Source organism: Cygnus atratus, chromosome 9 (genome assembly GCF_013377495.2).
Source record: "Cygnus atratus isolate AKBS03 ecotype Queensland, Australia chromosome 9, CAtr_DNAZoo_HiC_assembly, whole genome shotgun sequence".
In the NCBI taxonomy this organism is placed as follows: domain Eukaryota; kingdom Metazoa; phylum Chordata; class Aves; order Anseriformes; family Anatidae; genus Cygnus; species Cygnus atratus.
Genome location: NC_066370.1, coordinates 18,316,530 through 18,460,708, shown reverse-complemented (window position 1 = coordinate 18,460,708; position 144,179 = coordinate 18,316,530). Strand labels below are relative to the sequence as shown.

The 144,179-nt window shown below is 42.0% G+C and overlaps 1 protein-coding gene and 2 long non-coding RNA genes across 3 annotated transcripts; 2 read left to right on the top strand and 1 right to left on the bottom strand.

The window, feature by feature from the left end:
• The first annotated feature begins 37,192 nt into the window (after positions 1–37,192).
• On the top strand, positions 37,193–112,779 carry LOC118253180 (uncharacterized). The gene is made up of 3 exons (XR_004780351.2): positions 37,193–37,292; positions 78,680–78,956; positions 112,059–112,779. It is a non-coding gene; the product is annotated as an uncharacterized LOC118253180 (long non-coding RNA).
• On the top strand, positions 89,113–90,060 carry SOX2 (SRY-box transcription factor 2). The gene has a single exon (XM_035557301.1). The coding sequence runs from the start codon at positions 89,113–89,115 to the stop codon at positions 90,058–90,060; it is 948 nt and encodes a 315-aa protein (XP_035413194.1).
• LOC118253179 (uncharacterized) lies at positions 105,109–109,763 on the bottom strand. The gene is made up of 3 exons (XR_004780350.2): positions 109,673–109,763; positions 106,683–106,881; positions 105,109–105,236 (listed from the first exon to the last, which is right to left on the bottom strand). It is a non-coding gene; the product is annotated as an uncharacterized LOC118253179 (long non-coding RNA).
• Positions 112,780–144,179: the final 31,400 nt, after the last annotated feature.

The following is a 144,179-nucleotide window of genomic DNA, read 5'->3' as shown; positions in this document are numbered from 1 at the left end:
ACCTCACAGGAGGGTGCTTGATGCCTTGTGAGATCAGACACTGATAATTGAAACAGGCAAGACAGTGGTACAAGAAAATTGTTTTCTTTCCAATTTTACTCTGATGAAGTCAGAGAGGTTTTCTACAGCATGTTCGCAGGTGCCTCAGGGCTGGATCCTACAAGATAACTGAATATTTTCAGTTTGTGTTTGTTTCATTAGGAACTGAGGGCCCTCAAACTGTTACTGGATTGGACCCTTTTATTGTACTTCATTATTTTTTAACATGAGCAAAACTGATAATTCAGTCTAAATCTACTGAAGTTCCTTGCAGAGAACACAGATGATGGGATCTGAACAGAAATGACACTACAGACTATGTGGTGTAAGGTATTACTTTTCATAAATAAAATTTTACATGCATTTAAAAGAAGCAGAATTCAAGCAAATTATAGCCCCAGTTTTTTTGTTTGTTTTGTGTTTGGGTTTTTTTTTCAGATTTATTTAAAACAGATGGATAGTAAATGCTTTGAAATAATAATCTGCTGGTTAAAATGAAAAGGTTGGTGTAAGAGTAAAATCATATAATTTTAGATATGATCTTTCTAATACAAATAGAATTACTATAAATAGACTGTGGTTATATTGTTGAGTAATGTGTTCAGTTATGCTAGACTAATAACTCTTCAGCTATGTATTAATCTACATTGTTTTAGTGTCAATAAATGTTCTAATCGGCTCAGGTATAGCTTCTGGACTTAACATAATAGCTGGCAATGAAAAGTACATTTTAACTTACCAGTTTTCATTTAACGTTTGCATTTTTATCCTCTATATAAGACACATCAGTGCCTCTAATAAGTTTTTTTTTTTTCCCTGTAATATATTAACTTTGGTAAATCTGCATGGTGGAAGTATCTGATTTTTCAGTGTCAAATGTTTTTACGTAGCCTTTGATGTCTGAACTTCTCAGTTAACAACTGAGAACTTGGAGATAATGAATAAAGTTTCATGTTTTCAGTCTTCTCCCTTATTGTCTTTTCTCTCTAACCAAGACTCAGCAGGTGAGACTGCATATTTTACTTCACTCCATCAGTACAGGTCTCTCTACCCCAAGAATTAACATTCTCCTTCCAGCTGTGTCCTGCTTTCAAAAGAGATGTGAAGCCATTCTGGAACTTAAGATGTGAGTGATTCCAAGAAGAAGAAACCAGAAACTGCCTCTGCTGTGATCATTACAAATCACTCATGAATTAATGCTCTGAGATACTTAACCCCTATATGACTTCAGCTGTTGTTCAAGCATTAATTCTACTAGTGTACTGATTACTTTATTCACAGTTTGCAGAGAGCATATTGAAGCCCTAAGTTTAACTGATTTAGTGAAGGCTGTATATTAGACAATGCCGGAGTTCACATTACATCCTAGGAGTTCCTGATTCTTACAGTTAGACTCTTACAGTACTGGAAAAAAAAGGACTGCCAACTGAACAGTCCTCTGGGAGAATGAGTTGATTATAATTCAATATTGACCATTTTGAGTAAATACTGAATGGAATAGGGATATGACAAGATCTTTTTTCCCTGTTGGCACCATAGATGTTAATAAAGATGTTGGCACTGGTACCAATTTCTCTACTGGCACCAGGTGTGGCAAATCTTGAAAAGGCAGTCCCAGCTTTAAAGCATATTGCGATGCTTGTTGCAGAAGAGCCAGGACTGCCAGCTTCCTTATGTAAACTGGAGAGCTTGGGAGACTTCTGGGGACTTTTTTTTTTTTTCTGAAAATGTGGTAAAGTGAATTGGAAGATTCCATACAAGAAGGAATAAAAAATGAAAGTAAGATTCTTCTGGATGAGAAAATTGTAAGTTTGAAAGGAGTGAATGATGGCTATCGTATTACACGTGAACTTGGAAAATCATTTAGGTATTGATTTATCTGATTTCAGCCAATGAAAACAAATCAGCTTTTCCAGCAATAGGTAGTGTCCTTCTTCCTTTCTCTCTTTCCAAACTCCAAAGCATTACCATCAATATTGTGGCATAGAGCCAATGGAGGAACATTAGTTAAAGTTCTTCTCAGTGAGCAAGCAAAACAGGTTGATGAAGCAGTCCTTGTCTTTCAAGAATCCCATCTTCCAGAGCTGACTTAGCATTAAGATATTCCCATATAACTCAGAGGCCATATTACCTGCTCTTGTGATCCTAAGTTTTGTGATTATCTGTGAACTCCATGTCACTTTTGAAGTGAAAATGTGATCTGGTCCGCAGCTGATAATGCCTGTCAGGTTTTTAGTGCTATCATATACTGAGGTTGCTTCCATGTTCTCTATGAAAGAAGACCCACTCATTCTTTCAGAAATGGTTCCCATGCTCTTCTCCTTCCCTATTTAACAAACAAGCTGTACATTCCTGCAGGAAAAAAAATAAAAATAAACAAAAAAACTCCCAAATGTTATCTGTATAATCGTAACAGTGGCTTAAAGACAAAGAACAAGAATTTCTAAACTCCAAGGAGTCTATTGAAAACTTTTTTTATGTGCAGGATTTTCAGATATTGTGGTGATTAGAGATGATAAAAATATTTACAGGTAGATAGGTAGTTTGTTTTTTTGTTTGTTTTTTTTTTTTAAGAAAAAAAAAAAGGAAGTAAAAAAAGAACCCTCTCATATTAAAAACAAAACCAAAAAAGATCTCTATGCAGTCACTGTATTTTCTTCAGTGTTTATTTTATCTTTCCCAATATTCTTCTGTCTATGCACGATACAATTTTATTTACAGTATAAAATATTTTGTCTTGATTTTACTTTCTGAAAGAGGTCTATCGTATTTTAGGTGCTGAAAAGTAATAATAGTACTAGTGCTATAAAATTTGTAAGCGCAACTGTGATGCGTAGCTGCTGTTTGTGTATCTGAAGGGAACCAGCTCTGTGGTGGTTTACCTAGGCAATGCAACACCTCATCTTTGAAATGCTGTCTATGGCTACACATAGTTTTTTTGTGAACTCTAAAATGAACCTTCCCAAAATAGTAACGAAACTATTATCATAAAGCTCAAACAGGCAGGGATGCCATTGGAACTATTCTTAAGGTATTAGTAATTGTAAAAACCCCTTGCCAATGTTTAGATGAACTGCTTAGTTACTTCCAGTCAACAGAGAATCACATCATCATAAACATCTACCTTTTTTTGGGTCTTCATAACTTTTCAAAAGACAAACTGAACCATTCTAAGCACTGAATGGTAATGTCATTATTCACTGTGCAATGCTTCTTCCTGTACTTGGTGTTCCTATGATTTTATATTTAGTACTATGCCAAGGTTTTTTTTTTACCGTTGAAATTATTTTTGAGTTATTCCCATCCTTGGCTTTGAGTCCAAGGAGAATCCAGCTGATAGTAGTTGTGTTTCCTGTCTGTTTGACTTGGAGTTATTGTGGAGACTACTGAAACATGAGTTTGTTCTGCTGCAATATGTAATAGAGTTCAAAGTATTTTGCTACTGATGAGATTGAGTTGGTACTTTGGAACTAGGTGCTATTGCCTGGAAATACCTTTTTTTCAGCATTAACCTGTGTAACAGTAACTTTCTTTCTGAATATTTTCTTCCATGGTGTAGTCATTGAGAAGCAGAGAACATGATCTGCTTGGCCTTTTAGCAAAATATGTTTCTTCCAATATGAAGGAGGTTGTTTATAATTTATTTTCTTTAACCACTTGGAATAGGATCCTATGCAAATTTCTTACAATGTTGATCTGGCAAAAGTGGTTAGCTTCTGCATTGTATAAGTATATGGAAAAGTCACTGAATGTAGGTATATGGATCAGTAGGCTCTAAAACCTCCAGCACCCATGAACTGGAGTTCATTTGTGTTCCCTGTGGATCAGAAGTAAAGATCTAAAGTCCGCCTGCCAGCAAACAAATGTGCTTCCTATTTTGCGCTGACATACTGTTTCTCTGATAATAGGTCTCTTAACAGCATGCATTTGTAAATCAAAACTACAGTAAATATATCAACAGTACAATACTTTCCATGTCTAAATAAACAGGGTTTTTCACTTTCACTTTTATCTTCAGGATGTCAAGCAAGAGATTAGAAGGTAATTTTCAAACTGAAGGGGGGAGGGGAACCGTGATGTTATTCTGTAGAAGTTATTTGATTGCTCTTCATAGTCTTTTCATTACAATTGGCATTTAGAAACTCAACCACACATGCGGCTCCACACCTTTCTACATGATCCTGTTTCTTCCTGTTCTCCTTATCTGTAACTGTGATGATGCACAGCTTTCTCCTATTTCTTTCTTGTGGGTTTGTGCAGTTTCTTGATGTTTGTGACAGGCCACGATAGGGGAAGCTTTTATCACTGTGGGGTTTGGAGGCCTCAGTAAATTGAAAATTGCAAATGAAATCCACTGGGCTTGAATTCATCAGCTATTATGTCAGATGACCTTTGGCAGCTGCTGATAAAAATGAGAGAATGTTAGCTCTGATCCAATTTTCAGCACTAACCATTCCTTTTCAAATCCATTCACAGTCAGGCAGCAGACACATGGGAAGTGAAAATGATAGGGTTTCAAGAGAGCTGCATTGTGTTGCAGATTAAGATTTTCTCCCCCTATTTCTAGAGGTCGGCCCCCAGGCCCCTGTCTGGTATCTACCTATTGTCCAATCAGTTTCAATATCTGCTTCAGAGGACATGTTAGCCATCCTTACAGATAAGTGCTTACAGGAGAAAATGTTGGACTTAATAGTTTTGCTTAGGAGGCATCAAGGGTCACAGTGTACCAATATTGACTGGCACATGTTAGTTTAATCTGACATTCTTAGGAATGTGACACTAGATTTTTTGGAGTTGTTGATCTCTGAGATTTTTGTTCCCAGGTCTAGGTTTTATAAATTTTATTTTCCTGTCATTTTTTATATTCATGAGCTGCTGAGATTTGTAAGAAAAACTCTGCCATAGCTGGGCCCAGGTGGCCCTTACCTTATAACCCTGTCTTAAGATTGCATAAATTACAATACCAGAGAGTTGCATGTTAGTATGATGATTTTTCTAGTAAGAGAAAACTAGTAACTATTCTGCCTGTGCTTTGAAACTATGCACAGTGGGAAATTAAACAGCCAATTAGGCTTTCCAAACAAAATTAATGTAATATATTTTTAACTGAAATAGATGTGAGTTTTGCCTTCAGAGATCATCGGGTGAGTGCATCCCCTTCCTCTGTTATTGGCTTCCTGAAGAATGACTGCACGCAGCACTTCCAGAAGTTGCTGATGTGCTCAAAGGGCTGATCCCTACTCAGAAATGACCTGTTAAACCAATGTGAACTTAATGGACATGCCCAGTATTCCATCCACCTTTTTCTATGTAATTTAATAAGGAAAAGGATGAAACTCTGGCCTATATCAACTTGGAAAAATAATGTATGTCATTACAATTTCAAAGTTTTAGAATAGTACCTGATACTGCTTAGTTCTTCAATTTTTATAGAGGCATAGCTCCCATTGAATTCTGTTTTTAGAAGGGAATAATGATATGTAGATTGGACTTGTTTGGACAAGAATTCAAAAATCAGATTCTTTGACTGATCACACTGTCATTCTTCAAAACATCACTATTAGGAATATCTTTTCCATTGAAGGCCTAATACTCTTACCAAAATGTTTCAAAGTACAATGCCATCTCCAAACTACATTAGTTTTATATTTAACGTTTTAATTGATTTCTTTAGCTAGAAAGTGAATAAATATATAGTGGCTTGACAATGCATAAACAGATTATCCTTAATTTACATGTCAGGGAAAAAATATTCTTAAGAAACTTGATATTAGTATTGTTAAAATCTAAGTGATAATTTCTGAAATAACTCAGATTGTGCTAATTTTTCTAAAGTTATTGAATAATAGAAAGATATACTTGCTTCTGTGTAACTGGTAGTGGTCTGAACATCGAAGAACAAACCCACTGTTTAAAGATTAATCTGGAATATGCACATGCATTGGTTTTATATTCTTAAAATTAAGTCTATAGTGTTAATATAGCTATATTTTATTTATATAGATAGCATCAAATGTAATTTCAGTCACTGATGACTCTAGCACCATTTAATCATGGGCAAAATTTATAGTTAACTCAGAAAGTAATCACCTATTTTGCATTAGTATGTTGTCATCCTAAATTATCATCTTAAGGATACGAAAATCACATAATCACTATTATCCTTAGATCTGTTCATATCTGAATCTTAGGAACTCTGCAGATCCTAACTTTTTGCTCTATGCTTATTTAAAATTATGTTGTCATGGCAAGTTCTCTATAGAATTAGATTTTTTAAAAATGAAATTCCTGTGGAAGCAGCCATTTCTCAAGCCAGCAAACAAAACTGACTGGCAACTTGCTGTGAAGGCAAAAGTGAGGACCAGTCTGGTGGGTGGGCTGGAGAGTGCTTTAACTTCATTGGTGTTTGGGGCTTTCCGTATGAGCTCTTCAACTGTCTCTCTTCATACTGGCCCAGGCGACTGACTGGAAGTCCTAGAGTGTAAGGAACTGCTGCTGCTCATTCGTATATTTGCTTTTAAGCATTATTATAAACTATCTGTGACCACCTTATTTTATGGGAGAAAAATTGAATTTGTTTGGGTACAGAAAAATACTTAACGTAGGTCAGATTTGGCTGACTTTGTGTGTGTCCATCAGCGGAACCTTGTTACACTTCAGTTTTGTTCTTAATTAAGTTAACGAATATTGTAATGCAATTGCCTGGATTTACAGTAAGAAAAAACAACTTTAAGTCATTCTCATCAAGCATACATTAGCAAAACTTAATTTAAACATAACTATTTAACTTTTAATAGGGGTTTTTGAATCTTAACTTTTGGATCTATAATTTCTATTAAACATTTAAGGATAGCTTAAAGTATTTAATATTTTACAAACTTATCTGATATTTTTATACATGGATTTGAATTCCTGTATTTTATTATTTAGACGAGAATACTATTTGCTACCAAAGTTTTACAACTTTTATTCTGTTAGCCAAATTATGCTTAAACAGTATTAAAGGAAATTTCCTTCTAAAACTATTTAAAAAAAAAAACAACTATCTTTTAAAACTATTTCAGTAGTATGTTTAAAAGGTAGCGTTAATGATTATGACACCCTTGGAAGAGTTTCTATGAAAGGAAAAGCAGTTCACAGCAAGCATCTGGTGAAACACAATCCAAAACGTGGCTGTAATCTGTCATGTTTTTGCAATACCAAGGGTACACAGAGGTTTTGAAGTGCCCAAACTGACAGTGCAAATGGATTTCTCATTGAATGTGCGATGATCTGTGGGCAAAGCATGGTGGATTAGGGAGAAATACTTCCACATTAACATCCCCCAGCCCAGCAAAGACTGAGGGCTGGCCTGGGGACTGTCTTCTCTCGGTTGTGTTCCAGTTTCTCTGACTTCTCTAAGTCTCCTTGTGCACCTGTACAACCACTGGACCCAATTTGGCTCTTAATATTTGTGAAGCTTTGTGAGCCTTAATGCTAAAAAGTAAAACTATCAAAGCATGTTTTGGGATTTGTTTAACTTCCTGTGTTTTAAGTATATGAGTGATTTTTAAATATTTAGTAATTAGCTAAGTCTAATTATAATCTAAGCAACAGTAGTTTGAGTAGTTTGCTGACTTCTTCAGTATCTTTCTTAAAGTATGATTGAAAATAAAGTTAAAACCTGATTCTGAATAAGTTTTAGGAAATTTTTTTTAATTCTGCCATAATGTCTTTGTTGTTGTTGTTGTTATGCAATGTTTTGAGGGATCCCTGGTCAAAATGAAGACCAAGTTCCACAGTACTACATACTCAAGAAATGCTCTGTGAGAGAGCAGTATATTTGTCCTGATCAACTTACAGTTCAGTTGAGCAGAAAAACAAAGAATGGTGATGGGGGAGAGGAGAAACAGGCATGTTAAATGTGTAAGAACAAATACAGGCTTTTCTTTAGCTCTCTGTGTATACAAATGTCATCCTAAGAAAGTGCTGTGGTCAGGAGAGTCTGTGAAATGCATATTTTAAAATACAAAAAGCCTGTATTGACTGATCCAACTTATGGATCTTTTTAAGGGATCCATTTGATTTGCAATTTGGTTGTCTTGTGTTTGTGTGTCATCTCCTAAACATAAACACTACCTGTATGTCAGATAAGTACTATTTTATTTTGTTTTTGCCGGCTTCCATTGATTCATGTATTGCTATTGATAAAAATAGTTTCCTAAAAAAAAATGAGAGTATAATCAATATTTGTAACAGCTAAGATTGTTTTTCAAAGTGTTAGTCACTTTCCCAGATGACTTTTTCCTGTGGTGTCCAGCATGACTCACTTCTGGAAAACTCATTGTATAAACAGTGCTTTTCTCATTCTCGTATTGCAAAAATAAAGAAGGTTGTGTGAAGAATTATAAAGAATAAATAAAATATCACTTAGGGGGAATTATCATATGGAGGTTGATGTTTGTCTTCTCAGGCTGTTAACTGCTTAGAAGAAGGACTTTGGATGTGTGGATGAAAATCCAGAATAACTTCACTGATGTCAGTGTCATTATTCCTGTGCAAGTTGGTGTAACCGAGATTAGATTTTGGTCATTCACTGTCTCCTGTATTTTTCACAGTGCCAGATATGCAGTTGTCATTTTAGTGATCACACATACATTCACCAGGAATTTCACTGGTGCCATGTCATGTAAGTAGTCTGTCTGCTGTATTATTTCTTGCTATAGCGTGTTTAACTGCTGACTACATCGATGAGCATTTCATATGTTTGTTCATGTCTTTTTTTTTTTTCGAATGATGCATCAATGATGACACTTATACTGAAGCTTGTAGTGCAATTAATGTTGCTGCTGTTAAAAAAAATGTATTTGCATCTCTTTAATGAAGACATCTGTGGGGAATTGTTGATCCTTCTATTTAGAAATCTTTCTTTGAATGTTCAACTTTGAAGGGTTATAAACAATATTCCTATATGTGCAGATAGAAAATAAAAAAAACACTAAAACATGCCAAAATCTTATGTCGTCTTGGGAGCGCCCAGTCATTCAAAACTAGTTTATATATTTTACTTGGTCTCTCTGCTTAAATTAGTTAGGAGTCTTTCATAAGTTTAAATTAAGCATTAATATCCACAAAATTGTCCTTTGTAATGGAAAAATCCAAAAGAGAAAAAAAATGCAGTTAGTTTCCTAAATATTTATTCCTTTGTAGAAAGAATGTTACTCTTATGATGAAAAATAGTAGATTATTTAAGAACACTAAGCCCGAAAGTTCTACAGAGGAAAGTAGACAGCGATCTGACAAATATTCATGCAGTAGTTTGGCAAAGTTTCTCCCCTGGTGGTATTCCCTTGAGGACCTTTCCATAGGGGCAGTGTGTATTCCTGAAGTGTTTACTTTCTGTAGTTTTGGGGTGTATCTGTCCATTCAGGGTTCCCATGATGCAGAAGGTATTAACTTCTTCATGTATATGTGCCTGAAAAATGGCTATTGACAAGGAAGTGGACCGGCGTGGTACCACCATCCCAAGATTTCACCTATCAGTAAGGTCCTGATAATGGGCCAGCATGTACCAAAGCTGCTGTTTTGTCTTCCTAATTCCTCCCTGCACAGTTGTGCAACACAGGCATACGTAACATAGTGCAGCTCTACATGATTTTGTAAACTAAAAGACACAGATTTCAGCAAGCTGTCTTGCTGAAATGATCAAAATTGTTGGATGATCTATAATTATAATTTTCTGTCTTCATCAGGTGAATTACAATTTTTTTCTTATAGAGGATGCAGATGCTTTGTAAATGTCTTCTGAAAATGAATCATACAAGACTTCTAAGATATTAACTTGATTTCTTTGTATGTATTTGATGCTGATATAAGGATAAATTTACATGATTAACAGTGTAGGAAGAAACACAAGAAGTCAATATGTCCCAGAATAAAGTTCAGCAATCAGTAGCTTCTTATTTATTTATTTATTTATTTATTTCCAAAGAGGACAAGACAATGATCTAAATACTGGTTAAAAAATAAATAGAAAATTTAGAAACTTATTTATAAGTTTCTAAATACTGTAGACTTGGTTCAAGAGCATCTGCAATTGACTATATTTTTTGTTGTTTTTTTTCTTTGTTCCTCTTGTGTTATTTACAAGATTAAAAAGGATTTGATTTTGAACTCAGTATTTTTGCTTCATGTACACGTTCATTTACACCTGAAATTTGATAATGTATGTTCTTCAGATTAGTGAATAATCTACAATTCTCTCATGAAATTTGCTACTTTAAAAATTTTGGCAAACTGAACAAAGGAATATCTGTCTTGAAGCCTACCTATGATTGATTCATAGGCTGAACAGCATGAATTAAAGTGATGTTGAATTGTAATTCCAAATTCATTTTAGTTAAATTGAGTGAGGTATTTCATCAATGGCTGCTTTCCTGGTAAAATTTGCTTGTTTGTTTTATTGTACACTACTTTAAAGAACAGATGAACATTACTTGCTAGATCCTATTTGCAACATATTGTTTAAGTGAAGAGTAATAACAAGGTTTGTAATTTACAGAGGAATGAGTAATTCCTCATCTCTTGGTCTCAGGCCTGATTAATTTGCTCTACTATTGTCTTTTGATAGTTTCTTTTTTTTTTTTTTTTCATTCTTCAAATTACAAATTGTTCCAAAGCTCAGTAAATTAAAGTCAATTGATCCCTTTACTTGGTTTCTATACTCAACCTCCATTTCAAAGCAGGTTTCTGCATTCATAACTGGGAATGGTTTTCAATTTCATAAAACTACATGAAAACATAGTATTCAAGGTATATGAAATCATATTTAAAGTTGTTAGCAAATTCAGCATAGATTTTGAGAATTTTTTCAGCTCTCCCTTTGGTTCAATATAGTGAAGACAACGCAATTTCCAGATAGCTAGAAATTGTTTGTAGGAAAATGTTTATTTTAAGATATTTTTACTGCCAGATTTTTGCACTCATTAGAAGTGTTTGAGTTGTTATTATTTATCAGTAGAGAGCTCTACAAGGTCTCATTCTGCTCCAGTCAACTGTTGTAAAAATGCATGGTGAGCCTGGCAGCTGGGAGCGTCAATGTCACACAGTGTCTCTCTATCAATGGCATCTGGATGCGAGATTGGCCTCCTTCCTAGGCTTTTGGCTAGCTGCACTGCTGCCTATCAGATGTATCTGTAGTAAACGTAACAAATTTACATACATTTTGCATAGAGCTTTCAAGCTATTACTCGTATGTTTTAGGTTGAAGACTGCTACACTGAAGATTAATCAGAAAAAAAAAAAGGTATTATACCTATTAAACTTTTCACAAAATATATTGTACATTCATTATAAAATTACTCAGGACATTTATATTTTCTCATATAGAAATGAATGAAAATGTGGAGTGGGATGACAAATTAATAGCAATTTTTAGAGAGAATGTTTTCAAAAAGTTTCTGTCTTTTAAAGACTGAAGTTTATGTCCACCTTCTTTCCATTATTAAAGGGTAAATATTAGAGTTACCTAAACTGTTATTCATGTGGTGGGGCTTATGGATTTAGTATTAATATTGTGTTCTCTTTAAATTTTTCCACTGTCTTCACTTCATCTGTAAAAGAATGACTGGAAAGTTCATGGAAAATTGTTTAATATTGACAGGTTTTCAGGTTTTTCCATCCATACACAAAGCCCTTTCCCGCAGTTCTGTATATCTAAAGAAGTGTCTTTGAAACAGTTAATGCTTAAAAGCATATTTCTAATTGATTAGTGCTAATAAATACAATCTTTCTTTACTGCTTGTTAGAAAACATTGAAATGGAAAAAATATTCAGTTGTTTCATATATGTATGGCTGCGAGTCTGGTTGGAGAAGCAACAGGTCAATTCCACATGTTCAGGATTTTCCATTAAAGGTTCAAATGACTGGAATTTCTTGCGCTGTAGGAGAGGATTTATATTGTCATTTCTTTCAGGTAACTGATACAAGCAGGAACTTCTTTGCCTTTTTTTTGCCTTTTTGCCTGTGTCTTCTGATGTGATATAGGTAAATCTGTATATTTGATTACATTTGTATCCAGAAGTTGTTCTGAGGAAAATATCTTTATTTTTCTAATGGACCAATCTTAATGGATAACATATCTGACATTCTTGGAGATAAAGTTTTAGCAGAAAATACTGAAACCCCTTCAGCAGAGTCACAGTTTTCCAGCTTTCAGTTTCCCTTTAAAATTTTGGTTCTAATTGGCAGGCTGGGAAAAGCTGTCATGTGGACAAGGTGATGTATCTGACCAGTCATTTGATTCTTTCACATGCATTTGTGAAAGTCTGAAGTCATGACTTCAGATTGGTTTCATCTTTATTTAGCCCACTAAAGAACTCATTAGAAGAAAATGGTGGCATTACTTCATGTTTAGGGTTTGAGAATGCCATTGGGTTGGTGAGAAAATCTGCATTTACTGGCTTCCAGTTAGCTGGCACATTTTTCTTACTGTTATGTGTGTTCATGTCTTTTTACTTGCTCTATGTAAGCTTTCTAATATATGGCTTTTTATGTAAGAATATATATTTTACCTAATCAGCATATCTGTAACCAGGGATGAGGATGAAATATGTATTTTATGCTAGCCAAAGAGGATCCGATATAGCTCTAGTGTATGTGGGAATTGCTTAGATCCTACTGTGCTGAGCATACAGCAGTGCTATAAATGGATACCTTTCATGCCCTGTTGTGATATATTACAGGAATTTTGTAAGTCTAACTTAATGAGATCTAAATTGTCCTTCAGAAGAAATCTATGCATCTTCTGTGATGGAACCAAGAAAATACTGATTTCCTGTGGCATTCAGGTCTAGGTCATAACCACTGACATAAGAAATAAAACTGAGTTGACTCTTAGAACGACAGGCCTTTAAAACATATCTCTGTGTATGCATATTTATAAAATGCTTATGTTTTTATGTTTGTAGGCTTATATATGTATATATTTAAGCTTCTTGAAATAATATTTGGGAATGTTGCTATGAGCTGGACATAGAATAAACTATTTGTGACTATTCTAAATTTGTCTGCAGTTTTGAACTCTGCTAGGTCATCTTGTCAAAACACAACTTTGAGCTCTGAAATAAATGAACAGAAGAGAAACAAACATACTGTATTAAAACACACTTCTAGTGTTGTCTTTGAATTACCAAAAAAAGTGCCTACACTAGAAATATCAATAACTGTAACGTGTGAGATTTGTTAAAACACGCAAACTCACTCTCCACTGACTGTCACTAATATTTATTCGTCCAGTGACTGTTAATCACACCAAGTTTACAGTCCCGTATAGCACCTGTCACAGGTGTTGATCATTAATCAGCTATTACAGCAGTTTGTTCTGCTGCTGACAACTTGCAATTTTCTACTGATTCAGCTAGTTTGTCAGGTGGGAATTATGGCATAGCACATGTGACAAAACACATCACACATTTCTCTCTCTCTCTCTCTCTCCCCCTCTCCCTCTCTCTCTCCTCTCCCTCCCCCCCCCCTTTTTTTTTTTTTTATCATTTTCAGGCTTCTCTCTCTTCCTCTCTCCCCCCTTTTTAGACAAACAATATCTGGGAACTCAGAAGTAATAAGGCGGAATGTATAATTAATTACCCAGCTTGCTCTAATTAGGGATGAATAAGTTGTGTCCCTCTCATCATCACAAATGTGGTGATGGGTAATACCAGTTTATGCTGTATTAACTGCAAATATGCAATCCTTCTGAGAGCACTTTTGTTGATGAATTTGATGAATGTGACAATAATTAGCAGAGACAGATGAGAGCTAAATTACTACTGACAATGTAATGCTATCCCGCTCGAGGGTCTGAGAACGTGGCAGGCTAACATGGCAGGGACCGGGGCCTCGTTTCTAATTAATAGTCATCTTTTCTTTTTTTTTTTTTTTTTTTTTTTTGCCAGTGGGGAAAAAAAAAGGAGGAACGGTAATTGTTTTCGTCAAAGGCTGCAGGGAGTTATCAGGGTAATAAAGTTAATTAGCAGAACAAACATCCTTTCACTGCCTTACCAGATTGAGGAAAAGAGGGTAATTCAAACTGTGGAAAGATATGACTAGATGAGATGATAAGGAGAAAAATTTTACACAGGAGGCTAACAGAGAAGAATCATTTTTTTTCTTCATTTCTTTTGGCTTAGTCCGTGGAAAGGAATTATACATTCTCTTATTTCAGCTCATAAAGTTGCTTATGTATAAAACTTTATTGTTATAATTTCTGCAGTGGATGGGAAATGAAGTTAAGGAAGATCATATTACATTGTTTAATTTTTTCAGGCCTTCCAAATAGCAATTGTTTTGTTACATTATGTGCAATTTCCTTTTTATTAAAGTGACTTTTCCTAACATCCACAGCACCATATTGATCTCATAATGTTCTTCAAAAAGAAACCTGTTTTTACTTTATCTCCAGGTCTTCAGTGGACTCATTGAGTGTGGCCATTGTACTAGGTTCTGAAGTAGCTAGCTCAGAGTTTGAATTAGTTGATGGATTTCTTTGAACAGAATTTCTTTTACTATCCTATAGTGTAAGTATGAAAAGAAAGTCCTTGTTCCTGCCAATGTTAATGCATGTGACTAGCTTTATGCATGAGTAGTCCTATTACACTTGCCTCCATTCACTTGTACACACAGACAGGGCCAAGGTCCAAAAGGAGGACTCTTTCAAAAGTAGTAACATTAAGGTTTTTAGGTTAGTTTGGATGACAGTTCTTATTCTCACATATTTTCAGTGATCTTCTGGTTTCTCTTGCAAGTTTCTGGCCTACTTCCATGGTACAGCTAGCATCAAATTGTCTTATGTAAGCATGTACTAGTAGTACATATGGGCTTCCAGAAGGTTTTATAAACCCAAAGCGATCTATTCCAGCAAATATGTGTTCACACAATAAAGTATTGGAAAAATTACTGCAGACTAACAAATCAGGTTGCGTTGGCTGCTCTGAGATGTCTGACCATGTTATGTGCTCTTACTGTCCATGGTAAATATGAGTGTGCTCAAGGTAGTCTATGTCTAGGCAGAGATAACTAATCTACCTTGCATTTGCTGTAAAATGAAAACAAAAATATAAGTAAAGGCTAACTAATAAATTGGTGTAAGTTTACAGCCCAGGTTAACCAATGATATCACCTGCTTATGTCTGTACCTTCAGCTACAGCTATTGCATTGTCAACTTAACACCATTTTGAAATAACTTCTGAGAGATGTGTAGTCTGCTCCTGGCACATGTGCTGGGCTGCAGTGTGAGAAGTTCGCGTAAAGATTCTGTAGGTCACAGTAATCTGCAGCGCTCTTTCTTCTAAATCGTAGACTGCAAAACATTGAAACAGGATCCCAGTTTGTGGGGTGTTCCTGGTCTGATGTATCCGTACATGTAATAGACACAGTGTATAAAATTCAGTGAAAGAGTTCTAGAGTTCTGCTGCTAACTAGCCTCTTCCTTCAACACAAGCAGAGTGATCCAAAGATTAGGGCTAGGAAAAGTCTTGGTGAAATTTAGTTGTGACAGCTTTCCTGTGTGACTACACCCAAATTCCTTAGGGTGACCTTCTGAACCCCATGCAAGACACTGCTGAACTTCCTTTTAATGTCAGTAAAGCTGGACTTTCAGCCTGGATATCAATCGCCTTTAGTACATTATAATGTCCCCTGACTTTACCATCTAGTGCATGTAAATACATGAAGATTGTGAGGCTCAGTTGTGGAAACATGTCACATAACTACTAATGGTAGACAAGGAGATTATCCTAAGAAAGTTTCTCATGAACATTTCTCATAACTGAAGACTATTTTTGCGCTAATTTCTCTCTTCTATGCTGCTTTCTGTCTCTTAGCACATTCTGAGCCAACCCTTTCTCAATCATTTCAGTGACTTTTTTTTGCACTTCTTCCTTACTGTGCTCATCTCTATCCTATTTTATTTAACTTCCCTCTTCTTTCTTTTTTTCTTGAAACTATCAGATGACAACTTGTACTGTATCAACAGTGCTGGCAAATGCAATTATTGTCATTAGAACAGCAAATCAGTTTCATTTGTAATCACATTGGTGACACATTTCTATATTTGTTAACAGAACTTTTAAAGGAGAGATAAAATATAGAACAGAGATTAGATAATGTTTTTGTCATGGTTCGTTGAGCATGCATTGGCTACTGCAAAGGGCTGCGTATTTTAATAGGTGCGGAACTGGAATACTGGGATTCTGACAGAACAGGTGAGGCAGGTTAGTGTGGAGCAGGTCAGGATCAGATGCTTTTCCACAGCCTTGCTCTTCATTTTTCTGCAACCTGTGCAGGCAAAACTCCATATCAGCAGGTAAAAACAATAAATAAACTATGAGCAAAGTATAATCGAACTATTAAGAAAGAAAGGTGCAGTATCTCTTGTAATAACTCTTCACTGTAGACATAATATATTAATAAAAAGGGCTATAGAGTTGTGTATTCGTGTGTTGCTTTCTGTCTTCAAACTCTAAATGATCAGTAGAGAAAAATACAGAACTCTAATGGCTGTGGTATTTTACAATCACATTGTTTAAGGATAACTTTAATATTTTCTAACTAATTTAAAATGTCCTCTTTGGAAAAGAATTTCATAGAGCCAGAGATCTCTGTTCCTGCAGGATCTATACTAAAGGCATCATTGTGTGGAGTACAAAAATGCTGTATTGAGGAATGTGTTAAAGATAACTGGAAAAGGTAGCTCCAAAGGGAAACTCCACAAGGTCCTCTGTCTCTCAGCTTCCTAATCCAGAACTTGTTTTTTTCTCTCCTTCTGTTTAATCAAAGCACATAGAAATCTGTTACTATTTTTTTTCTTTTCTTCTTGACCAGGCCATTCACTTTTAGTTTCTTGCTCAGTGGAGCTTCCTGGAGTCATTTGACCTTAAGTCTTCCTGTCTGTGCAAAACCCACTTTTAAGATCATCCGGTAGTTCTGTCCATCTTTGAATCCCTTCACTCCATACCCCTCCACCAATCTAACATCTTCTGCATGTGTGCTGAGTCCCCTGTGACTGAGCCCTTTTTACCTGCTGTTGCCTAGTGGCATCCAATTGCTTTCCTGGTCTATTCTCTTTGCCTGTTTTTCAGCTTCTCCTCTCCCACTCCTATACATGAAACATTTTTTTTCCTGATCTTGTGTCAAAAATCCTGTCCTCCTCTGCACTCCTGTTCCTCATGAAGATCCCTTCTTCCTTTGAAGATTGGAGAAAACAGAAGAAATACAGTTTTAATATGACCTCATTATGAATCGTAGTCAGCCACCATCACAACAACCCTTTGTGCGTATCGTCTCTTTCTTTTTAATGTGTCCATGTTTTTCTGCTATAGTGGCCTGGGAAAAGGGGCTGTATGCTTCTCTTTTTGAAAAGTGCCCAGAGAGCGCCACTGTGTGTGCTAGCAGGTCAGCAATAACTGAGGGAATATTTTAGTTCAGTCAGGCTACTCTTTTCTTGTAGATTTTTTCATTTAGCAGCATGAAACTGCCCTGTTATTTCATTCTTCTTGTTCCTCTCTGACTGCCAACCTTGACACTAACTCTGATTTTCTATCTTAAAAGTGGTAGGACCACCTGTCCTAAAAGTAGGTATAGACCACCTGTCAATATCAGCTTGATATTATGGGGTTCATTGGTTAAGATTTGTAACCCTTGTGTCTGTACCTTCTTCACCTGACTCATGAGTGGAGTACCTCATCATGCTTACTGATCCTAGGAGTGATTTCAAGCCATGGATGAACTAGTTTATGCTCTTAAAATCAGGTGTATGTTTAAAATGCGAGGAAGTTGGAATACTTGGCAGAAGCAAGGCAGTCCCTATAAATGTAAAAACCTGTCATTTCTCAAAAAAAAAAAAAAAAGTGGATAAAGAGACTTCAGAAACTGGTTGAACATACTTTAATTATGAATCTTAGCTTTATTAGTACTTCTGCAAGTATACTTACCACTGCTGAAATCCTGTTCTGTTGATTTTTGACTGTTTAATCCAGCCAACATTTGTTCACAGTATATGGAAGTTTGCTTTTAGTCTTAATGCAGATGAGTGTAAGCATACAGCTAAACAAAAAAGGGTTAAAATTAAAAAGACTTTTGATGATAAAATTATTTAAATGTTCTTTTGTGCAACTGAGGTTCTGTAATGCCGTCTAATGAAGTTACAGCACTGCCTAAAACCATTAAAAACTGCATGCAAACAAATATTTGTACACAAGGTGGTGATGTTAGCAACCAGCTTCTTTTTATTAACAATCCACAATAAATAACAACATATTTTCTCTCTAACATTTCTTCAGCTAACTTTGGGCTGTCGTATAAGGACAGACCTAAAATATCATCAAGAAGACTGTGAAATGGTCTTCTGAGGTATCAATGAAAAATAACTGTGGAGCTTAAAAAGTTTTCATATCTTTCAAGGCTTCTCATTTTCTTATGGTATAATTACAACATGAGAATCACAGGAAACTTCAAATTCAATTATGGTAAAAGTAACGTGTATCAGAAAAGGTAGGTAACACAACCTTTTATTAAAAGATATCTTTCATATTTTAAATATTTCCCTTTCTATAACTAACTGGTTTAAAAATAGCAGCAGTTGAGACTGGATGGGAAGAAAGAAAGGTCTTTCTTTTTAAACTGACATAGAACGAGGATAGAGCTAAAACCAAGGAAAGGGGTAATAAATAATGACAACAGATGTTTGTAAACCTTTTGCTCCCATGTTCACTGCTTCCATGTGTTTTCTTGTCTTGATGTGCTGTCAGCCTCCTCTCACCTGGGACTGGTGATATCTTATCAAAGCCTAAGCAGTTCCTCTTCACAACAGGCAGATAATAGTGCCTTTCAATTTATCATACGAGAAGTCTAAAAGAACCATGGGAACGATTGGTCAGGTGACAGTTTGATGGACAGCTTGACAGCCCTTAGAGCATCACGGGAAATGGTTGTCACCTGATTTTTCAGAGCAACTGGGGAGATAACCTTCATCATGACAGGAAAAACAAAAATCTGAATATTTGTGTAGGGTTTGCTAACAGCCATAATGCTCACTTCAGTGATAATGGGGATGAATTTAGATTACTTGAAATGGAGTTATCTGAGCTGGGATCTGTTTAGCCTGTAAATGTTTTTGACATCTTTAGCTGCTTTTCAATACTTTTACTGAATGTGTAATTCTGCAAAGAGAGGTAATGCGAGGAGTTTAGAGAAGTTATTTGTTGTCAAGCTATCCACACAGGCAACATACATATTGTTTGCTGAATGAACTCAGGAATAAAAAAGAAATTTTTTTTTTTTTGGTTGCTATACACATTATTTTTCTGACCACCAAAAAAATTAGTCCTTAGTCACTGTGAAATTAATCTCTCTTCCTGGCACTATTTTAGTGTAAACCAGACAGATGTTTGCATCTGAAATGACCCTCACAATGGCCACTGCTGTGGGCTCCGGCTGAGATTAGCAAACAGGTCAAATATTGACCTGACAAAAGAGAATATCCTACTCTTAGGTCAAGACTGAGGCCTTTGAATAGAAAGTGTGTAAATGCTGACATTGCTGCCACGTTGTTTTTACTGCTATGGTAAAAGCAAGATGCAGTTTTCTAGGTAGTGTAGTTCTTGTACTTCTCATAAATAATGAGAATTAAAAAATCTTGAAAAATAAGGTCATAACCATAGGTTTTGAAGCAGAAACTGGATGGCAGAAATGGTTAACAATTAGTTGTTATCTCCAAAACCTGGATTTATATTGCATCTCTGATACATGAGATTGATGTAGAGGTCATTGTCCTCCAAAAGGAATAGAGGACATGGGTGGTTGGACTCCACATAGAAAAAGCCTATGAAGTGACTCAGCTGATCAGTATACCCAGGAGGAGATGCTCTGGCAACCATTCCTATACTTATTTTAAAGCTGCCAGGTTAGTTTGAGCAAGTTACTGAAGTTTCTCACTTTTTTTTTTCTTAATACTATCTTACTGCATGTTACAGACCGTTTCTGTCAAATTCTTTCCCCATCAATCTAACCAAGATGGTTACATTCCTTCACTCTTCTCTTTGTATTACCGATGACCACACCAACTTCAACCACGTTGCAGTCTTCCAGTTACCTTCTGTCAATAACTCTTTGGTTTTGAGGTCCTGAACAGCTGAGCTCTTCTTTCAGCTCTTTTCTCATTTGTTTTTCTGTTCCCTCATCTTCATTTCCTCTGTTGTAAGAAAAGTGGCCAATACAACTCCTCCTAACTGCAGAACTTAGTTTTATGCAACTTTCAGCTAGTATTTTGCCAGCTTTCCGTTTTAGAGTCCCTCTCTTAAAACATGCTTGAACACTTTCTCTAGTGAAGTTTATAAACCGTATATTTCTTCCATAAGAAGGCTTAATAGCAATACGCTCTTTTCGCTGCTGAGGGAGAAACCATATAGATATATATTTATGATCACTAACTAACAAAATTAAGTAAACATAAATTAAGTTAATAAGACTTTTTTCTCAGTGTAAAATACATTATCTCCTTCTTGTCTATCCAGAGGGTAAATGTTAATCTAATGTCAAAAGTTTTAGCAAGTTATAGACACTGTTGGAATTCTGCCATTAGGAATTTCAAAAGTTAATTCAGAGCATATTTAGTATTTATAATGCTATGTAGATCTATTCTTAGCTAAATTATAAATAAAAATGGTGTTGTCCAGATAATTTAATGTATTTCTTACTATGATTTTAACTAGGATATTTCAGTAAAATTGATATATTCCAAAATTTGAAGCGAGTTTACTATTGGGATTGTGTTAAAAATAGCTTAGGATGTGCAAGCATGCATAATATGCCTACACATGCATCATACTCTACACTGACTGAATATTCATACAGCAAGGTACAAGATAATTGCATGCTGGTTGTTCCCGTGGATGTCCACAGTACTCTATGATACACTGGCTTTGGGCAGGCTATGGCAGATGGTGTGTTTGGATGTGGGTTTTTCCAGATGATGGTAGAGAAATCTCTCTTTAGGCTTTCACAGCTTGCCGTGTAAATACCATTGTTCCGGTCAGCTCTGATTTATATCCAAGCCTATGGTAAGATAGAAAAGGGCCCTTACCCTTCTGTCACAAACTCTGCTTTGTTGAAGTTTCTTTTGTCAAATAGCTCATACTCTGACTCATCTTTTTTCAATACAGTGTTTAGTTTCAGAACTCAGTACTGTTTTACTCAAAATATACTTTGATTGCAAAGTTAGAATTTCCTGGGTAAAAATTGCAGACTTACTATTTACTTTAGATTGAGTATATTAAATAGATTTTATATCATTTTTTTGCTTATTAGTACTGAAAGAATCATCTTAGTTGCTTTTTCTAAGTCGCTGCTTTTTTTTTTTTGAATAATAACGAAATCTCCTACTGTATATGAATTTAACAAAATATCTCTGAGTGTACCTACTGCTTCTACAGAATGCAAGTTGCAACTGAAGGTTTTTCCCCTCTGCATTTTTGCAAACAAACAATGTGGTTGTCAGAGAACCTAATCAGTATTTGAGCTGACAAACAACCAAACAAAAAAGGTATTTAGCAGGGCCTCTGATTTCCCTAATGACAGAATATACCCATCAAGGAAACTCAGTAGCAGCTGCTCTATTGTGTTTAGGATTTGAAGATGTCTTCGTCTTGAAAAAGTTTGGAGGGTTTTCTTTACTTTTACCACAGAACATGTAAAGAAGTATTTTGATTTCTTTTTGGTGTAGGAAGAGAGAAATCAACTGATTAGCCAACTTAATACTACTTTTTGTAACTGTACGTACCAAGTTCTTGAGTTTCAAAACCATGTCTTGTTTGGTAATTGTGATCAGATAATTGTAGATAAGAAATAGGACTTGCTTACTGAGCTCTAATATAATGTCTATCTGGAAAAACTCCATTGTGCACCTTGTAGGAAAGGCATTGTGCACCTTTTAGGAGAACCCTCATCCTGTTGTGAGTGATAGTTTATTTTCTGTACTTTTAACTCGCATCCACTTTGGATATTAATTATCTCAGCTGCTTTTATAGCTTAAGTCCCTAACATCAATTGCTATGATGTGGCTTCCAGATAGTTCTAATGAAACAAATATTATTTGCATGATTGGGTGAGCACTGAAGATCTGTTTTTCCCTTGAGGTGGAAAATTGATCTTGTGTTAAACAAGACAGATATTGATAAGATATTGAGCTCAGCTGAAATCAATGTCTGCTCGTAACTGATTACAGAATTATTTGAGTGGCAGCTAAAGGAACACAGTAATAAAAATGTGAAGACTTGAATCGTATGGGTGAGGACAAAGAGTAAAGGGAAGAGGATGAATTATAAAATCAGAGTGAATGACTTGAATAAGAGAGGGAATGCAGGATGAGCCAAAAGTAGTCAATAAATCTGAGTCAAGGAAAACAAAAAGTGGCTGAGAAGAATGAAACAGCAGATTAGAATGGCTTAAATTAAGAACAGCTATGTTGGAAGTAATGAGAGTAAAAGTTCCCAGGCAGAAAAGCGTGCTCATTTGTCATATCCTTCATCCTGTAGTTTTACAGTGTTCTGGTTATATTGACTTCATGTCCATTATTATTATGGAGACAGGGACAGAGACTGAAGTTTGATTTACATTCTGTAGAAAATGAGCATTGAGAATGTTGTATGGAACATTAGTGAAATCTTATGTTTTTGAGAAAACACACTGCAAATGTACTTACTCTACCTGGAGTTCCCTGAAGAGTCATGACTTTGTGGCTAGTTTATTGCTTTGATTTAACACGAACAGGAGAAAGTGAGATGCAAATATCTGAAATTATGATTCCTTAGTAATGATGAAGAGTGAGTCTTCAGTTTCCAGTCTTCAATAAACTGGAGACAGTGGAGACTTTTTTTCCTGAATGCTTTTGTATAGGATCTTGACATAATCCATCTCATCACAAAAAGCAAGCTGTGTCTGAAGAAATACCGTGTCCTTTGTTTTGCACAAAAACATATTTGCTTGATTGAGTTTCAACTCTGTATTCTTCATTCTTGAACAGATCTCACCCACCACTGGAGATGTTTTGAAAAGGGGCGCATAGTGACATAGAAAAAGGATAGATCTCTGTGTCATCTACATATTTTTTGATATTAAATTTAAGCCTCTCTCAGGTGGTAGCAGTAACCCATATCCAAAAGAATTCTGAGGTCTTGGAGTATGATGTCTGCATGTGTGCATGTCTGTATTGTGAACTTGCTCTGGAACCAGAGGTTTAATCCTTAGTTATAAGCCAGGATATCTGCAGTTTTGGTCACGCTCAGGAGTATCTGGAGTGTTTCACCAGATGAGACATTCGGCCACTTAGTCATAAGTGGTCATGATTCCTTACAATTCTTTTACCAGTCAAGAAGAGTATAAGTAGGATTTACCCATCCTGGATGTGTATTATTTGGAATATTTGGCAGTTTGTGTGTGTACTGAGCTTTAGAAAGAAGAATAGAAGCAGCATTTCTTTGCTGGCGTAAGATGATGCATCCTTACAAGATGAGCTTTGTGAGTGCACATATCTACCTGTTTTGAAGTACTTTGCTGCTGCTTTTCAGCATTTGGTGTGTTGCTGGTGACCTGTAGGCACTTAGCTCTACGATGAAGCATTGTCTACCACAGATGGCTCAAAGGACGTGAATTCATAGTTTCAGTAGGGGTTATGCTATGAAACAATGATGCATCAGTATGTCAAAGCAGATGACTTCCTCAATGTTTCAGTCTGTTTACTATTGTTGCTGTTGATGTTCATGCTTCTCTCTCTTCATCCGGCAAACGTTAAAAGAAAGTCATGTATGTGTGCATACATTTATTACATATACAAATGCCCCCTCCCTCCAGATACATATATAAAAATTCTTCAGGATTTATTATAGGAGACCTCAAGACTGGATCGAGTTCATAGGTCTGCTTGAGTGATACGAAATTCATGGAGTGGTCTTAAAGAGGCGATCATTTCCCTAAAACAGTGGCTACATTGTTGAGTCTTGTTTGTTTACATATAATCAGAAAGTTAGGGTCAGAGTTTAAATGAATTTACAGGCTGACCCATATTTGCTTTTGTAAATCTGAGGAAAATGATTAAAATAAGGCGTTTGGGGAATTTTGCCATTTTTGCCTTATCAGCATCCCCATCAGTAAGAAAGTGTCAGTGAGTTTATTTACAAACTCATTATTGTGTCCTGAAGTGGACACAAAATCTATATTAACTTATTGCTGAAATGATTAATTCAAATTAATTTATCTTAATTGAGACACCTTTTTGGATTTGATATTTGAAGAGAGGATTAATGCACAACCATCTGTTATCTTATCTTGCCCTGGTTAACAATAGGCCCAGCAGTTTGGGGAAATGAAATGAGCAGGCACGGGGGTCACTGTCATTATCTGGATCATTTCATGTGATGCAAATGAAGTTAGGTACATCACTGCCGCTAATACGGCGTATAGTTTATTTAGTGAAGGCTCTCACATTGACCAGTTTCAGTTCAAAAGGCTCATTGTTGTCTCTAAGGGTGTTTATTAGGTATTAGCCACACGCAAGGAGTAAACAGTAGGTGTGGTATCTGTTTTCTCTTGTCTTCTTGATTCCTTAGACAGTTCTTGCAAATTTGGGCTTTTGTAGGGAAACAGGCACATTCTATGGGAGATGTTCTGAAGGGAAGAAAGGTTACCCAGTTAGCCATACATTATTATGAGCTGCAATTGCACAACTTCTTGGCAGCTATAAATGGGATTGATATGCAGAAAAGGTGATTTAATTCTTGAAGTGGGAGTGTTAGAAGCACAGCAATGTAAAGATGACGATAATGTTATGTTAAACATATTGAATTCAGGAAGTGACAGCTACTATGCAAATTTTTACTGTGAATCTACAAATACTGACCCAGTTACATTTGTGCTTTTTTTTTTTTTGATTTGTTTGGTCTCTAATACTTCGTATCAGTTTGTTTTTTTACTTATTATACCTGTCTTTCACCATTCAAGTGTTGAAAAGAAACCCCCAGAACCAGTGCAAAGCACTGTCAGAGCATGATAAATATCCTTTAGGAGAAATGAAATTTGGGATGTGTTACCTCTCTGGCACAAGTAGAAACTTTCAAAAAATGTTGCTTTTTAATTTTGCTTACGAGGAGAAGCTTTTACTATAAGGCTAAATGCCTTTTCAGAGATAAATTAAAACTTCAGGGCCTTGCAAAGTAGAAGTCTTCTCTACTTAACCAAGATGGGAGCTGAAAAATGAAGTGACTTAATCAGTGCCCTGTAGCGAGTCTTTGGCAGTACCTGGATTCACTTGCAGCATCCTGCTTTCCACACTCATCTGCTTAATATATTCCATCTCATACTGACTGTAGCTGTAGCAGTTCCACTGGCATTATCCCTGGCTTGCACCTGTTTTCCAAGGATCAGTTCTAGTTGTGGATGTTTCATGAAGATGTTCACATTTTATTAGCTTTCACTGCAAATGGCCCATGCAAATATTTTAATATTCTCTCCTTGACTAAACAGTTTAAGCCTACACCAAATTTATTAATATTATTATTATTTTGCTAATGCACTATATTCCATATTTGATAGTAAGCAGTTTCACATCTGTGGCTGAATGATAGAAGCTAAAGCTGATATGGATTTTCTATTTTCCATCACTCCATATCATTTGTGAACTCTTTAGTTCTGTAAAAGATCTGCTTTAAATAAATAAATGTATCCTGACTAATCCTCTTTGAATAAGTGGAAAGCATTTAATCCCATGATTCTGTAAATCCAGGGTAGCTGTCAAATTGTGTGTTCATTTTTCTGTATTATCTAAATCGGTTTGTATCAGATCTTTCATTGACAACAACAGTTTGTTATTTGGATTAAACACCTCTCATGCTCTATAACCTTTCATTTAAGAGTCATTTGCATCCCTTTTTTTGGCTGCTACTTCAATCATCTGTATTTTAACAGTTCTTTAGGAATATTTGCTGCTAAATATTCACACTGCTTTTTTTTTTTCAAATTGCTAACGCTTCTTCAAGATCTGGAATTCAAACTATTTTTGTTTGTGTCACCAAGAGGCTGAATTCATTTATCAGTTTTCAATTTAAGAAAATAAAAATAGATGATTCATGAACTTCATTTCAAAATTTTTAAAAGTGGTTCATTAATTGAACAGCAGCTGGGGGGAAAAACTAATCAGCTCATTTCAACTGGAATAGCTCATTATCATTTTGTCTGATGAAATCTTTGGAGTCTGGTTTTGTGGGAAATGGGTCCTTCATACAGTTGCCCCTCAACTGCCTGGAGAAAAGGTCAATTGCGCCCCATACAGTAATTAAAACTCATATTAGGAGATGTATTTCCATTTTTACATTGGTAGGGATAGAAGCCCTCTTATCGCCTTTTGACATGAAGAAGATGTTTGGGTTTTTTCCGTTCTTCAGAATATTTTTTAGTGGCTCAGACTGAGAGATTGACTTTTAAAAACAGTCAATTTGAGATGTCCTAGTAGGTGAAGCACTTATTTCTGCTGTTAAATCTCTTCATCTTGTCTGCAGAGATGTAGAGAATTTTATTATCTCAATTTTAGCTGGCAGTATCCAGAGTTGGGCAAGACAGTAGTTTAAGAATCAAGGAGATTATGGAGATAGTACATATAATGCAAACTCATAGGTTACTTCTTGAACTTTGCAGTCTTGATATCATTGGTGTAGTGCAAATATTGTTTTTAAAATGTTTCCTGAGAAATAATATAGACTCATAAGTAAAAGCAGAAAATGGAGAGTAAAGAATTCTGGATTCTTTCCTCTAATGATGTTTGAACTACGACAAACCTCTTTTGCCTCATTGTGTGCCTGTTAAAATTAAACTTTCCTATAGCCAGTTTTATGTTAAGGTGATATTAGTTATTTCTTCAAAAGTGCTTTGGAATCATTACGTGAGATGCGTAAGAGATGTGTATAACCATAGTAGTCATAATTTAAGTATTGGATTTGTAATGATTTTGTCGATGATCAGTGTTGCAGTAGAGTAACTAAACTACATAACTTTTAAAAGGCAAACTTCTCCAGTTCTTCAATGTTAAAATATACAAGCACGGTTGTTTTTTTATTTCTTTTGGCATATGATTATAGGGTAATTATAAAAGAAATCAAAGTCCTTTTCTTCATTATCTTGGAGACTAAATATGTTTAGAACTTAAAATAAACGCTGTTAATTGATTGTACAGGTTTTCAAGTCTGTCATGTATCTATAAAGTCTTTCTCTTTCAAAATGTGCACACCAGCATAACATGGTTCAGGTCATGAATAACTAGTAAAAATTTTTGAAACCCCAACACACTACTTAGCTGAGTAGTCATTTGTATGAATTACATTTCCCGTACATCTGTTGTGAAGTGATTGATGAAAAATCTTCTAGAAAATTTGCAATTTTAAATTGCAAGTACTGAAAGTATCGCAAAATAAATGTTTTGTTTGAGCTTCTACTCTGGTGCAAGCTTTTAAAATGAGAAGCAAGACTGACTATATAAATAAATTCTAATTAAGATTGCTTAACTCTACTTAAGCTATGAAAATATATATTTTTTGAAACTTTTTTTCACAACAAATAAATTTCTTCAAAAAGAAGATCTGTATTTAGATTAAAAGCATTTTTGTAAGTGGTTAATTTTCTCTATGGAGAATTAAAATAAAAGGATTTTACTTCTAATCTTATTTTTACATGGTGGTGGGAAATATTTGCTTTAATCCTCATATTGTGCCTATGTTGTTTGTAAAAGCTTGTGTTAGTACACACTGAAAAACTTGAAAAAGTTCTTTCTGGTTCTCAAAATTATAATTTCAGTTAATAACACCACCACTTTTTAACAACAACAACTTTCCATATTATTTGCCTTTTAAATTCTGAACCAATAGAGTGCATTGGATTATATTTTCTAGTTTCTCTCTGCCACCATGAGGGCAAAAATTTACTTTTCCAGGAGTTTCGTATGTAAAAGCTGAAAACTTGGCGGTATTTGGAGTGCTTCTTAAATATGTGCTAAAACTCTGAGATGCCTCAGTAGCACAATTAAATCAAAATCTGTGCTGAAGGTTATTGGCCTGGTTTCCCTCTGGCTTCTCAGTACTTGAGAGGAAAATCAAGCTCTTCACTTCTCTCTTGGAAGCACCAAATGGGAAGAATGAGACTGTTTGTCCTGTGTAAATAATAAACATTAACTCAGACCCCAGACTAAACAGTACATACTATTTACATTTAGGATACCATCTTGTGTGTAGTAAATATGGGATGAAGAATAATCATGGAGGACAGAGTTTGGAAACTATTTAAGTCTGTCCCTTTATGTACACATGCGATATGTTAACCTGATATAATGTGGGTTTAGCCTCTTCTGTTTATCCAGGATTTTATCACTGGATTTTCAGATGTTTTTGTAGTAAATGATCTGCTATGATTTTGTAAATGTGTAATCTTACCCTACAAACAAACAACCTTGAGCTTTATGTATTCACTATAGGAATAAAATTGTTATTTAACTGTGGGAAGATGAACTAGAATTCAGGGATATCGCACAATAAATCATTAAATTTGTAGTATGTGGTTCTCAAAATAAATTGTTAGTTACCCTATGAATTTAAGTAATTCGTTGCCGTTGATATACAGTTTCATTGTTGCACTGCTTTGCAGTGAAGTACCTTTTCCACCTTCTTCTAAAAACTCTGTAATTTGATTCTGCCCTTATATCAGCAGCCCCAGAGGATTGTCTGCTTTTCTTTAATTGTGCTCTTCGAAAGACGGCTTTGTGCTTTGAGCTCTTTCTAATAATTATATTTTATACCAATGTTGTTGATATGAAAAACAAGCTTGAAAATAATAGGATATAAGTAAACAAAGTTTTTCAGTGACTTTCGTGACATAATATGTCAGGGAGTTTAATGTGAACTTAGTTCTCCCCTTGTAATTACCTTAATCATGGAAAATTCATGGCTGGGAGGGCCATATTAGAATCACACTCTAATGCAAGTTTTATGGGCATGATGAAAAAATAGAAAAAAAGATTATATTTCAAACCCTTCAAGAAAGAATCATATCCTATGCCAGTATTTGTGCAAATAAGAGTAATTTTTAGTGATCTCTGTTTTGGTTTTTGTTTGTTTGTTTGTTTGTTTTCATGTGGGAATAACCTAGATATATTTGTTGTTTGTTTGTTTTCAGATTTAGTGAAAATTGGAAGTTTTATTCAAACAATATGTTTTTCACTATGCATTCCATTACTAAAATATACATATTTTTTCCAGAATTTCAGAACATACTTAGTACAGGAATTGTATATTTTATACTATTGTCTTAGAAGCCCAGAGTGAGAAATTGGCAATGGTCACATGAAAAAATAAAGTGGTTCAAGAAGTTCTGTTTATTTACTCAATATGTGTGAATCGGGTAACATGGATGTATTTTTTTTAATGCATACCAAATTTTCAGAGTAAGGTATCTGTAATGTCTGTTTCTAAACAGTGCAACCTCTTCTACTTCAAATGCCATCATGAAACTGTTTTGTCCATGGACATCTCTATTCCCAATAACAGTGGTGTTTGCTCAAATGCTACTGAGGTGACAGACACCTGAAGAAAAGCAACTGATAAAGTGATGTGAGAAATATGCCCCAAATTTGTGTTCTTGCAGAATTTCAGAGCACTGTAGAAACAGAATACGTGAATTCTTAAATTTCTAAAATACTATAGTTTTGCTTTCACATTGGTGTGTTTTTCAGTATTGCATTTACCAGGAGCATTAGAGAAATTGGCGCTGCTGATCTTTGCAGTTTCAACTTCATGTCATCAGGTCCCCTTAGCAAGGGACTGGCATAGGGGTCTGTCCCTAAGCACCTCTCTGCAGTGACCTGGCTTCAGTGGTCCCTGCAGTATCGCTGTCATCACACTTAAGCGTGTGAAATGCCCACAGTACGGAGTGTAAATGACGGTGACAGATGTGTAGTAGTGACTAGGGCTGTGAGGTGTGATGGCTTGTTTAGGTGATCCACTGGATATAATTACCTGAAAGGAAGTGGAAGTTTTGTCCTAGAAAAGATGTTCAGAATAAGCCCCTGGGCTTAATTATGACCACAGTTTTTATTCATTTGTTTGCTTTGCTGGGGATCCATGTGAATGAGAACTTCTTCCCATCTAAGCCAATAGCTTTGTGCAGTCACTGGTTGCTGCCCAGCAGCGGGGACCTCCCTGAGGAACTGTCTGGCTTGCCCAAGGCAACAATGCAATATAGATGATTTCAGGGCAGTGAAAGACTGAACACACAGCTGCTGTGCACTCCAGGTCTATGCAGTTAACTGTGAAAGGTGAAGATGCTTACTCGCCCATACACTGCCCATATTTAAGTGTTCCTTTCATTTTTACCCATAGACTTTGGTAGCCAAATCCATACCATAAATCCATCGGGTAGGGAAATGCATATTTTTGAACTGAATTGACACCGCTGGGAAAATGTTCTATTTTTGATAGACAGGCAATGTACGCTCTGTAAATCAGCTCCCAGTACCTTCACTAAGCACTCGATTGACTTAATGTCTCTCACCCTTGTCATCTCGCTTTCCCACATTAAAGCAGAAACCATGCTTCATTTTATTAAGATTTTTTAGATCAAAGCCTTAGAATTTGTACAAATGAAATTTTGCTAAAGCAGAGAAGGAATGGAAACTTCTCTATTTTAAATAAAAATTCAGTAGGCATAATTAAGATGACAAGTGACTGCTCTACGTTTCTTCAAGAATCTGAAAGTGAAACAGATTGTAAGTAAAAGAAAAAAATATATATTATTAATTTTATTCATTTTGGGGAAAAATAGAAGAACAGAAAGAAATCTTTTTAAAAAAAGATTTTTAAAAAATCAAATTTAACCAGGTTACAATATTCATGAAAAATTGATATTTTATGCAGAAAAAGTCCTGTGGTTAGGTTTAGTTGGGAATTAAATTTTGCTAAACACTTATGTCTTCTCCTGGGAATATACTACATTTGTTGTGTTATTTTAAGTGACTTTAAAAGTATCTAGGCTTCTCTATTAAAATAAAATTCATAATTAATTACCTAAATAAATATATTTTGTTCTAAATTCTGTGAATTACATGTTGATAGTCCCCTTTAATGAATTAGAGACCTTTGAGAACGGAGCTTGTCATTAAGACACATCATCAGCTGATGCATTTTAATAATACATAGTGTTGGAAGAGAGAGGACGTGTAAGCTACTGAAGCTTACAAAACCAGTTCCCTAAAGCTTTCATGTTTTATTTGAGCATGTGTTTTGGAAGTGGTGGTGTTGACACTGGTGGCACTAATCTCTTTATCTTGTTTCAGTTAAAAGGATATTTGAATATTATTTTTGACAAACTTTTATCTAGCCTCAAAGGAGTTCCCTTGTAGCAGCTACAGAGAAATTGCCATAATAAACACATCGCATGATACTTACATCATACATTATAGCCACTGTTGATGTACTCCAAGAATGCAAAATACACCCATAGAAATCAAATGAGCTTGTGTTCAGTGCCAACATTTTTTTTTCTTTGCACACCAAGCTGTGTGAATTCCTTCAGCTACGTAAAGGAAGCTGCATTAGATTATTCAGTAATTCAGTTAGAAATACAATACATTTAGGAGACAACCAGTTATGGCAGTTTTATGAAAGACTTTCTGTGAAAGCACGTCCCCTTTTCTTTACATCAGTTTTACTATGTCAAATCTCTGGATTGGCATTCTATCAAGCCTTATTTTATATACCTTAAGTGGTATATAAAGTTCCTCAACTTTTGGTACATCAGAGAAGTCCCATTCCTCATTAGAAAGTGGATTCTGAGACAAGAATGCATGCCGCCTTGTTCTTGACTTATTGATTTAATCTTGATATTAACCTGTATAAAATATACAGGTTGCTCCTCAAAACAAAGCATCAGTAGTCAGGTGTCATTATTTGCTGCTCAGTGCTTGGTACCCCATGGTCTCCTTTAGAAAGGGTACATTGTCAAATTCAGCACTCTCCTTTTGTGTTTTCTGATGTTGTCAGAGAGGGCATTCAACAATGAAGTATTTAGGGCTTCTGGTCCAGAAGACTGTTGTTCTTCCTAGGGGCTTATTGGTAGATTCAGAACTGATGTTCAGTATGAATTTTGTATGAACGACAATTCTAAATATTTTTGTCCCCTCCTCAAACCCATGTCTTAAAAATCAATGCCTATTATACACTGAACTAACATCCTCTCACTGTCTAAGTAAGTCCTTGAGTTCACCATCTGTTGAGGAAAAACTATCATAGTGTTTGTATTAAGCTATGTGACCTGGTAGGGACTGTCATGTGTAATAGCAGTGGCACTTACCTTTCTGAAAGTAAGCAAACCAATGTTCTGTTCTATTTTCAAACAAGCTACAGCAGTCTGAAGACATCCCCTCTCTTCTGTATTGACAGTTGTCACTGCTAAGTCCTTGCTACACATGCTGTCCTTGTTCGTTCTTTCAAACACAGCACACAGAAGGAGCAGACTAAACACACTTGGTAGCTGGTTTGAGAGAAATGGCAACATGGGAAAGAGAGTTTAAGGGTATATTTTGAAGTAGTACAGTATGATTAAAAATTTAGTTCATACTAAAATCATAGAGCTCTAACTACTGACTGAAATCTATCAGCTTTCTTACACTGAAAATCTTTCCATTAATCTATATTATATCAGTTGAGCTGATGCCTGTAAAAATTCAAAAATCATATTGATGAGTGTTGGTGTTTAGATTGATAGAAACTTTTATAATATTGTTTATACATATATATATATATAAAAAATCCTTAGCATTTTCAGAGAGTAATGCCTGGACTTCTCAGAGCTTCCTTTTTTTTGGGACCCTTAATGGAAAGTTCTGTTTATGTTCAGTTATCTTTTTGACATAAAATAGTTTGCTTGGATACTTCTACTTGGAGCACTCGTTGTGTAAGTTACCTATCTACTTCATAAAGATGTAGTTAACATTTTTGCTATTCTTGCAGCACTTCTCTTCACAAGCAGTCTTGAATATGACCAAGGCCTTAATTTATCTAAACTAAACCCAACCTATAGTTTAGCGTAATAAGGTATTCATTGTTTTTTGTATCTGTTTTTTGAGATTTGACAACCAAACATTATGTATTTAGTTTGTATATGTGCATTAGGTGTTTTATAGGAAATGTATATGTTTTATATCAATTACAAAGCCAAATGAAGCATCCCAAAATAAAGCAGAGGCGACAGGTGGTTTTCTGGCTCCTATTCAAAACTCCTGTTATGTTGTGAAGTACGTATTATGAATGCTTGGTAACAAAAAGGCAGGCATCCTATATTATACAAATACTTAAAAGCCTACACCCAGAGACAAGGTAAAGAAACTAGAGGTGATTTTGTATATGTAGTCCTTCCTGTCTCCTTCACCTCTCCTGGGAAGGAGCTATGACATAACAGGATTTGAAGGTTACTCTTCAAATTTCCTCTCACCTTCAAGTGAGTAACCCATGTCATGCATCAGAAAGCTGACATCTTGACATCTAGTGATGTATTTCAAGATGGATTGAAATAAGTCTTTTTGTTAGAGAGAAGTGGAAATCAGACTTGTACAAGTTAGAATTTAATTCTATTGTATTTTTTATTGTTTACATTTTCAAACCAATGTTCAGGTTAAGATAAAGCTGAACTTAAATATTCAGTTGAGTAACAGCACATTACAGCTTTGAAAGCCTCTAGCTGAAAGTTTTCTTTTGTGAAGATCGGCTCTATCTTTCATTTCTTGGATAATTAAACTGATTTCTTGCTGGGAAGAATGTTATATTTTTTCAAAACTATTGAAAATTAATCTCATGTCTTAAAGTACTCAATAAATATTACAAGTAAATATTTGGGGGGTTCATCCTATAAATGATTAACAGAGCCTTTTTTCAGTCTCTGAAAAGATAACTAGTCTAGGAAATATTGCTGTGAGAAATATTCAAAAATAAATGCATATGTGGGCAAAGAAGCATCCTAGAAAAAAATATGAACCTGACAAAGTCTGTTTTAAGATGGTTATAGCTGATTTTAGTTAAAATTTTTGCCAACACAAATTTGTACTACAGTTGTGGTTAATTGTTTAAAGTGCAATTTTAAATCAGTTAGAGATGACCCTCAATATATTTTCCTTGTTATTCTGTTTTCTCTTTTCAAATCATATTTATATACATTATTTGCAGCCATTCTCCTTTTGTCTAGTTAGCACAGCAGTACACTAACTCCTCAATTTACTGATTTAAGACCAGCTATTTCTCACTAGATATTGGTACACAGGCATAGAATTTTTTGAGAAAAAAACATCAATGAAACAGATGAACAAGATGAGTTTACGTTAATAATTTCCTTACCAGTACTCTCATCATTGTCCTAAAACAAGTGAGAGGCACTACCTTCTGTATTTTCTTGTACTCTTCTTTCCCCTTCATAATAAAGTGTTCTTTGCTCCCAGAAGTCTTTTCGATAACAGGTAATTCTTTTAGGTCAGCTTTTGTCTTTTGTTGAAGGATAAGTTTTTCAGACTCTTCTGATTCCTTTCTGTCCATCTCTTTGGAATAGTACAACAGTGTAGAGAGACCTAGAAGTGCAGCTGAGTAAAAGGGTTAAAAAAAAAAAAAAAAGAAGACAAGCATTTGTTTACTATATGACCTTCTGTTCAGGTTTGGCATGACCAATGTTTGATACTGAGGAAAGCGTCCTCCATGAGCCACCTCTTTAAGAAGGATCTGACCAAGCTAGTAGTATATAAATTACATTAAAACTTCATCCCTGACTAAATTAGTGAGGAGGACTTGAAGACTAGATGGTCCTGGTGTTTGGTTATAACCAAAACACAGGGAAGCTTGTATTTCAAAGCTAGAGGTACTGGTGTCCTGAAGTGCCAAAAGCTCATAGTGATTATCAACATACAGAAAGTACTACAAGTTTTAAAAGACAGAAATTGAACTGGAGAGGATCTGCTAGTCCTTGTATCTTGTACTGGAAAATAAGCAGGCTTTTGTGGCATTACAAAAACTTTGAACCACACAAATATAACAAAGTTGAATTTCTTTTTTACTATTTATTTAAATAATAAGAAATAATGAGTCTATTTTTGTTTTCATTTCAAAGTGCTTTCCAAGAAGGAACAAAAAACAATAAATCATTCTCTGTCTTTCTCAGCAGTGTATTTAATGCTCTAAAAACTGCACTTAATTGTACAGCAATCAGAAGTTTTCAATATCTTTCTATGCAGGAGCTAAAAATTCTGTTAGAAGTAAGAGGGTTTTGCTTTTTCATAGAGTGGCCTCTCTTTTCCATCTCAACATCACTAAAACCAGCCATGGAATGGAGCCAAATTCTTATTAATGCACTTCAACTATTGCAAAAATACAAGGACAAATTTATTTTATTTTGTAGTGACAAATGCTTTTCCCTCCTAATTTTGTGGGAGTGTTTTTTCCCCTAGAAGGAATAAATTGCACATTCTGGAAATAAGTTAGTCATTCTAAAGTTCAGAATTCATGAAGCTGTTCCAGCAGAGAATGGTTACAGAATTGCAACAAAATCTCAAGGTCACTGGGAATATTCTTTGGGGTATTCTTATGTGGCTTATCTGTGCTCACATGCCTAATTTTTTTTTCAGTGCAAAGAATAGCCACTTGCAGAGAATGGAAGCCTTAGCCCGGCCCTGTGCCATCCCTTATTCAAGTTCTTTTATACTCCTCTTTTTAAAGAAGCTGTCAAGTTCTTTTCTGAAGCTGACAGGAAAGGCCAAATCTGCAGTACAGGAAGAGAGGCAAAAAAGAAACTTTTTGTGTTGATGTTTTACTAAGTGAGCTAAGGAGAATTTTAGAATCATGTAATTTACTCTGGAGGCATTTACTGTACATAGCTATAGTGATGGTAATTTCTTTCATTGTGGAAGTGAAAAGATAACCATCAATCAGTTGTCAATTGGTCAATTGCAGAAGTGATGAAAAGAAACTGGTAGGAACAATCACTTCTGTGGCTACCTAGACTATTTGGGGTTTTAAGGAAAATATGGGAACTGGAGTCTGTAGAAATGGAATGAGGTTGGAACATAAAAAAAATAGGCTGTGTAGGGGTAAGTGAATCAGTGAAATACTCTATTTATTTTGTGTGTGTGCAGTGTGTAAGTGTTGCAAGAAATAGAGCACAGAGCAGTATGCACTGAAGGACCTTTAAACTGAACATGTTGATAACTGGAGACATGATGTGCTGCAAGTACCTAGAGTGTTTAAACAGGTTTGAAAATGGAAGAATATTTTGTAAAACATCAGAAAAAAAATATTTCAAATATTGTTATATGCCCAGTAGTAACTGCAGTTATAACTGTGTGAAGAAAAATATAACTTGTGTTGTCACAGGGGATACATTATTATGTTTAAGTTGCAAAGTGCTGTAAGAAATAATATGAGGCCAGATATAGTGTTGTTTTTAAATATATAATGTGAAAATTGTTTTTCAAATGAGCCTGATGGCACAGGACAGTATAAATGCTCGATGATTTAATAGTTATTTAAGTGGCATGAAAGGCATCTATTTCATTACATATGCATATTACAGTTGGGGGGGTAAGCTTAGGACAGAAGTAAGAGAAAGATTTAATTCATTTATTTATGAAAAGAGTTCAAACATTACTGATACGGGGTGGTTTATGCTGTGGTGTTTTGTTTGGGGTTTTCTTCCCCCCTTCTGTGGTAGGTAATAAAAAGGATTACAGGCCCTCCAGAAGGATGAGATATCATCAGTTTGTAATCCAGCCCATGGTTTCCTAGATACCGTATTGTCTATTCTGTTCCGCTATGTGAAAAATGTTGAATATCAACAATGGGTTTCAGTGCTGTATTGTTGAGTTTTGTATGAACTAATCTAGCTTCACTAAAAAAAAAAAAAAAAAAAAAAAAAAACTACAGCTTTGGACAAAAGTCTATAGCCAGTGCATTTGTAACTCCCCATGCACAAGAGCTGACTGTGGCTCTGGGAAGACATTTTACTCATTGCTTTCTTTTTTTCTTATAGTCTCCTTGTCCAGTTCTCAGGTGTTTACTACCTATTAGATTTTCACCTGTGTGGGTACTGTGTTTGAGAAAGTCCCAGGACTTGTCAGCTGTATAGGCCTCATAAAAGACAGCTCTGTTCAGGGTTTGAAAGGTAAGCTTTTGCCTCAGTCCTCTGCTGTCTGTGCTTTAAGATGCTAACTTTATTGGCCTAGTTCTGAAACTTTGCAGCGTATCACTCATTTGGAGCTTTTGCAGAGGGCAAGTGAGGGGAGCAGGTTTCAGTTTAGCAGGGAAAATAACCATTCTTGGAGTGAAAGGTGTGGGGTTAGAGGGGACGGTTTGGATGAAATGTGCTTTTCCTCTTAAAGAAACTGAATTGTAACTAACTACTGAAAGTAAAGAATATGTTACCTGCACAATTAGGTGTTTTGGGAGTAGGTATTCTGCAAATATGTATGCTTTAAAGATAGGATGAGGGTAAAAGGGAAAGCGTTTGACCTATGTGCATGGTATTTCCAGGACAGGGGGAAGAACAGACAGTAATATAGTTTTTGAACTGCCTTGCCATAAGCACTAGATTGTTTTCTCTTTTTCTTTTTCTTTTTTTTTTCTTTCTTTCTCTCCTTTTCTCTTTCTTTTTTACTCTGGTCTCAGAACTGTCTTAATGTTTTGTGGAAATGCTACTGGGGGTGCTGTTTGCTTAAAATAAAGTGGGCGGAGAACAAACGAGGGTAAATAAGATTCATGATCAGAAAGATTCTGTCATTAGTCTGTTTTTCTGAAATATTTTTTTTCCTGAAGTATGTTTTTCCAAGATTTGTTAAAACAATTCAACAATAAGCAAGAGACCCTGTAGCAATCAGGATGTAAATATGTATAAAATGCGGTGAACTAGATTAGATGCACAGCAAGTATTTATTTATAATTTTTAAAATGTTAAATCCTTAACTTTAATGTATGCATTTTATGTTAAAATATTTCTACTTTTTTAATTACAAATTGTTTTCTATTTGGATTATAAGATCGTGAAATATTTTAATTGCTTAGAAAAGTAACTTTATAAATACGTTCATGCTTACTGTAAATGTGAAAGGTTTGTTTTTGCGGAGAAACAAATTTCTTAAATGTTTTGTTTATTTTAATGTTAGTAATATACTGATACTGCAGCTAGTGATCAAATTCCAAAAATCTTACAGACATTTTCTTGTCTGTAGTAGATTTTTGCAGAAGATATGCCAGCTTTCAAGATCTTCTCTTTACCCTGCTACAGTGTGAATGTTTTTCCCATCCCCCTTTTAACCTAGGAATTAGAAGAAAGTACAGATGATGCTTGCTTAACCCTGCATTTAGTGCCAAGCAGTGATGTGCTCCCTATGAAACCATTTCTGACCCTCTGCTTGCAGTGGTGAGCCTGAATTTTTCCCCTTCCTTGCCCATCATTGTCAGTCAATTATGGGATGGAACTGAACCAGAAAATCTGGTACAGTCTGGCAATTAGTACAAAGGGTTTCCAGTCTAGTGTGAAGACAGAGATGCAAGAGCCCCAGCAGCTAGAGAAATAGTTTTGATTGGCCATGGACATTGCCTTTTAGTGCTGCTTGGTTACTTCCTAAAGATACTGGCTCTTCTACCCTACAGGTCTTCTCCTTAAAGTACTGCATTACGGGCCTACTTTTTATAAGTCTTTTGGGAAGTGGGGGGGGTCTTCTTTTTTTAGCTCTAGCTTCTCCCATTTGCAGACTGTCATTTTAACCCATCAAACAGACACATTTTGACTTGTGCAACAAAGAACCAAGTTATCAACATTCACAGAAACTGACATTTTTAATTCAGGCTTCATTATGTCTTCGGTTTATGACAGTGAGCTACAAAGACATTTAAAGTTTTTTTTTCTTTTTTTCATTTTAAATTCAGCATTGGGATGTTTATCTTTCTTTTAATGCTCATATTTCCCTTTCTACCTTTATTCTTTAGTAATATATAATTAACATTATCAAAACCATCAGCTATTATCCACTTTGACTTTTGACCTTTGTTTTTATCTATGTAGCATTTTCTAAAATAAATTTCAACAGGAATTCTAACAGTTTTTTACATCATCATACTAAAACATAGTTAATTAAGCTCATTAATATATTCATCACAAAAATAATCTCTCTTGATATTACAAAGATTTAATGAATGATTACATATATGTAAATGTGTTAAATATCTGGTATTGTAAAATGAGAATTTATAATGAAACAAATTATAATTCAAAAATAACATACAGAATTCAGGGCTTCTCATATACACTCAACATTTTCCTGAGTTACTACTGAGTCTGTAGCTGTTATTTCCTGCTAGCAAAAGAGAGATCAAAAATCTGGTACAAGTTTGACTGAAGTTTACAAGAGATAGTTATACCAAATGAAAAATTTAGGCTATTATTTCCAGCTGATAACTTTGCTGAATATACGAAGACGGTACTCAGTCACATTTTGCTGAAAACTAAAACGTGGTATAATTGGATAGTAGTGCAAGCAGTTGCCAAAGTAATAGGAACATCGGGCATTCAACCATAACCATAGTGTTCTGTTTGTGAGAGTTTTTGTTTTCGTACGAGTCAGCAGTTTCTGTTTTATGCTTGGATAGCTGTGTATTTGGGATGTTGTCTTTTGCGGTTGTAAAGTAGTAAATGTGCTGAGATCTAATCTTCACATGTATACGTTCAGAGTTTATATTGTCATTTTTTATTCATTCTCTCTTTCTCTGCACAACAGTACAGTGGGAAACCCTGAAGGTGTCTTTAGACACATGATGGCAGAATTCTCCATTCAGTAGTTGAATGCTCTTTTTGCTATATTAATGGCAAGCAGTATAGTAGCAGGGGCTGTAAGTGTGATGACAAGATTAGCACATTGCCCACTTCAATCAGGCACCTCTTGTTTTTGTATTTATCACTCATCTTTCCCAGTTGACTGATGGCTGTCACTCAATAGCTTTCTTTGGTTAGAAAGAGAAAGAACTTCCTGTAAAGATGTCAGCGGTGTTGTTGAATTCCAAAGTAGGTCATTTGCACTGGAAGTCTACATAGAGTGACAAATTAGTAGCTTCTCTTGTAGATCTTTTGATAGTGTGTGGGAAAGGATGTAATATTGTTATTTATTTTGCCGGGAAGATGGTAGAATGGTGTAGGTCAAAATCTAATCTGATTACCCAGAAACACATCACCAAAGAATGCACTGACGATGCTTTTGACATATAGAATAATTATCCATATATTAATATATGCCAATTTAGTGTTTGTTTATCAGAGCAACAAGAAAAATGGTAATATACGTTCAAGTATGGGGAAAAGAAAATTATAACTAATCTTGTCTTGGGCTAAAGAATTGGTATAAATGCACAAGAGCAAATGAAATTTTTTGTCACGTGCAGTTCAAAAGATAACAAGTAATGGCAGTGAACAATACTCCAAATACACTTTAGTTGGATTTTTTCCCTTTGTTTTAGTTCTGTTTGTCTTCAATGAGCAAGACAATTTGACCTTGAATAGGGACTACCACATCTTGTTACTCTTCGGGCATGATATTATGGCCTTCAGGTTAAGTACTACACAAACATAGTTGGGCTAAGAGCTTTGACAGTGAATCACGTTGATCGTTTAATTTGCAAAGTTATTTTCAAGGAGATAAATATCTGTTTGTAGCTTTCATCGCTTTTCTACCACACAATAGTTTTACTTCTATATAAGTGTTTTCCTCTTTCCCTCCATTTTTTTTAAACACTGCTATGCCTACAAAATGTTTATGTATAATTAAAACTAGTTCATAGTTCTGAAGTGCTGTTTGAAAGTGCTATTTTTCATTTCATATGAGAACACTGAAGCATAGATGGGCTGAGTGACACTGTTATGTCTTTGGTATTGGTTTGGAATATATCAGGTTTCCCAGGGGGAAAAAAAAAAAAAAAAAACAATCTCAAAAGACAGGAGGGTGTAGCTGTGGATCAAATTAGCTTATGTCAGTCTTTCCCTATGTATACCCAGGAGCAGATCTCAGTGCTGACATACTGAGAACCTTCAGTGAAGGCGTAGAAGCTCATCTCCTCAGAGAATGAGGCACTCCAGTCTCCAGTTTGTCAGCTGTACTCTTTGTGTACACTGATGTTATCCTTACTCTGCTGTTAAATGTACCTGGCAACTGACTGCTGGGTCTCATGGTCTGGGAAATGAGTTGGGCTAAATGTGCTAGCAAAGATCATAGATGTTTTGTAATGTGGAAGAGAATGAGAGGTCAAGCACATCAACTAAACTGTGATCTACCAGCTTTCCTGCTCCTGGAAATGTTCCCTTTGTGTGCCAGGTCCTCTTCAACCCTTCTACTCATCCCCAGGGTGGGAAAAGCAGCTGAAAAGAACACCCTGTAAGAGTTCTTTAAAGGCATAACAGGGGTTTAGGCTCCCAGTTCCCATTGACTTTCAGTTCAATTATCACTTAGCTGAAATTCAATAGGAATAATGTACCCAATTCCTTTATGCTATTGCGAACCTTCAGTTATGGGTCTTACAGTGTGCTACAGCATGAGCAAACATTGGCTTTTAGTGGGATGTGGTAAACATTAAGAAAAATGAAAAAGTCAATGTATTTCATAGGACTTTATACAAAGCTAATGCAATTGGTGTTTCATATAAAATGATTGATTTTGTGTAAAGAAGAAGGAAAAAATTACTAGTAAAGACATGGTGATAGTCTCAAAGGACAGATACCAAAGGCATAAGCAGAAACTATGCCACATCTTTTGTTAACACATGAACCTTAACCAAAGACTTGAAAAATAGTTTTAAAGAAATCAGATTATTAATGTCATGTGTAAAGGATCCTCCAGAGATTCACATACTTGAGAAACAAAAATGAGATGTGATCAGTAAGATGCATGAAACTGCATTTTATGAACATTCAAAATAATGTGGTGGTAACAAGGAAAAGGTCTGCTAGTCAACAGGACGAGGTAGTGTCATTGAGAAATGAGGCTAAATATGAAGAGGTACCTAATACATGCAATATACAATAGTTTACTTTTAAAAAGTAACAGCTGTGAGGAGATGAGTAGCACAAAAAATATCAGTGACAAGAGGATATAGATAATTTGCAAGTTTTTGTAACCCATCTTCTGATGTCTTATGTGTTACGTGGACCATTAGCTGATCCACTGATTGCAGGCTGAGAAACATTAAACCACACAACCACCCAAAGTCCCCTGAAGACTTTTTTTCTGTGATTCGTTAGTTTGCTATGATGAATTCAAGGGGTGGCCTCTACCTCACTTCCATTTCACCCCTTCCTAGAATAATTCTGAAATTGTTCATTTGCCCACTTAGTTGCATAGCTGATTGTTACTTCTGTTTCTTTCTATACTTGTAATTATCTTTTTCAGTTCAGTTCTATGGATTTTCCCTCTTCCAGATTGCTTAATTCTTCAGTTTACTCTGTGTAATGTTCCTTGCTGTCATCCAGCCCCTATTCATTAGACTTTTTCTTATGCCAGTTGCTGAACTGAAGAGATGGCTAAAAAGCGGTGTTGGTTTATGTTATGTTGGCACTGACTAGAGAAAATGAAAAGAAGCCCATGGCTTCTGTGAGGTTCTGTGTATCTCCAAACATTAATATGTTGATGAGGACTGTGGAGAGATTTCACTTTTGATCAGTGTAGCTATTCTGGCAGAAACCTCAAACGCAGACATAGATACTTCAGCAAAACAGCACTTTTTATGTTTTCTTTTCCTTTTTTTTTTTTGTGCTTTTTTCTTACTTGAAAAATAATCTCAGAGATGCTTAGTATTTTTCATTAATAAAATGCCATTTTCAAACATTTATATAATAGGCTAAAAATATTCAAGAAGTTGTTTTAAAATTTTCTGAAAACACTGTGCTAGATTAAAAAAAAAAAAAAAAGTTCCAAACTTTTCAAAGCACTTCAAATTTTCCCTTTTTTTTCTTTGGAAGAATGTTTTGTTTTTCAACTGGTTCTGCCAGGTTCTGCGTTAACTTCTGTCTGTTAGAGTCCTAATTAGATTAAGTTGAATCCACACTTTGCATGTTCTCCCAAGCTAATTCCCATAATCACTGTGCTTTAAAACCTTTATTAAGGGCTTTTGTTAAAGATGCATCACTTTACTCTTGTTATTCATCTGACAAGAGGAGCGGATTCAAATGTACCTTTCTTTCAAAGCTGTGTTTGTCACTGACCTCGGGTGTTGGACCAAGAAGAGAATTAATTTCTAAACACTGCACTATGTGTGCAGTGCCAGGAAAACCGGGGAGTTCTGACTGGCATCCTTCTAAGAGAGGTGATTTGAAAACCTTATTGTCTGGTGCATTACATTCATCAGAGCTAAAAATATTTGGGTGTTGTTAAAAGACACAGAGATTCAAAACTGGCTATTGTCTCTCTGGTAAGGAGTTGTCAAGATAAAATGAAGGATGCATCACTGTGCAGAAAGAAATCTTGGGATCTCAGTTTGAAAGAGGAAATTATGCATAGGGATGCAGAAACTTCCTTCAGTGAATCTTGAGCAAAGTGGAAAGAGAGTGACTGGTGAGGGAACACGATCTGTTGATGATACCAGGTTTTCAAGACAATAAAGACAAAGACGCTTAGCCATGACTGGCTGGAGGATCTTATGAAACTCAGCAGCTAGTCCTTAAAATATCAAATGAAATTCAGTTTAAATAAGAGTTAAAGTGGTGCATCTGGGAATAATCAAAACTTTGCAAAAATAAAAAAGTAAAAAAGGTGGGCTTTCAGCTGGGTTACCACCAAGGAATGAGATCTCAGGATTATAAAAGACAGGTCCATGAAAGAATCCGTTTGGTGGACAGTGGTGTTCAAAAAGAAAATGAATGTTAGGAATAAATTGGAAAAGGATAGAAGATAAGCACAGAATATTTATGCCAGTGTATAAATCTATGGTGCACCCACATTTTGCATATTGCCTTCCCCCTGCCTTTTCAAAAGGTTCACAAAAAGGCAACAATGATGATCACAGGAATAGAGAGATTTCCGTTAAAAGGAAACTAAGCAAAGTAGACTCTTTGTATACCTAGAAAAGGAGACTGTTGGGAGAGATGATAAAGGTATCTAAAGTCATCATAAAGACGGGCTCTGCACATGGTTTGTGCACAGTCTTTGCCAGGACAAAAACTTAAGATCATCAAAGGCAGATGATAGATATGACAGCTGGAAAAGAAACAGAAGAAGATCTTTAGATGTAACAAAATTAAGCCACGGGATACTGTCAAAGTTTAAAGTTTACATGGGTTCAAGTGAAGCCTGAACAAGTTCCTGTAGAGAAATCCATAGAGGTTAATACACATCAACCTTGTATGGCTCAGGTAGTCTTCGAGACTCAGATTGGTAGAAGTTGGCAGGGTACTCAGGGGAAGTGTTATTACATGCCTGTTCTGTTCTTCTCAAGGCATTCGCTTCTGGCTACTGATAGAAAGACCGCTTGGTTAGATGGACATTTGGTCTGACCCAGTACAGCTACTTTATATTCTTATGATAACATTCATTTGCATCCTGAGCTCATACTTCCTCTTCATATCCAAATGAAGGACAAATCAGAAACTGTAGAAGTAGCCCAGGAAAATAGTTTCAACACTGGAATCTCTTTTTGATCTTCTTTTTGCTTATATCTACCTCTTCAGCTGAGCTAAGAAACAGTCTGTCTTTCACAGTGCAGCTAGATGGCAATCAGAGGGAAATACTGACAATCAGAAGCATGTTTTTAAAGCTTCCAAGTTCCAGATTAATATGATTTTTAAAAACCTGCGGAAAACTATGAAAAATTTATCAGTATATAATAGTTGAACAATCTCTCCAGGAGACTTTAATTTCTGCTTCTAATCTTTTCATCTCAATCTGCTGGGTCAGCTTTGCACTTCTCCTTGTGTGCACAATGGGGAACAATGTTTAGCTGATGACGGAAGTGCAGGATGGGGATTAAGTACCCCCCAAGCTGTCTGTATTTTAGTAATGGTATTGAAAGTTCCCCAGTCCCTGATTTTCCTCCCTCCTACTCTTCCAATAAATTAACTCCTGAATCTGAAAATCAAGACGTAACTTCACTGGTCAGGGAATATACACCCTGCAAGTTTTTCTAAATACCTCTTTAGAAAAAGTTTGATTGTTGTAATTGATTATCTGTAGCCCCTGAGTGTCAGAATTCTGCATTACGCTCTGCATGCAGTTTGATGAAATGCTGGATTTAACAGCAGTCTTTGGGGTCCCCACCTCACCACACCCACCCACTATTTTCTGGCCCATGCTCTGGATTTGCTCCCATAGCCCCAGTACAGATTCCAAATTAAGTCAATCAAATATTCACTGTTGTTAAAAACATCGGTCATACCATTAGCTCTGTGTGTGCCTTCCCTCCTCCCTGTGACAGGACAAGTGCCATGGATCTGCGCGGTTAGAGAAAACTAATGACTTGCTTAATAAAGTTAGTTTTTATCCTTATCTGCTCATTAATATGAGCACTAGTGCCAGCAAAATGCAGCTGGAGGAAACACATGGCTTGGGGAAGGGAAGGTGGCCTTTTGTTAGGTAGCAACTCAAATTTGAGAAAATTTAAGCCTATCATGAAGTTGCACCTCCCATGTTTGTATGGGAGGTTGCATGGTAAACTAGAGTCCTGAGTCAGTCCAGGTAACAAATAACTTGGAAAATAACCCCAAAGAGCAGTTGAGAAACAATTTACATAAGGAATAAAAACTAATAGTATCCTCTTTTTCAAACAAATCAGGATTATGATTACTGCCAGAAAATCTGTAAAATTTTCAAGGTGTGAAGGGAGCATTCAAACACAGGTAAAGCTGTAACAGGAAAGATAAGTGGGTTTTGTTGTTTTGTTTTGTTTTTTTGGCATCTGCCCTTACCATGGAGGAGGCTAGAGAGATCCCATCTTAGAATCATAATTTATGGAATGCATTTTAGGATTTGTTTTAAATTGAAATGTCCAGAAATAGTTTGTAGAACAAGTGGACAAAACAAACTATCGCAACCCAGCAGGAACAGAGACTTTCATACAGCAATTCTAAAGAAACTCAGGAGTGGAACAGGTGATTGCCACATACAACTTCTCAGTTCCAATTATTTTGTGCCAGAGGCCTGCCAGCTGACTCATGCAGCAACAGGTTTTAAAGAGGAATTCAGGCAAACCCAGAAAACTGCTGTCTAGTAAATATGATACCTGTGCTGGGGAAATGAGTAGAAATTCTAACAAATAATAAAATTAGTGCAATCTGAGTAACTATGACATATTGCGAGGAGTCAACGTGGATTTTGAAATAGAAGTCATGAGTTAAAGATACAGAATCATACACTAAAATTCTCTGAAGGAATCTGCAAGCAGAACACTGGAGACCCAGCTGACAAGACCTGCTTGCATTTTCAAAAGGTGTTAGGGTCGATCCCCAAAGGCCTTTGAGAAAATAAGGTGTGCTGGAATAAAAGGGAAGGTCCTCACATCAGTAAATAACTGGCTAACAGTGCAAAGCAAAGTGTAGGAAAAAATGGTCAGTTTTAACAGCAGAAGTGGGTTGTCACTGAAATCCCCATGGAGGTCTGTACTATTAAACATATTCATAAGAGATCTGAAAAAAATAAAAATAAAAATAGCAAGGGAACAAAATTTGCTGATGGTATTATTACTCAGGAAAGTTAAGAGAAGGACCAGCTATGGTGTATTGAGAAAGATCTTACAATGATGGCAATAATAGGGAAAAAAAAAAAAAGACATGAAATTCAGTGCAGACAAATGCACAGAGGAAAAATAACTCTATCTTTACATATGAAACGATGAGCTGGGAACTAACCATCACTTCTCAGAAATGAGATCTTCAATTAAATGGATAGTTCTGTGAAACTGTCACCTCAAGAACAGTCAAACCAAAATTTTAAGAATAGAGAACAAAATAAAAGCTATCATTACAACACTATTTATATCCATTGTACACCTGCATCTTGAATACTCTGTGCATTACCAGCCTCCTCAACTCAGAAAGAACTGAGTAAAATCAGAAAAGCCTGCAAGACTTGTGGCAAGAATGTTTGTCATGATAGAGGTGGGTTCAGGGGATATGACTAGGACCCAGCAAGCTGGAAAGGATATGACCAGGGCTGGGGCAGGTTGGTAGAGGTCGATGAAACATGCATTCCATAGAAAGTGCAGGGATAGATTCTTTGCATTGAACTGAATCTAGGGATATCAAATGAAACTAGTTACTGTTCAGTATAAAAAGAGGCAATTCCTAAACACAGAATATAGTTAAACTATGGAACTCCTTCTCAGACGTAGTTACTGAAAATTCGTGTGAATTCCGCAAGTGATTTAAAAAAATAAATAAATAAATCATGGAAAATATATTGTGGGTTATTAGATATAAAAATGGGACTTCTGTTTAAAAAGGACTGTGAGCTAAAAATTACTGGAGGCTGAAAGCATATCAAAGCGTATCAGTGGGAAGTCTGCCCACTTTTATTCTTCTCTGGACATCGATTATTAGCTACCTGAGAGGTTTCTGGTTAGATGGTCTGTCTGCAATCACTTCTTTCCTTGGAGATGGCAGCAGGGTGATATATTTTTGATCTAGACCAGTTCAGTAGCTTGTTTTACAGCGTCACCACAGAAACAAGTGTACTAGCACAAATGATAGGAAGGTGAAAATCCAGTTTAAAAATGGGAATGAGACAGGAGTCCTAAGCTATTTTTGTGACTACGATGTGCCTTGCTAAGCCACACCATCAGAAAAGTAGAGGAAGAGAAAGTGATAACGCGTAAGAAACTGGGCACACAAATATTCATAGGACACTTAATTTATCTGGTTGTCTCACTAGCTTATTTGGGTTTTCTCTGCAATCCATGGAGAGAGAATCTCACCATTTGGGCAGTGAAAGGTACCTGTATTAGGATTCTCTTCTGAACTGGACCCTGAATGACACTCTCTGTCTCCATTAATTACGAAAGTAATCCAAGGAGACTGGCCAGCCAAGGAAACGAAACTGAGTACCTAACACTGGTTGAGGTGACATGAATACCGTAATAGGCTGTACTGCTCCTGTAAGTGGGGAGAGGGTGTATGTAAAGCAGTTGTTGTCATGGATTGGTGTGGAGGGTAGAAAGCTCCAAATTCCTACCTAGAGGCTCTTGTCAAGGCATATATATGTAACTGTGACCAGGGACTGAAAGTGTGGTCCCAGGAGAACAGCACTGTAAAGCTACACAGAAACGGTCATAATCAACATAGTAATCAAACCATCAGTTGTCTTTATCCTATACTAGACTGTAAATAATTTGTGTCTTCTTTTAAAAGAGCATCTGTGCAACTCAGCATATATTCCATTCTTCAGGGACTGCTCTTGCCAGAAGCATTATAAACTACTGACATATTCCAGATACAACACATTCAGTGTTATTTTTTGAGTACTGTAGAAGAAAACAACCCATTATAAGACCCATGGAGACTACCTGGAGTTAAAGGTGTGGCAGCAATATCTCAAACTGTGTTTCATTTTGAAGCATTCACAAAACCAGTGTGAGTTCACTAACTTCTTTTACCCATAGCTTTAAGCTGTGTATTTTTAAGAGATTCAATATTTCTAAGTTTTTTCTAAATAAAACAGGAAGCTGTTAGTGCATAGTAAGGGAACACTCTCTGCTTAAAACTCTAAATATATTGACACAGGTGAGCAACTTAGTTTTGACATAAATTGCCTTTATTTGTGAATAATATGTCTTCTCTCTTTCTTTTAAGATTACGTTCCTTCAGTTGTTTCAGTTCATTTCCTCTGACCATCTTATTTTCGGTGATTTTTCACCCCTTTTCCCTTTAGTCCTTCTGGTAAGCCACAAACCACAATCTTTCCTATGGAGAAAATGAAGACATGGAAGTTTGAGATGAGGGCAGACTTTTGAACCATGAAATTTGAGTGTTTAATTTAGTGCAGACAATTTTGTCTATCTCTAGTAGCTATGCCCTTTTTATATTGTTTATAGTTCTGATAATATTTATGAATTAGGAGCATAAATACTATTTAAAATTACACTAGAAAAGCAAAAGAAAAAAAAAAAAATGATGTAAACCTTAATACTTTAAGGCATGCATTCATTGCCCACAACACTCAGGCAGATTCTCCCTTCCTGTAGCAGTACAAGTAGCGTGTAATAATCACTCATGGTCAGTATTAGTATAGAAGCTTGTCATCAATCTTTGTTTTTTGTCAATATTTGGAAGTTTCAGGGTTGTTTATATATCTGTAGTTTAAGTGAAAAATTGATTTATAAAAATATATTTGTATCTTTAATACATCTGAAGTGAAGTTATTGCTATTATAAAGCCTCTTCCCCTCTTCCGCAGTTTGTTTTACTTCTATCTGCAAGTTTTCCCCTTAGAGTTGCTTTGCAAGGTAGGTCCTTTTTTTTTTTGGTAAGCTTTTTTCAGTATTGACAGCAAATAATTGCAGATTGTGCACATTTCATGTTTTCTTTTGTAATGACCTAAGGAGTAGCTCTAACAAAATTTGCCATTACTGGGTTTACTGAAAGAATAAAAAATTTAAAGAGATTTTATTAGCATTTTTTAGGAGATCATTATTTTTGCCATCTAGTGTTGCACACCTTTTCTGTAACTTGCTCATTTTTTTGTATCTGAAAGAGGGGGAAATGCAGTATTGATGAAAGAATCTCTTTTGGCCAGGCATTAGCATCTATGATGGCTTATTTGAGTATCAAAGAATTGTGTTTATAATCCTCTGAATTATAATTAGAACAGCTACTTAAATAATTTTACATAGCTGAAAATTATTATGTAAAATTCATGCATGGTGTCTTTTTAATAAACAACAACAAAATCATTTAAATAAATGAAGCAATCGGCTCTTAGGTGCTTGAATTTTCTTTTAAAAAGTTGAGTTAGTTTTAACTTATTGATTTTGAAGCCACTATAATAAAGAATTAGTGAAGGAAATATTGCCTTTACTGTTTTCAGATAATGCTTAATGTTTTTGCAAATTATAAAATTTAATTAGCTATATAAATGCCAGAGGAACAAATAATGTGCTATTGTCTTGATATCTTTCCAGAAATTAGTCTTTTAAAACAAATTTGCCATATTAATCATCTAAAAATATTTTTGATCACTGAATTAATAGTTTGCAGCCTGTTTTCAGGTATTCATTGCCATAGGTGATTGCCTCTTAATTACTACATGGGCGCTTTCTATTCACTCTTATTAATTCATGTTTTCTGGCACAGTCCCAAAAGGCAGCCTTGCCCTATATCTTCTAATTACTTCTATAATTGAATTTGCCCACTTTTTCTAACCTATTTTTTAAACTGACTGTGTTTGTTCATGGTTTATTGTGTCTTTTTTGTGTCAGTTCTCTGCAAGCAGAATGTACATTGATTCTTTCCTCGTTTCTCATTAATTTTCAAGAGCTTTGCTGCATGTCTGTTTTTTCAGCCTGTCAAACCTATTGCTAGACCAAAAAAAGATTCTTATTATTAAAGGTTAGGTAAAATAGACTGAAGTTAATTAATTCATTAGTAACTCTGAGCCAATTACTGAATCCTTCTCCCATTTATATACTTGTTAACAAGACAGAGATGAGAAAGGCCTATTATAGGCACATGTCCTTCAGAAGTTGGGCAAACCCTCTGGAGCATATGCATTTAGTTCCACCAAAGAAAAAGAATTGATTCCAAAATGAAGACTTGAAGATCTAGCTGGAAAATACTTCATAATCTGATGGACCTTCTTGTGACCACCTAAACATTATTTTAGATTCTGTTTTTTGATCACAAGGAATAACTTTTAATGTTCAGCCTTATGAAGTACACACATAGCATTTGAATATAAATATATTGACTTACCAACTTCCCTAGAATTAATTCATGGGATGTTTGGTAATAGTTGAACAAAGAGGACTTACCCATGCATATCTATGCAATGAAGACATGAGTTGCTGATTGTGGCTTCATACAATTTTCTTGTATTGATGAATGCAAGGAGATATGTAGCTGGAAAAAAATCTTGTGGGTTTTTTTTTTCATAAATACTTTGCATATTATGAAACCTATATGAAAACTGAAGTCATTCACAAGCAACAGTCTTATAAATAAACTAGGGAAGCTATCTAGTGGCTCACTGATCAAGGTCAGATGTTTAAATTAGTGACAATAACACTTACGTGTTATTATTATACTTATTATATTATTATATATATATTATATTATTATATATATTATATTATATATTACTATACTTATTACAATATGTTTTCCATCATAAAACAATTTGCTATTTCACTGAATTCAAAAGAATGTAACTCAGCTTGCAGTGCTGACACAAGGTTGTTCATTTATTTTATAGAGTTACTAGTACTTTATTGAGGAAAAAATCTGCTTATCAAGAACTTTGTGTATTCTTCAGTTGAGACTGTAATCATCATATCAAAATTAAGTAATACATTAAAAAGTCCAAGCAAATCTTTTTGTTTTGTTTTCTTACAATTCAGCAACTTGAGCTGAGATCACTACTATTAGAAAACCTTTATAGCATTTCATCCAAGCATCTTGCAAACTTGGGCTGATAGCTAGATTTAGAGGGACAGTGCTGAGATTGAGGAATATTATATGAGCATTTTAAAAATAAGAGACAAAACATGGATTTGGAAATACCTTCCAATCAGTCCTTAAAGAATATGGATCCAAATAAATTTATCAGGAAGCAAAAATAGTGTTTGAACCATTGAAACCAGAAGGCTTGGTCTAGTCTTGTCAATTAGATTTTGAAGAAAACTTGGTCTAGAGTTTTAGATTTTAAAAGGTACAAGAAGGGCAGTTAGGAAATTATTGGGAAGTTCTACCCCTGTGCTCTATGCTAAAAGTAACTTTAGTTTAGTATCTTTAGTTAAACCCAAAGTTATTTCAAACTTGAGAGACAACAGGAAGAAAAGGAATAATCATGTGCTCCTCACCTGCACCTCGTTTCTATTATAAAGTATGGATATAATTACCATACTGTGCCAAAATGTTTGTCAGTTTGTCTCTGCATTCCTTCTGGAACACACACAGCTTTCTCAACACCCTTGCATGCTGCACAACTCACTGCAGAATTGGCATCTTTATTATCAGTCTTGCTTATTCATCCTCTTCCTGAAATCAGTTAGGAAATAACTGTCCGATTGGAACTAATGATATCTTGATCAGATCATTATTATTTCTGGTATGAAATAAATAAGCAATTAATTATGGGAGTGCTCTGGCTGCTCTGTAGTTAAAATAGCTTTGAGACTTGCACTTAAAACAGATATTCACTTTTTCATTGTGTGTGCATTATATGATGTGTGCTTGCCAAATTTAGTTGTTTATTTCTGGAATGGAAAGCTACTGGTATTGAGAACTTTTCAAGTACATCTCTTGATTTATTTTAGTTATTGGCAGTTATCCTTAGGATTATCTGTGTGTTAGTGAGACAGAGGGATAGACTGCAAATATTTGGATCCTTTCACTAGAAACATTGCAAACATGTTTTGAAAATCTTGTGAGAAATGTAGTTGAACGCTGAGTACAGAATTGTAACAAAATAAAAGTTTCCCTTAACACTTCATTTTTCTACTGATGACCATTTTTTGAAATAAGCCTTATTGTATGTATTGAAATCATTTTTTGCCATTTTAAGATGTATGTTATAGGGAGGGAATCACTTATCTGCCCTCACCTTATCACTTTTTGCAGTTTTGGCAGAGCTATGCCAAAGCTCCATGAGGACAGACCCTTTGATAAAGTCAGTAAAGTTTTAAGTAAATGAAATGCGTTTCCACGACATCAGTTGTGTTATCAGAACCAGGGAAAGTAATTTAGAGATGTTGATATTCAAAATGCTCATTGAAGTATGCTATGGTCTTTTTGATAACATGCATTGATGGTGGCAATATTATCAAACTAAAGTAATCAAAAGTTGTGGTGATTGCACTATGGAGAACTGCAACAGGATGGTAACGCTATTTTCTTTCTTGTAGAAGACAATGCAATATAACTGCCACTAGAAGCAGTTAAAAAATGCAGGGTTTGCTGTCTGAAAAGCTCCTAGTTTATCACGTGTCTTGTAGTTCTTGCATGTTTTATAAATTTATTTCCATCCTTTACTGATGTACATGTTCTGCTGCATTTGGCTCTACTTCTGTCACATATACTGAATTGAAAATACGACTGTAAGCTATTTCCTTTCATAGTTATTCCTGCTCTTCTTTACTCAGAGTACCCTCTAACACATCCTGGAAATATTATTCTGCCTGCTGTTCTTATCTCACTTCACGTGAATGCATTTTGGCTTCTGCACAAGTCACTGTAGCGCTTTTACTTAATTCTGTATCCTTTCAGTAGCTTCATGTAGTCATCAAGGAACTTGTAAAGATTCTATTGACTTCTAGGAACATGCTTGTTCCTTGTGGCATTTCCTTTAAATTATTATTGGTTCCACTTTGTAGAATATCCTGTGATCACAGCAAGTGAATATACTGAGTTGAAAATCATAATTGTCATTTACATAAAACAACACAGAGATACTGAGATTTCATGTATGTGACGAGGATGGAATGTGGCAGAGCGAACAACATGGTACCTGTTGCCTGTTTTGTCATCCTGGGCTTTTACTGTTGGGCTATCTTTTAGTCCTTTCTAGTAGACACTGACAATTAGAGGACTAATATGGAGATATAAAAGCATATGCATATTATTATAGTTAGTAGAATCTTATAATTGTTGGTTGATATTAAAAAAAATGTTATAGAGGAAAGATTTCAAAATATTTTCTGCTGCTTTCCATGAAATTAAGTAATTATTAGGACTTTTTCCATGTATGTCAGAGACTTACTGGTAAACGAGTCATCTGATTAAGTAAAACAGTGAATACTGATCATTCCTGCTTTCCTATCTGTATGTTCTTTGTTGACTTTCAGTCTAATAGTATTTAAAATAAATAAGCAATATAAAATAAAACTGTAAGATATTAGAGGGAAGAAGGCCTCAATGAACACAGTTTGCTGTCTCAGCTCAGCTACGAGGTAGGGAATTCAGCATCCAGTGCTGGCCTTAGCCCAAAGCAGGGTGACAAAGCACTAAGGCTTGCATGCAGAAGTTGGCCTTTCTTTCTGGATCCTGAAGGAAGCAATTCATTACATCTTCCATCCTTCAGCACTAGAAGCATGGCAATAGAGAAACATAGTTCTGCTTTTGCTCACCACTGCAGCAAGCTCAAGCATGGAGTCTTGCAAATAAGCAGAGCAATTTCTGAATTAAGATGTGTTAGATAAACTCTTTCTTAACTGATATTTCATTATCTTCTTGAATAAGCTGCAAATGCTTAAGAAATATATTTTCTCTTATTTTAATTCTGAAGAGGAGGTAAGGTTAATGAATGGTTGTCTCCTACTTCCAGTCTTGGTGCTATTTCCTAGATTTCAGAGTCTCAAATAGACAAGAAACTACATGGAATCTATTGACCTTTTAAAGCCTAAGACCATTCATGGTCTTTCAGGTCAGTTTGTAAAAGCAGATAAGATGTAAATTAATAGTAAAAAGAGAAAAGATATAATTTCAGGTAGAAATTAATAGCATTTTTAAAGTAAAGTTTTAGTGAAAGACATCAGCCCGGTAATGATCATGTACACTTCAAGGGGAGTGGATGAGTCCTTGTGTTCGTAGCATCTGTTTCAGGACACCTAGAAATGTAATTGTGTTCCTTATGTGTATCCAAACTGCTAGTACAAAACCAATATGAGTAATTATCTGCATGTTGGCATTATGTATTTTATAGCTACAGTAAGTGCCACCACTCAAATGCCAAACCTGTGCTTAACATTGTGCCAATTGGCCTCCTCACTGATAAACCTTGACAGTACATTGTTCTCTTGTCAAGGGGCATTATCCTAGCAATTCAGCAAAAAATTTTCTTCATTTGGACAGTGCATCTTTCAGACATTCCCTTCTTCTATTGATTTGTTTTCTCCTGTCCCTTTCTCCTTCTTTTGTTTTCTTATCATAGCTTCAGGTTATTAAGTGCAAAGTATTGATGGGAATGGATGGTTTTGGTCGATGGAGAGCTAATGCATCCCTAATCCTGCCATTGTTACAGAGTTATGCTTTACTCTGGTTCCTGATGGGGGAAAAGGTGCAAAGCTCTTGATCCTAGTTTTATTTGTCACAAACCCATCCATCAATCAAGCACAAGCATGTCTGAATGCTGAATGACATGTGGGTCTCAGCTGAAAAAATTCGATAACACTGTATTGTCAGGTTGCTCACTCTTTTTTTTTCGATAAGAAATACATTTGACTGAAATAGATAAGCATGCAACTACTAAAGACTTGAAGAGAGAGAGTGACATACATGGACCAAAGGTTGTTGATCTTTGGTATTAATGATACTTATGAGTAAATAAAAGGGGGGGGGGGGAACTCTAGACATGCAACATGCCTAAATCCTTTAGGTTTTTCTCATTAAGTTGGGGTTTCAAGTTTTCAGTCTGGACACATATTATCAACTGTCACCTAAGTCCACATGCTAATAGAATCTGATTGAATTTATTAAATATATATATAGGTTAATAAAGCAGATATTTCTGACCAGTATATTATTTTAATATATGTTGATAAATCTACCCATTTACAATTTCTAATTGACTATTAACATATATATATATGTTATAAATATATTTATGTTATCCTTTTAGGATTGGAAATAATTTAAAAATAAAATTTTAGTAAACACATAAATATTTTATGCTATACAAGTGTATATGCACATCATTTCATAAATGTCCTTTATGCCCTAATTGTAGTTGTATACTCAAATATGTTTGGTATCCCTTTATTCTAGTTCCTGAGCGACGTACATTAATACATTATTGAAAGCTCATCTCCTTACTTATATACAATTTTCTGTTCATACTCGCTTAAGATAATTGCACATAGGAACTGTTAAAATATTCCCGCTGTACACGGCAAGTTTGGGAAAAATAATCAACAGATTGGAACAATCCAGAAAATTATTTTTATTTTCTCACCATAGAAGTAAATGTTTTAGAGTAGAGAACTGTATCAAATGACCTAAAAAATCTATCAACAAAGATAACAAAAAGGCAACCCAAATCAGAGGCTCTACGATAAACATGATGTAGCCCCAAGTACTCGCACACTCTATGAGTAAGCCATTTTTCTTCGCTCTGTGACTAGGGGCTACAAAACTGCAAAAATCAATGTGGGAGTGCGTTAGATTTGTTGGGTAAATTACATGTGCTTGGCTGCTCTATTGTATCTGGCCCATATTCCATACCAGATACTTTTAGATGGAACTGTCACATAATACATATACTCAATATTGATTTTTATAGATTTAACAGAGCTTGAACTGAACTCTATGGTAAGCAAGGAAAAACTTAAGAAGTGCAGCTTCTTAAAATTGGGATGAACACACAAATGTAGAAATACTATTGAATGTTTGTGTCTGGGAATCTCCTGGCCCAGTTGTTATTTGGTATGGGCAAAGTCAGCATTAAGGAATCATAAACTTGTGGCATTGAATATCCATTGGTTTATCTTCAGATGATTATTTTAATAATGATGTGATATTTATTTTGTGGATTTAATTCATTTTATTTTTTACATTTGAACCAACACGAAGACATGAATAGTTATAAAAAAAATTCAAAGACATACTTTATGTTGTCTGAATACCGGATGCTGCCAGATTAAATCCAAAACACCTCTGCTAGCACTGAAAAGCACTTTGCGGTCTCTGTGTGTATCACAACCAATTTTAAATCAATTTCAGTACATGCTGTAATGATCGAGACACTCAGATGCAGGACAGCTAGGTCTACATTTAGACTTTTGAGTAGGTGGTCTCTTGTGGTGGTCTCAAGTTGTGTATGCTGTTTTATTGGGGGGGGAAGAGACATAATTTCAAGTGTCTAAATATGAAACAGAAAATTTGTCTGCCTTTGAAAATCTCCATGTTATTTACCAAATATGAGTCAATCAGATGTAAACAGTTTGGTAGTTTTTAGGTGACAAAAGCTAATGTGACAGGACTGATAACACTCCTTTGTAAACATGAAAAAGTCTAATATTTTCTCACAGAAAGCAAAAGCAAAGATATTTGTAACTTTAAACAGTAAAATAAGACTATATGTGCAAATGTTAGCTTGCTTTTATCATATTTGTGAACAGTGTATTATGGTATGTGTTTAAATAATCACATTTTTAAATACCAGTCTCCAGAGTCATTCATGATCAGACAAGAGAAGAATCACAGTTAGAATTACTTGAAAAATGTAAAGCCAGAAGTCTGAATCCACATTCATTCAGGCATCAGTGCCACTGAAACCCTGCCTGCACTTTCGAAGTCATGACCCAGCCTGCACTGAGTGCAGTAACTGATACCAGTAACTGATACTGGTTGTAACACACTTACAGGAAAAACATACTGCATACCAGTCCTGTAGTGAAGGACTTCTGGTCACTGATGCAGTGAGGAATACTGAAAATGTATTTACAAGAAAGAGAGAAAATAAGTCTTAAATTTCAGGGGGATGCTTTCACACTACCAGCTCTGCTCCTTGTTCCTCACCTCTCCCCTGACCTACTGCCATGTCTGCCTATGTAGGGCTTTGAATGCACAGAGAATAGGCAGCATGCGGTCCTGGGGCTATAGGCACTCTTGAAAACATCCAGCTTGCACCACCTGCAATTCAGAAGCCTAATTGTAATCTTTGAAAGTCTCCTTTAGTTTTGCTGTATTTAAGAATTACAGGACATGTCCTCAGCTGGTATTAATTGATATAATTGCAATAATGTTCTTGTTAGGACAGAAGTTTCCACTAATGAACATCCGGCATTGTATCTCTATGGGCATTCAGATGTGGTAATCAGACCAGCCAGCCTCTAAGAGTAAAGCGGAGCCTTGTCAGGGGGCCTCCACTTTAAAACTTTGCTTCTTAGTGTGTCAATGCTTGATTTTATTATTCTAAGGGCATTTTGATAACCCCTCTGTGGTTGGGTCTTCATGGTGCGAAGGTCTGACTAAATAATGAGGGTACTTTCTCTTTTATCTTTAGAGGGAGGATTTCCTTATTACTGCGGATAATATGGGTCAGATTTTCAAAGGTGTTTTAACTTCACCTCTGTGTTTGTACTGCATAAACACTTGCAATTGCTTTTGTATCCAATCACTCCTACAGATGAGCATTTACCATTAGTTTGATATGCAAGCGATACTTGTGCATGTATTCTTCTGTCTTATTTCTATAGATAAATATACACAGGCACAAGCGAGTGTCATGCTTTTATAGGGCATTTTGAAATATTCAGTATTAAATGGACTGGACAGTAACGCTATTTGCATTCTCAAGATATACAATAGGCTTGTTTTGCACCTGGGGGGGGAGAAGATTGTGAACGTTTTCCTATGATTTTGTACTCTGCCTCATGTAACAAGAGGGCATGAAGGGTCCATGATCATATGTGAATTTCCTGATAAAGGAAATGCCTCTCTGTATCCTAATGCTATCTGTGATACTGCATAGTGATCTTTCCTTTTTATGAAACACAGATTAGTCACATTAAAAGGAATTTTAACTTTCACAAAACCACTATAGCTCTGCTCCTTAGACAATAAAAAAGGCATGCGGAAGCAGTTATTTATCTTCTGTTGAAAGGAAAATGCATGCAGATAGGGTGTCATCAACAAAAAAGTGCATTTTATGTTCCAGAGTTCAATTCTACTCATGGAGCCTTAGCCATTTAACACCATGACTTCTGACTCCTCTCTGCCTGAGAACTGGAAGCCACTGATAGAAATGTGCTGTTGTATCATAGTAGCAGCTCTGCTATGTTTTCAGTTTACTCTGGGGTGGTATAATAGAGTCCCCTGATAGTATGCTTAGAAGCAAATCAACTGCTGAAGTGAATGACAGTAGCATTGTTGACATCCAGTATACATTAGAAGTCAGCACAAGTATCATGTTGGTGCATGTCTAGTGGACGTCCAGGACCACTCAAGAGGTTAAGGACGTTGTTCATCAACTGGGAACGCATCTTGAGAAATGTAAAGCCAATGGAATTAGAAAGAAAGGGCAAAACACCATATGATTTCTCTGTTTAAGTGCCATATGGCATCTCTTTAAAATGTATAGTACTAGGGAAAAAGGAGATTAGTGGAAAATGTAAGAGCTGCTTCATAGGGCCCTAAGGACCAGCAGTTCAAAATGCTATAGTGTCCAGATAGCGGCGCCTGCATCTTAAGGAATAAATGATGTTAAGCTAGAGAAAATGATGCATGCAGTACTTCTTGTTAGCCTGACACACTTGCCAGAGTGGAATGATCAGCACAACACTGTTGCATGATTGCTACATGTGTATGCTGTACTGTACAACCATGGCTGTCGTACAGCTGTATGACTGCTGAGTTAGCACGAGTGCATGTCGTCTGCAGCTGAGGTGACAAATTGTAGTATCACTTTAGTGCCTTGCTACAAAGAGAGGTTGCTGAGATCAATTACTGTTTTCTTAAACTGCCTCAAACTAAATTTTAGCTATTATAGGTACATGTTATTGCTTTACACCTTCAGGTTAGTTTGGTGGGATTTTATTTGTAATGAGAGTAATTGCTGGTCCATACCCTTCAGCACTCTCTCATTTTGTGCTTTTACTGCTCCAGGCAGACAACAGTTGTATGTGATTAGGTTTTGATCTGGTTTGAGCAAAAAAAAATATAGAGTGAGATAGATATATGTATGTATATATTAATATATATATATATTCATATTTTCAATTATATATTTATATGTTGGTTTTCATTTGGATCAGCTGAACTAATTCAACTGAACATGCAGCTACATGAACATAAAACCACAAAAAGTAGGTCCTGATGTTAAAGTGTATTTCCAAACCTACAGTTTTGAGAAAAGGAATATAGCAGAAAACCCTTGCTTAATTTCCACGTAGAGATTGATCGGTTTTCAAAAACAGGTGGAAAATCATTGACTGGTCTGGATTTTTCAAGTATCTCTAAATATTATATTATGAATTTTCTTGCAGTATCAAACTAGTTGTTTCTTCATTTAGCACATGCAAAATTTTAAAGCTCTATTTATTAAATATGAATATATGTATGAGAAAACTAAAAAATATTCAAAAACCAAAATGCCAATTAAACATTTGAAGTAGTTGAAATAGCTATTCTTTGCTGTTTGTGGACCTGATTCTGCATCCTTTATGCTAATTTGCAACTGATTCCCATGAAGGAAAAGAACTCAAAAAGGGATCTTTGAATTAGAACCTTTAGCTGTAAAATTTCAGGTGTGAGATAAAAACCCATGGAGTGCTGTACAGCATTAACTGAAGAGGTGAAATTGTTCCATCAAACTGAAGCCCGTAAAAGCTATTCATTCCCCACTTTTTGTGCACATGTAAGTCCCAGTAATGTCAATGAGAGCAGCTCGCATGCTTAAAGCAAAAATCAACCCAAAGGCAACAAATCATAATGAAAAAAAAAATGCCTGAACAAAAATTTTCCAGCTTGAATTAAAAATCCATCAGCTCCACCACATATGCTTGACTCAAACAATATTTTGTTGGCTGTAAATTGTTTGCAGTAGGGATGCTATATTTTCAGAGGAAACAATCCAGAAAAGCTTTCCACCAAACTCATGATAATTTGATTGCAAAGTCCATATTTGGAGCATATTAGCATATTCACTTGTGTGTACAAATATATAAACTGTCATCTCCCAAGCAGTGAGAAGAAAATTGACAGAGGAGGTTCAGATGGGGGAGAAGGGAAGGAGTTGCCAATAAGGCCGAAGGCTTGCCAAAATCCTGTAAGTGAAGGAAACGAAACAAAACGCAGAGAATAGACGAGGAGAATGAGTGGCTAATTACTGTACATCCCACTCAGCTAAAAATGAAACATACAGGCACGAGACATCAGAGAGGCACATATTGCATAGGCACATCCTGACAGCAATGACAAAACAGTGTAATCACAAACAGAAAACTAGGAACCTTTCCCTCTTTGTTGGCAGCATTGGATTGAATGTATTCTAGCAGAGAGGCTGTTATTCCCTTGTCACTGCCGGTCCCTTTTCTTTCCCATGCAGAGTGGGAAGATGTTCCCCCCTGTGATAGCTTGGAAATGTCTCTGGGAGAACCAGGACTCTGAACTAGCAGGTTCCTTGTGCCTGATGCAAGCAGGGCCCAATTTACTTCCTGTCAAAGCCAGCGCTTTCCCTCGTCCTTGACTCAGGTGGCAGGTATGTTGTGGGCTCACAACAGGACATGTGTAGGTCAAGTCTTAATACAAGCAACTGGTTAGAAATTTGGGATAGCTGAGAGATCCCAACTTTTGGCATGATTTATTTCGCAATTGTGAGCAGGTGTTACCTCTTGGTACTGAAGTTTGTATGACTTTAAGATGTAGCCTTTTTTTTTGTAATCATTAGAGAACCCTGTATGAAAGGCATAATGTATGGGCTTGTGGCTTTTCCAAGATTTAGCTGATAATCACCATACATCCCTGTAATTCACCAAGCAGACTGATACATTACTTCACGTTGCAGTGGTTTTGTACTGGTCACTGTATTGTTTTAAACCAAATATATGCAAATTAAATTATTCTGTAAGATGTGACTGTAACTCAAAGCTGAGGAATCTGAACACTGCAGGAAAGGACTGAAGTGCTTCTGTTTGTGCTCATCTTCTCAGCTGGGCACCTGGCTCCAAGTCACCGAGGTGCACAAACTGGAGTTGTATCTCCATATGAGACTTTATTATCACTTTTGACTATATAGTGTTTATGGTCATATGACTTGTCCATATATACCAAATAATTCGTGGGGGAAGTTGAAAGCAGTGTAGGTTTGGTGAAGAAAGGCAAAGAAGGAATAGCGTTGTATTTCCCAACAAACTTAAAAGGCGTACATGCTGCCAACTGCACTGAAAGGAATTACAGCTGGAAGCAATTAGCTAGATAGTTAAATATATACTGGCTGATGAGATTTGCAAGCCTCATTGCAAATTGCTCCAGACTCTGCCTGGACCTCAGCCTCTCTGCTACAAGTGGACCAGCTCCTTGCTTTGTGGTAGATATGGAAGGGAACAGTAGATCTCAAGGACAGACATGCAGCCTCACACAAGTTGATCCCAGCAGCAGTTAGTTTGCATTAGCACAGCAAATGAACCAAGCTAATGAAGGTACTTCATTAGGGACCTCTGCCTTCTGTTTACATGCCCTGAAAGTGATGTGAGAGTGACTATGAAGTGAGTGCAAAATTAATTTAATATAATTGAATTTAATTGTAATTTTTAAATTACATTTTTAACACTGGCTTTGAGTTCTGCATTCCATGGTAATTCTAGGATGAAAAACCTGTTGCAGTGATAAATCATCTCCGGAGTTGCAATGGTGATACCATCACAACTCCATCTCTGTTATGGAGAAGGGTGTGAAATTGCAGTGAGCAGCTGTTAGGCTGTACTGGGTGAATAATCTGCAATTCAGGATTATTTAGTGAAAATAAATTTGTGAATAATGTTTTCTTCCATCTTCAGTTGGCTACAGTAATGCTCTACTGTTACTTAATTATGCCTTAATCACCTCCCATGTGTGCTGTGATGCAGCATGTTCAAGCACGACTGCTGAGAAAACTATTGCAGCATCAGCTGCTGCTGACAACCTTAGATCTGTCTTCTGAATGCTCTACAGAATATAGGCTATCACAAAATCAGACAGAAGTTCTTAGTCCTTATGTCCATGTAGCTCAGTTATCTGAACCCCAGATAACTGAAAAGAAACCCCCTTGAAACTCTAGGAAAATGTTGAGAATTAATAATCTCAAAGCCCATGGAAACCTCCCATGAGAAGAAAAACGTTAACCTATACAAAAGGCACCTTTCAGAGTACTAGCCTATCATTATGGAGAAAATTCTAAGGATCTCAGTTGATAGCACTCACCATTTCAAATTAAAAGATAAATTATTTTAATAACAAGGATAGTATGAACAAATAGAAGTGCAGAAATTTGGGTTATACTGTATGTAGCAAAGTTTCTTTAAAATTATTGGGCAGCCACACAACAAAGAAGTGTTATATTATATTTATGCTCAAACATGCATTTTGTTTGCCCTGAAGATCAAAAATAAATATGACAAGTGTACAGCTGTATTTCCTTCTTATTAAATTCCTACTTTTTCTAAGCTAAGGGAAAAAAGCTCTAATGAAGCAATGTTTTAACTTGGGAGCTTTGTAACAAAGATAGAAGTTTGTTTCAAATTTTACATATTAAGCATGAATAATTTTTCGTTTTGATAAGCTTACAAAGGACAGAGTTGAGCATAAAAATGAGGTCTTAGCAACATATGAATCTCTCTCAAAAAAAAAAAAACAGGAGTATTAACAGTATCATTTTGACTGATTTGAATATAAATCTCTGGGAAAAAACAAGCCTGGAAATAATGCAACGCCAAACCTGATCCCTTGGCTGTATATAGCTTTGTTTGGCTTTTGAGCAGACACGGGATTGAGGGAAGAGTGCGGGACCTGTATGTAAGGCTGCCCAGAGGTTCTGCAGTGCTGTAAGATTCCAGACGTTTTCCCTGGCAAGCAGCTGCTGCTGGAGTAGCGTGACTCAGCCAACTCTTACTGCTTTTAATTGCTGCTGACTGGTACGGGAGGGGGGATAATGGAGTTTTCAGTGTGCTGCCTGCACTACCTCGCAATCCTTGTGCAGAAAGGGGATCTTCACAGTGCCAGCCCCACTAGCTTTCTGTAGTCTGTACCAAAAGATCTACTAGATTACTGCAGTATATGCACAACTTCTGTTGAATGAGTGATAGTAGCTAGAGAAAACAATCAAATTAGTCGGTAAGCAGCATATAGCAAGAAAGCACCCTTCTAACTTCATTCTTTTCTCTTGCAGGCACCTTATATTTTATCATTAAAAAAAAAAGGGGGGGGGGGGGGCACTGTGTTTAGATAAAATCAAGGAAGGTCTGAACCATAGGATGTGTTACTGCAGTGCTGGTCTGCAGATGATACTCCCTGACACTCTGTAGACTTAACAGCTTAATGCTAAATGCCATATAAGCAGGTATTCTGGGTGAGAGATGGTTTTATCCGGCTGGTTCAGAGCAAGACCAAAGCAGACACAGAGTTGTCCACACCCATCAGTATACACATCACAGCAAGGGAAGGGTGCACTCCATGCACTTTCAATCCTCCAGTGTGTCTTTTTCCAAGGAGAGAAGAATTCTCCTTTGGGGGAAATAGTTGTGTGACATGATCTGTACAGCAATAAACTTAACAAAAGCAAGATTTATTAGAAAAAGTAACTAACTCAGTGGGGCAGGGATAGAGACAAAGTAAAGCCAGTTTATTCAGAATAAAAGTAATCTCACAGGGATTTGCTTTACTTGAACTAATGCTCTAAATTTGTTTTCACTCTGTTACCTAATTTGACTTATATTATCCAAATGTCTCTAGATAGACATGGCCAACTTTGTGTGAGGAAAATGTGAAAAAAGGGCCCTACTATTGTTTTACAGCTGACAGATTGTTCTTGCTTCAGGATCCTTTATGTTCCAGCACGTGTTGGCAGGAGGAAGGCTGGCTCACAGGCTGAAATGTAATATTAAGAGGAAAAAGGCACAGAAATTTCTGGGGAAAGACTTGAGAAAATGTTGCTAATATCAGTGAGTGCTTTTGCCGTTCCAACCACATACAGACTTGTGGGTTTTTTTCAATGTCAAATGTCTATCCTAAGCTTTATAAAGTACTTATCTATGATAAAGTATAAATCCTGCAACGTCATCTCTTCTCAAAACCCAAATGAAGATATGAATAACGAGCCACAAATAAAAGTGAATTCCAAGCCAGACACACCTTTAGCCAGAAATGAAAGCCATTCTCCTCCTCTGTTCCCTGAACCAAAGATGAATAATGTCATATACCCAATCTTTGGGTTCAACAATCTTTGAGTAGTTTGGAACAAGGATCTGAGAATTCGCACTACAGCTCCGGCAGTACGCTGTGCCCTAGGCAATGGGCTTTCAGCAATGTGCTCACAGTTAAGGCTATTCAGGCCACTGATGGAAACATTAGGTTCTCTGTCAAGTCCAGTGGAAGCTGTTTGGTCTAACAGCTAAATGAAATTTGGCAGTTCCTCTTTTAAACTTTTGATAGAGAAAATAGGAAGGAAGAGGTAGCTTCCATAGCTGAATGTTATGGTTACGTGCAATATCATTGCATGCAGATATTGAGGATTCTATTGCATATTTCTTTATTCTGATTTAGTACAGGCAGACAAACCATTTCTTGCCAACGGCAAGTGAACCATGTTTAAATTATTTTTGGATGGCAAGTAACTACACCCTGTGAAGCTAATCCTGCAAAGAAAACCGTTCTATTAAAAAAAAAAAATCAGAATCCTCTCGTGTAGAAAAAGCAGAGTGCAAGATGGTTGAGCTGTTCCACTTGTTTGTGTGGCAGACATACAGCCCCAATGATGTCGTGACTCTATGACAAAAGCAGTACAGAATAAAGAGAAGGAACAATTTGCAAGAGTTTTTCTAACCAGTGAGAAATAACTGGATTCTCCCAGACCTGACCAAGAAGTGTTTGCTTGGTCCAAGAAAATAGCTCTTAATAACTTGCAACCCTATTTCTGATGTACACCCAACAGGGGAAAGAAGGAAGAAAAAGTTGAAGTCTTGGGCAGTGTCTCTTCTGAATGATCAGCTTTTGTAGTCGCAGGAAGAGGATTCTCGATTTCTGACTGACACCTGCAATCTCAGCATTCTCCTGTGATGTCTGAAGTGCAGGATAATAACAGCAGTAATTTAAAACATGTTTTTCCACTAGCAGCAGGACTAATGAAGTCTAGTTTCCTACAAATTTTTATTCCACATCCTGAAACCCACCAACCTAGCGCAACAGTCTCAAATTCTCCTTTCTTACTGTCATGGCTTAGCTCAATCTCTCCAGTTTCCATTAAAAAATCCTTCCAAACTTGCTGCCTTGTCCTCTAACAACACTGGGGACAAGGGAAAGTGCACGCTGTTTCTTTTTCTTGAGCCAGGGCTGTGCTGAGTGGACACATGGTAGCTTGGCTAGCGGGCAGCGACCCAGACTAGGTTGCTGTTTCCTTGCGTTCTGGTCTTTCCTACACTGGAAATGTTGCTTTTGGTTCCTTTCTCTTTGCAGTTCCTGATTTTTACAGAATTTATCTCTAAGACTATGTATCCCTCTGTCAAATTTGATTTAAATTGGCCAATAGGTTCAAAAGTTAACTTCAGATTTCTGGATAATGGGTAAATGTGACAAACCTTTATGATCCTGACTGTCTTCTCTATACCTCCCTATAGTTCTTTATAATTGACTTTTACTGCTGGAGAAGGACACAGGGCTGGACACAGCTGTAGCGCAACTATTCTTGTGATTTCACACTTCATATAGTCGGGTCTTATAAGGGTGCCATGTGAATCTGCAACTGCATGTCCTAAAATCTGTGAAGTTCTTAACTTTTTCTGAAGTCCTTGGAAGGCACTTGAAACGCCTGATTACAGTCCTGAAACTTCTAACTTTACTTACGTATATTAGAAATAAACTGTTACTCATTCTCCCCAGTAAAGCTCTCCCATTTGGGGGTATTTTAAAGTGGGAAGGGCATATAATTTAGCTCAAATGAGGATTTGTGTGGTTTTGAGCATGGAAGTGCCTGACCTTTTGCAATCTGCTGTGAGTGTGCATGCATCATTGTTTGTAATTTGGCTTTTTAAGGATGTAATGTTTTGTATCAAACATGTTCTTTGAGAAAAGTAATATAAGCTAATTTGCAACAAGCGTCCTGAAAAAAATAATAATACCAAAAAAAAAAAAAAAAGGGAAAGAAAAAGTAAAACTTTTACATTCTTAGTAGGACTTAATTTAGTCATTCTGAAATGTAGAATAACTACTTCATCTATTAAACTGTATAGTCTCGGTTATCATCCACTGAAGTACATCTTTTTCCAGAGTTGTAATGGAAATATAATGAATGGCAAAAAAATTGAGTGGAAGGAAAAGAAAATTATGCTAGCTCCTCTGAAATTGAACATTTTAATGGCAATAGGATGGGGAGGAGATGTATGTTGCAAAGGACTTTTCACTTGGATTATATTTTTTTTTCCATAATTGGAACATCCTAAATGATATTATGACATTTAGTATGCAAGATTAGATTATTATCATGAGTAAATGTAGAAAAAGGACACAAAAAGACAAATTTCAAGCATTTGGCTCTGGGGGAGCAGTAATAGCAATATGAATTGACTCACCAAGGCTCCAGTCCAGCAGTTACTGATGTGCTTAAGTTCACGTAAGTGAATTTTTCCTGTGGAACTATTTAAAAACCTAAGGCTGAACAGGATCCTAGGGTCTTATAATACTGGGGCTAAATTAGTCTTCTACATAAGAATTCTGGTTTTCTAATTTAGCTTAGGTCACTACCTGAATAGTGTTATTGTAACATTTTAAAAGAATCTCAATGACTTAAAAAATATTAATAATAATAAAAACAACAGCACAGTTCCCTTTTGCTTCTCCCAGTGATAAAAAGTGTCCTGGACACCGTCACTGCACACTCAGCAGCAGTGAGGGCCACATTGTATATGTGCATTACAGATAGTGAACAAAATCAAAGGTACAGAAATCGTATCACTGTCATTTGATGATCAGCCAGCATCATTTCAATCTCATCCAGATATAACATTTAAAAGATTAAGTCAGTTACTTGAGAGTTGGAGGCTCATAAATATGAATATAATGAAGAGCCTAGGATGCTTTGATTTCCCAGTGCCTTTTTGGGTCTGGACCATAAATTGTCTATCATCAGCATATTTAAAAATAGCATAGAACATACCTCTCCACTAACTACATTATTATCCCTAACTGCCCACTGCATAAAAAAGACAAGATAGATCTACACAGGACTCGCCATGGAAACACTGATGCCGGGGGGAAAAGCCAGCCAGGATCAGCACTGTCCACTCTACACAAGTACAGAAACTTTCCAGAGTATTTTATGAGCAAATATTTGTGGGTGTGAGAATTATATGCACAAGTGTCTGATTGTCAGCCCCTGACAGGGTGAATGTTGCCATTAACTAATTAGCAACAGAATTTGCATAGCCTGCAACTCTCAAACATTTCTATGAATAAATTGATGGTCATCCAAATACTTGTAAATTAATTAATTAAGAGAGATGATAGGATTCTACAGATATCCAAATGAAACTAACCATTTCTAGTAATTAAAATATTTTACCCATATGATTATTCACCTATTTCTACTAGCAAGGTTATTTTTGTCTAGTTCAGTGGAAATATCATGACCTGTTACTATGTTGTATATTTTCTGGTTTTTTTTTGTTTTGTTTTGTATTTTATCTCTTGACTGTACTGCACTATCCAAGGTATAAAATAATTAATGCATTAGCTTGCTAGTGATTAGCCTCTTAGCCAGAACTTGTGAAAATTTAGAGCATTTAAAATTCTCCAGCTGGCTGCTACTGCCTATTTTGACTGCTACAAAATTCACGCATACCCACAACATATTTCTCTTGTCCTTTGGTAATTAACAGGCTAGAAGTGCCAAAAAAAAAAATCCCTGTTGCCCTGACACTATTAGAGCAGGAACTATGAGCCTCTAAAAAGTATGAAATACCTTATTCTATGTTTAGAGCTGATTGTATTACTTGGTGGTTGTGGCCTTGAAGTATTTTGATTTTATCTTAGAAAACAGGGCTGATCTGGATGAATTCCAGCTGAAGCTACAGGAATTGAAGAATTAAGCTACAGAACATAATGAAATGATTCAGTCCCATGCAATCTGATGAGCATCACTGTGTAATGGTGTGTGTGTGTGTGGTTGCATCTGAAGCTGGTTGTATACCATTGATTACAAAAGTACCTTTTACACATAGTGTAAGATAATTACTTTGTATGAAAAGCAGACTATTTTAAAGCATTTATTTTAATAAATACATTTAGCACTAGTTTTCTGTATGTGGGTATATTGTTAGTGGGTAGTATTCAAGGCTAAAGCCCTTACCTTTGTGCTGATATTGAAAACTATCAATTATAAAACACCTAACAATGTTCCACCAATGAGCGTGCCCTGCTAGTGGCACGTTCCTATTCCTCTCTTTAAAAGACAGATATTGCTGCGTGCAGGAGTGCCGAGACTGGGGTACCATTGTTAGGGCTGATTAAGGGGAGGAGGAACTGTTCAAATTTTAGGGTTCTTTTCTTATCAGACATCTATTGAACTGAATAGCATTTTGTTTTATATCACACTTTTTATGGCCTAGGTATCTCAGAGCTCTTTACAAAACAATCTGTTTCAGTAATAAATGTTACTAGCATAGTGAATGTGTAGGCATCTATTATGTGATCTGCAATAGCTCACGTACTCTTTGGCATTTGAACAATACATCTAGGTAGTAGGGTGATGAGAATAGGTAAGACAGTTTTATTTGCAAGTGTTAAAATAAATGTTTAAGAATCTTAGCATTGAAACCAAAAGTAGGAGGAAAAATATTTATCCTGTAGCTTATAATTTGGTATAAATCTATTTCACATCCACCTGGATGCAGAGTTGTGATAGGCGAGAAAAAACAGAGCAGTAATTGCTCATTGGAGGTATGGGATCTTGAAAGAAGTAGTCCCAACCTACATCTTGAGCAGTCTACAAACATCTCCCAAGTGGCTTAGGACCACAGTAGAAATGGTCCTGTCACTGAATTGTCCTTGCTGGAGTGCTGGACCCCAGACTGCATGGAGTAGGTTTACAACTCCAGCTAATGTTGACTGTGTGTGAAGAGAAATTAGAAGGGAGCATGTAATGAATGTTAAAGAAGCAGTAAGAGGAAGGAAAAAAATAATAACAATAACAAGACAACAAGGTTTCTAGGCATCCCTTTCCAAAAATGTTAGATCAGTCTCAACCGGTATGGGCTCACAGTTGTCCTCTATGTCCTTGGTAAAATTACTAGATTGCTAGCAGAGGTTACAGAAAAAAAAAAAAAAAAAAAAAAAAAGTCTGCAGCTTAGCTACCACAAATCACACACTAGCAGAGTGGAAACTAGGGTAGAATTGGTAAAATCCTGTACTGACCCCAACTGTATAGATTGTCCTGAATGTAGTCTTTCTTACAGCTACACCTATGTCATGCTATAGCTATGTGGATGCTTTTCTCTGACTGTGCACCCCAGATGCGTTTTCTCTTTCTTTTCTCCTGTAGTCAAGGTCTCTCTCTCTTCTTTCTCAACCTCCATCTGCTCTCATCTCCTTTTAAACTCTTCTCTGGCCCCCCTCGTTCAACCTGGACAACACCATACCTCTTTTCAAAGCCTTTATTTTAAGAAGAAAATAAAATACATGAAATCTGAATGACTTCAAAACCATATTCTGGTGCTTTCTCTTGCTTCTCAGTCCACTATTGTTGTTCAGACAGTGTATAGAGCACTATATCAAGTAATTGGGTATTATCTTCTGGACTGTAGTTCAGGCACTAAAAATAGCATATTAGTGACCACTTTGTTCCATATGCCTCCTCTTTATGAAAGGAGCGAGCGGCACTTCTTTCAGGCTTTCCATGTTGGAATGTTAACTTCTAGCAGAGGTGCTGTTCTTTTTGTGGTGAAAGCAAAATACGTATGAACTGGATGTGATTGTTGCTTCCATATAATGTTGTAAAACTCATTGCCACATGATTATTTTCTGTCACTAGGCTCATACTTGCAAGTTCAGACTGACATGGTCTCCACTGCTGTTGTTTGACAGCATTGCTTTGTTGTTCTACTGTTCTTTATCCTGTGCTCCAAAAGACTGGGCAGTGCACGTCTCTCATTAAGACAACCACCAAGTGGGCCACTGTTTCCAAAGGTAGCTGATGATTTTGGTTTTCAGCTAGCAACATCTCACAGGAGTCTGAATATCACAAACGATAAGCAACTGCCTTCCACAAATCATGCTCAGATAAAGTGTATTACCTGGGCCTCCAGGGATTAGGAACCCAAAATACCTGGTCACTTTTTGAAATCTCTGTGTTGTCCACAATCAGGTAGGTGATCTTCAGGAGGGGGCAGTGGTTTCTATCTCTTGCTGTGAAAAGGGAACAAATGTGGTCCTGATGAGATGGCTTGAAGGCCTGTTTGTCTCTTCCAGTCTACATCTTTCCATTCAGTTACTGGGGGACCCCTGGAACATGCTTCTATTCCTGAAAGCCCTGCCGCTTAGTACCCCACTCCCTTCATCAGCATCCAGTCAGGTCCAGCTTCTGTGCATCACTGCAAGGTGATCTCTTTTTCTTACTGCAGATGTTGAGGAGGATGACCAACTGACAGTAAAATTGCTTGGTACTGATGAGCCCTTGGCTTTGTTATTGTGGTAAAACATACATCATTTGACAGCTGCATGTGCATGGAAAAAAACATGGATGATTAACGGTTTCCTGTCTTTTCTTGCTACTGATCTTCTTTAGATGTCTTTTTTTTTTTTTTTATTTAAGAGAGAGAGAGAGAGAGAGAGAATATTTAAACTTGTTCTCACCTAAGTGTTTTATGTTATCCTAAGGACCTTATTTGTAGTAGAGATTTTTTTTTTCTGAATTTCAGCTCTCCTAAAATGATCAGCTCTGTCATTCAGCTTTGAAAGGGAATGTATATTTTTCCCTTCCTGGATTTTTTTTTTTCCAAAAGGGTCTAATGCTAATTTTACTTATTCAGAAATCAAAATAGCAAACAGTTTATATGAGGTGTTGATAATTACCTATATTACTCTAATGCTGTGACAGATGTTGGCAAAAAGAAGCAGAAAATGCCTACAGCTGTGCACTCCATGACATCCAGTTTATACTCAGACAGAAGGCTAACAGATGTTCTGAACTGTCACTTTGCCTAAATGTTTTTAAAGTGTAAGGACCTGCTTTATAATTCACTAGGGCCTCGTTTGGTTTCATTGAGGTCCTCAGAATTCCCATCTGTGACAATTAATGTTGAAGACTTTTATAAATCAACCCCTGTCCTTATAAGCCCTCTGCAAATAGATATTGTGTAACTGTATACTCCTGAGACTTCTGTTTTTTGTAACCTAGTTGTGAATTTCTACAACTTGTATATAACGTAACTCTTGTTTTGAGCAGAAAGAGAACAGACATGAGTACAGCTAGAGCAACAAAGATTGCTGATGTATGTTTGACTTCAGAATACCTATGTTAAAATAGTCTTTATTCTTTTTCCAGATGCTATGGTCATTTCTAAGATGACTTTAAAATGTAACAACTTCCAACTTACTTGTTTTCCCAAAGGAAAATATGAATCTTGGTGGTATTAAAATATAGCACTTAAACAAGTATGTTCAGCTGCTAGAGATATTCCTATTTCTGGAGAATATTCTTATTCAAAAATAGTGAGATTATATAAGGGAGACTTTAAAATATGATTCAAGCTTTATGTATTAAATTATTTCAAAATGGAGGTGTTATAAGAGTGACATGTACGTAGTGTGTGCATGTAAAAATCTGAGATTTAAAATAGTCTTCAGTCTTTAAGCTCCACCCAAGTTTTCCAGCATACCTTTAGATAAGCAAAAAATGTCTCTGCTATAAAGCAACTTAACACATTATTGATAGTTGCCATTTCTTTTTAAAAGCTGGATTCCTGTTGTACAGTAGTTTAATGGTTTAAACATTGTGCTAACATAATCAGTGTTTGGCCTCTTCTGTTCCCCAATCCTGTATAGAAGCAGAACTCCGAATTGTACATCTTTCTGGGTTTGTTTCTAAATTACTCCCCACACTTAATTACGAGGATGAGAGGGATGCCTTATTCCTCTTTGTTATAGGCTAAGCTCTCAGTAATCCCAAACAAAAGAGCCAGTTCTGGAAGATATAGGATTTGCTAGCAGGATTATGGTCTCATAGATAATGATGTGCAGTCAGCAGAAGCGAAGCTTTATTTTAATTCAAATAAGCTAGTAAACAAACCACTGACAAGTCTGCTGGTGAGAGTAACTGGCTTCTGTTGCCACATTGGCAGCTAAATTATAGAAAATCTATTATACCCTGTTCACCATATGTTTAATTTAATACAGATACAAATTAAACTATCCACAGTGCCTATTAAAATAACAATACATATTTTTTAAATATATGAATGTTTTAAGATACATTCCCCTGACCTTAAGAAGGGCAATGCTGATTTGGGAGACTACAGCAAAACACATGCTATAGTCAACAGATTCTCTTCAACAACAACAGTAATTTGAAAACCTCAGAATATTAATAGTACAGTTTTGTAAAAGATAATGAGGTTAATTGGGGTGTTCTACCTTCTAAATGTCTGCTTTTACGCATTTCCCTCCCCCTAGGTTCCTGGGCCTTGGATTTGATAGAAGTGGTTGATATCTAATCTGTTGTACACTTTTTAATTCCATGCCAGATACAGTCTGAGTTGTTTGCCCTTTTCCTGCTGTTGTAAATAGATATCCCTCATTTCTGCATATTCTCATGTATTAATGTTCTTTCAAATAGCTGTAACCTGGATTTTTGACCTGTCAGGAACATTGGAGCTGCTCCTCTATAATACTGGTGCAGGGTTTCAAGTTGTGTAAAGGGATTCCTACCTCATGCCCATGTTGTTCAGAGGGAGAAGTGTTGAGCACAATGTGTTGTGGTCCACTCTGGACCCTGATTGCCATCTTGAGTCCTAAAATGGCTTTTTGTAAGGGTTTCTCTAAATCTGTGTGTTTCTAAACAAGCTGAACATAAAGTCACTAAGTCTCTAAGTTACTGCAGGTAATGGGGATAGGGGCTAAAGGTCAGCAGGTGTTACTATGGTGAGGTGGTGATGATGATGGACTACCTGAAAACATACAGAAACCATAGAGAAAAAAAAATTAACCTCTCCAAATTCACCTTTCATCTTAAGTGATTGATTACAAACAAGTGCCAGGCAGAACATTGCCGGTGAAGTGCTCTCCGGACTTTGCTGGGAGCCTCCAGCCAAGATGAGCTTTCTCCCTTCTAGTTCCAGGCTGCTAACAGCAACAAGAAGCGTGAATGGAAACAGAAGTTTTGAGGTGGTTTGTGGATTTCCACCTTGCTCCCCAGTAACATAATCAGGAATTAGCATTCAAAATTATGTTTCTCTCATCATTTAAGATGTAAGAATGCATTCAAGCTCCATATGTATGTGTGGAAGTATATGTGTAGAAAGGGGTCTCAGGGTTCTGTAAATGCCCAGTATTACATGCCATGTATTTGTGTCAGGCATTAGATTGTATGCTGGCATGCATGTAGTGCATAGCATGTGCATGGGTATGTGAAGTATTACTTACTGTGTGCACATATATGCATGTTGTCTGTAAATTGTTTTAAATTACTGTTGTTATTTGCCAAACTATTTTTGGAATCACTGTCTGTAATGCAGACGTAACATACCCAGGAATTAATTAATTAGCTATTGCAAAGAAGTTTAACTTCTTTAAAAACTTCATCTTAGCGTGTAAAAGGAGCCCAACTACAGAGAAAGTTGTAATAATAAAGGAAGGTATCAAATCCTAGAGATACTTGGGCAAAATGATGACAGAATATTACTAGCACTATACTTTCTCTCCTTTTTCGAGGAGAAATGCATCCTTTACCAGGTGGTCATCCTTCAGTAAAGGCATATTTGGCAGTGCAGCAATCCATTGCAATTGGCAGCAAAAATATTGCGGTAAATGTTGAAGCAATAAATGAAGAGGTCTCTTACAGCAATCATGGGAAAAAAAGTCGAAAAATCTTCAATTTCAGGAGACGTGTGAAGTTCATACATCCATTTCTGTACAGTGAAAGGCCTGCGTGCTGTGCAGACCCGCAGCTCTCCACGAGCCGCTTTGGTAAAGTGAGTGCTCTTTGCTTTTAATTAACTGGAGTTTTTGCTATCATGTCCCAGGACAATTAAAAAAAAATAATAATAATTTTAAAAAACAGCTATCGGGGTTTCACAAATGTTCTCCTAACACTGAGAGGTGGTGGGAAGCCTCTCTAACCTTTGCAAGGACTGTATGATCTCTGTGCAGACTCCCAGCACACCAGTATCCACATCCGTGGCTTTGGGGCTAGAAAAGCCTGGAATTAGTTGAAATGAAAGCGAGCTGAGAACTTAGGGGCATCCCCCGCGCGGGCGGAGCGGGGCGCGGAGCCGCAGCTTCCCTCCGGGGCCGGGGGGGTCCCGCGGGGCTCCGGTCCCCCGCGGACAGCGGGAGGAGGGCTGGGGACCGCGGGGCGGCCGGAGGGGGGCTCCGTTTGCCACAGCCCCGGCAGCGAGCGCGGAGATGCTGGCGGGGGCGAGGAGCGCCGGCAGCAGCCTGGCTCTTGCTCTCTTGCAGGGCCAGTGCTTTCCCCTGGGTGGGACCCCCCAGGTTCAGGAAGGATTTGTGCTGGGGACACAGCTGAGGGTCCTGCACTCAGCCCCTCTACGAGAGAGCGCCTCTTGGCAAACTCCTTACGGGGCTTTTCTGGTCGGATTGCCAATGTAGAGGTGTAGGTCTCGCTCGCAGATTTGGAGGGATCTGATATTGTATCTGTACTGCTAGGTGCAGATTTTTTTTTTTTTTTCGCCCGAGTCTAAAATGACTTGTGAATGCCAAAATCTGGGACGCTCAATTTCCCATCCCGTGGGACCTCTTTCGGGACACAGGCTTAAGTATATCGGTGCCCGTGCGTGAGCAAAACCCTCTGCGGGGCAAAGCGAAAAATGCGAGTTGAGATGCGAGGTTTTTTTTAGAACCCTTCCAACCTGTGGTTCACGCTTTTTTTTTTTTTCTTTTTTTTTTTTTCTCTCCTCCTCTAGAAAGTCTTAGCCATTGATACAGCGCGTTAGAAAGTTGCAGCCAGCCGGTCCCACGCACTGATGATTTCGTTTCCGGTTATCTGCAAAATGAACTTTAAGCCAATTTCGTGCTTCAGGCTAAAGAGAGGGATTGGTATTTCCCTCCTAGATGCGTGGCATTCCTGGAATCTCTTTGTCAGCTTGCTGTAGGATGCTGCTGTAATTTCCCTGGAAACTCTCCCCAAGATTTGTATACAGCGGTTAAGAACGACGTAAAATTTCTGAGCCATCGAGATGCTTTGTCTGGGGAAAAAAAAAAAAAAAATCATCTTTCCTTCCTAAGTCCGTATTAAACTGTTGAGAGTCTGGTTCACATTTAACCCAAAGAACCTCTATAGGTAGCAAAAGGCGCATTTCCTACTAATCCCTTTCCTCCACTGCTGTGAGTAATAAAATACCTCCTCAGGAGGAGCGGTACTTTCTTCCCCAGTGCCACCAGTTTAGGAAAGCACTTGCACGGTTTCAACTTTGGCACGGTTGGATCTTTTATTCCCCCGATTTCATTTTTCTTTTTCCCCTTTGCGTTTAGAGGCTATTGCAAAATGACCGGAGGTTGCTTGAGTCCCGCAGGTGGAGGTGAGCTCCGCCACCCTCCCCGCAGGCGGCTCTTGGAGGGAAGCCTGGCAAGGGAAGGAGCCCCCGGCCCCTGGGAGCGCAGCCCCCCTGCGCCGAGCCTGTAGGGTCGGGTGCCGGGGGCTGCCGTCGGGGGACCGGAGGGGTCGGGGGGCTCCGAGGCGCCTCGCCGAGGCTCCCCGCACCCTCCCCGCTCTAGCAGGGCGAGCCGGCTCCAAGATGTTTATCCTGAGATAGAAAATGGGTTGTTGAAAAACAAGCCATGTGCAAATAGTTTAATTTTCCGTTTTGATGCTTATCTTTGTCTCCCGAATTTCATCGGAGAGGCTTTAATTGGCGTGTGGGTAATAGTTCCTAAATAATCCCTTATTAGATGACTTCAGACGAGTTGTGAACCAATAACGTCTTAGTCCCAAAAGTGAAAGTAGAATTTGAAGGCGCGGGTCAGTTTTTGTCAAAGGGCTCGTTTGAGCATCTTTTAGTTTGCTGAAAAAGCTAATTAAAGAATGTTTGAAGGTTAAAGTCATTATTCCGTGCTGTTGTCGTGCTACAAGTGAGCCGAGTTTTGTGAAAACACAAAGGGCAGAAGTCACAGAGGTGGATTACTGTCAGTCCCGGCTACAGAGGCACGGAGAACTGTGGCATTAATTCCTATAGAAAGGTAGACAAACACAGGCAGTGACTAACAACTTCCCGCAGCGCCCTATTGTCTAAGCACTTTCTTTTGCTTTGGGGCTCTCTTCCAGTTGCTACAGCCGCAACCAGATTCAACCCTAGGTACCGGGGAGACTTTCGGCCGCGCAATTCTTGACCCGAGGAGCAATTTCCAGCACAGAAATAGCTGCGGCTCCCGGTCCTTGCGCCCGGTGCACCCTTCCCTTTGAGCGGTGCTAATTTATTCATGACTCGGCAGAAAGTTAGCAACGCGCAAGAACTCTGCCGCAGCCCGGGGCACCCTGGCAGGCTCGGGGCTCGCTTCCCAGGCTGAAGCCCGAGCGCTGCGGTGAGGGGCGGCGACGCCCCCGACCTGCGGGGACGCTTCGGGCGCTGGGCACCGCGTTTGGCTGCGGCGCGCCCTGGCCGCGAGGGCTGCGCGCTGCGGAGGCGCAGGGACGTGGGGGCGCAGGGACCCGCCCGCGTTCACACGCCGGGAAATCCCCGGGGCCGGTCCCGGGGGCCCTTCGCCCCGCTTTGCGCCTTTGTGTGCGTGTGTGCATGCGGGCAGCGGGCTGCGAAGCGGCGCGCACACAGATAGGCGCAGGCACCGCACGGGAGGGTCTCCTCTGCCTCGCTTCTCCAGCGCTCCTTGCCTTCGCCTCGGAGCTGCGGTGCCCCCTCTCGCTCCCAAAGTCTAGGTTTTTAGGTCTGGCTCCGACCGCAGATCTCCCCAAATTCAAAGAAACAGATGTTTGGGCCGATTAAGGCTGGGGCGCGGGGGGGGAGGGGAGGAGGGAACCCTGCAGCTGCAACTCAAAGAAATATATTGATAAAATATTTCAGTAGTAATAAATACGCGGAGATCAGCTCGACCTTGCAAGGTCTTTATTTTAATTTCCCCCCCCCTATATACAAAAATCTTTATCAAACCTCTATTCTATGGCTTCAATAAACAGAACCCATTACCTCACGGCAGCTTTTGTTGGCCTGTATACAAGCGAGAACAAAATGGTTATTCAGGAGAACGCTTTCGATTTTTATTGTGTGTAGTATGCACAAAGAGCAGTGTTATTGTATTAAAAAGAACCATCTGTAGCAGAAACAATGGCATCAAATTATCTTTGAATACCCACTGCAAAAATATAAAGCTTTTTTATTATTCTTCTGCTGTACGGTGGGGGACAGAGAAGTGACTTTTTTGTTGTTGTGGGTGCATTCTTATAACACACACACAGAATCAGCCATTTGGATTTTTTAAGCCATAAACGATTTTTTCCCCTCTTGTTCCAGGGACTGCAGTTAAAAGCTAGGGCTAGGACTTGGAGGATGTGTAGGCAAACGGAAGGAGAGCCGGGGGAAGAAAAACCGAAATGGATTCATTCTCCGTCCTGGATGGAGGAGGAGAGGAGAGGAGAAGGGGACGTGCGAGCTTCCTTCAGCTGCCTCTGTCCGGTGAAAAGTGCTCGAAGCCCCGGGGCTGCCTCGGGCTCAGGAGTCCGCGCGGACTTTCGCTGTAAGCTGCCAATCAAACTGCTAACTAGCCACCACCCTGCTCTGGCACGGACATGTAAGTAGCTGCAGCCCAACTTTGACATTCACACTTTTTCCCCCCTCCTCCCCCGTGACCTTTAAAACGATCGAGAAACCCGGCTCCCACCTACGACCCGCCGCTCCGAGCTGGCGAGCGTGAAACTCGGGGACCGGTGCGCGCCGGGCGGCTTCGGCTTTCACCGAATTTCAGTGGCAGCCGCTTGGCGAGAGGAGCTCCGGGCAGGAGCGCTGCCTCCCCGAGCCTGCCCCTTGCCCCGGCTCTCACTGCTTCAACCGGGGCCGGGGTTACCCCGCGGGGAGAGCCGCGGAGCGGGGCCGGCACCGCGGTGCCCATCCTGCGCGGTGCCCCCATCCTGCGCGGTGTCCACCCTGCGTGGTGCCCCCATCCTGCGCGGTGCTGATCCAGCTGCCCCCGCAAGGCTCCTGCGGCTGGGGGCGCTCCGCGGGGGCGGCTGCGGGCTGGGGGCTGCCGCCCGGCCGGGGCTCACCTGGGCGCGCAGCGCTGGCGCAACGCCCGCGCAACGCCCGCGCTCTGGCGCCCCCTGCCGGCTGCGCGCCGCGCACCCCGCACCCGCCCGCTCCCCGCCCTCCCCAGGCTCGCCCGGGAAAAGCGGGGCGGCCGCGGACATCGCCCCCCCGGCGGCTCCTGGGCTGGCAAGGGGGGGTCCGGCCCGAGGGGAGACGCGGGGCGAAGGGGCAGTGCCCGGGGAAGTTGCGAATAAATCGCGGCGTGTGACTGCCGCCGGCTAACGCTGCCTCCTGACGCACCGCAATTTGGGCCGGGGAAGATCGATTTTGACGTTTCGGCTCATTATAATGCCATTTAAAGGGAAGCTCTTTTTAGTTACAGTTAGCAAAGTTGAGGTTGGATTTTCCCCCCTCTTTCCCCCCCTCCTCTTTTTGGGGGGGTAAGAATTTGGTAGATAAAGGTTAATCTTGGGCTGAATGATAGAGCTGTGATTGACAAGAGAAAAGGTGTTGAGGGCAGGTCGAGCTGTCTTATTTACAGCCCACTGCTTGCTATAGAGCCTTTGTTAGGACTGGAAAGCTAATTTAGTGCTGATCAAAAGCACCACAGAGTTAAAGGACTGGTAATGACTGCTAATTTCATTTCAGCCTCATACATCCCCAACTGCTGTAATTAAAGACGTGCTATTTAAATACAGGTGAAGAGTTTTTGTAGTAGGGGGAAAGTGGGTAGCCGGTTACAATTTGATTTATGCTTAATATGGTAAAAGACCGGCGGCTGCTGCCTGGTTTTAGCGGCGGGCCTTTGTGCGGCACCCCGCCTCTGCGGAGCCGGCCCCGCGGGGAAAGGGGGGCGCAGCCCGGGGCGCACGGGGAGCCGAGCCTCAGGCTGCCGGGGGTCGGTGCCGCTCCTAATTGTTCCCATCGAACAAGCCGGCGAGCCCTGGGAGAGCCAGGGAGAGGGGAGACGGAGGGGCATGTGTCAGCCTTGAAGTGCCTCTGCGGAAGCTCGGGTCCTCATATTATTATTATTTTTAATTAAATTATTTTACCACTCCGCGCCTGGTTCGCTGGCTCCGAAGCGATGTAATTTCACGACCGATACATAACAGTTTCTTTCTGGGGAAACATCAAAGGATAAAAGCTCTACGTTTTCGTAGTTGGTTAAAATTGATACCAAAAAAAAAAAAAAAAAAAAAAAAAGAATTTAGCCTTTAATCTCTTTTTATCCCCCAAGACTGAAGATCTGTACTCGACCCCGCTAAGCGCCGGGCTCCCCCCCTTCCGGGGCCTCGGCGGGCGGCTGGCAGCTCCCCCTGTCGGCAGCGCCCGGGGCCGCCGCTGCCTGCGGAACTTGCGCGGCGCAAACCAGCGCGGGGAGCGCGGCACCGGGCGAGGAGCGGAGCCAGGCGGTGTCGCCGAGCCGCTGGGCTTTGTAAGGCAAACCCCGAAAAAAAAAAAAAAAAAAAAAAACAGCGCAGAGAGCACGGCAAGGGATGCGCCTCCTGCCCGAGCTGCTCGCTCTGAGGGCGGACAGACAGACACGGGGAAGATGCCACCGGGCTGTAGCTGCGCCCTGCTGGGGAAGGCCCTGCAGAAATGGCCGTGCCTCTTGCTCTCCGAAGAGCAGGGCTGCTGCTGCGGGACCGCTTGTGCTCTGCTGGCCGGCCGGCGTGCAAAGAGCAACATGGTTCTTGGCAGCACGGGACTGAAAATTAAAAATAAGGGTGGCCTTTTCCCCCTGCTCAGCTCCGGCGTGCCGGTGAGGCCAGGATAAATCCCAGCCTGCCGGAGGCTTGGGTTGGTGTTTGCATCCCAAGGGGTCCTAAAGGAGTCGGCACTGACAGGTGCTGCTTGTGAGCAGAGGGAACGTTTCCGTTTCGTTAGGGGAAAAAACGTCTAAAATGGCACGTGTCGAAACGCGGAGCTGTAAGTCGTCTCCCCCCGCGCCCCAAAAAAAGAGCAAAATAACCCCCCCTTCCCCCAATTCCTGGAAAAGGAAGGAGCCTTGTCTGGAGTGAACGCTTGGAGTGGGGTTTGTCTTCCTATTGAGATGACAGATTAAAAAGAAAGCCGGGTGATATAAATCGATTAGCCAAAATACGTGAAGTGCTGCGTTGCCACCAACTTTTGAGGTGAATTAGGTGAATTATTTCGGAGGCACCTGCACAGCTCCGAGGAGCGCATTTAGCGGCTGTGTCCGCGCGTTGCAGTAACGCCGAACCCACTTCGTGCGTCTTGCGTGCGAGGAGAAACGCTAATGGAAACCAAATTATTTCTGCTAAATTGAGGTTATTTTATATCTCCTGTTGACAGCGTGGACGCACATCATAGCGCCGCAATTTTTCTATTAAATGAATCCTACGGCTGTGGGTCTCACAATAAACTTTTCACTTTAGAAATTATACGAGCAGCGTTTTTTAAGGATTGTTTGTCGCGCTGAGTAGACTTTCCCCATTCTCTAGGTTTGATCTCCGCTTGAGACTCTTAATAAGGCAATTCTGTAGTAAGAGCGCCCAAACTAAAGACATAGCATTTTCTATAAATAATAGCAAAAGCCCTGCACAGATTTCCTGCACAACGGAATTCCCAGATTTCCTTTACTGTTTCTTTAGTTGGCATGCGTTGGTATATATAACTCCGAAATTAAGCAAAAATATATATCTGTATAGATCTGTCAAGCGAGCTATAAACAGAGATATTATATGTCAATTACTACAGGAAACGGAAAAAATACAGAACGGTTGGTACACCCGTTTTCACGTCAGAAGGCACCACACAAAACCGCAGTGACCCCTGCCGAAGCGTGAGTGATTAACCCAGATCCAGGAGCGGTGCTCTTGGTGCTCCCCTCAGGAACAACAGTTGTGAGGGGGGCTATAAAGGGGTCGTAAACCCCCCTTCCCAAGGGTAGAAGCTGGCACAGAAAGTCGAGGCTCCCGAGTGACGGCTTTAACCAAAATCCGCTTTTTTTCGGGGCTGGGTTCGCAGCCCAACGGCATCCACGGGAGGAAAGCGGGGCCATGGCCCGGCGGGGCAGACACCTGGCAGCAGGGGGGGGGGGGACACAGCGCCGTGCTCCTTCTCGCTCCTTTCCACTCGGGGGAAAGGTGCATCTGCAGCTTACTTCGGTCTTTTGGAAGGAGAGATTTTTGGAAGCCGCTATTTCCCACAGCTCTCTCTCCAGGGCAGCGGAAAGGGAGACTCGAAGAAACAAACCCGAAAAGCGACCTCAAATACCAGTTTTCGGAGCGGCTTTTCCCACTTTTTCCCTCCTTCCCCTCCTGCCCCTCCGTGGCACCTGGGTGCTGCGAGCACCCGCCTCCCGCAGCGTTGCCTGGGCACGGGGAGCCAAGGGACGGGCACCCCCGGCGCCCCCCTTCGCCCCGTTTTCCTCGGGCGGCAGCGGGGGCAGAAGTCCCGCTCCCCCGGGATGTCCGGGCAGAAAGGGCTGCGAACCCCCCCTTGCCCCAGCCCCGAGGGGGCCAGGTCTTCGTGCGCCCCCAAAACTTGGCCTGTCCCTGCGGGACGCACACACGTCCTTGGCCTATGGCCGGGCGCAGGATGCAGGATGCTGGGAGCATCCTTTGAGGCACCCCCGGCTCCCTCCCGGGCTCCCTCAGGTCATCCTTGGGTGGGGGACCGTGGATAGACACACGGGAAGTGGTGGTGGTATTATTTATAGCGCCGTCTCTCTGCTCCGATTAAGCGCCGTCTAAATATGAATTCACAGTATAGACAGCTAGTCTATAATTTGAATTAAAATCCCCACAACGAGCCCGTCACTGGAGAATTCTGAAATCACAAGCCTAAGTTGACACAATGAGCCCATGGTGTCAATAAACCATGGGCGAGATGGAGAGATTGTCACTCCAGACCATAACAGTTCTGAAAGTGTCATTACCGTCTGTCCTGTCAATGAGCTCCAAATTAAGGACTATGAGGAACAGTGAGATAAAAGTTACCGTCTTGGCTCCATTATGGGCGATCGTGTCAGTGATCTGAGGATCGCTGGAATGGGATTGCTTTTTTTCTTCTTTTTCTGTATTTTTTTTAATGTGCTTTTCAAACCATGCCTCGGGATTCCAGGGTTTGAGGTGCGCTGGGGAGAGGAGCAACCTTGAAGCACCCCAGGCTCTGCCTCAGGCGTTCCCATTGAAAGTGCGAGAGCTTCTTTGGGAAACGTTGTGAATTCAATGGAGGAGCCGGAATAATTCCATCAAAACTGCTCTGGGGCCAAAGAGGACTTCATTTGATTTGGGCGACACGTGTGATCCCATGAACAGACCCATTTTAACACCATTTTTTTTCTTAAGTCAATACAAAGGTGGTGAGGGGGAACGAGGGAAAGAAAATAGGAACCTCAGCTTTAGCAAAAGACGACACGTTTCTGTTTAAGATAGCACCTTCCAGGCATTAAAACTTTCAGAAAATGTCCCAATCTCTCTCTCCTGCGAGCCTGAGAGAGTTAAGGGGACTTACTCAGGAATTGGAAACCTTCAATTCTGGATTTTCGTGCCTTTGTGGGTTTAAGCAAAGCAGTTAGCGTTCTTCAGGAGGGGTTTTGTGTTTAATATACATGAGTTCATTCAACTACAATGGGAAAAGAAAACTCATTTGTTCTTATGAAACTAGGAAGGAAAGATAACTTTAAATAGACTGCCAAAAAGGATCCTGCTCAAGGGGGCTGCCTCCCCGGTAAAGGGCCTACTTCCAACTGTAATTTCACCCTGTTATGTTGTGCAGTAATTCCCGAGTTTATCCTCGCCACTGGTGCTTGATTTTCTGTTTTATTTTTAAGGTCATGTAAGAAAAAATAACGGCTTCTATTCTGCTCTCCTCTGGGAAGGAGGTCCAGGGAGTGGTGTTTCAGAAGCAGGGAAAAATCGCAGAGAGTTTGAGGAGGCTGTTGGCTATTTATGAAGAGTCCTGGAAGCGTGTTTGGACAAACGGCTTCTCCGTTTATTGAGAAGCCTTTTGAAAGCGACTTTGAGAGGTGCTGTGTGTGCGTGTCAGTCGGCTGTTCTGCTGTTTATTGTGTACGAGAAGCTCGTCCCAGCATCCGAGGTTTATTATTATTATTATTATTTTTAATTTCGCTTCTCACAGCACTGAAGAAAGGTGGAGCCTGTTGTTGTTTTTCTTTTTTAACCTTGCTACGGTTTTTTTTCTCCTTTTTTTTCTCTTTTATTCTTTTTTGCTTTTTTTTTTTGCCTTTTTTTTTTTTTAATTTAATTTTATTTTTTTTTAAGGCTCTGAAAAAACAGCAGCAGAACGCCCGTGCAGGCGGCGGTCGCTGGGCGGGGAGGTGGCAGAGGGGCCGGTCGGAGGGCATACCTCTCCCCGCCGGTCCCCGCCGGCACCCTTCGGTCCCCTTCGGTCCCCGTCGGTCCCCGCCGGTCCCCCGAGCATCCCCGGGAGCGGCGGGGCCGTACGCTGCCGCCCTGCCGCACGTGTGCTCGCCCCGCGGCTGCCTTAGGGAGAAGGAGGATGAAAGGGGTCGCGGAGCTCCCTCCGCATTCCCCAGCTTTCAAGGGTCCTCAGAGCCCTTGAGGGAAATTATTGGGCGAAACTGGGGCTGGATGCGGCGGTGGTGCCTCGCCCCCCTCGACCGCTTGTACGTGTAATGCCACTTCTGAGAGCGACAATCGGGCTACTTGCTGGACAGGCAGGGACAAAAAAAAACAGATTAAACCGTTTTAAATAATAATAAAAAATATATATATCCCGAACGCAAGCAGAGTGGATTACGCTTGCCCCAGCGCCTCGGGTCCCCAGGACTCCCCGAGCTGCCGCCCCTGCCCCTCGGGCCCCGCCGAGAGGGGTGGCCCCGGGCCGAAGGGCGGGGGGCGCAGGAGCCCCGCTGGGGTACGGGCCGGCCCTGCCCCTCGGCCCCGCCAACTTGGAACTTGTGAAGTTTATTTGAGCTTGTGCTCTGTTTTTTTTTTTTTTTTTGGTGTTGCCTTTTTTTTTTTTTTTTTTTTTTTTTTTTGCCAGTGCCCCAGGTTGTCGCTGGGTCTGCGCCCGTCGCTGAGCCAGCTTGCTTTGGCTGAGCAAATGGGGCGCTTCTGCAACTGCGGAGAAGGCAGGGGGCTGGAAAGAGGGCTCCGTACCCACTCGAAATGTTTTTTTTTTTTATTATTTTTGTCGTTAGAGGGTGTTTCTCCCCCCGTTTGTCGCGGGAGAGTAGCACAAACCCACGGTGTGATTTCTGAAATTCCCCCAGGGATGGGCTTTGGCTTCGTGTGCCGTAACGTCCTGGGCGAACTTCGGCTCCTGAGCTGCTGCAGGGTGAGGGCGGGAGAGGAAATTTCTCTGCGCGTTTTCGTCTTCGGATTTTTTTTAAACGTAATGAAATTAAAACTTTTGGAGCTCACAGTTGACATTTTGCAGAAAATTGAGTTATCAAGGCAGTAATTATTTCACAAGGAGATAAAACTCTCATAGCCCTAACTGTCAAATAGGGCCCTTTTCAGATTTTAATTACAAAATAAAATTAGTCTGCTCTTCCTCGGAAGGGTTTGTGAGTGGCTAAACAGAGCTTTCCCCAATACTGGTGGTCGTCAAACTCTGCTAATTAGCAATGCTGAGAAATTCCAGTTAACAAGGACATTCTCTAAGTCTCTGCAGGTTCCCTGCCGTTCGCCTTCATTTCCATAAGAAGATTAAGAGTGGAGGGGAACACACTCAAATGCAGATGCAGAAAAGAAGCGTTTTTAACAAGCATCATAATAGTAAGATGCTTGGCTAGTTCTCACCTAATTACTGCAAGTTAAACCTCTATTTGCAGCTAAGGACAAAAAATGGAGCTGCAATCTTCCATCTCCACAAGACTGCTTAATAGTTTGCTTTAGATTGGTTACTAGCAGGTTCAGAAAAAATAGTATGAAAATGTGTATATTCTTTCCGATACAGTTAACACGATAGGTTGTATCCTCGGGGCTTTTAGAGAAATCGGCGGTTATTAGAACAATAAATACACAAAATCCAAGTAGTTAACATTCATTTTCTTTAAAGAAACTCATAACCTGGAAATAAGAGTGCATGTGCCGTAAAGCCCATCACTGAGAACATTTGCAGACTATTTGTTTAATGTAAGCACTTTTCATTTCCATAAATTATACCAAAGGCAACGATTTTTTAAATCCACTCAGATTAAACCATCCCTCCACAGGCCTCCCTTTCAACGTGGCTATATTCTTCCGCAGAGTGCTGTTGTTATTGTCATTAATACAGAAAACCGGGGGACCATTTCATCTTTCTTATTTTCCAGCCTGCAGCCCGGGCTGTCCGTGCTTCCCCGGCCGTGTGTCCATATCCCTAACCCCACACACCCCAGAGGAAAGGCAGAAAATGCCCTAAAGGAGCTGTATCGCCCTCACCTTCTTTCCTACGGCGTGTTAGTATGTATCCACGCCGGATAGATAGTTTATTGCATCGATAATTAAAACGGTTAATTAAAATAAAGCCGTAAATACTCCCCGATAACACAATTGGTAGGCATTTCCCAGCCTTTATTCGGAGGATAAATGCAATTAGGAAGGGGCCAGGCCCCGTAAGGCCCCCGGCGGGCACAGCGCAGCCCCCACCGCCCTGCTCCTGCGGGTCCCCGGGCTGCGCACCCCACGCGGCAGCAGCCGGAGCCGGAGTCCCGCTCTGCCTGTGCACCACCAAGCCTCCGGTGTCACTTTATTACGCCGAACAAACACCAAAGCCACCCACCCCACCCCCTCTTTTTTTTTTTTTTTTTCAATTTAATTACCCCTAAGATTTTCTTATTATTATTTGGCATGGCGTTATCAACTGCTGACCCGAGCATAAACAATAAGAAAGTAAATAGCCGCCGTGCCCTCAGGAGCGGCCGGACAATCAGAACCCCTTTACATCCCTCATCTCGTAATTTGCACCTATTTTTTTCCACCGCTTTAACCTATCACTTATCTACCGGCTCTATCCCCATCTCCGAATTAAACGCATTAAACCCGATAGGATTTATTTGCATAATCCCCATACGCAAAGATGGCACGGAGGTTGTTCAGCAGGATGATTTGGAAGGGGTGTAATAACTCGGGCCCTTCCCAACCCCCCCTCCTCAACCCCCTCCCCGGGCATCTCTCGGGGCCGGGTGGGGCCGGCAGGGGGCGCCGCAGCGCCGCGGCTGGGACAGTATGGGGCGCCCGGGCGCGGCCCCTGCCCCCGCCTGCGGTGCCAGGTCCCGGGGCGCCCCCTGCCCCTCACCCCCCGGCCCGGGGGCTGCTCGCACTCCCGGGGGGGCTCCCACCTCCGGGAGGAGCGGCCCCGGCCCCGGTGGGCGCGGAGGAGGAGGCGGCGGGGTGGGTAGAGCGGGGCCGGCATGCGGCTCCCCCCGCTCGGCGTCCTCTTTTCCCCTCCTTCCTTTGTCGTCAAGTGCGTTTTAGCAACAAAGATCCCAACAAGAGAGTGGAAGTAAACTTAGCCGGGGCTTTGTGCGGCCCCGTGTAGCGACAAGAAGAGAAACAAAACTACCTATTTGTACCGCCGGGCGCGCCCACCCAGCGCCGCCCGCACAAAGGACGCGGGGCAGCCTTGGGCCGTCGCGGGTCCCTGCCCCGCCGTGTGTGCCCCGCGGGGGGACTTTTGGGGTCCCCTCCCCATTGTCCAGAATCCCCCAGGCACCGTGAGGCAGGAGGAAGGGCTCGGTGCTGCGGGCACGGAGGGGGCGCACCCTGGGCTGTGCGGAGCGGCCCTCGGCTCCCCGGCGGGGAGGCAGCGGGCGGGGGGCTCCGCTCCTCCGAGCACCCCACGGGTGGGGAGACGCCGGCCCCGGCCGCAGGGGGACCCCACCGGTCCCGGGCGGGTGCCTGCAGCGGGGCGTGGGGGGGCCGAGGGGAGGCCGGGGCTTGGGGGGGGGGGAAACAAGGGGGAGGCCGTTCCCTCTCCGCGCTCCCCCCACGGCTTCTCCTAGCCCCAAGCCAACACCAACTTGGGAAAGGGGGGGAAAAAAAATAAGAAAAAAAAAAAAAAAGGCAAAAAAAAACGTCGCAACAATGCTGTTTACCCACTTCCTCCAAAAGGCGTGTGTGACCTGTTGCTGGAAGGGGAGCTACAAAGGCTTCCCAGTGGCTGCCTGGGCCGCCTCTGGGCCCGCCCCCCCCCGCCGAGCCGTCCCGGCGGCTCCGAGCCCCCGCCCCGTTTCATGCAAAACCAGGGGTAGAGACTTGTCCTCAGTGGCGGAGCCGCCGAGCGCTGATTGGCCGGGGCGAACACATTTATTCCCTGACAAGCCCCCATCACATGGATGGTTGTCTATTAACTTGTTCAAAAAAGTATCAGGAGTTGTCAAGGCAGAGAGAGAGAGTGTGTGTGTTTGCAAAAGGGGGTAAAGTAGTTTGCTGGCTCTTTAAGACTGAGGTGGAGAGAGAGAGAGAGAGAGAGAGAGAGAGAGAGAGAAAGAGAGAGAGAGGCAGGCAGAGAAAAGGGAAAAAGGAGGAAGAAGAAGTTTTTTAAAAGCAAGGCTCCGGCGGTAATAATAGCAGTTATTAGCATTATTAATCCATCAGCGAAGAGGAAGATTCTGATCGTGATCCAAGTGTGGTTTTGGGGAGTCCCCCTCCCCCCTTTCATACCCCTCCCTAGGAAAAAAAAAAAAAAGTCCGGCTTGGGACTTTGCTGCCGCCGCTCCTCGCTTCTCTGCTCAAGGCTGGTTCCAGGCAAAAGTAGTTTGAATGTACAACATGATGGAAACCGAGCTGAAACCTCCCGCCCCCCAGCAAACTTCGGGGGGAGGCACAGGCAACTCCAACTCGGCCGCCAACAACCAGAAGAACAGCCCGGACCGGGTCAAGCGCCCCATGAACGCCTTCATGGTGTGGTCCCGCGGGCAGCGGCGGAAAATGGCCCAGGAGAACCCGAAGATGCACAACTCCGAGATCAGCAAGCGGCTCGGGGCCGAGTGGAAACTTTTATCCGAGGCGGAGAAGAGACCCTTCATTGACGAAGCCAAGCGGCTCAGAGCTCTGCACATGAAGGAGCACCCGGATTATAAATACCGACCCCGGAGGAAAACCAAGACCCTGATGAAGAAGGATAAGTACACGTTGCCAGGGGGCTTACTGGCACCGGGCACCAATACCATGACGACTGGGGTAGGGGTTGGGGCCACCTTGGGAGCTGGGGTGAACCAGAGGATGGACAGTTACGCGCACATGAACGGCTGGACCAACGGAGGCTATGGGATGATGCAAGAGCAGCTCGGCTACCCGCAGCACCCGGGCTTGAACGCGCACAACGCGGCGCAGATGCAGCCCATGCACCGCTACGACGTGAGCGCCCTGCAGTACAACTCCATGACCAGCTCGCAGACTTACATGAACGGATCGCCTACCTACAGCATGTCGTACTCCCAGCAAGGGACCCCGGGCATGGCCCTGGGCTCCATGGGCTCGGTGGTCAAGACGGAATCCAGCTCCAGTCCCCCCGTAGTCACCTCGTCGTCTCATTCAAGGGCTCCTTGCCAAGCTGGGGACCTTCGGGACATGATCAGCATGTATCTACCAGGTGCTGAAGTACCAGAACCAGCTGCCCCAAGCAGACTTCATATGTCCCAACACTACCAGAGTGCACCTGTTCCTGGCACAGCCATTAATGGCACACTCCCTCTATCACATATGTAAGACAAAGGGGCTGGGGGGGCGGAGGGGCGGGGGGGGGCGGGGGGGAGGAAAACTAAACAAAACAAACAAACAAAAAAAACTTTTATTAGAAATTCTGGACTTTTTTTTTTTTTTGGACTATTTTTGTACAGAGAAAACCGGGGGCGGGGGAGGGGGGGCAGAAATAAAACCGACGAGGAACTTGTATAGAGCTTGGAGGGGAAGCAACTACACAAAACTTTTAAAAAGTTCTAGTGAAAACGGTAGGAACTTTGCAGAAAGTTTGCAAAAGTCTTTACCAATAATATTTAGAGCTAGACTCAAAGAGCGAAGAGGAAAATGTTTTAATATTTGCAGGCAACTTTTGTACAGTATTTATCAAAATAAACATGGCAATCAGAATGTCCATTGGTAATATAGAGAGGAAAAAAAAACAAACTCGAGAATTTGCCAATTATTTTTTAAAAATAGAGTCTACTTGGAGCATTGTGGCTTTGGCAGCTGAATTTATAGCAGCTGCGAGAGGAGAGGAAATTATTTTACAGCGTTTGGACATTTAAATTGTTTTAGAAATTGTACAAAAGGCAAAAACGGTAGGACGAGTACTTGCGAACCATGGGCTTGGTTTGCTGTAAAAGGGCAAACGTTTAGTTGTACTAAATTTTTTTTTTTTTTTTACTTCTTGTTAAAAAGCAAAAATTGCCATGCAGGTTCACACACCGTTTGTTAATTTATGATAACTTTTTGTTTCCAGACTTCATCCTGTTCAAAGAAAAGAAAAAAAAAAAAAAAAAAAAAGAAAAATACCAACCTGAAATTACTGTGTTTGAAATATTTTCTTATGGTTTGTAATATTTCTGTAAATTTATTGTGATGATATTTTAAGTTCTTTTTTTTTTTTTTTCCTCATTTTCCGTAGTTGTATTTTAAAGATTCGGCTCTGTATTATTTGAAATCAGTCTGCCGACAGTCCATGTATATATTTGAACTAATACCATCCTTATAACAGGTACATATTCAAGTTAAGTTTTTACTCCATTATGCACAGTTTGAGATAAATAAATTTTTGACATATGGACACTGAAGTTCCGCTTGAGTCTTGGATTTATTTTTGCAACGCAAGCTGTTTTTGGTTTTGCTTTTGTTTTTAATAATACATGCGGGAGAAGCTCTCCCGGGGGCCAACCGAGCATTGGAAATAACGAGCATTGTAAATGTAGGAGCGTGAATATTTGTGCGGGTAGCGAAGGGAGAGGGAAGGTGCAGCAGGCGGGACGCGGCAAGTCCCCGGGCCAAGCTCGGGGGGCCAGGGCCGCTCGGCTCCCGCTGCCCCCCGGGGCCGGTGGCGATGCCGGTGCTGGTGCCGGTGGCCACTTGTTGCCTCCCTCGGGGCCGTGCCCGAGCCGGCGGCTGCGGGACGCGGCGGCCCGGCCCGCGGGGCTCGGCCAGCCGGAGCGTTTCTGCCCCCCCCACCGTGTGTCCTCGCCCTCCGTGTCCCCCCCGTGGGGAGCCGCCTGTCGTGGCCCCCAGAGGCCGGGCTGCCGGGGGCTGAGCGCTGCCTTTGTTCGGGACTTGCTCAACTTTTCCTCTCCTCGCTCCGGGGCAGCGCAGGAGGAGGTGAGAGGTGGGGACGGGGGGGTGCTCGGCTGGGCAAAGGTAAGAACCGACAAAAATGGAGCAAACAAACAGAACAAACCAAACCAAACCAAAACAAACAAACAAACAAACAAACAAAAAAACAATCGAATGCCAGAGACTTTCACGTTATATCACAGCCCTTTCTTGAATCCTATTTCTTAAATTGCCAGCGCGGTGTAGCCCCAATTCGGACAATCTCTGCAGCCGGTCACAAGCCCCAAAGAGAAGCGGTGGCGCCCGCCAAATAGGAGGAGAGCTCCGCCAGCCGTGCCAGGTAGAGTTTCACTTTGTACAGTTGCAACCGCAATCGCCGAGGGGCCGCTCCGCGCTGCGGCCCCGGCCGGGCATGGGGCGGTGGGCAGCACGGTGGGGCAGCCCCGGTGGCAGCTCCTCGGCTCTCCCTCCCCCCCACCCCGAAAGCCCCAGCGTTTATTTGGGGCTGCTAACGCGGCTGGGGGGTTCCTTTGGGAGACACGCGTGAGGAGGTGCGATAATGATAATAATAATACTAAAAACCACAATCAGCTGGGAGTGGGGGCCCTGTGATTGCAAACTGGTCGCGTCTGCTGCTAATCGCGTGCTGTGCGTGGGGAGAAAAGGATGCGATGGTTCGCTTAGGCAAGGCACAAGCAGGGCACTCTGGAGTGGGGGGCAAGTGTTGCTCAGTTTTTCTTGCTCGGATTTCTTGTCGGTCACTGGATTGTGCTTTAGCTCAGGGAGAAGGAAGGAGAGAAAAAATCACAAATAGTGTTACCCGGCTCGTTTTGGCTTTTTTTTTTCGGTAGTGCTATTTCCTAGGCTCAGTTCTGGCCTCCCTACTTGGAGCCTGGTGTCCAGATGAAAACTCAAATTGCCAGACCAGGAGATGTGGAGTTTTGCTCACTGTCTGTTTGTGTAGTTCAGCTCCCTTTGTCCCTTTTATTTCTGCGCCGTCGCTGTACTTGGGCAGCAGAGCATTTATTACAGATTCCCAACCTTTTCTATTTCTTTTACATTAATGCAACGAGTAAAATATTTTTTTTTCAGAGCTGTGCGGCGTTTGTAATGCATCTAGGGATTATTCACGTGGTAACGAGCACACGTCCCCACTCCCGCTCTCCTCGCTGAGAAAAGAGAAGTGGGAATAAAAGCCCAATCGATATCGCGATTCCATTTTTAAGGGGAATCTTAGCCAATTAACAGCAATAAAACCTGGCCCCTTTTTGAAGTGCTAACTAAAATATTCGAGGGGGGTAGTTGGAAATGTTGGTCCTCTTACAATTCGCATAGAGAAGGCGAGGTAATACAATTAAACAAAAGGCACTAAGCCACATATTCAGGCTTAGTGAATTCAGCAACTTTTTATATGGGTAATTTGTTTAAGCTTAGATTTCGGAGTATGATGTAAAATATATGTTGTTGAAACCTGATCTCCTTGGACAGATTCCTTCCATCCATCCATCCATCCATCCATCCATCCATCCATTTATGCGCTCAGAGAGGATAACCCAAGCATTTTACAAGTCCAGCTGAACGATTTGATTTTTTGAAGTGTTACTTGGAAGAACGCCATTGTCCACGGCTGATTTTAAATTCAACCCATTAAGTAACCCCATTTACACCTAAGCCGTTGTCCCGGGCTGTCGTTTCTTGCAGCTGAGATGGGCAGCAGAGCTCGTGGATGTGTTTTTATGCTGGTTATTGAAGCCCTTTTGGGTTCCCCCTCGTGAGTTGTTGTGTGCTCCATGGCCGGGGTGATGCTCGGTTCACGAGCGTCAGTGTTAATATTTCGCTAACCTTGTACAGAGCCGAAATGAACCCGAGGATAAGATTATAGTTTCCCCTGTGATTTTTGACGGCTTTTTAAGGACTGGGGTGTTAAAATATTTTGCGGAACTGGAGAGGTAGATTAGCAGGGTTTCTTGCCAAAGCTGGGAAGCTGGTATTACAGCCTGTCCCAGGGGGAAATCGCTCACATTAACCACTAAATGAATATTTGACAAGGGCTCATTCGGGGGTATTATTACTACAAACGGGTCCCTACTGGACTTTCCAAGGGTCAAAGAGCAATGGTTCAATTAATTATTTAGACGGTTAGTAGATTTGGTTGTAATAGCCGGACTGATTTCTGCAACCGACAGCTTCTGCCGGTGGGGACCCGCGGAGCGCCGCTGCCCGCAGCCCAGCACCAGCCGCCGGCCGGCAGCGACGGAGCGGGCGGCTGCCGCCTGCCCTCGGCGATTTCTCGGCCGAAAGCCTCTTTTTCTGCTCGGAGACAACCTCCGGGGCCGTGGGAGCCCTCGAGGCTTGCGGGGACCCCCGCAGCAGCGCGTCGGTGCTCAGGATTAATCCCTTCTCGCCTCCGACGTGCAGCAGCCCCGTCTATCTGGCTCGGCGTAGCAGGTAGATAGCTGAGCGCTTTAAGTAGTATATAATGGAGGTCCCACTGAAGGCAAGAGGCCCATTACTGATAGGTGTGATTAGATACACTTCACTTATTTAAAGCCCGATCTAACTCAAATATTAAAAGCTCCAGCGGGCTCTGGTGCGTACGGGATTTCCGAGGAAGCTCTCGGCCGGCGGGGGAGCCGCTGCCGGGCGTGTTTGCCGGCAGCCAGCCGCGCCTGGCACTGGCGTTCCCACATTTTTGTTGTTGGGGGGGGGGGGGAGGACGAGGGAAGGGAGGGTTATTTTGTTTAATTTCTACAACAAACATGTCCGCAGTAGTAGATACTAAAAAAAAAAAATGTTGGGAGTGTGCGATTAGGTGACAATAATATATGTTGAATGAATAAGAGATAAGCTGCAAGGGGGGAGAGGGAAGCAGTAATTACAAACCCAATTCATTCAGCTTTTCAGGACTTTTGTTGTGGGAGCTCCATTGACGGGCTTCGAGCTGCCAGTTTTCTCACATTAAAAAGAACTGATCAGCGCCTCAGGGGGACAAGCAACACCGCTTAACTGCATAGTGATGGGGTCCTCATTTAGAGCCATTACAACAAGAAAATTAAACAGAGCCTTTGTGTGCACCAGGTTTACTTTTCAATTGCTGACAGTTTATAGCTAACTGCTCAGAGATTGAAGTTTGATTGCGGTTTGATCGCCTGCTAGTTAGCACCACCGCTATTTTAGTTTTGGTAATTAAAACCAGTTTTCCGACGATGGCACGGGGAATTGCAAGAAGTTTGCTACTATTTTGCTTTTGAGGAATCAAGTTCACTTGGCAAGGATGTCCAGCGCTGAAGTGAGTGTGGGGGCTTTTTCGCTTAAAAACTTGGGGAAAAAAGAAAGAAAGAAAGAAAGAAAAAAAAAGAAAAAGAAACAAAAAAAAAAAAAAAGAAAGAAAAAAAGAAAGTCAGAAATGGAAAATCTCGGAGTTGCAAATCTGGCAGTACAAGTGCGGAGCGGCGCGGAGCAGAGACGAGAGGAGCGGCCCGGGCCGGCGCTGGGCTGCCTTCGGCCGGCGGCAGGGGCACAGCGGGGCTGGGAGAGCCCCGGGAGCTCCCCGGGGACGGGGGGCAGCGGCCGGGACAGGGGGGGTGAGGGGGTGAGTGTAGGGGTGAGTGGGGGTGAGTGGGGGTGCGAGAGGGTGGGCGTGAGTGTGAGGCTGTGAGTGTGCAAGTGTCTGTGTGTAAGAATGCATGTGTGTGCTTGTACAAGTGTGTGTACGAGTGTGAGTTTCTGAATGTGTGCAAGTTTGCTTAGGAGCGTGTGTGAGTGTGTGCAAGTGTGTACAAATGTGTATGAGTGTGCATGTCTCTGTGTATGCCTATGTGAGAGTGTGTGTGTGTGTGTGCATGTCTGCCTGTGTCTGCATGCATGTGTGTACATGTGCGTTTTTGTGTTCGTGTGTGCGTCTGTGTTCATGTACACGTGCATGTGTGTGTGCATGTGTGCTGTGTTTGTGTGTGTGTGCACATGCATGCGTGTGCATACACGTGTGTGTGGATACATGTGCATGTGCACGTGCATGTGCGCCTGTGCGTGCGGAGGGAGGGGGCGCGCCGCAGTGAGCCGTAATTCTTCCTTCCCATTTGCAATGTTCGCAGGAGATGGGCTCGGCCATTTATTGCATGGGGAGCCCCGTGTCTGGAGCTCGGCTTCCCGGCAGGACGAGTGTGCGGGGCTGAGCCCTGCTGGCAGCAGGGCCAGGATGCAGCCTGCACACAGGGCTCCTGCTGCAGGGACACCGGGCTGGGCTGGCGAAGTTTGTCCCAGAGTTTGTCCCCACAGCTTGCAGGACCATGTGGATGAGATCTTTCACAGAGTCTTTTAATTTCTTTTCTTTCTTTTTCTTCTTTTCCTTTTTTTTTCTTTTTTTTTTTCTTTTAGGATTTCCATTTGTTTTGTTTGCATTCTCTTCTGCACAGAAAATCGAGCCTCTCCTGCCTTTGGTTACTTTTAGCCTCAAGTAACCAAGTGCTTATTTCAAGGCTGTTGTCTCCTCCGGACAGCAGGAAGGCTGAAGCCCCAGGGTGTAGGGGGGCTAAGGGGTACCCAGTGGGACAGAGGGGGAGCTGCCCCCCCAGCAATCGAATGGGGCTCGGTGGAGCCAAAGCAGCAATGCTGCAAGTTGTCCAGGGGCTGTGGGACCCCAACAAGCACCAGGAGAGCCATTCAGCCCTTCCAGCAGGGCTGGGCCCTGTCCCCTTATCTCCCCAAAGTGCATCCCTTCCTCCTGAGCCAAGTGGGGGGCACGGGGCAGCTGCAGAGCCCTGGACCCAGGCGAGTGCTCTGGGAGAGCGGGAGGGAGGCCTGGTGACCTTGGTGACCCCATCACCCCTTGGCAGTTAGGGCTGCTGACGTCACCTGTGCTCTTTTTACAGAAAGTCGTGATTAATGGGGAGGAGGCGGGGGGATCCCACTGGGCTTGGAGAGAAGCAGGCCCTCGCACAGCCTGCAGGGTCTCCGCTGGGACTGCCTTGGGAGTGGAGACCCCCAGCCCTCCCCGGGGCTGCCGGCTGGATCCCTCAGCCTGGCCTCCCCTCAGTCTGGCATCCCTGCAGCCCTGGCTTCCCCGTTGCTCCCAGCCTCCCGAGCCCGAGCAGGGATGCGCTGCTCTGAGCCTGGGGGCACCCCAGCCAGGGGTGGGTGTGCGTCAGGAGAAGCCCTCCAGCCTGTCCCCTGGCATGCCGTGCCATGATGGTTCCTTGAAGCTCCTCCAAATTGCAAAACTTGCGCGAGACGGAGAAATAATTACTGTATTAAAACAAGCAGCGAATTCCTCAGGAGGCACCTTATCAACTCCAGCCACACTGGCTTCATCCCTCCTCATATGCTAATGCCCCGTGACGTCACCGGCGCCAGATTGAATGTGAATCAGTTATGAAATTATTAGTTTTAGCTTAAAAAGCAATCTGGCTCTCCCACGAGTGGAGTTTGCGCTGCTGCAGGTTCTCGCTCCGTGGCCTCCCCACGCTAGGCACACTCGGTAGTTGCGACTTCCCCATCACACGAAATCGATATTTCTAAAGCACACATCTGAGCTGGGTTTGAGGTAAAGAAAGCCATAGATTAATTGGGTCCCGTGGCTGAGCCGGCAGTGTCTTCCTTATCGATATACACATTACACCCGAAAGGAAACACTCGGATTTCCTCCGACTTTTCAGGTAGGGAAGAGCTCCTCGGGATTTATTTCTGCTCAGACCCCACTGAGGGGTTGCGATCCTCTGCTGGTGTCAGAGAAAAAAAAACAACAGGAGTGTTTGCCTTCGCTTGCGATAGAGGAAAGTGGGCCGGAAAGAGGGGAAATATATATATATTTCGGTTTAAAATACAAAGATTTCTGTTCTTGACGTTGAGCAGGAGGCAACCCAGCGGTGGAGGGCCAGGGCCTGGGAGCGGGGAACAATGGGCATTAACACCGTTTCAATCGCTGAGGCCACTCTAATTAGATGTCTGGATCCGGCGAGATCAAATACCTGAATCTAAAACCCCGCTCTCGGGTTTTTTCGCTTGCAAATGCTTCTGAAAAACGGGGTTTGAAGCCCCCAGGCCAACCCCGCGGAGGGGCTTCGTTGCCCCCCCGGTCCCCCCCCCGGGTACCCGGGCTGCGTGCCGGGGGTGGCCGCGGGACAGGGGCAGCTTCGCTCCCCTCGGCTGCTGCTTTCTTGCCGGCTCCCGAGGGCTGGCCGCGGCGCTAGCATGAATTATGAATAAACTTGTAGCTCTTGCTCCTGGGGGAACGCGGGGCCGGGCTCTCGCTCTGCTCCCTGCGGCCGCGGGGGGGCCGGGCGAAGCCCCCCGGTGCGGGAGGGAGCCGGAGCCTGGCCCGGCCCCGCCGTCCGGAGAGAAGGGGAGAGAGCAAACCGAAGTTGTAACCGGCTGGGGAGTGAGTTTTCTGACTAATGAAATCCGAAATGAGTTGCGAATATCAAGCATTGTAAGATTTCTTCCCTGCCCCCCCGGCACTGATTGGCAATACTTTTTTTTTTTGTGTGTGTGTGTGTGTGTGTGTTGGTTTGAAAAGCAGGAAGAAATGTAATGAATTGAGTGCTGTCAGAGATGTCTTCTCTGTTGATGTGGTGAATGGCAGTAGCTCCCTGATCCAGTGCAGGTGCAGTAGAGCTGGGGAATAAAAGAGGGGGGCTCTCTGTTCAGTGGAAAAAGCACATTCCCTACAATAGACCACACACTGCCAGCCAGCACGGCATCAGCTCACACTCTCAGACTTTTTTCGCCTCTTTCCACAGTCCTGAGCTCACAAAATGGCTATACATTAGCACTAGTTAGGGTTTGCTTTTAATGAACAGTTGTGACTCCTTTTGACCAACATTTAAATCTGCTGTGCTCTCTCTGAAGACAGGTCTGTTTTGATCACAGGTTTTAAAAAATGGCCCCTTTCCTTCCAAGGCGGCTCATTCAGGGCCATCAGTTGCATTTGATTGGGGAAAAAAAAAAAAAAAAGTCTCTCGATTAATAAAATGCGTTTTCCAAGTGCTCATAACAGGGAAAGTTTTTTTTTTTTTTAATATATATAATAAAATGGTGTGTGGAGGAGGAGAGACACTGTTTTTAAATGGATGAGAGGGTCTAATCCTATACATGAACGCATATTAATCCTGTTTAGAGATAACCTGTCTCCTTTTTGGCTTAATATATTATCCTTACACACGGATAAAAACTTTGTGGTCCTATTAATTCGGCGCAGATTGGTTTTTCTTGGCTTATTTCCGTCACTATTTTTTTTTCTCCCCTCGGCGCTCTGCTCAGAGGAAGCTAGCTGGTTACACTTGGTTACTCAAGTTTTATTCGAAATTATTTCCAGAGCGGGGGCTCACTCCGCACCGAGGGGGCTGATTGATTCTGCCCCTCTCCGCCTCGCCCCGTGGAGGGGAAGGCAACGAGCCGGGATTTTCATGGCATCCCGGAGCAGCCCCTGCGCTTGCTGATTCCTCTCGCCCCTATCCTGCAAGAAGTAGATTAAGCTCTTTTGGATATACTTGCTGATGCATTGCGCTGAGGAAAATTGCTCTGTGTTTGCTTATAAAAACCCATGTTACTGTGAAAGTTCTTTTTTTCCCCTAATCGTGGTAACAAATAGCATCAGCTTCTGGAACAGTTTGGCAAAGCCATTCTTTGCCTGAATACCGCTAAACGGGAGAAGCTGACAGCTAACCGGTTATTACCTGAGCTCCGAGTAACCCCCCTCCCCAGCTGATAACAAAACGTGTTCACAGCAAATGACATTAGAAAGAGCAGGCAGATTCCGCTGAGCGCCTGGAGCACGTTTTCAGGGGTCAGATCTTGTCATCCCGAGCACAAAAGAGAGGATCTTGTCTACATATAAGAGAAGAGATAATATTGATAAGTCTATATAGGGGGAGGGGAAAAAAAATCCTTCACACTTTCACACTTAGTTTTCGGGATGTTTCAGGCGGGTCTGCCGCTGGTTGCCCGCTGAGCATCACCTGTCAGCGCCTTATTTGCTGCCAACAAGTTGGAGCTCTCCCAGCGCCCCCCTGCCCCCGGTAGCGGGCTGATGGTAAAAGCTGGGGCTTTGCGGGGTACTGGGGGCATAGCCCGGTGGAGGGCTGATGCTAAAAGCTGGGGCTTTGTGGGCAAGCGGCTGCGGCTCCCAGCCCCTCGCTGCCCGCCCGCAGTTCCCCACTTTCTTCCCCCCGTGCTACTTGATAGCCTTTGTGTCCTATTGCTGCACACTCCCATAATTAATCCTCCTGCTTACCGCTTACATCCCGTACCCAAGGGGCAACTCAAACCTATTTAGATCGCCTTGGTTGGTTGCACAAATTTACGTGGCAAATGAGTTATAAACCTAATAACTGCTTTAATAAAAAAATAATTATTTGATTATGGCGGAGCAAATTTGCTGGCGCGCAAGGATGCGCCTGGGTCTGCGTTTTGGTGGCGCTGAGCGAGGTTCGTCTCCGGATCGAACTCCAACGCTTTTAAAAACATTGCCCCGAAACCAAACGAAACCAACCCAAAACAAAAAGCTCCCCGAATGCCCACCCTAACCCCCCACCTCACACCGACAAAAAAATCGCCCCGATTCGCCGAGCGTCGCGGAACATTTTCTGTGATATTATTAAGAAGAATTCATTTGTAAACAGCAAATGAATGTGAGGTTTGGGTGGCTTTGAATTAATTGAAAACAATCAACCCGGGGGACCATTAACCGCACATGCTGTTACCTCTCTCACTCTTTTCCCGTTAAGGACGAAGTTTATGCGCCTCTTTCAAGTGCATTTATGCTTCTGGTTTTACAAGTAAAAGTGAGGATACAACAAGACCAGTCGCGCTGTCCTCTCTATACTTTTAACGCTAGCATATTGTTTGATTACTAATTCGAGTTAATATGATCTTTATGGCAACATAACAGTGGATAATTGGCCCTTTTTCTGAACAACAATGTAAATCACAATCGCTTTATTATTTAATAACGTCAAACGCTTCGTTGGATTGGCCCCGACAGAGAAGACCTTTTCTTTCTAGGCAGTGTTGTTGAGAAAGAACAATGCAGATCTAATTGTGGAGATTTCAGAAGTTGGCTCCTGTAAATGAACAGCTTAGATATGGAAGTTCCAGCAGATGTCTGCACTTTTCCCTGTGACAAACCTTGTAACCCCCCTTCCTCCCCCACTGCCCTGTCCTCCCCCCTCCCCGACTTATTGAAGATTTTTTGTTCTCACATCCTAGCAACAACCTAAATCTTCCAGCAGCAAATACACCCCTTTCCCCTCGTTGCTATACAGCCCTTCAGATGGCAGGCTTAAGCGTACACACCAAATTAGTGCTTGGCCCAAGGCGCGCTCGCCCCTCACTCGCTGCTCGCCCCGTGCACCCCCCCGGTCAGCGGCGGGCTGGGGGGGGTCGGGTCGGTGGAGGGGAGGGCCTGGGGGGGAGGGGGGGCTCCGTGCTGGGCCTCGCCACCCTCCTGGCAGCCCTGCAGACGTGCCGGGGGGTTGTTTTGCAACACTTTGGAGGCGACTGCAAGCCGCGCACGCTCTTATGTGGCGGAAAAGGTGCCAGGGCCTGTGTGCCCGGCGGGGTGCAGGAGGGGACGGATCCCCCCGGGGTCCCCACCGTGGACCGTCCGCGCTGCTCGGGGGGGGGGGGGGGGGCGCCTGCTTTTCCGCCGGCCCAACAGACCCAAACCTTCCCGGCTCCACCGCGGCACCAGCAGCGACCCAGCTCCTGGGGGGCACGGCCATGGGGACGGGGATCCTCACGGGGGGGCCTCCGAGGGAAAAGTTGCGCGGTTCCTAGCGGAGGGGGGGCGCATCCCAGCGCAGTGATGTCCCCCCGACCCATCCCCTGCTCTGCGCGCTGCTCCGCGGAGCGCTTTGTGCGCTGCGCGGGATTTTCCCTTGCGCCCGAGCTTGGGTTGAGCCCAGTGCGGCAGAGCTCTCTCCTCTCCCGCACCGCCGGGCTCTCCGAGGGCAATTCTGCCGGCAGGAGCTGACTTGGAAAACTTTGGCCGAGGAGAGCTGGCAGCGATGCGGAGCCTCTGCCCCGTCTTGTCGGCTCCCCCCGAGCGCCGAACAATGCGCGCTTTGATGCGCGCCCGGGGCTCCGCCAGCGGGAGCTGAGGGCGATGCGTATCAGCCCTCCCGCAGCCAGGGGTGTCAAGAGATGGAGGCAGAGATACCAAACACGGCATTTCCCCCCCACCCCCTTCCTTTAGTTTTGCAGTTTTGACCCAAATAAGAGGCCGGGATAACGGCAGCTAAATCCTGCTCTGCAGCAGCAAGCCCGCCCCAGCCCCTTCCCGCTCCCTCCCGGCGCGTCCCCGCCGCTGCCCGGGGCAGGAGCCGTGGCCAAGTCGCAGCGGTGCGGCCCCGGTGCTGTGCCCCGGGGGGGTCCCGACCCCCCCAGCCCGGGCAGCCGGGGCTCCGCCGCCCCAAAGAGCAGGGGCAGCGGCCGCAGCCCCGCCACAGCGCGATTTTTGGTCTGTTTGCTTGTTTGCAAGAACCCACCGGAGGAAAGTGGCGACAACACAGACCCGAGCACTGAAATTCCCCGAAACAGAGATCCGGGGGCATGGGGATTGCAAACCCTGCCTGCAGCCGGGGGAAGCGAACGATGAATCCCTATTGACCTTCGAGTGAAAAATCTGGATTTTTTTTTTCCACTTTGTTTGTTTGTTTGCACAGCTCTACCCTTCCCGGCTCGTTTGCTTTGCGAACTTCGCTTCTCCCCGCTGACATCACCTGGCGGGGGGAGCGCCGCGCACGCTGGGTGCTGCCCGTGGGAGCTCGGGGGCGGGGGCTGCGGGGGTGCAGGGCGGATGGGGGGAGGATGAGGGGGGGTCCTCGGGGCTCTCCAGGCCGCCCCCGCCGGCAGCAGCGGCCCCGCGGCGTGCCGAGGGTTAAGAGCGCCCGCTGCGGGGCTCTGCGCTCTCCCCCCCCCAAAAAAAAAGCACCGAGCGGAGGGGGCTCTCCCGCAGCCCCCGGGGTTGCAGCGGGCCGGGCCGGGCCGAGCCGGGCCGAGCCGGGCCGGGGGCGGGGAGGCCTCCAGGGCTGCCACTCCCCCCCGTAATGAGCTCATTTCCATGTCTGCGCCTCCCGCAAACTGTGAGAAAATCCGCCGGGACATCCAGCGTGCCGATGCGGCTGGGGCTGCCCCGGTCTCCCCGGTGACAGCGGCCGCCCGGGAGAGCCGTGCTGGCAGGGGGGTGTGTGTGTGGGGGGAACGAAACGAAGCAAATAGAAAGCTCCGGCTGGGCTCGGCAGCTCGCAGCTCCCTGCTTTCCGCGGGGGGACCCCACGCCCACGCGTGTCTTCCTTCTGAAGGGCTCCCGCATGCGGGGCGCGGAGGGAGCCCGGTGCGGGGGAAAAGGGGGCACCCGTGGGGAAGGGGGCACTTGGGGAAGGGGGAAGGGAGCTCTGCAAAGCCCCACACTTATCAATAACAAGATGTATAAATATCAAAGTGAAGGAGCCCGAGTAAGTCTTTCTAGAAGCGAGGAGGAAGCTTAAGCAGCTTTCTTTAATGGTGATTTGTAGCTCTGTAAGGGGCACGGATAGCAAATACCCTGCAGGTGCATGTTGTAACACTGCCATCCGGACTTTAATGTAGATTACTCTCCAGCTCGTTTGATCGGTCCTTTGAAACCCTTTACAATTGCCTGTGACGAACCGCCAGTCTCAGTTTTTTTTCTTTGAATAATGCCTTAAGGGTAAGTCCTCGGGGCTTTTAAAGATCTCCAGCACATTTTGAAAAATCACGTTAGATTTCACTTTAGAGCGTGGGTCCATGTCTCTCAACTTCGGGCTGTTAACAGGCATCTTTTAAATCATTAATCATTTAATAACCACCAACTTTACTCTGGAAGGGAGATACTCGCGGGGATCTTCTAAAGACTCCCGAACATTTGTGTTGCCGGTTTGGAATCCTGCCGGTTAACATTTCGGAGGAGACCCCCCTCGGCCCCCCGCCCGGAGCTGCCGGGTCCCCCGTGGTCGTGGGCTCCCCGAGGGAATCCGCTTGAACCCCCCCCGGGAGCCGGGCACCGGGAAGCCCTCGGGCTGCGTTTCCGCAGCAAACCCCAAAGGCGAAACCCGACTGGCGGCAGCGGGGGGGGGTGTCGGGGGACCCCAGCTCCCCAGCCCCCAGCCTTGCCCGGGACCCCCCGTGCCGGTTCCGCCTAGCAAACAGTGAGCATTTTTGGGGGCGGCATGAGGAGGGGATGCAATAAATCCTGCAGATGCGTCTACTCTCTCTGCAAATAACGTTTAACCTTTAATATTTATTTGTTACTATTAATTCCCAAAAATAATTACTGAACTCTTGGCCCTTCGACTTCCACAAGCGACGCTTTGTTTCTATAAAATAAACTCGGGAGAATCAATCCCTCCATATCAAACTAGGGATTTGAATTAAAGGCCCATTTGGGACACTTGAGACTACAAAGGGTTACACATAAATAAATGCCACATTTGCCTATTGCAAAAGTTTTCTCTGTCCTTTCTCAGTCACAACAGGGGAGGAAAAAGCCGTCGTTTATTATCTAGCGCTGGGCAGGAGCAGCCCCTCCAGAATGTGCTCTTAGATTTGGCCGGCAGAAGAGGGACTCTTTTTTTCCCCCCTCAACAGCAGCTCCTTTTGTTCTCCAGATCTCTTTCCCAATTTCAAGCTTCACTTGCAGATCCTAAGTTTGTTTGTTAATGACGCTATTACCATCTGGCTCGTCCTACTTTCCAAAAGATATAAATCTCCCCGGTTTCATTGCCTACATTATCATTTAAGTGCCACCATCGCTGGAAGAAAAATATGCTTTCAAGGCTGCGAATTCTCCCGCACGCAGCAATTCCCGGCCGCGGAGCTGCCGCCGGCCGCGGGAGGCTCCAAATGCATTTCACCTTGCAGCGGTCCTCGCAGAGGGGCCCGCCGCGATTTGAGGTTTTCGACAGAAAGTGAAGGGAGCCCCCCCCCCCCCCCGTCCCCCCCCCCCCATCCCCTGCCCCTGTCCTGGCGCTGGTTAATGCATCTGGCTACTTTGAACCGTTATCTGGGTGCGCGCCCGGCCGCCGGGGTTTGCGGGTGGGGGGTGGGGGTGGAGGAAGGATGGGTCCTGCCCTTGGCAGGCTCCTGGGGGCCCTCACCCGCCCCCCACCCGTCCCCCTGCCATAAGCGCCTACTCGCTACGTGCGGATAAACCTTTCCCACAGGCGTCGTACAGTAAAGGGAAGAAAAGTTTGGGCTCCTGTTAGCGCAAAGCGCTTGCAGATTTGTGTGCGTTTGGGCATAAAGGGACGGGGGGAGGGCGAGCAGGGATGGGGGAGGGAGTTGGGTCGGTTTGTGTATGGGCTCCACAATGACTCTATTTATTCGCTGCAACCAGCCTGGGCAGATTGAATAGGCGCGAGAGAGACACTCAGCCTTCCCAACGCGTGGGCTTTGTGGGACCCAGTCCCCACTAGCAGATTTGGACTGCTAATTTCCCATGCTGCGGGGCTCTCCTGCAGGAGACGCGGCCGTGCCCATCAGCTCCGTCTCCCCCAAACCCCGTCCGCGTTTCCAGGCTCGAAGCCCTCTCTGCTCGCTGCCTGGAGAAGTTGAGCGAGGGGGGAAGTTTAAAACCTTTATCGTTTCTTCGCTGGGTGTCCGGCAACGCTCTTGTGGAGAAATATTTGATTTAAATGTACATATATGCACACACACACACACATAACATTGTCAAGCGAGGGAAAAGCTATTCCTCTAATACGCGAAAGAAACCCAGGGATTTTTTTTCCCCGAGAGATCTAATTGTTATAAACAATTACGGATGAAAAGAAAACTCACTTATTATGCACTTGTAATACTGTGACTGCATGGGAGAGAAAGGGGCCAAACCAGTGATTAATTAATATCGCACCAGCGTAGCTGTTTTCTCGCAGAAGGCCTTTTCCCCCTTCACCGCTGCAGAGTTATCATTCCAGCTCGAGTCATGTGCAGCCAGGAAGGGATCTTGTTTATAAATTTATATGACGACCTTTTCTTTGTGTCTGCTCTAAAGTTGATATGGACAAATTGCAGAGGTATACAATTTAAGTAGATGCACTTTTAATCACCGATCATTAAAATGGTTATGTTAAATATACTCAATTACATGCATGACTTCACCCTAACAGTACTTTCTATTCTCCCAGCTGCTCACGTATTCCTTAACTATAGTCAGCAGAAGAAACTCGATTATGCTGAATCCATACATTTCTATGGATTTCATCAGCCTAATTAATGCTTCAGTGTGGTCCATGTGTCTGAAAGGTCCCTTTGCTATTACTTGGGTAAGGAGGCAGTGCAGGAATGCAGAGGGTCTTTCTTTCAAAGATACCCATGGGGGTCACTCTAGGACTCTAATGGCAAAGGTAGCAAGTGTTAAATAGCAGAAACATACAGAGAAAGGGAAGGCAACGATGTAAAAGGGACATTGATACTGTAGGTATGCCCAACAGGTCAGTGATGATAATTAAAGCGCTTAAAGAAGAAAAGGTAAATGTAAGGCTTCCACAATTCGCAGCGTGCCTGGTTAAAAGCAAACAAATCAGCCCACAGAAACGCACCTTGCTGGTCCTGGTGGGGGGGAAAAAAAAAAAAAAAGTTGACAGCAGATTTTTAGCCTAAATAACTACCAGGGCAGCCTCTTCTTTGAGCACCGTGTTTGAATGTCCCGTCTATTCTCTAATTTTCTCATTGTGGAAATGCAACACGTTGTGGAGACGCCTGTGCAGCCAGGAAGAACTGGGTGCTCCCACGCTGCCGCATCCTGTGCACTCACACTGCTGGCACCAGCCAGGGGATTTTCCTGCGATCTCCATGGTCAGCATGCTCAAGCAGTACAGGTGCACACGGAGCTGGCAGAAGTAGCTCTTTCCCCAGCTTTCTTCCAAAATGAAGAAGCGATTAAAATAAATGGGATGCGCTGCAGCTCTAGCACAAACAGACAGTGGCTGCTTTTATAATGCATCTTCCCATCTCAGCATTCAGTGGGATCTCAAGGCAAGAGTGCTGCCTACTCTTCAAGCAACATGTTAATCAATGAGAAATTCATTGAGATGTATTTATTTTTTTGTTCCCACCTGTTGTGGTAGAAGACCATCTGATCAGACCTTTCTCTGGCTGCTGGGAGATGTGAGGGGAAATCAGAGAGCATTCTTGTCACCCACTGCGCTGCCAAGAAGGCGGCAGTGGAGCCCGGCTCTCTTCCCCGTTCCTCCATCGTGCACTCTGCAGCTCAGTTGTCCTAACTCGTGCTAGTGCCTCGCTGCAGCCTTCATCCTTCAAGTGGAGAGAGAGAACAGGGAAGATTTCAGATCTATAACCAAATTATAACCTAGGAACTTTATGCTTGTCATGCTAATTTAATGACTTTTATAGTAAGTGTAGACTTTCTGTCTTTTGAAATTAGCTCTTCAAAATGCTTTGTGTAATGACAGACACTAGACATAAGAGACAAATGCACAAGCAATAGTGGGATAATAATCGGGCAAACACTGTGCCATTTAATATTAAGATGGAGAAGGAAGTGCAGTGAATCTCAGCAGAGATGTGCATTGTTGCCTGATGCCATCGGCCCGCCCCAGGCTCCAGACTGACCCAAAACGAGGGTGTCCTCCAACCCTGCCCTGCCTGGCTTCACCTGGGAAAGAGCAGATCCTGGATGTAGAGTGCAAAATAGCATTTTGTGCGATGATCCTCTGCTTTCTGGTGGTGTTTACAGGTGTCTGAGTACCTAAACGTCCTGATTTAGATGGGCTGGCTCTGCCTGGGCCCAGCGTTCCCCGTGGGAGAGATATATGCTGCACGCACTCATATGGCTCTGAGCATGCAGATCACCTCTGTCCTTCGGAGCACTTCTGTGCTCCCGTGTTATGAGTGGTCCAGAAATCTGTCCCAGAGATGGTCTTGATAACAAAGGGCTGGGTAAGCCCAAAGCTATACGTGTACTGCAACCTGGCCAACTCACTCATTGCCTATAATTGTAAATAAGGTAAATTCACACGACGATCGAGTAACGAGGGAACAAGAGGCCTATTTTAATCAGGTGGTTATCTCTCCTTGGTGGAGATCAGAGCTCCATCGCTCCTGGCCTTCTCATTGTGTCCCCCCTGCTGGAAATGACAGCTCCTTCAGAAATAAGCAACTTGGTCCCTGGATGGGATTTCAGCTCTTTTGCACTATACATGTACCAATTGTCATTTTACAGCTACAGCGAAACCTCTAAATTATATAAGTGTATAAACTCGGCCTCATTAAATCCCCCCTTTTGGATAGCCTCAAGGTTGGAGAGTATATTACTGTAAGCCAGAGGAGACTTAAATTATATCCAAATGGGGATTGAAACGTAGTGGTACTTAGGCACACTCCTTGTCTCAGCTACAGAGGTTTCATTTTTCCCCTTTCGAGTGTTATAATATTACAAACGCAACTGTTTCCATATGTCAAATCAAACGATCTGAAATCCTATTTCTTGATTCAGCCTACGGGTCCCTTTGTGGTGGGGACAAAAACACAAAGATATGATCAAACACTGCAGTCTGACCAAAGAGAAATTTATCGTTCATCTGAGAGAGCTTCCTAATTTGAAGCTGAAGCCCTCCCTTCCCGAATGCATGGGGACATGCTGGGGAAGTTGTTTGCTCGCGTGCGTGCCCGTGTGCACGGCTAAACGGGGGTGTGCAGGGCAGGGTCACCCCACGGCTTAGAGCACACCCTGCCTGCGGGCTGATCCTTCCAATCAAGCCGATTAAAAAAAATAATGAAAGGCTTGAGTGGGAAATCTGTGCCCACAGGGCTGCCTTGCATCCTCCGGCCCTGCCTGGGGGTACGGCTGGGGCCGGAGGGCTCTGCCCGGGACCCCCCCGGGGGCACTCCCATGGGACCCCCCGGGCTTGGCGCTGCCAGCTCTGCCTGGTGGCACCGCGGGGGGGCCCCCGCAGAGCCTCTGTCGAAGTCCCCCGAAGTTGGGGCCGCCGGGAGGGGGTTGCTGCTCTCCCCCCCCTCCTTTCGCAGCCCTCGCAGGAGGGTCAGTGGTTTAACCAGGCGTCACCAGGACTTCGTTTTATCCCCGGCCCACTGAAGCGTGTGGCTTCCAGTGACTGATGGCCGCTGTGCTGCACAGTTGCTCTCATGGTGCGTGCTCCAGATGGGCACGGCCCGGAGGCTTGGGGGGGGCGGGCAAGGGAGGGCACCGCTTTGGAAAGGCCACTGGGGTTTGTTTTGTGTCCCCCCATCTCCACCCACCCCCCCCCCGGGCCAGAACCAGAACCCCAAAGTTGGGCAACTTCTTTAGCGGTGCTGCCCCCAGTCCCCCCCCCCCGTCCCCCGGCGCGGGCAGCACGTTCCCAAACTCCGAAATGCCAAATCACGTTACCGCTGCGGCGGGAGGCTGCTTGCGGATCCGTGACAGCTGAGTTTTTCCTATCGATTATGTGACACTGCAGTTCATTTACACGGCACCAAAGCTTAAAGACACGGGAGGAGCCCCCCGGTTTAACCCGAAATCCTAACAGAAAGCGGATCAACTTTCTGGCTACTGTTTAAACTGATAGATCGGGACTTAATTCGGAGAGACAGAAAGGGAGAGAAACGACAGCACGGATTTATCTTGCCGGGCGTCTTTGGTGCAACTTTAGAAACTGCGGCGTTGCGAACGGGGGGCCGAGATGCTGACGAGCAGCAGCAGCGAGTTCAGCTCCTGGTTTTCGTATCGATTTTAGGAAGGGGGTCCCGGCTCCGGGCTCCCCCCGCGGGTGCGCGCCCCGAGGGCGCGGCTGCGTGCGGTTGCTCGGGGCCTTTCGGGCTCGTCCCAGCATCGGGGAGGGGGTCTTTTGCCAACCCCCCCGGAGACGGCAGCGGCCCCAGTGTGCTGCCGGGGCCTTTCCCTGTCTTTTCGAGCCGGGGGCTTTGCAAACGCCGGCCCCGCTGCTTCCTCCCCCTGCCCTCGCCGAGGTTTCACTCCTTTCTGTTAGTGCCTGGAAACAATAAAGGATGTCGGGCTGGGCTTTTATTGATTATTTGTCACCCCGTATTTGTCAGTTTCAATAACTTTTCCTGAAGTTTTACTCACGGGCACTTGAGCTTTCGGATTAGGCCAGCTCTGCGGATTGCAGCGAGGGGTAATTATCCGCCGGCCTGCTTCCCCGCCGCCGGGCTGCGCCGCCCGAGAGAAAGGAGCATTACCGGGGAGGGGACGGGCAGGATCCGGCCCGAGCCCCCCCAAAGCGCTGCCCGGGCCCGAGGCGATTGCAGCCGCCCCCCCGCCGTCCCCATCCGCGGCCGCGCTCGTTCCGCGGAGGGAGCCGTTGCCCCCATCCCTCCTCCCCACCCCCAAGGTTTGGAGGCCGGGACATCGCCGCCCTCCCTCGGGGTGCAGGGATGGGGGGGGTTGGACCCGCGGAGCTGGGGCCCGAGCCGTGGCTCTCGGCAGCCGCCGCATCTCCGGGATTCGGTGGAGGGATGCGACACCGGGGCTTCGCCGTGCGGGGAGCCGGGAACCGGCCCGGAGGCGGCGGGGCTGCGGCACCTGCCCTGGGGTGGTGGTGGGGGACGAGATCCGAGCCTGTGGGGGGGGCTCGGACCCTCCTGGAAGGGGGGGAAAACCCCGCTCCCCCGCCCGCCTCCGCCTCTCGGCACTGGGCGACGGGTCCCGAGCGCTGAGCGCGGCCCCGTGCGCGCTCCGGCCGCGGGTGAGGGATGGAGGCGGCCGGGCGCAGCCGTCCCGAGGGCTGGCAGCGTGCTCGTCCCGGCATGTGGGGTGCTCGGGGTACCCATGGCATCCCACCGCAAGCCAAGAGGAGAGCGAGCACGGAGCGGCCGGGTCCCCGGGATTTAATTACAGCGGAATGCATTCTCCATGCTGATTAGGAGGAAAATCAATCGGGGGCTTATTTGGCACAAGGAACCAATAAAACACACGCACACACACACACACAATTTATTAGAGCAATAATCTCAGCCCCAAATGGCCTAAATATTATTGTTTCAGTTGCAGTGAGGGAATTCAAACTAGAAGTGTTATACAGAGAGCATCAGGGAGTCCTTTCCCAGGAATTCAGCAAGAGTTTCGAGCCTCTTGCCAGGGGCTGGCTTGCCGGCTCAGAAACCTTTGAAATAGGGGGTTGTGATCCCCCATTTCAGGTCCAGGTGTCCGGACTGCTGTAGTACCTACAGGACAAGCAGCTCTGTGGTCCGCAGCTGTTTGTGCCAAGAGGCAAATGTGGTATAGAGCTTCCCACTTGGTCTTCCAGTTTTCCGGCTTTCCAGTGATTTATATGTGAAATTCCTAGAAAAGAGGAGACCACACAAAAGATCCCCAAGCCACGGGCCGTGCTAAATGCCTTGCTGTAATATAACTGGAGCAAGACAGTTTGGGCCAAAAATTCCCTGCTAGGGATGGGGCAGGAATGCATCCCCGCAGGAGGGTGCTGAGCCCCGAGGCCAGGCCAGGGGTGTGTGGGGAGGCCAGGGGGCAGCGGTGCCCCCCGCTTTCCCTCTGCCAGGCGACATCGCTGCCTTGTTCTCTGCCAGAGCTGCAGCTCCCAGGGGGTCCCCGGGGAGTCAGGGGGATGCTCGGGGGGCATGCAGGGGGCCAGCTCATGCTGCGGGGTCCCTGAGAGCTTCAAGTGTGTGACTCAGGAGATTCTGAGTTTGCTTTGCAGCTTTCTGTAACCCCAGTCATCTCCGTCCCGAACCGGAGAGGACCTCATTTCCTGCTCAGAGCTCTGGCAACCACAAGGTCTTTTAATAAGGCTGCCAGGGGTGCCGGGCTGCGGGAAGGACAGTCAGTGTTTGTCACCAGGGAATGAGCTGGCATCATAGCTCTCATCTGAGTCAACAACCTGGCTAGCCCTGAGCATGACTTCATAAATCATGGCATCTAATTGAAAAGCGCATACTTATATACACAGGGCTGTTCAAAAAGAATGCAAAAAAAAAAAAATGTAACAAGCACTGCTGTTCTTCCCACTAGCCTGTTCATCAGTCACCTGATTGTTTCAACTTACATTATTTCACGCAGAAAAAAAAAAAAGGGAAAACATAAAACCATCTTGTATAGCCACAATAAAAGCACAAATGAAAAAATTCATCTCTTAATGAGAGGCTTAGCCTTTTTCTAACACAACCCTAATAATAGGAAAACAATCTTTAAGTGTTTTTAATTTAAATTGTTTTCACGGTTAATTCAAAATCACTGAATAATATTATCATGTGTCTATGTATCTATTTGGCATTGAGGCATATGATATTTCAAAGCAATTGAACCACTTTTGAAAGCAAAAAGAGTCCTTTACAATTCATGTATTTGCTTTTTAGAAGTTGTTTAGTACACATATGCCGGCCTTCCTTTTTCTCCTCCTTCCAGTAGAAATGAAAAGTAAATCTGCAATGAAAGATTGGTTACATGCGTTCTGCTTTTCACACACAAATCTCCTGGTTTATTTTTTCGCCCACAGGAGCTGAGGGATATCCTTGTGTCAGAGACATCTCCCTCTGCCATCTCACCCGGGAATGCAGAAGCCCAGAATGAGTGCAGGGCAGTGGCAGAGCAGCAGCTGAATATTCAGATTTCACTCTTCAAGCAACCAGAGATACTTCGAAACCACGCGTGAGACAAAATGATGTTAAACTTTCAATTCTTAAACCTCTCTTTAGCCGTACTCCAGAACTGAGCAGTTCATAGCAGACCGGGATTTCTGATTGACACTTTGCCATCAGAAGCCCTCGAGTAGGATTTTTCCAGCTATAACACAGCTATAACACTGGGCTCTGCTCCCTTCTGAATGATGCTATTTTGCGAATAGGAGCACAGGAGAAATTTGCATAAAAGCTTCATATATAATACATGATTGCTTGGAAATTAAGAAGCAGCAGTTTTTCCCTTATTGTTTTTGGAATAAAGGGTGCGCTTTGTTTTCTTGTTTACTTAGTGTGCTCTCTGATCCCTTGATGTGTTTCAAGAGTTTTCTGTCAGCATCATGAGACCTTGCTTACCTGGTAAATTTTAAGTGTGAAATGATTAGTGTTCAAAGTGCCTGAAAAAAACAACAGTAACAATGTCTGACAACTTTTTTTTTTTCCTTCTCTTGTTAAATAATATTTCATGGTACATTAAATGGGTTGTGCAGCCTCTTCTGAAGAGACCAAAGCAACGTATTGCCGCACGCTTAATGTTTTCATCAAGTAGCAGTTCTTAAAAGGAAAAGAGCTGAAGGCAACCTGCAATCCTTCCCTGAGCCTTTTCTCGGTTTGTTCTGAATTTGATAAGAAATGGTAATAATTTGGGGACATATATGGAAAGAAAATAAATATTATTTCACAATAAACCTCTTAGTGTGTCATTTGCAGATACTAGAAATGCTACTCATTAAATCCACTGAACGTTACTTTTCCAGAAGTCGAAATGTTTTCAGCCAAACTGATTTCTTGACAGTAGCTTCGGATGCAATAGCTAGAGCCAGAGCAGCCCAAGGAGAGAAGCAAACAATTAAAACATTTACGTATTTGATTCTTGATAGACATCTCCACAAGGTAGGTTTTAACATTTTTTTTCTTCTTAATTTTTTTTTTTCAGTAAAGAAGGATAAGCTTGGAGTGCCCAGTCACCGTGGTAACTGCCAGAAAAATTCTCCTGAAGTTTGAAGAGGTCAGCTAACGGGGTCAACAACTCTGGCCTCTTTCTGAGCTGGGGCTGGCAGGCTCCATCCTGCGGCTGGGGTGTTAGCGCAGGCTGAGCCCTGGGAGGTGGACCATTCCAGCTCTGATATAAATTTTTTGAGTCAGTTCACGGCCTGGACTCTCCAGGTGGCCTCCAAAATCGATTGTGACCTTGTGACCCTGTCTAACGGAGGCATAGCATCCACCCTAAGTAAGGATTTAGCCAGGAACGACAGCTTTCCACTGAGTGTTATTGGGGACAGTACAAACAGTTTTGGAAGCAAGGAGGTAGGTATGAGGAGTTGAGGTCATTAAAGGCATATTAAAAAACACTTTTAAAAATCCTTGTTAGTGGAAAGTTTTTATTAGCATTATTCCTTAAATAAACTGTTCTGGCAAGGACCCTTTTATCTTCCCTAACAATATCATACCAAGTATTTCAGTGCATTAACATATGAAAAATTGGCACTTTCTATATTCCAAACTGAACTCTTGTCTACCTTTGGATTTTGAACTTGCAAGTGAAGCTGGCAGATGTGTGATAAGACTTCTGTGAAGCATGTTTTTTTCCTTAATATCATAAAAACCAGGAGACTGCTTATTAAAGCAAGTTGTTTATTTTTGGAAGTAACTTCTCTGATATATGTGTTCATTTTAGATTCAAGATGCTCTTAATTGGTGTCATTTTATTATTAAACTGGGAAATGAAGTCACATTCAGAATAGCACGGAATGAAAGTATGAGTCTCACAGGCTGTTTCCTTCACTGGTTTGTAATACACACAGACAAGCCACAGATTTGGTTACATGTTTTTGTAGAAGAAAACTGTCATTATGCTAAGATCATATTTATAGAAAAAAATATATTTTTCCCTTAAGATTTCAAGCAACAAGCCATTGGGGTGAGGCAGGGACAGGAGGAAGCTGCTGCAGAGGTCTGATTTTGTTAAAAAAAAAAATAATCTATAAACATGCTCTTCCGAGCAAGTGGCCTTGCTATTGTGCTCCTGGGTAACACTGTCCTGGTTCATTACCACTTCTACAAAACCTCAGCTCTGCACACACTGCTCACATGAGTAATCGGTCATCATCAGGTGAGTAAGTGGAACTACATGGAGGAGCAAAGTCCAGTTTCCAAGGTGGAAAATGCTCTCGAACTTTGAGTGACTTTAAAACTGCTCTGAAGGAAGAAAATTGCATTAATGTTTGTTCCCAGTCTTGGAAAAATTACACAAACTTATCCCAGCGGGAATCTTGCCCAAACACTTCTTGTGCCTCACAGGAGAGGGCCTGGCTCTGACGTCCTTCGTCCCATCACTCACCTGCGGAGCAGTTCCCCTCGGGTCAGAGGGCTTGTGCAGAGATGGGGCTATTAAATACGACTAAGAACGAGAGCCTGAGGCCTCTCCACACTAAATAACATGGTACCGCTGAGAAGTCCCATTCGTTACAACAGCGAGAGTCTCTGGCTTTTACTTGCGGTAAAACCTTGCTCTGCACAAAGCCCCCAGAACCAGCGGATGCCTGTTGGCCAAGGTCCTGCCTCTCGTAGGGCTGGCATAATCTGCCCAGTGGGATTATCTGAAGAGCAGGAGTTAAGTTACTACAAATAAGAAGGGGGGCAGAACTGCACCATAAAATAATCTGGGGCCCAGACGTGCACGTGTGGGTATCAATGGCAACACTCTATTTAATTCCATCCTAAATACTAACTGTAGTTTGTTGCTGTTGATTTTTAATAGAACTATGCTGAAAACAATTTATTCACATCAGCAGGAGTGTTGATTCAGGGGAGTGCCTTGGATGACTAAGCTTGGCAAGACAGAGCTCACAGTCCTCAGAGAGGACCAGCATATTTGCTCAGTTTTCAAAAAAAGCATTTAAAAATAGGAATTGTGAGCAGCTGCAAGGTGAATACAAATCTGCAGAATTTTTAGCACTTTTTTTTAAATATTCATACCTCTTTTGTAATGTGAGCATACAGTGCCCCAATTCTACCTGACAAATGGGATTGTTTCTAAAACAGATGGTACAACCATTGCATTGGAACTTTTGGACCAAAATTGCCTCAAACTTTCCCAAAAGCCTCAGGCTTGGAACAAGGAATCATTGGCAGAGAGAATGACAAGGAGTCTCAAGATCTTTTACTTGCTACAAAGTCTTTTGAGTTGATTTCTGTAGATCCTATTGAATTTATAATCAACTGAAAACCTACGAATGTCACTTGAAACTGGTCGTGGGTCTGTGTCTTTTGTAACTCTTTGCCTTTTTCTGTTGATCATCTCTAGTACAACTGGGATGTGGAGGTCATTAGCAGTAGCTGCAGCAGGGCTTCTGGTCTTCCTCAGCCCTTCCAGCTCCATGAAGTGCTCGCTCCAAATTGTTTGATTCCATGACATATTTTCTGAAGTGCAGGCTGCTTCAGTTTTAGCAGAATGATATACATGAATGGGATTAATACAGCATTAGAGATGAACAGTCAGAATCACCAAGGGTGCTGGACTGGTGGTTCCCAGCCTCTATCATATGGATCACTGATAATCCGTGGGGCCTTGGGAAGTTTGCTGCAGGTGGTCTGTGGAGCTGTATTAAATAATAACGTTCATAGTCTTCAATTAAAATTTTGATGAGAAGAGTGTGTGGCAGTCTGCACTCGAGTCTGAGAACTGAGAGCGATCTGCCAGCCTGAAAGGTCTGAGGATGTCTGCTTTGCATGAATGTGTCTCAGCCTGTGGTCCATCAGGCATTAGAAAGTATTTTGAGAATGCTTTCAAATTAAATACATGTGCAGTAAATGAACATGCCTTCTCACTCATGCAAGCGAGCAAGCAAAAGAAAACAACAGCAAGAAAAAAAAAAGGACTTCAAAACAAAACAAAGAAAATAAAGGTAATAAATTAACACTGACGCCTCAGCCTAGTTTGTGTTTGTTTGTATCTGAAAACCACATTTCCAGCGCCGCACGGAGCAGGGAGCAGGGCTCTGGCAAGCATCGCCTCGCCACAGCCTGGAGCGGGGCTGCTGAGGGTCTGTGCTAGCTGGAGGAAGCGGCGAGGGCAAGCAGGCGCTTGGGACTTGCAGGTGCGCTGCCAGAAGGGCCCGAACAAGTGCCGCATTTCCTTCGCCTTTTACTTTCCTCGCTGCGTTAAGTGTGTGTGCGGCTGGCATGCAGAGGAAAAGTCAAACTAATTCTGATGCTTTTCCCTATTCTGGGTGGACTAAGTCAGAGAAAGCACTTACGGCAGCCTTTGTGGAAGGGTTACAATGTAGGTTGATACTTTAGGAGCTATAGGAAGTTCTTAATCCTTCACTGCCTACGGGACTGTCATTTATAGACCTGCCATTGTCTCATCTTTTATAAGGATGCTTCCTTACATTAAGGTTCCAAGAGCAACCGGACTTGGCCATTGTTCACAGCTATTTCAGCTTGTGCCTTAATGCACATCTAATATTCTGTTTATGCTTTCACTGCTCTCCTACGCAGCAGACTGTACCTTCACACTGGTTTAGGTGACATCACTGACAAAACATTAATTCCAGTGTTTCTTTTTTATTTTTTTTTCTTTCCTGATTCGTCTGTACATTTCGATTTTGCATTAGCCTTGTTTATTACAGGTAACATGGGAAAGCATGTGGAACTTTATGTATTTAGTTGCTCATTTTGTGTTCAGTTCTTGGCTGAAGGAAAGCCACACAAACACACTTCCTTCTTATAAAAAGGCTTCCATGTGTTAAATTTCCACCAGGTCAAATTCATTACATGTGTATTATCTAAATTAAAGTATCTCTTACCATATAACAAGAATGAATTTGGCCATGAGCAGACAAAATGGAAGCAGGGATTATTTTGGTTGTATAAAATGTAGCTTGATGTTAGTGGTGGCTTAATTACAGGATTTTTTTTATTGCTATTCATACAGACAACTGCTGTTTTCCCCTTTGATTTATCTCCAGATCAGCCCCCTTCAGCACCCCATTTCTGGCAGTCTCAGCAACACGTGGGGTCTGGCAGGCTTCTGCAGACATTTCCATCCTCCCTGCACTGCTCCTTCCTCTGCCCTGTCGCACCAGCCCCGCAGCCTGGTGTTTCTCAGAATCCTTCAGTGATGCCTTTCCTCTCTAATCTGCCCCATGGCTGCTCCAGAATCCGATGTTTTTGTCAAAGTTTTTCCAACAGTTCTAGAAATAGAGGCTGAAATACAGGTGGGTGATCTGGAGACCAGGTGGTGTTCTGCCACTGCCTTCCTGCCCTGCCTTTGGTAAATTACAGACCTCCTCTAGAGCTCAGTCCTGTGTCCATAAAATAATAACAATAATTTTGCAGAGTGCTTTTATATTCCTGAAAAAAATTGATGTAAATCAAAAGCTACCTAGATTTTGTCAAACACAACTCTGTCTAACACTCCCCACCTTTTCCTCTGCTGTCTTAGCTGCTGAAGCATTGCGATTAGCCTTTCAGAGTCAAGGGTTTTGTTCATGCCTTGCATAAAGCAACATTTGGGCTTTTAAATTACCCTTGTGTTCACAACATATATAGCAGTGCTGATTTTTTTTTTTCCACATGTATTCTTGCTTTGCAGAAACCCCCCTGAACAAACTACACCCAGACTGGTGCCACACAGCCACCAAGTGCCCAGTCACCTTTGTGTGCTCCAGGCAGCGTGCGGCTTTAGCATGGCCATTGGGGGGGCAGCGCACATCGAAATGCGTGATGTGGTCCTTCCTGACCCCGAGTTACGCCTCGCTTAGCAGTCCCTCTTGCTGTTTAGTTGCTCTTGTAGTTTCCAGTTATGTAACCCATCTCATTTTGTGAATATGTGAATTTAACAGCTGTCATTGTCAGCAGTGGTGGTGTGGTTTCTTTTTCTTTCTTTCCTTTTTTTTTTTTTTTTTTTTTGGCAAGCTGGCATTACTCATCAGTCTCATGGTAGTTTTGTTTGAAAAATGCTTGTGTTAGAAAAAGTGGATTTATCAGCTCAGCACTGTATGGTGCTAGCATGCAGCACAACAAAAGACAAGTGCTCATTTCAGTAACGCTTGCAGCATTTCATGGGGCCCCCAAATAGGCTGAACAAGGCTTCTCTGGCAGCTAAACCCAAGTACAGTGGGAAACTGTTAAAGTGGCAGTGTCACTGCCTGGAAAATGGGTTCTGTTTTCTCCCATCAGTTATTGCTGCTTTCTGTTTTTTGGTTTGTTTGTTTGTTTGTTATGTGTTTAAAGAATATTTACTGCTTTTGGAATTTCACTGAATGTTTGAGAAAAAGGAGACCTAACTGAAAACGTTGTGCTCTTAGAAGTGATTTTTTCTTACCATTTCTTGGAGCACAGACCAAACAGTTTGTCATTCTCAAAGTGGTTCTGTCATACGGGGAAAAAAAGATACTCGTGGCTTTTTCAAGTAATACTATAAAGTCAGTCATGTTGCAGCCCTTCAAGATCTCTTTCCCTGTTTAAATCAGTTTATTTTCAGAATGATTTGCTGCACTTAGAATTTCTTTCAGAACTGCTCTTCCAGAATGCAAATACAACCTGGAGAGTTTTCTGTATTTAATTGACTGTGTCAGGTGGTTAAAATCATATTTTAAAAACAGTATTACATACTGCAAATGTGTCAAACCCTTTGTTCATAGATATTTAAAACAAATGCATTTTTCAGTATTTGTTTATTCTCTCTGTTTGCACTCCATACAGATGGTGAAGATAAACTAGTGAGTTTCATTTTGGCTTATAAATTGTCTTTTACATTTCCAGGCAAGATGCTACAAAGCCTGTGTGACAAACATCAGAAGGAAATACTTTTTAGAAATGTTTGCCACTAGATGTATTGTAAGATTTATGAAAGGTTCAGTTTTATAAAATGCAAATTTTGGATGAATTTTTTTCTCTAAAAGCCTTTACAATCTCTGTAGCTGCATAGTTAATCTGCTACCCCGTTCTCACCAGGTGCCCAACAGGAGTGAGAGCTGGATAGAGCACATATTTTACAGATCTATGAATATTACATACATTTTTAACTTTCACAGCTTTTGTTTGCTAAAATGTGGTTGTTTACCACAACTTGCGCCCAGACAAATGTATCTAAGCATGGACACTTTTAAGACTGCACAAAAGGCAACTGCATCCGCCCCTGGAGGCACACAACCAGGATGGTGTTGCTGTGCGTTCACCTCCCACATGTGCTCATGCTCCAGACGATGCTGGGCTGTATGGGAGAACCGGAGCACATGATTCCCATCTCATCCTGTTCACCACAGAAAGAGGTGGCTGCGGCAAGCTGCCTGCTCTCTGTGAGGACAAAGGTCTGAGCTGTTGGCTGCTAGACAGCCTGCAACACCTCAGGCAGAGGCACAGTGACCTCGCCATAAATGCATGTTGGCATCATGCTGTACCAGCGCACACGGACCCCTTGGTTTCCACACCTGGTATGGCAGCAACCACACAGCAGCCACTGCTGCGTACCAAAGCTTGATGTGATTAACCTGTCAGGGTTCACGCTTGTCCAAGGCCAGCACTGCTGGAGCTGGTGAGATGTTTGCATTTCAGTACCCAGAAAGCTTGATGTCTCCTGGGGTGTTTCTCAACTCCTGTGCACAAATTGGAGACCCTCGGTCCTTGGCCAGACCAGGCAGAAATAACACACCAAAGTGATGCTTCAGGGAGGCAAGGAAGATGTTCAGGGCTTCCTCCTCCCTTGAACGGAGTAAATCTGAAAGCCATATAGAGGCAGCCGGTGCAGGCTGTGGGGCAAAGCTTTAAGACATGCCTTTGTTGATACCCCCATGCCCTCTTCTTGCCACCCATGGCTGCTTGCAGGCTGCCCAGGGCTGCTGGTGAATGACATCTCCTTCGTGATCACTGCGCCTACATGGCTGTAGCTCATCCTCTGGTGTTTGTCTGGGCACTGAGGGCCAGGTACACTGCAGGACCCCGCTGTGAGAGTGTCACCGAGGTGTCTGATCAGGAAGGCCAAAAAGGGGTGACACCTGTGACTGTGAAGGTGGGGGTGGCTGTTTCAGTACAAAACGTGCAGGAAATGTTTCTCCCACACCTACCGCAGCCAAGCCGTGGTTGTTGACTTGAGTGACAGGGGAACGGGAGACTAGGATGTCTCAGCACAAGCCCCCTAAGCCTTGGCTTGCAGGGTGAGGTCTTGAACACAGCCAGAGCCTGTTACATTAAAGGCTTTGTAAAAGCAACATTGCCAGGCTAACATCCACCTCCCACGTTAGCAGCAACCCCAGCAGGTGTAACGTGATCCGGGCAGCCCAAGCCAGCGAGTAAACAAACGTCTGCTTTCTGCACAAGCTGCACCAGAGAACCTCTCCCAGCAGGGAATTAGGGTGAATACTGGTGCTACACAAGCTGTGCTGCTATGGAAAGGTCTGTGATGATGGACAGTATCATGGGACTGTTAATTCTCCTTATTCCACACAGGTTTTTCCCTCTACACCCAGTATTGGGTAGGGTAAAACTGTAGGGAAAAAATCCCCTAATAGGCCTGTGGAGTTTGGTGGGACTGGGCCTGATCCAGCTTCTTGAGCTTTTGTGGGGATCTGCTGCTTGGTTTCCCTAAGCTAGAGAAAGCAATCCCATTGCTTCAACACTGCCAAGCCAGTCAGCAGCGTTTAGTGTTGTCCTCAAGAGCTGCTTCCTCACTCTTCCGCTGGGCTCCATCTCCAGTGAGCAACACTAGCCACAGGGCTTCCTTATTAACTACAACACTGGTCATTTTTTCCTCCTTCAACGTCAGCGTTTAAGCCTCCCAGCTGCGGTGGGCCCCCCCCTCCCTACACAGCTGAGGTAAACAAGGTGCATCTGTGGGCCTGGCAGGCCTCTCACAGCCTGCAGCCTGTGGGTGCACCACACCAAGGTCGTGGCTGGGCAGTGCTGCCACCGTGCTTCTGCTGCCCAGCCTGGGTCCCATCCTGCTCCAGAAGGCCTCCCCCCTCCCTGCCCACACTCCGGCTCCTCACGAGTTATGATAACATATAAGCAGCTTAGCGAATTCTTATCGGAACGAGTTGAACACAGTGCGACGTTTAACTCTTAATGACAGCCACCTCTGACTGTGAGTGACATATTATAAATTATGTTTGAACTGGATTTTTTTTTCAGATGCAGATATTCCCCCTGCCACCCAGCCAGCCCTGCGAAGTTGCACTTGTGGCCTTAATCCCACTTGGATGTGTGCCCTGCTGCCTCCACTCTCCGTCACTTGGGTACTTTAGTATTCTTGAACAAGTGAACAATCTTTGTTTCTGTACCTTATTAGGCCAAAGACCATAGCAGCTAGTGATGGCATCAGCAGGCCCTGCAGGCAGGATTCTCTGCAGACACAGCCAACCTCCAACAAACCCCTTTTTATCCTCCTGTTTCTAGGAAGAATTATGATGGTGGTGCCCTGCTGTTGATCAGTCAAATCTGTGGTAGGCCTAGAGATAAGTCCTGTAAGTGTGGTGTACTGTAAAACAGCGGCTCCCATTCATTAGTAGCTTGTGTGTAATAAACCACCAAAAGGAGGGGGATGGGGCGGGAGAGGGGAAGAGCAGCTGCAGTGTGCAGGAACAAACAACACAACTCATTCTTGGGAGCCAAAACTTTCTAATTTGCTGCTGGGCTGCTGGGAGCACTCAAATTCTTTCTGATAATGTGCTCGTGCCCTCGGTGTCTCTCCCCGCATTTCCCGAGTTCTGCTCTCCAGAGGTCCCCCAGTCTGGGACAGCTTCACTCTGAACCAAAACCGTAGATGCTGTTGAACGGGGAGGAGGAGGGGAACACAGCAGCCTCCCAATGTTTGCAGACTCCGGCGCAGCAAAGTGGTGGACCCGAGACAAGTCGTCCTGCCCGGGAATAGCTGTTGCACGTATCTGCTTGTGCAGTGGGTAAACAAAGCATCACATGGGCTGCAGAGCAAGCACGAGACGTGTTGCAAACCCATACGTATCTGAGGCATGCAGGAGGGCTAGAGTGTTGTTATCGATATAGAGCCTGGTGGAATAATTAGGAACTTTTTTCTCCGAAAAGGCAGAAAACAAAACAAAACAAAACCCTCAAATCTATAATAATTGAAAAATTATTTGGCTTATTTATTATTTTTTTTCCACAAGTTTCAGTAAATATTTACATGAGCATAATATTTCCCCAGTGCCCTGTATTGGAAACCGCTCGTAGGCATGTGCATTTAAATGGCATTTACTAAGTATAATGTAACATACTGCATCTGTTGGGACCTCAGTGGTTACTAATGCTTGCACAGCTGTGAATATGTTGGTGCTTTAGGAGCTTAGTCTTGGACCTGACTGCATGTAGACCATTTTAGACCAGAAATTAAAATTACTGTGTGTGGCAGAACTGCCCTCATAGAACAAACCTTTGTGCTAAAGCTTGTACGTTCACAAGAAAGGAAAATTAATTTTGCATAGATGCTGCTCTGAAGGACCATTATACACTTGCAGATCACAGTGACTGCTTTTTTCACAGTGATGTGCCAGGCTGTGATGGTGCTTGGACTGCCTCCTAACATTTCTATAGACAAGAGCTACTTAAATGGCACATCCAGGCTTGGGCCAAACTGCAAGCAGTCTTTATGCAGACACGAGGTTTTCCACTCTCTTGCAGGAGATCCTGTTTGCTTTCCCTTCCCTGACCTCCTGGGTACTGGTGCCCTGTGCTGCCTGAGTCTACCTCTGCAACGAGAGGTGCTTCTCTGGGTTGTTCTTGGTTGTGGTACCCAGTGGGTGGAGGGAAGAAAATCCCTGAGGATCCCAAGTGTGCATCCACCAAATAGTGTTAGCTAGACATGGGCACAAATCTGTTCTCACATCTCTCAAAAGTTTACGTAGTGAAGGAACTGAAACTGGCTGCTTATCTGCAGAGCCGCACATGGCCAGTGCAGGGTCCAGCCCTCCCTCTGCTTATACAACATTGTGGCATTTTTTAAAAAAAAGTCTTTTGGCATTTTGATTTTCCTTCCCCCAACTTTGATTGATTAATAGATAGATAGATAGATAGATAGATAAGATAGACAAGTCAGTCAGTAGGTAGGTAGGTAAGTATATATCTTTATAATCAGAATTGTGTCACGACTTTTCAAAGAAAATGAGGAAGGTAACATGCCTGGTAATTGCCGTATGTCCTTACCATATAAGCAGATGGGTTTGTAGCACAGAACTGGCAATTGGAAAACTCCAGCACTGGTCTTTGTGTATTTCATGTGCAATAGTGCTATATATTGCACACTGATTATCAAGATCAGAGCACTTCTTTGACTGACCCGGTCCCTTCATAGTGGGCACCACACAACAGTTACCTATCTCTGATAAAGGTATCAACAAAATATTTGAAATTATAGATAGGACCACAAAATTGGGCGAACGTGCTGGGTAGCTATGAAACCATGAAGGGACTTTTTTTTTTTTTTTTTTTTTTTCCTTCTAAAGGTTCGAGCCCCATCTCCAGCACAAGAAAAGCTGTGTAGCCTTTCCTTTTGTGGCCAGAGCTACAAAACAGCCCCACAGCCAGAGCACTCGCACAAGGAGCCATTAGACAAGACAGAAATTGGGAAAAGTTGTAAATAGTAAATAACCTGCCTGCAAAAATACCTTGAATCATTAGAAATGGATGGTTTGTGAGTTTCCTTGGAATCAGTTACTGCCTTTATATTTTCATAGTGTTCTGCTAGAAGGGCTATTGTCTAACTATTGTCTGACAGAGGTAAACATGAATAACCTGGCTTACTTCTTACACTTGAGAAACTGAAAAAAGCTGAGTAAGTCCTGAGGTTTTTCATATCTACCCAGCTGAAGCTGGGGGAAAATTAATTGTTTCATATTGAACTGAGGCAAAATATGCCTTAGTGATATTTTAAGCAAAGCAATTTAATCATTTTGGGTTTAAACTGTCTTCTTTGTGGTTATTAAATCACTCAACCTGGTTTTCTTTAAAAAGAGATGCATGAATCAATGATATTCATCCATTAGCTGAATCCAAACTATTATAAAAACTCTCCTTTTAGAAGGAATATTATTTGTGAAAAGATGATGACTGCCAGCTTGTTTTGCAGTACTCCTGAGCTGGACAAAATGTAAAAAGAAGGCTGATCAGACCACAATACTTTTAGTCCTTTGCAGGGAACTCTACCTGATGCTATTCAATTAGGAATGACTCCTAAAGGAAGATTTAACTGTTTCTTGTAGAGAAATTAAATTTCTGATGTAATTTTTTAAATGGTTGGAAACTCAGAACTGAGGCTTGCAAGTAACATTAAGTATGTTTGTAAATAGCTGTTTGCTAGTATGTGTGAAAGAAGGGCTACGTGTTACTGTGATTCTTTGGTTGTTGATAGCTTGCACAGTATGAAAACTTTTGGGGACAGTAACTCACATTCTGTTCTGCTTTCTCTATCTACAGAAGCGACTCTGGTGGTGAAGGGGCTGCTCTGGGCAGCAGGATGCAGCCTTCGGCCCTGGCTACCCACAGGTGTCCGGCACCCCAAGACCCCTGGCAGCCCCACGGCTGCACATCCCGTGCGGGGCCGGTCGCTCGTGTGGCCACTGGTCCCAGACATCCCCACGGCCCTGACCTCCCTTGGCCCGTGTGAAGCTGTGCAAGGAGAATAAAGTTTGTTGTAAATGTGAATTTAATGTGTTTTCAGACTTGACAGCCTCTTTTAAATGAAAACATTTAAGTTGAGCGAAAGGCACATTTGCCTCTCCAAATAAATGGAATTATGGTTAAAGATCTGACTTAATCCCGAGGCTCTTGCACTGTGCAGTAAGTAGGAAAGAAAGAGGATTGCTCGGATGAGCAGGGGTTAGCAGGCTCAGTGGCTGTTTTATATTATTTCCCTCTTTTTCCTTCTGGTATTTAATATACCTTTTTCAGAACTTGCACTGGCAATTTGTGAAAAGTCAAAGTAGCGTCACACTTATTACCTAACGGCAAACAATTAATTGGAACTAATGAAGGATGGTACAGAGAGTTTCCATCCATCTTTCCTGCTAGGAAAATTTGACAATTGTTAAACAAACAAAAATGCCATTCTTCCAGATGTATTTTATCATACAGTCACGTCGTCTTCTTCTTCTTTAAGTTCATTTCAGGACTTTTCTCAAATGCATTTTATTTGTTATAACTATTTTTTCTTTTCTTACTTTTTTTTTCTTTTTTAATTGTTTTAAATTCTGAATTGACATTTCAATGATTTGAGGAAAGATTTTTACAAAATAACAGTGACATTTGTATTTATTGTACCTCTAAGACCAACATTTCTGCACCCTGCTGTCACTGTAAGCCTGAGGTGAAACAAACAGCCCACGAGGAGAAAGTAAAGCAATATTTTAAACTTTTGCCACAGAAAATGAAGTAACATGTAGGTTAAAAAATACACTTTTTTTTTTTTTTTTTTCCCCTGATGAAGATGATGCATGAAACATTTCAGCCAGCTCCGGGTGGAAACAGCTCACTTTTTCTTTTTAGATTCAAATTTAAACTAGTTTCCATTCACAAGTTTTAAAGGGATATACACCACTTAATTCTTCAGCATGACATTTGAGTCTCGTTCCCTGCCAGGAAGGATACCTTAGCCTCCCTGTTGCTGAAAAGATGAGGGAGAATAATAACTTGTTTTTTTTTTGTGCATGGGTTCAAATGTTCCCTTGCTACTACTTTGAGTAAAGTGAGTTCATTGTAACTCCTCTGCTTTGTGTTTCACCTTTCTGTTTGAGTGGGACTTTCTGTAGCTGTACAGATGCAGAGAAAAATATCTAAAAGCAAGCAAAAGATAAAGTCTAAACTCCAAAATATCACGGTGGATTACATGGGCTACATGGGCTCTTCACATACAGATTATGTGAAAAGGAGATTATTTTGTAGATGATTTTGAGAACCACCAGGCTGTCAATATCTCCCTAGGATCATGCTGAACCATTCCCATGTGTCAGTATAACTGCAAAACACGCTGCTTTTGCAGAAACTGCTTTACACACAGCTGTGAAATGTGGGCAAATCTGTGAATATTTTTCTTATTTTTTCTATGTAAAAATCAAAAAGATTTTTGTTTTGTTTTGTTTTGTGACTGGGAGCAGACCTCAGTTTCCCAGAACAAATATATTATTAAAATATTCCCCACATTTCTCCCTATCTTCCTTGAGCCATTCCAGCTAAAAGCTTTTGTAAGCATGTGGGGGCAGCACTGACCTTTCCATTCTGTTTACGTGATGGCTAGCAAAACAAATCCCTGGTCGGGGAGGACCTGAGCTGGTTGGAGTTGTCTCAAGAAGTTCTCAGCAGCTCTGCCCTGTGCCCCAAGCCGCCACCTCTGCTCCCATGGGCACCTGGGGGCTGTCACTGGGTTCAGGGGGACACAAAGGCTCAGGCACTATCCCAGTGGCCTAAGAGTTGGGTGGTGCTGAGGTCCTGTGCCTGGGAGCACTTTTGCATGGCTCAATGTCCTCTCCATGTGGTTCAGCATCCTCTGTGTGCTGCAGCAGGAATGTGGCTCTGCAGAGGCACCAGTGGGTATTTAATGGTTTGACCATGGCATGTCCAGCCCCAGAACATCCCTCACTTTGGGATTGCTGCTCGCCCAGCCCCACAACACACAGATTTGTTCAAGTTTGCTTTTGAATGGTTTTGGTCCCCAAAGCATCTCCTGTGGATGGGCTCAGCAGTGTCAGCACAAGGAGGCCAGGGGGGCCGTGCTGCTACCAAAATGGGGGACAGGAGGGATCACCTCTCCTCCAGAGGACTGCTGTGTTGCAAAACCACGTCCACGGAGGGTGAGGGTGCAGAGTTAGTGCCCAGCAGCAAAAGGAGAGAGGAGGATAGGATGTTGCATCTGTGCGATGGGGGATTGCAAGGCAGCCCATGGGCAGGCAAGAGTCGGGCCTGTGTCAGTCTCTATTCCTACAAACCAAACACTGCCTTTCAGCACATAAATCTTTTTTTTTTTTTTTTTCTTATTATTATTTGTTTTTCTCAGCCATGTGCTCCTCCATCGCAGCATGAAGATGCGGAGGCAGCAGCAGCACAAGGCGCAGCCACCAGCCGGGGCCGCCATCCTGTGCGGTGCTCAGCGCCCGCTCAGAGCCTGTGTCCGCTGCTGCCATCGGCGCTGAGGGAATTGAGGGCATTTCACAGCTTTCAGGCACAGGAACAAATTGTAAAACCTGGTGTTGCATCCATGTGCGAACACACACACACGCACACACAGCCACCAGCAGCTGATGCTTCACACTAATCACTCTTATAAATGCCTCTAATTAGACTCATAAATACCTCTAACTTTCCTACAGGGAACAAAATGCCCAACAGGCTTAATGTAAACTAAGGGAGAAAAAGGAGTTAAAAAGATGAGTAAAAGCTATTTTTAAACCTGGCAAGTCCTAGAGCAGCACTCTTGAAAATCCAACCAGTGCTACAGAAATCCTAAATTGCAGTGCCCTGCACCCCCCGGAGCCGCAGCATGGGCAGATTGGGGGTGAGCAGCCGGGGGAGGGGCTGCAGCCCTCAGCCTTTGTAGCCAGAGGGCGAAACATTGGGATCCTGCAGAGAGGGAACACAGAAACCCTCAAGGCAGAGAGAAATAGGCCCAGACAAAAGCCCGTTACATGGTTGCAAATCACCCCACTGCTGTTATTTTATTTACCGCTGTCCGCAGGAGGATTGTTTTCTCTTGCGAAAATTTAAGCTTTCCTTTTTCTTTTCCTTTTTTTTTTTTTTTTTTCCCCTCTTGCCTCCCAGCAGTGCCTGCTGATCCCACAGTGCTGTGCGGGGGAACCCCAAACCCCTTCCCGGGAGGGGGCCCCCGGTGGGTGATGGCACTTGCCTGCTGCACAGGTGCTCGCCTTGATCCCATGCCCGGAATTTCTCTATTATTGGTTTTTTTTTTTGGAGGGTGTAAGGAAAACAAGCAAAGGCCTCTGGAGCATCACATCCATGTCTAGGGTGTTAGCATGGGAAATACATTCCTCTTTCAGTACTGTGCTGTGGGGATGCCCTCGTCTCCCCCACCCTTTTGAGCATGTTCCAGTTCGGGGCTACTGGAGTTCAACCATCTCCAGTAAAAACAACCCATGGACTTTTGTGCTTTGAAAGATGCTGTGATACGGGCCAGGGTTTGCTGATGGTTCCCCTGCCTTCAGCTTTAGTATCCATGAAACCCATTTTGGACATTATCCACCAGGCACCTAAAAGCATCTTTGGAGTGAACTGGGAAGGAGGAAAGACCGAAGCTGCCCCTTGTCCTTGTGGGAATGAAGCAGCTCCCATCCTTCCTGTAAATACATTTTTGTGGTGGTGGCTGCAGCAGCCAGGCTGTGGTGGCACAGGGGACAAGGGGAAGAAGCTGGCCAGGTCTAGGGGCTGCAGCCTGTGCGCTCCCCTCATCTGCCAGCACCTCAGAGGCTCTTCCAAGGTGCTTGGACAGGTAATTAGTACCCAAGCCAGGCCGCAGGAAACCATCCTGGTCATCCCGCCCAGCACATGCAATGAGTTGCAGGCTTGATTTTCGACGGCTGATTTACCCTGAACAAAGGCTCCAAACAGCATTGAGCACCTGACTTAGGGATAGAAACTTTAGAGCCAACGGGCTCTTTTCCCATCAGTTTAAAATAGTGTTATTTTTTTCCAAGCTGATAACATTTTAAACATTTTGTGAGACAGTTTTCTTGGGAGGCAAGGAAACCCATGTATTAGCTATAAAAGAAACTTGTGTGGATAAGGAAAGCCATCCTGTGAATTCACCTGTTGCCAGCCAAGGAGAAATATTTGGTGTTTTATTTCAATCAAGAATTTGCTGCATATCTGGTGCTTTATCTAACCCCACTCTTTGGAAGATTTGATGTCACGCTTGGCAGAGCTCTCAGATCCAAGCTGCTTTATGGTGCCGTGATCTGCTAAAACTTTTCATGTTTTAGACTGATGTTATTGTAGGAATAAAAATAAAGCCTATAAATCCTCACAGAATGGGCCAGGTGCATTTAATGTGGCCCAAATTTGTCTTGGATTTTTAATCAGGCATTTGTACAGGCACTTGATGCAATTGGATAAAACAGCAACACTTTTCTATAAGGAAGGTCATAGCAATGTGCAGCACATCTCTGGCTGTCAGATGAGCTTTTCTGGCATTGACCAGCAACTGGTCCGTCTGTACCCAGCACCTCCTCCTCTGTGGGTGCAGAAACCCAACAAACCCACAGTTACCAGTCCCCAGCTGAGGAAATTTGCCATGGCCCCACTGGCATAAACCTTTGCCACCCCCCCTTGTTGGTTGAACTCTGTCAACTCCATGCAGCTATCCCAAAGCCTGAGCAATGCCACTACATCCAGTGATGTGCTGAGCTGTGCCACTTGCCATGCACGAGAAGACTTCTGCTTCACATCCCCGTTTTTATCGTGCCTTGTCTACTGGCCTTTATTTTTCACTGATTTTATTTATACAAAGACAGCGCTACCCTGTAGCAGCAGGCTGATGAGGAGTCCTAACTGCTCAGAATCTGTGTAAAACCACTGACTGCATGGACCGACACCTGTGGCTATTTTGGTCTCAACGACTTTCTTCGGTCCACCTCATTTATGGAGATCACTCTTAGGTAGGGTGGGATGCTGAAATAAGCCTCCATGTTCCAACCATTTTAGTCCATATTTTTTTCATGTAAATCTGCTTTTTGCAAATGTGTGTGTTTGGGGCACCATTTGGGGCTGCCTTTCATCTCAGGTGGTGGCAGTTCCCAATGAATTTGCAACATCAGCCAGCGGGGGACATAACCTCTAATGTTATCACAATTCGAGTCACCCTCGCTGTCTGTCACGGCACAGAGATTGCCCATAGACAACATGAATTTAGGATTACTGAGATTCATTGGTCAATATGAGGTATGATCCTCTTACAACCTCTAATTATGGGTGCGAGCATTTTGTGCACAAGGCATAGCATCTTGCTCTTCTGGTTTTGAATGCTGGGGCCTCACTGTTTGGTGCATCAGCCAAGGCCACAGATAGGAAAACTTTTCTGCAGTGAAGACCCTGCTTGACTTGACTCAATGGGGTCGCAGCTGTGGCTGTCATTAGCGGATAAGTTGTGCCAGCTGGTTTTTTGCAACCCTTTGGTGGGGGTCTGGTTGGTGCCTAAGAGTTACTGCTTCCTCTCTAGGTAAGGATTTTTAATTTTTCCGTTATTTGTATTTTTTACTACTTTCGGATATGTTTTTATTTCATTTATTTTTTGTAAAGAATGGGAAAACAATATATCTGTTGTAGGAGAAGGATGAGTATGTAATGAGGTCTGTTCTGTGGGAGAAGGTTTGTTTGTTTGTTTGTTTAATGTTGCTGTAAGTGTACTGTGTGATTAAACTGTGAATGTGCTTAAGTCTGCTAGTGTTTTTTTTAAACAATTGAGTTTGATGTGGTAAGTTCATGCTGAAGTTGGAAACAATTAATGCATTTAGTTGCAAATGAATGCAAAGTTAATTCTACACTCGGAAAACATGTATTCTTCATCTGGGACAACAGTGGTGTGTTGTAACTGTAAGCGGAATAAAACAAAAATTGCTGCTTTGGTAATAGATATCTTCTTAACCAACATACTGCATCCCACAGAGCACAGAGAAGTGCAGTGGTGGCCTGCATTGGCGCTGAAATGGTTTCAGGAGTCCTAGGGATATTCTGAAAAAGGAGTAAATTAATTTTGTAAAATCAAGGAAGGATGTAGGGAACTGTGCTCTGGTCCTTTGTAGACAGTGAAGCCTCTGAGTACCAAGTGCTGGAAAGGTATATTGCAAGAGGTGGTCATGCTAACCATCAGAAATCCTGTGTCTGGGTTCTCCACTGAGAATTCCAATGTGTTAATGACCCTTGGATTGTTTGTTGAGTGGTTTGTGCAATCGGGGATGTTTCCAAGCATTGTCTTTCTGTCTGTCGCTTAGAGACATGTGTTTCACTTATTTGTGCCTCAGAAAGAGCAGTAGGTGTGGGAACGCGAGTTTTAAACCCCCTCTGAGTGCACGTGGAGTTCCCAGCAGTGTCTGGAGGCTCTGCTCTGGCCTCTGCAGGGCTCAGCGTGGACGTGCCGTGGGCGTGCAGCACTGTGGGTCAGCATGGATGTGCCGTGGGCATGTAGCAGTGTGGGTCTCCTCCCTGGACCGCGTCCTTCCCTGGCAGTGCGGCTGGGCTTTGCTGGAGATGCTGGGTGTGTGAGAGACTAATGGCCAGAAAGCCAAGTCACCTTTCCTTCCCCAAAGGAGGGGTGTGTGGTGGTGACGGTGGGGGGGGGGTGAAGCCAACTTCTTGTCCTGGCTCTCATCAGAGTGCTTTTTGCATCACTCTGGGCAAGGAACCAGGCAGCCCCACAAGTCTGTGAGTTACCTACGTGCCCTCTCACCACATCAAAACCTGCTCCTGGTGGAGGATGGTGGGACATAATGCTTCTTAGTGGCTGACCGGGGTCACATCACAGCATTGCTCTGCTCTGTAATGCCAAGAGCTGAGCTTCAGTCCTGGGGTTCATGTGCAGAAGATGGAGGTGCCTGAGTGGACACCTGGAGCCTGTCTGGTGTCTCTAAGTAGGTAAAGGGAGAGCCATTGATGTGTGAATCCTTTCATAGTTCAGAGTTGACCATGGGAAGACTTTTCTTCAAGTGTATCATTAATTTAATCCAATCACCTTCCGGCCCCTCATACTTTTTTTTGTTGTTGTTGTTAATAGAACCATGTCAAATACGGTTGTCATTCTTTTCCAGCAACAAGAAAGAAACTAAAGGAAAAAAGTCAAGTGCTGTGTACAAGCTGTTTTGGCTCTTTGTCTGTGCATAACTTATCCTTATTACCTTCTGTAATGACTTTAATAATGACTAATGTGATGCTATAACAAAACACAGTTATTACTGTACTGAGAGTTCAGGAAATAAATTACAAAAACACTTAACTCACAGGAAGGTTTTAAATATCTTGCTGAAAGCTGCCAGACCCAGGTTCCCAGATCTCTCTCTGCAGAGCAGGCGTTAGCTTTGGACATACCTTTAAAGACTTTAAAAAGCTTGAGTCTTGTAGTTTGCCACAGGAGCTTAGAGCAAATTCATGTTTCTAGGTTTTAAACCCTGAGCTGGAGTACAAGAGCCCTGCACAGGAAGGTAAGGAAAGGTGTAACAAGGTCATTTTGAACCACATATATTCAGGTTGTACTTTTAAAGTCAATTCTAAATTTAATTGAAAGCTGAGGGCAAGGGAGGCAGGGTGGCAGTGAGGTGCTGATTTATTTTGAAGTGTGTTGGGAGCCGTGCCATTGAATGCTCAATGAGCCGCGATCTGAATAAAATCGCACTGGGCGAATCAGTAGGAAGGGAGCTCATGCTAGAAGAAGGAGCTCGGCTGGGGACTGTGAGCGCCGGTGCACACGTGTGCGGCCTTTCCCCAGGTTCTGGTGCTCTCAGGTTGACAGCAGCATATGAACGTGTGGAAGGTGGCAACCAAGTTGTGTATTTAACCAAAACTTCCACCAGAAGATTTTGCAGGGATTTTATTGCGCTGGAGAAATGATGTATGAGCAGAAATTGACCAGATATGAGTATTTTAAATGGAACTGAAGAAGGCGATAATTTCACTAAATTCACGCTCAGTTTGAGCAATAGATTTTCTCTTCCCCCTTGTTTTTTAAGGTGTTCAAGAGATCCACTGGTAAAGGAGATGATGTGCACCCTCAGTGCAAATGGAGACTCTGAGTAGATGCAGAGCCTTGTCCTGCCTCACCCAGCAGGCGAGGGGAAGGTTGGAGGAGTTGGTCTCACTACAAGTAGACTGCAGTTGCCTCCTCTAGTCTACAGTTTCTGAAAAGGCTTCCCAAGTCCAGTTTGGTCCTTCTCACCTCATGATTTATGGAGCATAAAACTAGTCCTTCCACATACATTCATTCACTCCAGTCTATCGAAGAGAAGACTTGCACAGGCTATCAGTTGTGTTGACTACTTGTACTGTATCTAGACCCAATACTGTCTGAAGGCAAACTGTTTTTTACTCTTGTGGGTGTTATAACCTGCCAGAACATGACACTTGTGTTTTCCTGTCATGCACTGAGCTGTATGGAGCAGGGAAGACTAATCTGTCTATGCCAAGCTGAACCAAGTAAAGGACATTCATCTAGGTCTTGACGTTTTACAGTCACATACAGGCAAATTTTTATGTTAACAGCTCAATTGATGTTTCCAGGCCTCCTTCCTTTAACTGATGCATGGCAGAGGGTGGGTGGGATTGGGGGAAACTGAACTGATTTCTTTCTCCTCTTTTTTTTTTTTTTTTGGTTTGGTAATATGGTGTTAGTCCACTGTGTCATCTCTGTTTATTCCATCTGGTGAAGTGGTCCAACTACTAGCAAATAATAATAATAAAAAAACAAACAATCAAAACTGACAGGAATCAAAAGCTATTCCATGCAGTCTCTTCTTATAGAATTGAAGTATCATAGTTATTTTTTTCCATTCAAAATATATCGGTCTGACTAATTAAACTTATTCTACAAGTAATGTTTTTGGGTTTGCCAACTAACGAAACATCACCAGTTAAGGTTATGCTAGTCATCTAAAGTTGTCTGCATGTGATTTATACACAGGGGATGGACGTCTCTCTCTCCATTATTTGTGAGAATTTTTTGGTAATAAATTCTGTGATCTATCCTTTAGTTTTCTTGTCTCCCAGCCAAGCTCCTCCTCCTAGCATGAGCTCCCTTCCCACTGACTAATACTTCCAAGTTAATTAATTAATATTTTGAGTTTTCTTTCTCTAACTACCAAATGGGGTTGCAATCATAAGCACATTTTTAAACCTCTTAGTACTGAAAGGAAGACCTAAATAACTTCTAAATCTGTAAGACAATGTTGAGAAATGTACTTGCTTAAATTTAATCCATCACTCTGTGCCAGCAACACATATAGCTGAAAGGTCAGAGAATCATTGAGAGGGAGAAAAACAATTAATTTGGTATCAAAAAGGTAATAGGATAAGGCCTTGCCAACTCTCTTCTATTGTTCTGCCGCATTAACTTCAGCAGGTCAGATGCCACTGGTCGTTGACCTCAGGCTAAACAGGGTCAGCCCAGGCTGATTACAAAAGAGATGTGTTTGCACTTACCCAAGTGTGTCTTAAAAAACTGAACCCACATCTGTGTTCTTCCTGGGGAGGAACACAAAGGATAAACATTTTTCAATGCAAATATCACTTGCAGAAGATTCTGCGTGAGGAATGGTGTCTCCCATCTCCACATGGCCCCTGTGCCTGGGTCCTTCTGACCGCTGCGATGCATTGCAACTCCAGACCTGCCAGTAGGTGCATGTCAAAGAACTCGTGATGCACTGGGAAAATATGCCGTGAAAGGAACTGGAGGAAAACAATTGTATGCTTTTTTTCTCTGAACTTTTCTGCCACATATGATTTCAGTAGGAGGTCTACTCTAAGAGGTGCTGCTGATGTTAGGAAAACAGAGGATGTCAGTGGGTTAAATAATTCTCTCCTAGGGGTTGGAGGGGAGAGGAACACCCCAAAACTTTCTATCCCTGCAGTTCTGTGTGGTTGGGTTGGCTTCTCTTTTCTTTTTTTTTTTTTATATGCAAGCCTTTAGTAAAGCTCATCCCAATGTAGTGGGTCATATCTTGGTGTCAGCCTGTCTCTTAAATTCACCTGCCTAAACCTTTGGCATCTTGCTCTGTGCTCCTGCTGGGGTGAGAGGTGCTCATCTCACTGCTGGGTCGGCTCCCTAGGTGTCACGGTGCTCTGCTGTATTGCCCCAAAGGTTGGGTTTCTGGTGTAGCTCTGTGTGGCTAAGGCCTGGGTGAGGCCTTATTTGTGTACTTACTTACTGTGTTGTGTATCTCCTTGCAGCAGCTTCTGGTGCTTTTGGTTGACTTCAGCCAAAGCTCACCAACTGGGAAAGACCTACAAGCTTCTACAGGATTTGTAATAGCAGGGTGTAGGGCAGAGAGACTCTGGAAGTCTCCTAATTGGAGAGGAGGAAAGATTAATAATGTCAGCTTGCTTTTAATATTAAGGAAACCATAGGGAGAAGACTGTAGCTCAGGCACAGACATGACTACAGAGAAGACAAACTAAAATAAGAGGTAAATCGTTGGAGACCTGGCTTCTGTAGCTTTTCAGTTTTCCAAAGCTAGCTTTTAGACCCTGACTGGATGGAAGTATCTTATTTTTGTACCTTATGTCAGGCTGCCCCATCCAAGGCATCCAGCTTGCAGCTCTGGAGTTCAGACGATTTTAATAATTACAAAGCTGTAAATGTTCCAGCTGACAGATGTGAACTGGAGTATCACTGTGTTGTAAAAACATTTGAGAGACTAGCTCCAGGCTAGAGACGGTTAGCTAATTGGAAAACTTCTACTTTTATATGCCATCTACCTGCTTAAATTTTAATAGGATTTCTCCCCTGAAGATACTCATTTGCTCTATGGCTGAGACCTTTTGGAACCAGTTAAATTCTTATTACCTTTATTGCTGGGCTTGATTCTATGAAGTGCTGGGCATTCCCCACCCGTGCTGGAGAACGTTGGGTGTAAGCTTGATTTTTAAACACCGGTGTTTCTAATGCAGATAGTGAAGACTGCTAACTGTGCAAGTGTTTTCTAGGAAAGGAACAAGTGAAAACAGGGCTCTGGTAATTGCTAGCAAGTATATATTGCTTAGTGGAGATTGGGTGGGCATGGGGCAATGACAATCCTCGAAGTAAGAAAAGTAGGAACCATTTGCATCTGTAAAAATATTTAACTGCAGCAGTGCTCTTTGGCTCAAGATCATGCAATTACAAGCGTTATTTGGCAAGATTTCTTGTATGTTCTTGAGTGCTGCTAGGCTTTGTTTCATGGTACCCAACAGCCCTCTGTCATCTTCCTCATTTGAAGTCTTCCTTCATAAAATGCTTTCATGTTTGAACACCCACAGGTCATATAGGTAATGCCTTAATTGTCTTCATTGCTGTGCCAGCAGGTGATGGCCTGCTGTGCTGAAGGCACCCAGGTGCAGGTATTCCTGCATCAGGAAAGAGCGAAACACATACATGTGCACATACATGCACTGTGCTCAGACAGCTCAGAAAACAAATCAAAGGGTGGGAAATTAGTGCTGAATGAAGATTAAGTTAGATATGTGGAAATGTAAGAAGGATTTTGCCTAGCTCAAGCTGTCCTGTGGTGTCTGTCACTTAGAAACCCAATTGCACGGTCAACTGCAATAGCATGAAAGCCCATCAGCCCAGTAATCTCCAGTTTGTAATTGATTCTGCTTCTACAAATGTTAGCTAAAGCAAAAATCTGCATTAAGGTAAGTGCTAAACATCCATCAGCCTGACTGATTAGTCAAAGTAGGAATAGCTGGAGAAATGCATGCTATTTGCCATCAGATTAAGTGAAGTTTTGCTTCCACAGTCAGAAAGCTAATAATTTGCTTGCAATGGGATCAATTCAGTTTTCAGCTCTGCTTGCCTTTGAAATCTGTGTTTGAATGCACATCTCTTCAGGTCACAAGGCAGATGGGCAAAATAAAAATATTTTCTGATTAAATAAATATCAAAAGAGATTGGCTAAAGAAGTGTTTGAGTTCCAAAGACTGAACAACTAAACTAGACAATCAATGGGTCAGACTACTGATACAAAGACCAAATTGGATCTACCTGTAAGATTATCTAAATCTTCACTGATATAACTTCCTCTGTCTTATTTCTATTTTTCTTTGTGGCTTTGTTTTCTTAAAGCACAATCAGCACACTTGCTGATATCTGTTTCCATGAGCCTGTTAACATAACCATGCTGTTGTGAACTGGGCAACTAAATTCCACAGCTAAAACTGCATTCAGGGAATATGTTCCCACAGTGTAATAAATACATTTACTTAGTGGGTAAATAATACTGAATATGAAAAACTCATTTTTGAAACACTTTGTAATGATTACATGTGTCCATATTAAAATTATTCCTTGTCTAGCCAAAAATACGGCATTTGCTGATGTTAAACAATTATGTGGCAGATCACATTACTTTCTTTTCTGGTTTGTATAACTCAGCAAGACATCATGAATTACAAGTACTCATACTTCCATTGAACATTCTAGTATTTAAACTTAAAATTCACTTATAAAAATGTTCTCTAGCAATCATAGGACTCTTAAGCTTAGAGAAAATAAATGCAAGAAGGTTATAAAGAGATTAAAACTCAGTATTCTTTGTATTCAAGCAAGTAGCTGTGAATATTTTTTTCTCTACTTGCTTATCTCTGAGGTAAGCAACTTGCATGTACCTTAATAATAAATCCAGTGAGTATAGAGCAGCTCTGCAGCTCAACAGCAGCCCTTCCCTTGGCAAAGTGCCATGGGATTTTTAATAACCACTCATGGTCAGAACCCTGCTTTTCCCACTGATGGTGGTCACCTGTAGCCATGAGTGCTGGGATAGCAGACTTGCTGTCCACAGAGCATGCTTACCTGAATCAAAGTATAGAAGATAGAGAAGAACAAGCATCTCTGCGGGCAGCAGGAAGCTTCCCGTATGGACTGGCTCATCCTGGCAGGATGCTTAGAAGGTGTGTGGGGTGTGAGCTCTGCTGAAATGTTCCCTGCAGTCAGGGTGAGTTGTGAGGTTTCTCTCCTGTGTGGGTGCTGTGGTTTGTGTCCATGCTGTGTCCTTCTTCTCTGCTAGGACAGGTGCTTTATCTGAACTGGCTGTTCCCATGAACCTCATAAGGCTGCTACTTCCAAAGGCCTTTTTCAAAGGTAGCTGAAGCTGGTCCTCAGGTTCAAAAAGGGAGCAGGAGAAGCTGATACCAGGATCACATAGACTGGGTTCCTAGTGCTTACTGTGACAGCTTACACAACCAGCAGTGCTGTCAATTCTCAAGCTTGCCAATGAAATTTCTCTACAAGGGCTTTCTCTTCCCTTGTGTGTGTCTTGCAGTCTGCATGTGTATGCAGATACAGTTGTGTGTGACTGGGCAAGCTGAGTGGTGAAATTCAGTGGAAGGATGTGTGCTTGCCATGCTTCCGTCCACAGCAGGGAAACAGAAAGAGTTTTGGCCTCTGTGGGGGTAACTTTGGTGAGACTTTCAGCTGACTTTTCTGGCCCGAAAAGAGTTGATGAGACTTTGTGTAAGTACCTAAACATTTAGATACATGTGAACTAAATAAAACCACCAAACCATGAGCAGTTTATCTGAGGTTACAATAGCTTAATTTCTTAAGCATCCTTGTTCAGAAATGAGCAACAATTCAGCCTTTAATACAATGTTGAGCTGTGATTCATAGTTGGTAGTAGGAGAAAGCAGTGAACTAATTGCTTGGATCTGGTCAGCAGACAGTGAAGCAGCTCCCTTGTCTGTGATACCGTGCCCCTTCCCTTGCTGATTATTCACCAGAAAACATCCTACGGTCTCATTCATAAAGTCCAGTAATGACACAAGAAATGTCAGGAGTATCTGCTGAAAGAGTGGGAGGCTGACAGAGCAGCACATTGTGAGTCTGCAAGAGCAGCTCTGCATTTCCTCTGGGGTTGTTTTCAGTTCTTTTGTCAGCTGATTACATGGTCTTTTATAATTTCTAATCTACAGAATAGAGCTATTTGCTTGTGGATTATGTGAAAGTCGCAGGCTTATGCAAAAGAAAAACAAAATAATCTGGAAGTGGATTCTGTTGGCAAATGTTATACTTCATTTAGGTGTTTTTTATCTAAAGGGGAGCTTAATCTAGGGGTGTGGAAGAGGGGGGGAAAAAACAACAAAACCAACACCACACCAGAACAAAGCCCAGCTTCTGTCAGTCTTTGAGATTTCAGCCTTATGGTGTTAATTCAGCAGTGCTCCCAAGCACGTGACTTAAATTTCTTGCCCCCACTCAGCAAAATATTTTTAACACTACTTAAAGTTAAATGTTGGCTTTATGTGTTTTGGTAAATAGGAGTGGAGTTAAATGTGTGCTGAAGTGCTTTGCTGATTCTTGGGCCTGTATGCATTAAACACTATAAACAAGTTTATTGTATTTACTGTCATCTCTGTTGTTAATGAGAATAGCACGTACCTATCTTGATGTTTTTTATGTTAGTCTGTGGGAGTGAGAGCTGAGTTGCTGCAGAGAAGTCTCTGTGCTATTGGGATATGAGCAAAGTGAGCTGTGAAATATTTTTGCTGACCCCTGGACTTATTTGGGTAGACCTGGGTTTGCAGTCTCAAGGGGAGGGAGGGGTAGGAAGTGTCAGATATGCCTGTTATGTGATATATCTACAATCAAAAATATCCTTTTGATACTCTTCATCTTTTTTTCCTCCCCACCATGAATACCATCCTAGCTCTCGAGTCTCAGTCAAGGTGACACTCAGCAGTGTATATGTATATAAATATATACGAAGAAGTGGTGAAATAAAAAGGTTCTGGTGAGCAGTATAGTTTCTTGTGGGTCTCCAGGTCCAAAGAGGGACCTTGAGATGGGACCTGAAATGAGGGAGGATTTTTCTTGGCCACTGTGAGAGTTGAACTAGTGAGAGGGATGTGAAATTCCAGCATGGATGGACGAGGGGAGGGTTTGCTCAGCTGCATGTAAAATCTCCCTGAGCTTCTTGCAAGTCTTCCATGAGACCTGCAGATGTGACTAGGTGTGTGCAGATGGCTGGTGTGATATGCTATGATTTATCAATATGAACTTTGGAAGCTGGCTTTACCTCCTCTCCTTAGCACCTGCAGCAGGCCCCCTGCTATCTGCTGTGCAAAGTGGACAGATGTGTATCAACGAGGCACGCTTTATTTTTCTTGGGTCAACATTTCACATGGAGTTTCTAGCAGGATAGTTTTGTTTGGTTTTCGCTGAGCCTCTTATTAGCATACTTCTGTTGGGGGCTGAATAGTAGTGCCAGAATAGGATCTGTGGTGGAGGGCGGTGTGCTGATACTGGGGAGTTCAACCTCCCAAGAAACTACTTTTCTACTTGAGCAAATGCGCTGTTGGAACAGAAAACTACCAAGCAAAAAAGGAGACGGTGTGCCACTGTGGAGATAAATGGACTTGGGGATAGAATTTGGCTCTGTAATTAAAATGAACAGTCCGTGGCCCCCAGTAATAAGTCTTCTGATCTCCTGATTTGCTATGAAATCTCTAAGAATGAGAGTGAAAGAATCTCATTGGCTTTGAAAACTATTAACGAAGAATCTCAGAAGACATCTCAGTGCTTGTTGGATTGATGTATTTGGTTGGAGGCATTAAAGGAGTTTGTCCATGAGAAAGCTTGATTTGAGAAAATGATTCTTGTTCCTGATTTTCTGGCTTAAATTGGAGTTTCAGGATTTCTGTTTCCTATTAGAAAAATACTGTTTACTTATAGCTAATATCCATGTTGTCTGCAGATTATGCAAAATTAATTTGTGTCATTACAAAATGAATTTGATAGTAAGCTGAATAGTTTTGTTAACGTGGAAATGGGGAGGAACAGGTTGCTCAAGGCACCTAGATGCCCATCCTACTTGTGCCCCCGTCCAGCACTCCGATGTTTACTATGATCCAATGTAAACAAGCATTTACCTTGCAGAAAAAATGTACAAAGCATCTTGCTCGATTACCGCACATAGGAATAAATTAAAATGAGCTGCTTGCTTGGGGAGGTACATGACTCTTCACTGAGTCAGAACAGGGCATTTGGCTTCTAAAGGCACCAAAAATATTGTATGCTCTGCTTGTACTCCATTTGTAAAATACTCCCTTCAAGGAGTTTAGCGTTGACTTATAGTAGTTTTTTTGTCTCAAAGATTACAAAGTGGTTTATATACTGTTTATGTAGGGATTACTTTATTTATCTCTCAGCTGTCTCTCAGGACTTGACAGCTGTGTCTCATGATAATGCATAATTGTTTTCTTAAAAAATCTGCATTATGAGGAGCCAGTCTACAAATCCAGACTCACTCACCCTGTTTACATGAAGACATGTATTTGGGTAGGAGTTTAGACTGAAGTCTGGCACAGGGAAGCCTATGCATGCTTTGTCCCAGTAGCAAATTGTTAAACTTTTTATTTATTTACTTATTCCCTCAAATGGTGCTGGACAAGATGTACCATCAAAAGGCCAAATGTGGTCTAGTCTTTGGCAGATGCTTTGAGCCTGGCTCTTACTAGTTCTGCGTGCATTCTGCAACTCTGCCTGGCATTGAAGTGTGGTTGGGAAGCACCATCCAGGAGACTCAGCAGCTTTTGTTGCTATTCTCCATGTGTTGTAGGCAGCTTTTGTGTTTGTCTAGCCGTGAGATAGAAAATATGTATTTCATTCCTATTATAAAAACAGAGCTGAAGCAACAGAAAGCACGATTGCCACTAACCTTGGAAATTTGGAAGCAAGTTAAAAAGTAGGAGAGAATTCAGAGCTTGTGCCTGTGACCTTACAGGCTTCACTTCTGGCCTTGATCCCAAATTCTGTTACTCATGTCTTATTTCTTGTTTGTTTGTTTGTTTGTTTCTCTTTTTTGTTTATATTTTATGGAGCTAAATTAAATCCTTAGGATGGCCCAATCATTCCTTTTTGCTGGAAGGTCCAGAGAGTTAAAGCTTTACCTTGCTGGTCCTCAAGATGCTTGTACTGTTACTTTTTCACAATAGATTATTGTCATGAGGAAGGTCACAGGGACAGGGCTTTGATGCTAAGACAACTCAATATAAAACCAAGTAGTTTCAGCTGCAAAATATTGGTACATTTATATGCAGATATTTATGTTTACACATAGCGCTTTATTTCATGTCCTTAGTCATAAGAACAGGTGTCTCTCTTCCTGCTCAGAGCTGGTGGTTTTCCCAGGCACTGTCCCTGTGCAGCCCTTGTTTTCTGTTCTACCGGCCAGCACTGTCGTCTTTCTGGTAATAACCACAAGAGCCTGTTTTGTTCCTGCAGAAGTCAGGGGAGGAAAGGCTTGTCCTGCCTGGCAGAAGTTGTGCTGCCCCTTGCTTTCATTTGGACTCTTCCTCTAAATCTACAGGACATCAAAACTTTCCCCCATGTGATGCAGGCTCTGTGGCCTGTTCTGAAATGAAACAATGGCTTCCCTATATTCTGGGATCTGTGCAGGAAAGTGTCTGTCTGCCTGGCTAATGGGGTTCAGGCTGTTTCTGCCATAAAGGGCTGGTTGTCTTTTGCGTGATGGCCTTTGATAGATGTTCTGGGAGGATACCCCCTTAGAGTATAAGGGGAGAGGGTAGCAATTGCAGCCATGAATGTTTTGTTTAAGATTGAAATCACACACAATTTGAAAAAAATATGAAATAGAAGTTAACTGTATCACAACAGGTACAGATTCTGTTTCCTAAATCACCCAGATGTGATGTGCAGGTGTGAATGTATACTGTTTGTCAAGTTAATTTTAGCTAGACAAGGTAGCAAAAGAATTGGAAAAAATAATTTTTTTTTTTTAATGGAGTCAATGGTCCCAGGTGGGCTTGAAAATATGAAGTCTTAAAACTTTGAAAATAAGCTGGGGTGCTGCTCCTGCATTGATCTTTGCACTCGGGTTACATAGAGAAAGCTTGTTTGCAGATATCTTGCTGGCACAGTTTTGGTACACTTCTGCCCAATTTTTAGGAATAATGTGAGACCTGTTTTTGAAAAACAAGACCTACTTTTGACAATGTAATTATGTATCACTGGAATTTAGGTTGTGCTGATGCAAAGTTTGGTTATACACAAGTCCATCTAATCACTGTTCATGATCATGTATCACTGCTGTCTGACTTCTACCTCTTGAGCAGAATTGTGTGTTCTTCAGAAATATAGGGATCACTTGAAGGGGAAATGAAAAACAAAGTTTTCTTTAATTACTTTTGGAAGTTTTGTCAGGATACTTAAGAGTTTTGCAAAAGGGAGATCTTGAAGGGAATTTTGTGTGCAAAGATTTAATTTTGAAGAGAAAAATGACTATTCTCAGATGAAAAACATCCAAAATATAGTTTGACTGAAACTGAAAAAAGTGAAATTTGAGGAAAGTAAATTGGAGAATAAAATTGGGAGGGAAAGAAGTATCTCTTGCTGCTTAGGAGAAGGCTTTAATAACAAAAGCAAGTGTTTTTTGTGCATGTTCTATCTCAAGGGACATTCATGGCTGAGACTCCTGTCTGATACCAGTATAGCATCCATCGAGTGTTGATGTCTGACATTAGAACACTAAATAACCCTCTCTTGCTCTAAGTTTTTGTGTTTTTTTTTAAGCACAATTGAGTTTTTTGCAGCTGTGCCTGACAATTTCTGTAAGACTGCAAAGTCATTGTTTCCTCTGCAGCTTGGATTCCTTCCTGTAAACAGAGATGTGCTGACTGCAGGGTGCTCACACAGCCATGGCCATGTAAGCTGTCAGACAATAGTTCACATCACGTCCATTAAGTTAGAACATTCCTGCTTGGTCAACTTGGGTTTTGACAACCATTGTTCTTCTTGTGTGTGCAGCATAGTATCACAGGCAAATAAGGAAAATTGATTTTTATTAATAACTGTATGAATTGGAATGAAATAGTGTCCTAACTATTTCAGTCAACCTGAAAAGAAAATCCCTCCTGTCAGGATATTGACAACACACTCAACTAATGAAACACAAGATGCAAGGATTGCGTCACAAGAACATTTTCATCAGCTAAATACACCTCAGGGCAAGCTGGAGATACATGGTTACTTTCGGAAGCTCATTAACTATCTGGTAGTGTCCTTTAGGTTGTTACATCCTGGAAAAATATTTGTTTCCTATCGTTCAACTCTGTTTTCAGATCACTTTCCAATGACAGTGCTTGTTTGCCAAGTCCAAGATTACTTACAAAGGTCTACGCTACTCCCACTGGATAGAGATAAATTATCTCTATCCGCCTATTTATATTTAACACAAGGAGCACTAGCTGAAATTATTATGGGTTATTGCTCTAACCTGCAAGAGAAACAC

Bases quoted from the DNA above. Each gene is read 5' to 3' on its own strand.
- SOX2 (XM_035557301.1), top strand. From the start codon at position 89,113: ATGTACAACATGATGGAAACCGAGCTGAAACCTCCCGCCCCCCAGCAA.